Source organism: Moschus berezovskii, chromosome 5 (genome assembly GCF_049115385.1).
Source record: "Moschus berezovskii isolate FMDL1 chromosome 5, NW_MosBer_1.0, whole genome shotgun sequence".
NCBI lineage: Eukaryota > Metazoa > Chordata > Mammalia > Artiodactyla > Moschidae > Moschus > Moschus berezovskii.
The window spans coordinates 122,396,372-122,518,267 of NC_142464.1; the positions used below are offsets into that span (position 1 = coordinate 122,396,372).

The window sequence follows — 121,896 nt, forward strand, 5'->3', positions numbered from 1 at the left end:
TACTGTGTAGTTATAGCCTGTGTGTGTGTGTGTTAGTTGCTCAGTCGTGTCCGACTCTTTGCAACCCCATGGACTGTAGCCTGACAGGCTCCTCTGTCCATGGAATTCTCCAGGCAAGAATACTGGATAGTCATTTCCTTCTTCAGGGGCTTCCCGCGTAGCTCAGTCGGAAAAGAATCTGCCTGCAGTGCAGGAGACCCGGGTTCGATTCCTGGGTCAGGAAGAACCCCTGGAGAAGGAAATGGCAACTCACTCCAGTATCCGTGCCTGAAGAATCCCATGGACAGAGGAGCCCAGTGGGCCACAGTCCATGGGGTTGCAAGAGTCAGACACGTTTGCAACTAAACCACCACCACCATTTCCTTCTTCTGGGGATCTTCCCGATCTGGAGATCGAACCCCAGTCTCCTGTATTGCAGGCGGATTCTTTAGCCTCTGAGCTATCAGAGAAGACCCAGCTTATAGCTATTTCATACCTAATACTTTGTACCTCTTACCTCCCTACCCCTATATGGCCCCTCCCCGCAGTGGGGAGAGGGACAGGTTGGGGTGGGCTCTCATTACCTGAATTTTCCAGATGTGGGAAGAGGCTGAGAAAGGGCTGCGTCATCGCAGCAGCATCCACAGTCTCCAAAGGTGGGAACAGCCCCGCTGTCTGTGGACAGCGATGGACCATCGGTACAGTGGGATGACGTTCCTCCCTTTTAAGGAGTGAACCATCGACACTCGCTACGACGTGGATGAACGCTGAGAACGTGAAGCTCAGTGAAAGAAGCCCGTCACGAAAGACCATGTGTCGTGTGACTCTGTTTACAGTACGTGCTTGTTCTTGTGTTGTTTAGTCTCTAAGTCGTGTCCAGTGCTTTTGTGACCCATGGACCCACCAGGGCCCACCAGCCTTCTCTGTCCGTGGGGTTTCCCAGGCAACGATACTGGAGTGGGTTGCCATTTCCTTCTCCAGAGGATCTCCTGGGTCTCCTGCTTGGCGGGTAGATTCTTTACCACTGAGGCACCTGGGAAGCCCTGTGATTCCATTTATATGAAACAACCAGGAGAGGCAAAGCCACAGACACAGAACACAGAGAGGGGCTGGGGTGGGGGGCAAGGAGTGTCAGCTCCATGGGCTCAAGTCTCCCTTGGGGATGAAAATGTTCTGGAAGCAGCTAGAGGGGCAGCTGCACATTGTGAATGAGCTGAATTCCACTGAACTGGACACTTGAAAACAGTGAATTTGGTGTTGGAAGAATTTCACCTCAACTTTTTTTTTGCCACACCAAGAGACGTGCAGATCTTAGTTTCCTGCCCAGGGATCGAACCCTTGCCCTCTGCAGTGTAAGCCCAGTGTCCTAACTACTGGACCGCCAAAGAATCCTCACCTCCATTTTTAAAAACAAAGGGAAAAAAGGAAAAAAAGAAAAGCCAGTGACACGCCCAGGCTCAGGGTCACACAGCCAATGACGATCAAAGCAGCCAAGACCATTTTCCTGCAGAAGCCACTGTCAGTCTACGCTGCAGAACCCCCGGTTTATGAAGATTTACACCCATCACCCTGACCCCAATTTCCAGAAGCAGAGTCACGGGGTCAGAGGTGCAGAGTGACACATTTGGGGACGGAGCCTTACCCCGTGTGGGCACCTGGGTGGGCCAGAGCAAGGGACACCGGCCTGGACCCTAAGAGCGCAGCCAGTGCGGGTGGTCCCAGAGCCAGGAGGGTGGGGGACGGGCCGGCCCTCTGGCCCGCACTTTCCGGTGAAGCCGGGGCTCTGGACACTCAACCCCTACCTGCCGGGGTTGTCTCTAATCCTGCTCTCACCCAGAAACCAGGACTTGAGGACAGGGTGGCCTCCCACTGCCCCCAGAGCCCCACATGGTTAATTAGGACGTGGCGTTGCCTCTGGTTGCCCTGAGGACTCACATCCTCACTGTGCTTTGCTGGGCATAGGTTCCCCCCCTGAAAATCAAGGGAATGGTAACTCAACCATAGGAAGGTTTCAGTGGGATTCAGGCAATTCTGGAAAAGGTCATGAGAAATGTTCTCTTTTTGTTTGGCTACTCTTGCCTGGAAAATCCCATGGACGGTGGAGCCTGGTAGGCTGCAGTTCATGGGGTTGCGAAGAGTCGGACACGACTGAGCAACTTCCCTTCCCTTTCCCTACACCACTCTACATGTCTCAGTTCCCGGACCCCTGATCAGAGATCCAACCCACGCCCCCTGTAGTGGGAAGCCGCGGGTCATACTTCTGCAACATCTTGAAGAGCTGGTGATGGATGAGGGAGTGTGTCTGCGAGGTGTCAACTGATAAGAGTGACCAAGCATCACCGAGGAGCCTGGCACCTGGGAAACACGCAACCAGCGGGCGCTGTTGTTACCATTCACGTCTGTGCACTCGGTCATGGCTGACCCTGCGACCCCAGGGACTGTAGCCCGCCTGGCTCCTCTGTCCATGGAGTTTCCCAGGCAGGAATGCTAGAGTGGGTTGCCATTTCCTTCTCCAGGGGATCTTCCTGTACCGTGGATCAAAGTCGCATCTCTTGTGTCTCCTGCATCGGCAGGAGGAATCTTTACCACTGAGCCCTCTGGGCTTTTAATGTTTTGCCCACACAGGTTTCCACGCACACAGAGCATTTCTGGATGGCTACACGAGGAACTGAGGACGCTACTTACTTCCTTCTAGAATGAGCAGGGAAGGAGGCTCTGCACCCAATGCCTCTCTATTCTCTGGGAATTTTTCATCGGGAGCTTGCATTCTGTTTTTCTGTTTGCTTTTTGCTGCCCTGGGTTTTCGTCGTGGTGCTCTGGCTTTCTCTGGTTGCAGCGAGCAGGGGCTGCCCTCCAGGTGCGGTGCTCGGGCTTCTCCCTGCAGTGGCTTCTCTTGCTGGGCTTCTCCCTGTGGTGGCTTCTCTTGCTGGGCTTCTCCCTGTGGTGGCTTCTCTTGCTGGGCTTCTCCCTGTGGTGGCTTCTCTTGCTGGGCTTCTCCCTGCGGTGGCTTCTCTTGCTGGGCTTCTCCCTGCGGTGGCTTCTTTCGCTGGCACCACGGGCCCTAGGCTGCACAGGGTCACCAGTTGTGCTGCTCAGGCTTAGTTGCCCCGAGGCGTGCGGGATCTTCCCTGATCAGGGACCGAACCCATACTGCGTGCACTGTCAGGGGGATTCTTTACCACTGGGTCACCAGGGAAGTCCATGTATGACGTTTATGATAAAATAGTTTAAAATTTAAAAATTCTCCAAATTTTAAAAAAGTTATTTTAACCTTCTCAATAAACAGAAGAGGAAAACGGTGCCCCAAACTCACCTCCTCCAAGAAGTCCACCTGGTGTCCAGGCACGCTGCCTCTCAGCCTCGGAAGGATCCACTGCCTGTCACTGTCTATTTCCTTGGCGGCCTCTCCCGTGAGACTGGGAGGACCTGCAGGGGAGGCCTGTGTGCTCACACCTGCGTCCGCAGGCCCCAACCCTGCATGCAGCTGAGTGAAGGGACGAGGCTCTGGAAGGTTAAGACATCTGCCGAGATGACGCAGCGAGTGGTTTGTCAGGTGAGACCCAGGCCTCTGGACTTGGGTTCCGCCGCCACACGCACCCTCACGTCTCTGGGACAGGCCTCATCCTCCAGGTTGTAGGAACGCAGTTCCTGCCCACTCACCATAAATTCCCCAAAGAGGACGCCTGGGAATCGTCCAAATGGCTGCCAGCCCTGCTGCAGCTGCTACGGGATTTGGGATTTGGGAGGAAAGCTTGCTCAGGCCCCGAGAGGCACCTGGGGATGCCCCAGGCATGGAAAATGCCAGACTCTGCTCCCAGCAAAGCCGAGTAGAAAAGCCACAGAAACAAGGGTGGTCTGTCCTCCTATGTTGTATTATCTGACACTTCAAAACTGAGATTTCAGCCTTCTAAATTTAGAAGGACAAAACTTTCATTCTTTTTTTATGTTTATTTGTATTTGTTTATCTGGCTGTGCTGGATCTTAGTTGCAGCATGCAGGATCTTTACTTATGGCAGTGCAGATCTTTGGTCGTGGCATACGAACTCTTAGGTGTGGCACATGGGATCTAGCTCCCCAACCAGGGATCGGACCCAGGCCCCCTGCACTGGGAGTGCAGAGTCTTAGCCACTGGACCACCAGGGAAGTCTCAGCCCAAGCTTTTCTGATTTGGCAGAGTCCTTCCTTGGGTTTCCCTGGTAGCTCAGTTGGTAAAGAATCTGACTGCAATGCAGGAGACCTGGGATTGATCCCTGGGTCTGATCCCTGGATCAGGAAGATCCCCTGGAGAAGAGAATGGCAATGCACTCCAGTATTCTTACCTGGAGAATCCCATGGACAGAGGAGCCTGGTGGGCTACAGTTCATGGGATCACAGAGTCAGACATGACTGAGCGACTAACAGTTTCACTTCACTTTTTCCCTTTCATTTCCCAGACAGAGACGTTGTCCTAGCCTGGACCATTTTGCTGATGAGGAAACTGAGGCAGAGAGGGTTAATGCCTCGCTTGCAGATCACAGAGTTGTAAGTAGAAAAGACTCTAACCAACCTTCAGAGTCCAGAACATGTCTGGGTTCACGCCGGCACCTGATACACAATGTTCTTGGAGTTGGGCTGCCTGGGTCTCCAATCACTCCTCACTACAGGCTGTGGGAGGATTCGATACAAGCACCCCACCCAATGCCCAGCTCAGAGGAAGCTGGCGGCTGTGGGTGCAGAGACAGAAGCTTGGGGTCCGTGTGTCCTTCCTGGTTCTTTGTAGCATCTGCTCATCTGCCCTTTGGGAAAATTGACATCTCAACCCCCCATCGCAGTGAGAGTTGGGAAAGTGAAAGTCGCTCAGTCGTGTCCTACTCTTTTCGACCCCAAGGACTGTACAGTCCATGGAATTCTTCAGGCCAGAATACTGGAGTGGGTAGCCTTTCCCTTCTCCAGGGGATCTTCCCAAACCCAGGGATCAAAACCAGGTCTCCCGAATTGCAGGCGGATTCTTTACCAGCTGAGTCACCCCAGACTCTAACTCTGCCCAGAAGGGCTGGGGGCCTTCAGGAGCTCTGCCCATCTCAGGAGCAGCACCTGGCTTGGGTGCCACCCTTTGGTCCTGGGGGCGACTGGCCTGCCTGCCCAAAGGCCAACAGCCGGCCCCTGGTCCATCAGTGCTGCCGGAGAGCCAGGACTGTCCAGCCTCCCACTGTGCTTAGCAAACATGTTCTCAGCTGACTCTCTCCCACCAGCAAGCCTCATCTGCCCCCCACCACCCCGACTTTTTTTTTATTTGGCTGCTCCGGGTCTAAGTTAAGGCATTCAGGATTTTTAGTTGACGGCATGAGAACTCAGTTGCCACGTGTGAGGTTTAGTTTCCTGATCAGGGATCAAACCTGAGTCCCCTGCATTGGGAGCACAGAGTCTTAGCCACTGGACCACCAGGAAAGTCCCTCATCTGGGTGCTTTAAAACAGAGACCCACGAAGCACAGATCACAGTCTTGACTGAAGAGATTTCAAGGAAATAAGCTCATCCTTCTGTGGTCGACTTTTGAAGAGTTATCCTTTTAGTCGTGATTCAAAAATTTTTTCCCCTCATATAAAGCCTTAAAAAATTTGGAGGAGGGACGCCCCTCCCTTCAATGTCCTCCTTTGTAAATTCAACTCTCTCAATTTTCTAGTCCTCAGTTTACAAATAATGTAACTTCCAAAGCATTGGCAATATTGACATTTTAAAATAAAATTGTTACATCACTCAAATATACTCCATGGGCTCTACATTCCATAGCTCTTTGATACCCACTTATCATCCACTTAAAAATTTGCAACAAGCTCTTTGACAATCAAATATATAGCTTTGTTTCTTTTCCTCTGTGACTTTATATTTTCATCCTACTCCCTCCAGAATTTTATCCTAATTTAATAGAAGATATTTGCATGCTTAGAGTAATTTACTGTTATCCAATCATTATTTTTTCTCTAATAAAAAATCCTTAATTTCCGGGAGTTGGTGATGGACAGGGAGGCCTGGCGTGCTGTGATTCATGGGGTCGTGGAGAGTCAGACACGACTGAGCGACTGAACTGAACTGAACTGAACTGAATTTCCTTTCACTGCAAAACTCTACAGGCTTAAAAATAACTTACTTTTGGATTGAGTTATCAATACCAAAATGCTTAATAAAAATTTCTTACGTGATACATTTTGATAAATAATTACTGAATATAAAAGTAAAATTTTGCTTGAAATTTGCTAAGGTTGAATTAGGTCATGATATCCATGCGTAAATATTGTTTCCAGTTAAAGTGAGACATGGTTCAAGGTAGGTTTTATTTCTCTTTTTTGAATATATAGATATAAGCCTGGAAATGAGGAAAGCTGTGACAAACCTAGACAGTGTATTAAAAAGCAAAGACATCACTTTGCCAACAAAGGCCCATCTAGTCATAACTATGGTCTTTCCAGTAGTCACGTATGGATGTGAGAGTTGGACTACAAAGAAAGCTGAGCGCCAAAGAATTGATGCTTTCAAACGGTGGTGTTGGAGAAGACTCTTGAGAATCCCTTGAACTGCAAGGAAATCAAACCAGTCAATCCTAAAAGAAATCAGTCCTGAATATTCATTGGAAGGACTGATGCTGGAGCTGCAGCTCCAGTACTTTGGCCATCTGATGGTAAGAGTCAACTTATTGGAAAAGCCCCTGATGCTGGGAATGATTGCGGGCAGGAGGTGAAGGGGCGACAGAGGGTGAGATGGTTGGGTGGCGTCACGGACTCGATGGACGTGAGTTTGAGGAAAGTCCGGGAGATGGACTGGCGTGCTGATGCTGCAGTCCGTGGGGTCGCAGAGTCGGACACGACTGAGCGACTGAGCAACAGCAGCCGTCTGGCCTCCATCCTGCCCGCCCCCAGCTCCTGCCTCACACCACACACTCCCTGCACCTGGGTGGTTGCAGCTCATCCTCTGTCCGCACCTATAACACAGGGTGAGAGCTCATGGGTCCATCGCTAGGTTGTGGTTAGAGCTGAGTGAGTGGGACTTCCCTGGCGGTCCAGCAGCTAAGACTCTGTGCTCCCAATGCAAGGGGCCCGGGTTCCACCCCTGGTCAGGGAGCTAGATCTCACACACCACACCTGAGATTCATGTGCCGCCACTGGAGATCCTCCATGCTGCAACTGAAGGTCCAGAGCCGCAACTAAGACCCGGTGCAGCTAAATAAATAATTTGTTTTTCTTTTTAAAGAATTGATTGAGTACAATCCCACAGGGCTTCCCTGGTGGCTCAGCTGGTAAAGAATCTGCCTGCAATGCGGGAGACCTGGGTTCGGTCCCTAGGTTGGGAAGATCCCCTGGAGAAGGGAACGGCTCCCCACTCCTGTGTTCTGGCCTGGATAATTCTATGGACTGTATATTCTGTGGGGTCGCAAAGAGCCAGACACAAGTCTTTCACTTTTCAGAATGCTGGGAGACAAAGAACTCCCTGGTCAGAGTTCACATCCTCCTCCCCCAACCAAGGACTCTTCCCACCCTACCCACCCCTGCTTTGAGTCTTGAACAGGTGGGCTGGTAAAAAGGAAGACAATTCTAGCAGCACAAATCTCTGGGGGTAGACCAGACCCAGTGTATGGCAGCCTGGACTGGATCCCAGAAACCACTGGCGTGTGAGCCCAGGAAAGACTTTTCTCTCGGTGGACCTCAGCTTCCCCTTTTCCAAAGCAGAACTGTTGTGGTTCCGTCACTCAGTTGGGCCTGACTCTACGACGCCATTACCTGCAGCACGCCAGCCTTCCCTGTCCTTTACTAACTCCCAGGCTTTGCTCAAACTCACGTCCACTGAGTCGGTGATGCCATCCACCCATCTCATCCTCTGTCGTCCGCGTCTCCTCCTGCCCTCAATCTTTCCCAGAATCAGGGTCTTTTCTAATGAGTTGGCTCTTCGCATCAAGTGGCCAAAATATTGGAGCTTCAGCATCAGTCCTTCCAGTGAATATTCAGGACTGAATTCCTTTAGGATGGACTGATTTGATCTCCTTGCAGTTCAAGGGACTCTCAAGAGTCTCTTCCAACAACACAGTTCAAAAGCATCAGTTCTTCAGCACTCAGCTTTCTTTATAGTCCAACTCTCACATCCATACTTGACCACTGGAAAAACCATAGCCTTAACTAGACGGACGGACCTTTGTTCACAAAGTAATGTCTCTGCTTTTTAATACTCTCTCTAGGCTTGTCATTGCTTTTCTTCCAAAGAGCAAGCGTCTTTAAGTTTCATGGCTAAGTAGGGAGGCTGAGGTAGATGATGCTGGATGTACCTAAGTATGGCTCAAGGGTTCTCCACTCACACCCACTCCTAGGCACGCCCAGGTGGCTGTTACTCCTTCTTGTCACTGACCTGCCTGTGACGAGGTAACTCCCTGTGGTTAGTGTTCGTGGCTCGAAACCTCCCTGTGGTTTGACCACCCCGCTGTCCCCACCCTCTCCACTTTTGGAACAGGGAAACGTCACCCTGACCTGCACCATGTCCTCCAGCCTCCGAGGGGCGGCATCTCCTGGCAGGCCAAGGACACAGGCAGCTCTGTCCCCCAGCCCAGTGGCTACTCGGCTTCACTGCGCAGCCCCGCCCTCCCACCTCCAGGCCTGGAGGGTGGGCTGAGCCTCAAACTCGGGCCGCGGATCCATTTCCTGCATCAGGAATGCACCGAGAGCCTTCAGAGTCTTCCCGAGCCATGCCTGGCAGTCAGCGGGGAGAGGGGCCAGGAGGGGAACATACAGGCTAGGGGCTTGAGGCTCTGATTCACCAAGAGCTGGGCAGCCCACCTGGAATAGAGTGTCCTGCAGGGCGGGGCTGGGCTGGGCTGAGCTGGGCGGCCCCGGTCACAGGCAGATGTGCGGACCAGAAGGTTCCCCAAACAGTATGTCACCGTCACCAGCATGTCCCGTAGAGGAAGCGCAGTTCCTGTCATTTTTCAAAAATAATTGTATTCATTTGTTTATTTTTGTCTCTGCCGCTGGGTCCTTGTTGCTTCACGGGCTTTTCGTTAGCTGTGGAGAGTGGGGTCTGCTCTCTGGTTTTTCTGAACTGGCTTCACACTGCAGTGGCTTCTCTTGCTGCAGATCACAGGCTCTAGAGACGAGGGTTCAGCAGCTGTGGTTCCCTGGCTCTAGAGCACAGGCTCAGAAGTTGTGGCTCGCGAGCTTAGCAGCTCCTCTGCACCTGGGATCCTCCCAAACCAGGGGTCGGATCCATGTCTCCTGAGGCTCCTGCATCAGCAGGTGGGGATTCTTTACCACTGAGCCACCAGGGAAACCCAGACCCTGTAGTTTTTATACGTGTGATTTTACTTTTATATTTGTTTACTTTTCTTAAGTATAGTTGATTTACAATATTATACTAATTTCAAGGATACAGCAATATTAATTTCAGGTGTGCAGCATAGTGATTCAATATTTTTGCAGATTTTACCCTAATTACATTTATTTTAAATGTCAAATATAGACATACATTTTATACCACATGATCTGTATAAGTAGATTTAGCCCACTGCCTGCCTCTGAGTAGGCATGCAATGCAATTTTAGATATTTTTTTCAGCAATTTAAATTTCTGATTTTAAATTTTCTATTTTTTAATTTTAGATATTAATTTCAGCAATTTCACCAGGGCTTCCCTGGTAGCTCAGAGGGTAAAGTGTATTGAAGGTGGGAGGAGAAAGTGAAGTCTCTCAGTCGTGTCCGACTCTTTGTGACCCCATGGACTGTAGCCTACCAGGCTCCTCCGTCCATGGGATTCTCCAGGCAAGAGTACTGGAGTAGGTTGCCGTTTCCTTCTCCAGGAGATCTTCCTAACCCAGGGATCGAACCCAGGTCTCCCACATTGGAGGCAGACGCTTTAGGAGAAGGGAACGACAAAGGATGAGATGGCTGGATGGCATCACCAACTCAATGGACGTGAGTTTGAGTAGACTCTGGGAGTTGGTGATGGACAGGGAGGCCTAGCGTGCTGCAGTCCATGGGGTCACAAAGAGTCGGACACAACTGACAGGCTGAACTGAACTGAACTGAAGCATGGGTCAGCGCCAGGCTCAACAGGCATCCCCCCGGGGTCCTGCCCTGTAGCGTCCACAGGCAGGGCTGCCCATGCCCCTCCCTGCTCCTCACCCACACTTACCCACACCTTTGCTCACCCCTTTACTGCCTCATATGGGAACACGGATGAGATGGTTGGATGGCATCAGCGACTGAAAGGACTTGAATTTGAGCAAACTCTGGGAGATGGGGAAGGACGGGGAAGCCTGCCGTGCTGCAGTCCGTGGGGTCGCAAACAGACACGACCAAGTGACTGAACAACGGCAACGACTTGGGAACAGCCCTTACACACACACACACACCCTTCTCCGACAACCAGCCGTTCGATGAATCTTCATTGAGTGGGTGGGGACCCTGGGGCAAGCTCCACCTGGACACATCTGACCTCAAGTGGGGGACACAGGTGTTCAAAAAAATAAATGAACACAGTGATATCGTCATGATTGTGCCAAGGGCCCTGAAGGAAAGTTCTGGGTGAGGGGAGCATACAGTAGCCGGCGGGAGGTCAGGGAACGCTTCCCAGAGAGAAAGTGGGGCAGTGCGCTGTGCGGAGGCCAGGAGCCGGCTGGTAAGGAGGCAGAGGCGTGATGTGGACGCGCAGTCCTGCTGGGGGAGCCGGGCCTGAAGGATGCCCTGGGCAGACCACGCGGTGCCCTTAGCTGACCATCCCTGACCACAGCCCTTCCACAGACACCCTGCTATTCCCCACGGCTTTGGCCAGAAAACAAAAGGAGAGCCAGCCTGCATCCATGCGTATGAAGTTCAGAAACAGACAAAACCAAATCCACGGGGCAGGAATTGGAACAGGAGATGCTTTTGGAAAAGGAGGGCAGTGCATTAGAAAGGGCTGTGAGGGCAATGGATTCTTTCGGGTGGTGGAAACACTTTCTCTTGGGAGCGGAGGTTACAGAGTGCATATGCTTGGAGAGACTCGTCAAATAGTTAAGTTTTGTGCATTTTACTGCATGAAATTATCCCTACAAAAAGTTGGGGGGAGGCTCAGGAGGGAGGGGATGTATGCACACCTATGGCTGAAGCATGTTGGTTCAAGGCAGAAACCAGCACAACAGTATCAAGCGGCTATCCTCCAGGTAAAACTGAATTAATCAAGAGCAGAATAAAAGGGAGAGAGGCGGAAGGAGAGCGGGCGAAGGACGGGAGAGAGAAAGGAAGGGAGACGGAAGGCGGGAGGGAGGGAAGAAAGAGGCAGTGATGAGAAAATGCGCCGTGAGGTATCGGGAAAATGAAACAGGGGCCTCCCCGGCGGCTCAGGAGTTAAGACTCCACCCACCAATGCGGGAGACACGGGTTCAGTACCGGACCTGGAAAGAGCCCACCTGCCGTGGCGCCCCTAAGCCCCTGGGCCACACCTATTGAGCCTGGGACCGCAGACACCGAGTCCGCGCACCGCGGCCACTGAAGCCCGAGCGCCTAGAGCCCGCGCGCCACAGCAGGAGAGGCCACACAGCGAGGAGCCTGCACACCGCAGCCAGAGAGGGCCCGCTTCTCCCCAGCTAGGGGAGGTCCGGGCAGCAGCGGAGACCCGGCAGAGCCATAAACAGGAAAAGAAACAGAAGAGAAAGAAACGGAAGGAGTCAGCCTCCTGACCTCAGCCAGGCCGTTAGCCTTTCTGAACCCCAGCTGCCACATCCTGAGACCTGATCGCCGCACAGCGCCTGGTGCCCAGGGGCTCCTCCCTCCCCTCCTCTCTGAACCACACCCTCCTCGCCGGGAACGTGGGAACGGGGCCGAGGGGCTGCTGGCAGCTGAGAGAGGCCCCCGCGGGCTCCGCGAGGCTCATCTGCCGCAAACCAGCCTCCGCGCCCCGCCGTCCGCCGCGCCCACAGCAGCGGGAGAACGCTCCCTGTTCGCGCTCCGCGTGCGCATCGCCGTTCACAGGCAGCCGCAGCTGAGCGCGTTCAGCTCCCGGGACCGTGCAGCCGGCAGCTCCTCCTCGGCCCAGGGCCCGTGGCTCGGTCATCCACTCCCATCTCTCAGAGTCCTCCGGCTGCTTCCACCTGCAAGGGGTGGGAGGACCCCGAGGGGACCATGGTGACAACTCCCCCACAGTGAACGGAACTGCTGCTTTCACACCACCAATAACCGCGGGGGCGTGCCCTGCCCTAGAAAGCACCTCCACACCGTTCCTTCTGTATACCTTGACCTTGGCCTGCTGCCGGTGCTGGGTCAGCACACTGAAGATAACCTGGAGTGACCGCCACGCGACTTTCACCTGGGGATGAAGATCAGGTCCGGGGACAAGGAAAGGAAGGTCCTAGGGAGAGGTGGTGCATGGCAGTAGAATCTCCATGGTGAAGGGCTTGCAGCTCTGAGCAAGAAGTCTGAATTTTATGAGTCCACAGGAGGGGTCGGGGGGATGGTTCAGCCAGGGAGTGAGAGGGCTGTGGGAGAAAGACAGTGTTGCAGAGATGGCTGCATCCTTCTCCTTTCCAATGAAACCCTGATTTAAATCTGTCCCACCAAAAACTACATTTCCCAGCCTCCCTTGCATCCAGGTGTGGCCTGTGACCTAGTTCTGACCAGTGAGCCATAGGAGAATTTGGTCAGGACTCTGCAGAAAGCTCATTGAAAAGGGGACAGAGAGCTGGTAAAGGCTTATTTTGCCCATCTCCTCTTTCTCCTGTTTCACACCTGGGATGAAAACGTGAAAACGTGATGGTTGGTGCTCCAACAGCTATTTTGGACCCTGAGGTGACACCCAGGCTAGAGGTCAGGACTCAGGCAAGCAGAGCAAAGAGACATGTCAATTGTTCCTGATCCCAAGCCAGTGGCCAGCAGTCCAAGGCTACCTAGCAGACTGGTGGCTTAACCCTTTATCTGCCTCAAGCAGAAAAGCATTCAGTTTTGCCCAGTTTATTCAGAACTCTTGATGCCAATCCCATATCCCCTCACACCCTCCCCATCTCTGTCAATGTACCATCATTCCTCAGTTTCTTATGCCAGAAACGGGTGGCATCCTCCACCCGCTCTTTCTCATCTATGAGCCCCACAAGCAGTCCTGTTAATATATCCCTGATGCAACTACTTCTCTTCTTTCCCGTCACTGTTCATCTGACCAGGTCACTGCTCCTCCCCCCAGGGATGTGACAAGGGAGGTCTCTTAGCTACTCACCTGGCTTCCACTCCCCTCCCGGCAGCCTCAGTGGTGCTTTACAAATATTAATCAGATCGTGTCTCTGCCTTGTGACGACTTCCTGCTGACCTTGGGAAAGAAGCTGCACTTCTTACCTTGACTTCAAGCTGATCTTGGGCTTCCCCGGTGGCTCAACTGGTAAAGAATCCTCCTGCAATGTGGAAGACGTGGGTTCAATCCCTGGGTTGGGAAGATCCCCTGGAGAAAGGCTACCCACTCCAGTATTCTGGCCTGGAGAATTTCACGAACTGTATATTCCATGGGGTCGCAAAGAGTCAGACATGATTGAGCGACTTTCACTTTCTTTCAAGCTGATCTTTCCACCCTCAGCTCCTGCCACTCTCCCCCAGGTTTCAGACCAGGAAGCTGGGTGTGATGATGAGGCCAAGGTCACCTAGCTTAGCAGAGCTCCTCTGGGCCCCGCAGGTTCCCTGCCCATGCCAGGAGCCTCCAGTCTGGAGGGAAATGCAGATGAGAGAGATGGTGATGAGACAAGGAAGCTCTTTCTCGTCTCAGGGTCTCCTCGTATGCTGTTCCCTCTGCCCAGTTGCCCTTCCCTTCACTCCCCACCTAGTTTAGTCCCTGTTAGTCTCCGGGCCTTGCTCAGATGTCAGTCACTCTGAGAAGCCTTCCTTGAGTCCCCTCAGCCCCTAATCTAAGTTGGCCCCTTGCTGTGTTCTTACAGCCAGTGGCACACCAGTGAGCAGGCAGGACAGGGGCCGGGTGGGAGAAGCCCTACTTGCAGCATCTGACAATGTCTGTGGTGCAAACACTCACTGCTGTTGTTCAGTCAATAAGTCGTGTCCGACTCTTTGTGACCCCATGGGCGGCAGCACACCAGGCTCCCCTGTCCTTCACCATCTCCTGGAATTTGCACAGATTCACCTCCACTGAGTCCGTGAGGCCATCCCACCATCTCATCCTCTGTCGTCCCCTTCTCTACCTGCCTTCAGTCTTTCCCGGCATCAGGGTCTTTTCCAATGAGTCCTGCTCTCCACATCAGGTGGCCAAAATATTGGAGCTTCAGTCCTTCCAATGAACCTTCAGGGTTGGTTTCCTTTAGGATTGACTGGTTTGATCTCCTTGCTGTCCAAGGCACTCTCAAGAGGCTTCTACAGCACCACAGTTAGAAAGCATCAGAGCAAACCACAAAGTTTCTGTGAATGACCTCATCCTCCACAGAAAGGATATCAGGAGCCCACCACAATATCTACTCATAAATGGGGCCCAATGTGTATTAGGGTTTTTTGTGGTTAATACAATTTTAGCCTTATCTGCCGGGTGCTTTTACCTGTACCATCTGGTCTTGCCCTCCCCACAACCCGTGCAGTAGATTTTATTCATTGCATCTTGCAGGTGAGGAACTGAGACTCAGAGAGGTTAAGCAGCTTGCCCAGTGTCACACAGCGGGTAAATGGGACAACTTGAATCCACAGAAGCTCCCTGATTCCAAGTCCGGGATGTCCTATTGTGGAGCGAACACGATGTTACAGGATTTAAACACACTGAGAGTTCTTATTTTATGAGTTTAAGATTCAAATCAGTGTACCTAATGTCAGGGGAGTAGGAGAATTCTTTCATGCACCCATCCAGCCTGGTTCTAGGCCCCATCCCAGGAGTCCTGGGATGGGCAGGGTGGGGGTGGGCACCCACCATGAGGAATAAGCTGTGGGTAGTCCTGCCTTCCAGAAGCTCAGGGTTTAACGAGGGCACCTTAGATGGGAACCAGAGTCCCAGTGACGCTTTGGGAGTGCTCTGATAAGGCATGGGTGAACACCTTTCCATACTGCTGCTGCTGCTAAGTCGCTTCAGTCGTGTCCGACTCTGTGCGACCCCATAGACGGCAGCCCACCAGGCTCCCCCATCCCTGGGATTCTCCAGGCAAGAACACTGGAGTGGGTTGCCATTTCCTTCTCCAATGCATGAAAGTGAAAAGTGAAAGTGAAGTCGCTCAGTCGTGTCCAACTCTGTGCAATCCCATGGACCTCAGTCCACCAGGCTCCTCCATCCATGGGATTTCCCAGGCAAGAGTACTGGAGTGGGGTGCCATTACCTTCTCCGCCTTTCCATACTGGTGTTGATTAAACACTTCTTGTACAACAGGGCTGTTCAGGGCCTGCCCTGCAAAGTTCTGGACTTGTCATTCCCTTGCTATGTGTCTTGGGGCGAGGCTTTGTCATCTGTGGACATTTGGGCACCACAAGGGTGTGGGCTGCCTGGCACGGGGCCTTCCAGCCTGACACTGGTGACTGCAGGAGGAAGGTGGGGCCCCATTGGATGTGTGGGTGGCTGGGCAGACACATTCCTCCCTAAAGCTTGTCCAGAGATGTGGGGCCCTCACAGGGACAGCCTGGGTGTGCCTGACACTCTTGGAGCCCGGGACACTTGCCTGGAGCCGGGTTATCAGAAGCCAAGTGGATCTGAGCACTAGGTTTTGGAATCGAAAACCAGAGCGGATTCCTGGCTCTGCCATCAGCCAGCTGTGTGACTTTCTCAAGTCACCCAGCCTCCCTGAGCCTCAGTTTCCTCATCCATAAAATGGGAATATTTTCAGGGAACCCAGCACGGTGCCTGGTAGGTGCTCAGTCAATAAACAGTAGTTGACACTGACAATTATGAAGCTGGTGATGACAGAGGGTGAAGCATCGAAGCTAACATTTATGAGCACAGCTATGTGCCAAAGCGTGTAGCACAGAATAGCTGCTCCAATAATGAGGCGTGCGTGTCGTTGTAGTTCAGTCGCTCAGTCGTGTACAAGTCTGTGACCCCAAGGACTGCAGCACACCAGGCTTCCCTGTCCTTCACCATCTCTCAGAGCTTACTCAAACTCATGTCCATTGAGTCAGTGATGCCATCCAACCAGCTCGTCCTCTGTCGTCCCCTTTTCCTCCTGCCTTCAATTCTTCTCAGCATCAGGGTCTTTTCCAGTGAGTCAGTTCTTCACATCAGGTGGCCAAAATATTGGAGCTTCAGCTTCAGCATCAGTCCTTCCAATGAACACTCAGGACTGGTTTGGTCTCCTTGCAGTCCAAGGGACTCTCAAGAGTCTTCTCCAGCACCGCAGCTGGGGCTTGTTTACCTGTGTATAAATATAAACATGCGGGTTCTCATAACAACCTCTGACCCACTCTCTCTGTCCCTTTTTTCCCTCTTTTTGACCACCTGGTGCAACATGTGGGATCTTATTTCCACAACCGAGGATCGAACCCTTGTCCCCTGCAGTGGAAGTGCAGAGTCTTAACCACTGGACCACCAGGGAAGTCCCTCTCTGTGCCTATCTATCTATCTACCTGTCTATATTTCTCTATCTGACTCTATCTGTATATCTACAGAGAGACAGAGGAAAGGAGAGAGGGAGGCAGGGAAGGACTTTAGGGAGGGTAGCTGTGTGTCTGGGCACGAGGTCTGGACTTGGGAGTAAATAAATAGCCCTTTCTATATTTTGAACTGTGAATCATGTGACCATTTTGCCTATTTAAAATCTCATTCAAATTAGACGTATCTGTTTATCATCCTGATCATTGTGTCCTCGGGATGACCTGCGAGAGAGAGCGAGCGAGCTAGGCCCCCGCCCACCTGGCAGAGGAGGGCGGTGCCATGACTTGCTCAAGGTCACTCAGGGAGGGCACGGCTAACCCAGGCCCCGAGCCCAGCTCCCTGTCACAGGACTCTCCTGGGGCCTGGGGTTGGCGGCTTGGCGCCTTCAGCTCTCCCGGTCGCTTGCGGTGGGTCGTGGGGCGGCGCTCCGGCTCGGGGAGGGGCCTCCCCGGCGGCGGGGGCAGTGTCTTCGCTGGGTCTGGCAGGTCTCGCGGGTTCTGTTTGAGAACCTGCCCCGCCGGCCTCAGCTCTGCAGGGGAAGAAGTAAAAATAGCCGGGCCCAGCGGCCAGCCACCGGGCTGCGGGCAGCAAGGCATGCCTTTCCCATGACTTGGGTTCTGCAGAGCAGAGTCCTTCCCCGAGGCTGCTGCGTGCCAGGCCCCAGGGCCCGCGCTGAGTCAGGCCCAGCTGCCCGGGGGCGGGCCACGTCCGGGGCAGCGCCCTGGGGTGGGGCGGGGGCCGGGAGGGGCCGGCATTGGCCGGGTGCAGTAGACTCGGCAAGAGAGGCCTCTGGCCCAGCCCCGGGGGTGGGGCGGGAAGGCTTCCAGAAGTAGGTCATGTGGGTGAACGCAGAGATTAAGGAGAGGTGTGTGGACGGGGGCGCGTTCCAGGCAGTGGGAACAGCGTCTGCAAAGGCCAGAAGTGCTCTCTTAGCCACGAGATCTAGAGGGTGGGGGGCCTGCTACGGGTGGGGCCTCACGACAGGGGCCAAACAGGACTATGGGGGAGTGGAGAGCCTCGGGAGGACTTGCAGCCAGGGGACGAGACTTCAGATCAGCATCTTAAAAACGCTATGGGCTCCCGAGTTCAGTGAGGCAGCCTCATGGAGGCTGAGCCTCCACCGTCCCCTACAAGTCCCTGGTGTACCTGCCCCAGCGCTACGGAGGCCTCTTCTGGGTTTCCGCGCCTGCAGCTCTTTAGGCTTCCCAGGTGGGACCAGTGGTAAAGAACCCGCCTGCCAATGCAGGAGACATAAGAGACACGGGTTCGATCCCTGGGTCGGGAAGATCCCCTGGAGGAGGGCATGGCAACCCACTCCAGCATTCTTGCCTGGAGAATCCCACGGACGGAGGAGCCTGGCGGGCTGCAGTCCGTGGGGTCGCAAAAAGTCGGACGGGACTGAGCCGCTAGCACTGTCGCTTTCTTTCAGCCGCTTCCTGAGTTCCTGCATGTGGCCCCTCCTTCCGACTTCACAGCCAGCGGGTCCCGTTCCTCTCACATCCCCGTCTCTCTGACCCGCTCTTTTGTCCTCCCTCTTCCACTTTTTAAAGGAAATATTCGTTTTTGTTTATTTCTTTGGCTGCTGCGGGGTCCTAGCTGCAGCATGCAGAGTCTTCCATCTTCGTGGCGGCACGCGGATCTTTCTTTGCAGCGTGAGAACTCTTAGTTGTGACAGGTGGGATCTAGTTCCCTGACCAGGGATTGAACCCAGGCCCCCTGCATTGGGAGCTCCGGAGCCTTACACACAGGACCACCAGGGAAGCCCCCTCCCTCTTGCACTATTTTAGGACTCGTGTGATTAGTTATTGGCCGGATAATCCAGGATAATCTCCCCCTCTCCAGGTCCGCATCTGCAAAGTTCCTTTTGTCGTGTAACCTAACACATTTACAGGTTCCTGGGAGGACAAGTGGACACCTTTGGGAGCCATTATTCTACTGACCCACCTCCATACTAAGCCACTTGCACTTTGACCCCTGCCCCAAGGTCTGATGGGGGCCCTAAACTAAGGATCCCAAACTTTACTCGTGGGCCCCTGGCCCCCTTCCTCATACCCCAGCTCTAGTCGGCCTTGCTCCCCCTTCTCTGAGAATCTTGGCCGTTCAGCTCCAACAGACACTGGGTTTAGCTGACCTTTCACATGAGTTGCCTCCTCCAAGTCCACAGCCCCTGACCAAGGCCTGGCCCACAGCCCTTGGAGTCTCTCTTAATCTAGGACAACCAAGATGAAAACGGGCAGAGAACTGGAGTCACACCTGGGGTGAGCAAAGGGCTTGGGTTGGTCTCTGCCCGCTGTTGTGTGGGCTCAGTCGTGCCCGACTCTTTTGCAACCCCATGGTCTGTAGCCCTCCAGGCTCCTCTGTCCGTGGGATTTCCCAGGCAAGAATACTGGAGTGGGTTGCCATTTCCTCCTCCAGGGGAGGGTCTTCCCGACCCAGGGCTTGAACCCACGTCCCCTGCATTGCCAGTGGATTCTTTCCCACTGCCAGAGCTGGGTTCAGATCCTACCTCTGCAGCTTCCTTGCCCTGTGGCCTCGGGAGGGTGGAGGGGTCTCAAGGGTCACGAAGCAGATTAGAGAGTGGAAAGTGCCTAGGGCGCAGCAGGCTCTCAGAAAACAAGAGCTGTTGTCAGGGGCCAGGTGGCTCTAGCCCTAGGTGGTTACCATCCCCTCTACAGAAAATAGCAGTGATAAATAAGCAACTGCTCTGCTACCACCCTGAGCTGCCAATCCGATTAGGGGGCTGAAGAAGTGTGTTAGTTTCCTGGATGCCAAGAACCAGCTGACTTCTCCAATCCTGGGGCAAATCACAATTATCCCAGAACAGGTCAGAAGGTAGCTGAAATGTTGGGCTAACACAGGAGAAGGAGAGGGCTCTTCAGAGGACCCACAAGCACCTTTGCCCTAAAAATGGGCCCTGTGCCAGCCAGCAGGGTAATTAGGCCAGATTTTGAGGGAGAAATCCCAAACCTCCTCAAAATGCTGCATGAAGCCCCAGATGGGACGGATGTCTGACTGGACATCAACTTGCCCCTTCAGGTGAGTCTTCCCTGGAAACGTGTGTGCTCTTCCTCCCATTTGACAGTGGAAATAAAGGGAAAGGAGGGCGCATGATGTTTCTTGGCATTACATTAATGTGCTATCCCCTAAGAATATCATCAGGTGGGAGGGGGGTTCAGGAGGGGACTTATGTACACCAGGGGCGAATTCATGGCAATGTATGGCAAAACCAACCAATATGATATTGTAAAATAATTTGCCTCCAATAAAAAATGAATAAATTTAAAAAAATAATAATAATAAAAAAGAATATCGTCAGGTATTCCCCTTGGTGATGTCAACTAGACAGAATGTGGCTTTTAGTCTTCTCTTCAAAGGAGATGTATGAAGTAGGAGTTGCTACAGGGCTCTGGAATGTGCTTTCTTGTTGTCTTGCTTTTCAAAAGCTGGGCTGAGGGACTTCCCTGGTAGTCCAGTGGCTAAGACCCTGCACTTCCAACACAGGGGAGAAGGTTCAATCCCTCATAGGGGAATTAAGATCCCACATGCCATGTGGCATGGCAAAATAATTCTTTTTAATTTTAAATTAAAAGAAAAGTTGGGTTCAAGGAATATCTTAATATCTTCTGCTTGTTAGGTCCATACCATTTCTACTTTTAGGAACATCTGGGTGTGTTTCCGCCAACTAGATTGTCCACAGAGACCTCTGGTGCTTTTCTCCATCTTCCTTCCCAGGACTGACCCCCTCAGTGAGTGGCTTCCCGCCACCAGGAATGCTTGGGATGAGCCAGGGAGTCAGCAGCCAGGGGTCAGAAGGACAGCTCCCTGTGAGCTTGTGAGCACGCTGCCTTAGGCACCGCGGGCAGGAAGGCCGACTCAAGTGGGAGAGCATATGCCTGGCGGGCCCTGGGCTCTGGAGCCTTTCCGCCTCAGTTCTGCCACTGCCTTGCTGCGACCTTGGGCAGGGTCACTGCTTCTCTCCGCTTCGGTAAAATGGGAGAACAATGGCACCTGCCTTGCAGGGTTGTGAGAATTTGATGAGTCACACACGTAAGGTCCAGAAGGGCACCGGGCAGGCAGAGTACTCAGCAAATACAAGCATTTTTACCCCATTTATGAGACCTCCGTGGCTTATCAAGCAAATGTCGAAGAAATTAATTCATCTAAATATCAGGACAGGGACACCATTTTCCAAACGAGGAAAGAGGCTTAAAAAGAAATGGGCCACTGTTCATCGCAGCCAAACGTGGGGAGCAACCCGAGGGGCCACTGAGTTGTTTGTTGTTCAGTCGCTCAGTTGTGTCCGACTCTTTGTGACCCCATGGACTGCCACACGCCAGGCTTCCCTGTCCTTCACCATCTCCCAGAATTTGCTCAAGCTCATGTCCATTGAGTCGGTGATGCCATCCAACCATCTCATCCTCTGTCGTCCCCTTCTCCCGCCTTCAATCTTTCCCAGCATCAGGGTCTTTTCCAATGAATCAGTTCTTCACATTAGGAGGCCAAAATATTGGAGCTTCAGCTTCAGCATCAGTCCTTCCAATGAATATTCAGGACTGATCTCCTTTAGAATGGACTGGTTGGATCTCCTTGCAATCCAAGGGACTCTCAAAGGTCTTCTCTAACGCCACAGCTCAAAAGCATCAGTTCTTTAGCTCTCAGCCTTCTCTATGGTCCAACTTTCACATCTGTACATGACTACTGGAAAAACCATAGCTTTGAGTGATGTCTTTGTTTTTTAATATGCTCTCTAGATTTGTCATAACCTTCCTGCCAAGGAGAACCCCATCAACAGTCCGTTGAGGATGAATGGATAAACAAAGTGGATCTGTACAGTGGAATGCTACGGAACCTTACAAAGGAGGGAAATTCTGACACTAGCTCCGTGGATGGACCTTGAGGCCGTTTGCTAACTGAAGTAATCCAGTCCCCCAAAGAGAAACTCTGTATGATTTCACTTCCACGAGGCCCCTGGAGTAGTCACCCTCATAGAAACAGAAAATGGGATGGTTGCCAAGGGCTTAGGGGCCAGGGGCGGGGGGTGGAAGTTATTTTATTGCTTAATGCATACAGTTTCGGTTTTGCAAGGTGAAGATTATGGAGATGATTGGTGGTGAAGATTGCACAACAGTGTGAATGTGTTTAATGCCACCGAACTGTATATTTAGAAATGGTTAAGACAGTGTAATTTATGTTATGTGTATTTTACTACAGTTAAAAATATTTGTAAAACTGTAACTCGCCTGGTTCCTCTGTCCATGGGATTTCTCTGACATGAATACTGGGTTGCCATTCCCTCCTCCAGAGGACCTCCCTGACCCAGGGATTGAACCCAGGTAGGTCTCCCACGTTGCAAGCAGATTCTTTACCATCTGAGCCTCCAGACTTCAAGAAAGAAAAAAAAAAAAAGAAATGACCCAACTTGTCCAGGTCCCTCCTTCTCCTGGGAAGCATGAGAGGCAGGGTTTGGACTCAGGACAGAGTGACCCACTCCCCAGCCAGCGGCTCCCCAACACAAACCTCCCTGCCGTACGTCTGTTCAGTGGGTACAATTCAGGGGAAGAGGGTGGTGCCCAGACAGACTGCTGAATATATTACTGAAGAAAGACACGAAAAAGGCAACCTGGGAGAGAGGAGCGGTCAGGGGTCACTGACATCAGGAGGGTGGGGTGTCAGGCGACTTCTGCGTGAGTTTGGGCGCACCACTCACCCTCTCTGCGCTCCTGGATGAGGGTTAGGTCAGAGGGCATCCGGATGTATCCAGCTCTAAGGTCTAGGGAGGAGTGAGATGAGACGCCCAGGGACATGCTGACAGATCCAGCAGGCCTGAGTGCCCACCCCCCACCTGAAGGTCCTTGCTGGGTGCCTGACCTTCTCCCCTGGGAGAATCACTGCTGTCCCCCCTGGACACCTACGATGCATTAATACCAAGCACCATTCTTGGCCAGGTCCCTGCCCTGTGGCTGATGTCCTGTTGGGGAGGACAGGGGCTAGATAAACAAATAAACAGAAATCAAGTCTGTGAAAAGTAAAGATGAATAAGATGGCAGGGTGTCTTCATTGGCGGGGCCAGCAGAGCTCCTGGGAAGGGAAGCAGCCCTCCCCGGGGCCCCAGGGAGGCGTTCAAGAAGAGGTGGCATTTGGGCCCCCGACTTTGAACCTGGTTGCATAAGCCCGTACTGAGCACAGACTGTGCCAGCCAACCGGACATGAGAGAGATAACGACGTCGGGGGCTCAGTCTTGCGGGGCAGACAGACATGGCAACAAACACATTGCTGCAGAGCCACAGGAAGGGAACGGGGGAGGTGGCAGGCCATCTGATGGGAGAGCTTCCTGGACAAACAGACGCGTGAGCTGAGCTTTGGAGGATGGAAGTGCTCATCAGAGCTGAGAAGTGCCTGCCCCGCCAGCCCCCAGGCTTGGGGTCAGGACGGGCAGGGCCGGTGGACCTCCTGCTACCGAGGTCTCCCAGGCTAAGTGGAAGGGGCCTCGGGGATCTGCCACCTAGTCCAAATTGTCTACATGGGAAGCAGAGGCTCCGAGACACAGAGCCCCCTGCCTCCGGTGGTTTCCTCTGCGGCAGGCTCTGTGACAAGCACCTTACCTGACGTGTCTTCTCACCTCAGGTCACCACTTTCTGGAAGACGCCAGCTTCCGCCAAGGGTACTTAAGCATTGTCATCAGACTGTGACATAATTATGGCACACAAGCCGTAATATCGTATCCATTTTAATAGGCATCAATTACACCCATTTCCCCTGTAAACACCATAGTATCATGGGCTGTGAGGAACAACTCTGTGTTTTAGGATTGGCCCGAACTGGACTGTAAATCTTTGGCATCCTCTGATCTTTATTTATTCACTCAACTGGTATTTATTTTGAGCACCTGCTGTGTGGAAGGCCCTTTGCTAGGGGCTGGGACCGCAGCCGTGCTCATCATAGACAGAGTCCTGGGGACTTCCCTGGAGGTACCGTGGTAAGGGCTCCATGCGGCCCCTGCATGGGCATGGGTTCAATCCCCAGTCAGGGAACTAAGATCCCCGCGAGCCAGCCAAAAATTTAAAAACAAAACAAAAAAACCCACGAGAGACACGTATCCATATGCAGGAAAGCAAAGCACGTATGATTAGCGCTGTGAAGAACAAAACCAGGCAGCACACCTGGCAGGAAAGGGGCTGTGCTATTTTGTGACCATGAAGGATTTTCAGGGCCACAGTGTAGTGGGTTCAACGGTGCCCCCCAAAGGTACGTCCATCTGGAACCTGTGCGTACGACCGTATTTGGAAAAGGGTCTGCCAATGGCATTAAATTAGTAATACAAATCTTGAGATGAGTTCATCCTGGTTTATCCAGGTGGGCCCTAAAGCTAAGGACAAGTGTCCTTATAAGAAGAAGAGAAGACAGAGAAGGCCATGTGAAGGCCCCCTGTGACCACAAAGGCAGAGATTGGAGCAATGTGGCCACAGGCCAAGGGATGCCTGGAGCCCCCAGAAGCTGGAAGAGACAAGGCACTTGTCCTCAGAGGCCTTGGAGGGGGCATGGCACCTGATGACAGCTTGACTTTGGACTTCTGGCTTCCGGAACTGGGGGAGAACCGATTTCTGCTGTTTAAAGCCACCCAGTTTGTGATCATTTGTCACAGCAGCCACAGGAAATAAACGCACATCATTTTTTTTTTGTTGCCTTAACATTCTTTTCTTTATTGAAAGGTAGTTGGTTTGTAAAGCTATGTTAGTTTCAGGTGAGCAGCAAAGCGATTCAGTCATATATACTCGTGTGTGTGTGCGATGTTCTTGATGTAATTAATTCTCGTTCTTTTAACCTTTTATTTTATATTGGCGTTTAGCCCTTTAACCACATTGTGATAGCTTCAGGTGGACAGCAAAGGGTCTCAGCCATACACATACATGCATCCATTCTCCCCCAAACTCCCCTCCCACCCAGGCTGTGACACTGAGCAGAGTTCCCTGTGCTATACAGTAGGACCTTGTCAGTTATTCATTTCAAACACAGCAGAGAGATACACATAATTTCTGACTGAGACTCAGCAGCAGTGAGGAAGTAATCATGCAAGTGTGTGGAAGAAAACTATTACAGGTCAAAGGAATAGCCAGTGCAAAGGCCCTGAGGCTGACTATGCAGAATCAGGGAACAGCAAAAAGCCGATATGGCTACAGGGGAAGGCGTTGGGGGTGCGGGGAGACGTGAGAGCAGGTCAGAAGCGGCCTGGTGGGGAAAGGACTGAGATTTAGTCTGTGTGACGTGAGAAGCTGCTGGGGAGTTCGGGGTAGGAGGGGTAACATGACCTGATGTGATCTGTGATCAGATCACTCTGGCAGCTGAGATGAGAGTAGACTGAGGAAGTGGGGCTGTGGAAGCCCTCTTGAGGTGAACTCTGAGTCAAATACAACTCCAAAAACATCGTCAAGGCTTTATGGTTTACTGAAGGTTTGATGGGAAAACAGAAGGGCAGTTACGCGGCACAGCGCCCAACAATGCTCCTACTTGCCTCCTTATACTTCTCAATTCCTTTCTGAGCTTCCCTTACAAACTACTGGATCTCCCTCTCTCCAAAGTCTCTTATGGCCAAAGCCTCCTGCAAACCCTGGGAAATAACTCCAGCCTTCCCGCTTAGCATTATCAACGTTATCTGCTTATGGTTCAGATGGGGAGCCAGTGAGGAAGCAGTGAGGTAGATTATCTGTCTCCCTCATAACACCCTCCGAAGTGGAAAAGACAACCCTCATACCTATTTTACAGGTGAAAAAGCTAAAGCTCGGAGAGGGGCAGGGATTCTGCCCAAGGCCATGCATCTGACAAAGAGAGGAGTCAGTCCTTTGGACTTGGGCGAGAGTGTCAATTTAGCTTCAGCTGGACAGAGGTGGGGAAGCGTTGATACGTATTTGCACAGGCGTGAACTGGCAAAGGCGTCCACCCGCCACCCTTTTCACTGAATTTTCACAGTGGCCATGGAAGTGACCAGGTGCAGCCGGGAGACTCAACAGTGGCCTCTCTGGTGTCAGAAGTTTCCAGGCCTCTGGCTATATCCCAGTTGATTGGAACTCAGGCCTCCAGACTCCAGTTGTAACCACCACCCCCTCTGCCTCCTCCCCAGGCTGTAGCTTAATTGATGCTCTCTTTAGCCAGTCTTCAACCCTATTGTCCCAAACTTGCAGGATTGAAGGAGTCCTTGGAGCTCAGCCCTAGACCCCATACCAGGTGCTTCAGTAGCTCCTCCTGTAGGATCTCAGCTGAGTGATCGGACCACACACAGATGCTCCACTTAGAAGCTTCTCACCAGTCCTCAGAAGCTCAGTCCCATCTTGGGACACCCATGCTGTTTCTTTTCTGTGTTTTGTTTTTTGGCTGTGCTGGGTCTGAGGTACAGCATGCAGGATCTTCCGCTGTGGTACGCAGGATCTAGTTCCCTGACCAGGGATCAAACCTGGGCCCCCTGCATTGGGAGCGTGGAGTTTCAGCCATTGGACCACCAGGGAAGTCCCCCATGGCTATTTAAAGTGAACAGAACACCAGGAGGGGCAGGATGGGTTATGATGCTTGGTTCAGTCACCTGGGACCAGTCACTTCATCTTTCTGAGCCTCGGTGTCCTCACCTGTAAAATGGGGCTTTCGTGGGGCAGTGGGTGAGATTGAAAGGAAATGGAGGAGAACGGCCTTTGCACAGAACGTGCACACAGGAGGTGCTCAGTAAAAGCATCCTGCCGACAGTCCAAATATGTGCAGCCTTCCTGGAGGTAATTTCAGGCGTAGCAAGCGTTCTGAACGCTCATTCTCTGCACCAGGCACATATTATTAAGCCTCTCTTACAGAAGAGGAAACTGAGGCTCAGTCGTCACTCAGACAGCATTGGCCACAGTCTGGCCCTTGGCACGATACAAACTTGCCACTTGACATGAGTCCGAGATACGGTTAGAAGTCACGGCAGAGGATCACTGACAGGAAGCTTGTCTTTCTCTTTCAGAGGTTCTAGGAACACACACTCCACAGACAGCTCTGCAAGGGAGGAGGCAGGAGCCCCAGGGAGGGACATGACTCACCCAGGATCACCAGCAGGTGAGACTCGGAAACCTGGCTCTGTCTCCCAATGCACAACTCCTGAATGGTGGCCTTGTCTTGGGGGCATTTCTGAACTGATACTTGAACTGGCATCTGGGAGATCGGAAACCCCTCACAAACCCAAGAACTAGTCTTTCTCTGCTCTAAACCAACCATAGGGTGCGATGATTTGGGAGAATGGTATTGAAACATGTATATTATCATATGTGAAATGAATCGCCAGTCCAAGTTGGATGTACGATACAGGATGCTCGGGGCTGGTGCACTGGGATGAACCAGAGGGAAGGGATGGGGAGGAGGGAGGTGGGAGGGGGGTTCAAGATGGGGAACATATGTACACCCGGGGCGGATTCATGTCAGCGTATGGCAAAACCAATACAATAATGTAACGTAATTAGCCTCCAATTAAAATTTAAAAAAACACAAGCATAGCATGAAGCAAATAATGTGTGCTCAATCTGAACGTGTTGAAAAGGTGAATGAATTATTCCATAGCACACTAGTCACAGAGTCAGGACTCCCTTTGCACTGTGAATAAATTCTGAACTCTTTGCCATAGCTTACAAGGCCAGGTTTGACCTGCACTCCCTTCACAGACGCGCGCATCTCCAGTGTCTTCTGGAATCCTCCAGCCATGCCGAGCGGCTTTCAGTCTCTCAGTGCACTATGAGCTGCCCTGCATCATGACCTTTGTATTTGCTCTTCCTCTTCCTGGAATGCTCCCTTCAACCTCCCTTCCCGTGCTGATCACAAAGAAAGACCCTGAGTCCTCTTCATTTTCTGAACCTCGAGCTGTGTATCGCTTCCTCATAGAAGCCTTTTGCTGATAAAAGGCTGAGTAGATTCCCCCTGCTGGTCTCTTCTTGTCGCATTTGTCGTGGTTCAGTCACTCATCGTGTCCGACTCTTTCTGACCCCATGGACGGCAGCACGCCGGGCTTCTCTGTCCTTCACCGTCTCCCGGAGCTTGCTCAGACTCATGTCCATTGAGTCGGTGATGCTATCTAACCATCTCATCCTCTGTCGTCCCCTTCTCCTGCCCTCAATCTTCCCAGCATCAGGATCTTTTCCAATGAGTCGGCTCTTCACATCAAGTGGCCAAAGTATTGGAGCTTTGGCTTCAGCATCAGTCCTTCCAATGAACATTCAGGATTGATTTCCTTTAGGACTGACTGGTTTGATCTCCTTGCAGTTCAACGGACTTTCAAGAGTCTTCTCCAGCACCACAGTTTGAAGGCATTGATTCTTCGGCCCTCAGCCTTTTCTATTGTCCAGGTTAGTAATGGTGTATTTTTGTATTTTTTGTTTTTATAGTTGGTTGGTCTCCATCCTTAGATTGTAGGTTTCATGGAGCCATGCTCACTTTACTTACCAGTGCCTACCATCAATGCCTGCCAGGTTTGCTGACTCAGTGGACAGAAAGATGAAAGGGAAGAGAACTAGATTTGGGTTGATAGGGGCCTACTATTTCCTGGTCCTGAATTTGAACCAGTGGACCAGTAAACTTGTGAGAATTACTTCAATTCCCTGAGCCTCAGATTCCTCATCTGTAAAACAAAGATAATAATAGTTCCTCCTTTCTTATGAGAATTAAATGAGATAGTGTGTGTAATGGGCTTCCCAGGTGGCACAGTGGAAGAGAATCTGACTGCAATGCGGGAGCCACAGGAGATGTGGGTTCCATCCCTGGGTTGGGAAGATCCCCTGGAGAAAGAAATGGCAACCCACTGCAGTATTCTTGCCTGGGAAATCCCATGGACAGAGGAGCCTAGTGGGCTACAGTCCATCGGGTCGCAAAGAGTTGGACATGATTGAGCATGCACACGTGCTCAGTGAGTGTTAATACACAAGTCCATGTTACGGGTTGAAGTGTGTTCCATAAAAAAGATAGGTTGAGATCCTAATCCTCAGCCCCTCGGTGACCTTATTTGGAAGTAGTCTTTGCAGATATAATTAGTAAAGATGAGCTCGTACTGGAGCAGGCTGGGGCCCTACTCTAATACTGTTGGCATCCTTATAAGAAGAGAGAGATGTGGAGAAGATGGCCACGTGATGTCCAAAGCAGACCCTGGATTGATGGGTCTGCAAGCCATGGAACACCAAGGATGGCTGGACAGCAACAGCAGCTGGAGGAGGCAAGAGAGGATTCTCCCCCAGGGCCTTTGGAGGGACACAGGCCTGCTGAGACCTCGATTTCAAACTTCCAGCTTCTGCTGCTGCAAGGCAACAGATTTCTGCTGTACTTTTTAAGGCAGTGCTAGGAAAGGGATACAGTAGGCGCTCACCCAGCGTCAGGCCAGAGTGCCTTCCTCCTTTTTCGCTGTCATGTTCTGTTACGTACACGGAGGCCCAGGGAGAGGGTGCAGTCCTCAAAGCATCTTAGTGTCTGATCCTCATCACGCAGCTCTGACCCCAGAGTCAGGAAGTAGGAGTCAAGCACACCAGTGCCCTGGTAAGGGCCCTATGCCCTGAGTGCTGGGAGGTCAAGGGCCCACGTCCTGTTGGGCTTGCCTGGCTGGGAACCACCTCCCCATTGTGCACTGACAAGAATGGTGCAGAGCTGGGCCGGCCCAAGACCTGGAGGTAAACGGAGAAAATTTGGGTTTGCCCAGACTTCCCAGAGGTGGGACCTGCTCTTCTGAACAGCATCCTCTCTTATGCCTTCCCAGCCTCTCCCCCTGGTACAGCAGCTGGGGAGCCCCTCTGATGAGATGACTACCTTCCTGCTCACCTGCTCCAGGCTCTTAAATATCACCTGGATGGAGCATCCTCTCCCACAGAAGGCCTGATTGCTGACAAGCTGCTGGTAGGCTATACTCACAGTTTAATTGCTGTTTAGTTGCTAAGCCATGTCTGACTCTTTTCAACCTCAAGGCCTGTAGCCCTCCAGGCTCCTCTGTCCATGGAATTCTCCAGGCAAGAATGCTGAAGTGGGTGGCCAATTTCCTTCTCCAGGGGAGCTTCCTGATCCAGGGATTGAACCCAGGTCTCCTGCATTGCAGGCGAATTCCTAACTGTTGAGCTATTCCCTTGATTAAGAATCATCCCCAAGCCCTTTGCATCTCAGTCGCCAAGATGCAGGGTCCTGCTGAGCATGGAAGAACAAACCAGTGCAGAGGAGGCCCCCATTATTAATAACAATAAACTGTTGGTGTTGAGGCTGGGAGTGCAGTCAGTGTCCAGCCTCTAGGCTGCTGGAGAGGGACATCAGCCTTTCTTTCCACCCAGACTCACAAGGCAGGGGGTTCCCCAATCTCAGGACGGGCTTCAGATCCTGAGCAGCCCCATCAAGAGACTGGTGCTTGCTCCTGAAGGGTGCTTCTATTTTTGAGGTTTGAAAGCCAGCTCGGAGAGAGGAAGTAACTTGCTCAAGGTTGCATCGTGGCCAAACAGCAGCACTGGGCTCCCCCTCTGGTCTGTTGGACCTCAGAGCCAGACTGCAAGGTCATTGCCAGAGCAAATTTAATAGGACCATGACGAGCAGGGGGAAGAGGCACTGGTTGACTGGGGGAGGTGATGAGTCAGCCGCGGACACACTGGGTTGAGGGCCCCACCAGCAAGGCGACAAGTGCAGGGTGCAAGTCTGAGGCCTCAGGCAGAGATCAGGGTGAGGAGAGAGACACACCCATCCTTCATCTGCGTAAAACTGCCCCAGGGGTGTGCTGAGCAATGGGGTGAAGCGGTAGATGGGGCAGGGGGTGGGCAGAGAAAGAAGAGGCCAGAGCTGGGACAGACTGGCAGAAAGTAAAAGGGCCGGAATGGACAGAGTCTTTCCTGTGCTCCAAGCACAATCCTGACCCTCTCCATGGATTCATGCATCCTCCACACAACAGCCCTCTCAACTGGGTATTTTATTACGAGACCATTTTGCAGACGAGCAAATTGGTGAGGCTAAACAGCTCACGCATGTCAGAAAACTCCACTAAGTGGTGGAGCACGGCTTCAACCCAGTTGGCTTAACCATTATGGTCCCCGAGGTCTACACTGGATGGTCCCTGGTGCCGCTGCTGAGGTTCCCTGTGGATTGGGGCAGAGGCGTGGGAATGAGGGAAAAGCCAGCAGCCATCGGAACAAATTTGGAAGCATAATGGCAGGACTTGATATTTGTACGGTATCTTAGAATCTGCAGAGGACACCTCACCGTGGATTCTGTTTGGCTTTGAACACAACCAACAGCTGAGCAGGGCAGGTCCATGACCCCTCCATCTTCCCATGGAAATGGAAGCCCTGTGAAGTCTGTGGGCTCCTCAAGGTCGTACCAGGAGGCTGCATCAGAGGCTTAATCTCAACTCTTCAGATGCTGGAAGGGTGTCTGTCACCCCTAAGAGGAATGCAGGGCCTCTGAGAGGAGAGACGGCTGGTCGGGAGGGGCTGTAGGCCTGGCGGGCCTCCTTGACTGACAGCGTCCGAGTTGAGAATGTTATAGTAAGGGAAGGAACACAAGGGGGAGTCCACGGGGAGCTTCTCTGGTCAGGGATCATTCAGTCAAAAGCTGACTCTGCGGACTTCCCTAGTGGTCCAGTGGCTAAGACTCTGCACTCCCAATGCAGGAGGCCCTGGGTTTGATCCCTTGTCAGGGAACTAGATCCTGGATGTTGCAACTAAGAAACTGGATTAAAAAAATAAATAAAAGCTGGCTTGGGTTGGACTTGCAGGACAGAGTGAAGCACAAGGCAAATAGCAGGCTACAATTGAATTCCGGAGCTCACCACATAGCAGCAATGTGACCTGGGGCCACCTAACCCCTCCACAGCCTCGCCGGCTGGGGTGGGGGTCAGAATGCTGTGAGGAAGGCACCTGACATACAGCTGGGGGTGGGGAGGTGTGTCAGCAAAAGGACTGCTAATGTCAGGGTTGCACCCAGCTGAAGTGTGGACACATTCTTTTATTTTTAAAACCAGGCTTTATTTCCTAGAGCAATTTAAGATTCAGAGTAACACTGAGCGGGAAGGTCAGAAATTTCGCGTACACATCCGGCCACTCCTCCCCAGCCTCCCACTTTCATCAAAGGGTAGCTTCGCTGAAATTTTGTTTCCAAAAGTGAAAGTCACTCAGTCCTGTCTTACTCTGCAACCCCATGGACTACACAGTCCATGGACTTCTCCAGGCCAGAATACTGGAGTGGGTAGCCTTTCCCTTCTCCAGGGGATCTTCCCAACCCAGGAATTGAACCCAGGTCTCCTGTGTTGCAGGTAGATTCTTTACCAGCTGAGCCGCAAGGGAAGTCCTTGTTTCCAAAGTTCACAGGAAAAAAAAAAAAGGAGACTTTTGAAATCTTCCTGCATAAGTCCCTTGGGAAGGGGAAACTGAGGCCCAGAGCAGGAGATTACACACCCAAGGTCACAGCGCCGAGGAGGACTGGCCCCTGCTCTCTTTCTGTCAGCGTGGGGCAGCAGAGCATCAACAAGTACTCTGGGCTCAGCCTGGTCCCCACGCAGGCCGCAGAACCGCCGCCCCAGCTGGCATCGGCGGGAATCCTTGCTGGCATCCCGAACATCCAAGTCAGAGGGCACTTGGAGTTGTCACATTCCACTCTTGCTGCCTTGTCCTCATGCAGGGGTCAGGGAGCCCAGGCAGAGATTCTGAGGCTGGCGAGATGAATGATGGCAGCCAGACACAGAGGCCTGCAGCGGGACCCCCTCCAACTCCACACCAACTGTGCGCTAATGCCAGAGTCCTCGGGCCCCCTCTGCACTCCCTGGGGACCTCAGCCCACAGAGCAGAGAAGCCACAGTAATCCCCAGTCTGTCCAGGCTGATTTCTACCCAGAGGCTGTAAGGAATGCCCAGGGTGGGCTGGCACACTAAAGAGTGTGGGTCTGTGCTTGGAACACCGTTCCCGACCGCACCCACGAACACAGAGCTGTTTTCTCACATGGGTCTGCTTGGACCACATTAGAGATGATCGTTCAGTCCTTCATCTACAAACTGGCAGAGCCTGTGGCGGGTCGGTGAGCACCACGGACAAGCTAACTGCTCTCCGAGGATACGGGTCTTGGGTGGAAGGGAGGCTGAGCTTAAGGACTAAACACACATACAACCAAGATAGTTTCAGATACTGACCAGCGCTGTGGAAAAAAAAAAAAAAACGAAACAGGACGGTGGCATCGTGACTGGGGAGCAGGGTTCTCTAAAGCGGAGAACAGGGAAGGTGTTTCTGAGCAGGTGATACTGTAGCTGAGCCTTGAGCAAGGAGAGAGGACGGATTTTTGAAGAGCAATCAGCGAGTATAAAGGCCCAGGTGACACTGCAGCTGAGCCTTGAGCAAGGAGGAGCCAGCTGTGCAAACATCTGGGGAGACAGGGTTCTGTGAAGACGAATCAGCAAGGGTTAAGGTCTGAGGCTGGAGTCACCCAAGTCTTCTAGGACTTTTATTAAAACAAATAATCTGAAGGCAAGGGGGCACTTCTGTTGAGGAAACAAAGTAAATAAACAAGATGCTTTCATTCTCTCACCTGGAATCTTCCCCACCACCTCAAAATCACACTTAGTCCTAATTCATTCCTACTCAGCTGAAATACCTCCTCCACCAAAGACTTCTGGTTCTACTAGTTCGTGGTTTATAAAAACTTGTCTGTGGCAAAATGAGAAAAATGTCAGTAAACCCTGTGTATGTGTGTGTGTGTACAAAGTTGCTAACCGAGTTACCTTTCTTCTGAGAACCTCTGAGATTTATTGTTACTACAGTCATCCCTCTGTTCAGCCATGGTTGGTTCCAGGACCCTTTCGATACCCAAACTGGAGGATACTCAAGTTCCTTATATAAAATGGCACAGTATTTGCATATAACCCATGCATATTCCCCTCCTCCATACTTGAAATCATCTCTAGATTACCTATAACCCTTAATGCAATGTAAATAGTTATTCCAATGTAAATGTTATGTAAATAGCTGTGGCAAATTCAAATCTTGCTTTTTGAAACTTTTTCTAATTTTTTTTCCCCAAATATTTTTGACCCATGGTTGGTTAAATCTGTAGAGGCAGACCCATGGATACAGAGGGCCTACTGTATTTTTATTTTTTACTGTTAAGAAATCCTTTTCACTAAATACTGAGCATGTCGTTGTTGTTCAGTTGCTGAGTCGTGTCCAATTCTGCGACCCTGTGGACTGCAGCATGCCAGGCTCCCCCGTTCTCCACTGTCTCCCAGAGTATGCTCAGATTCACGTCCACTGGGTCGATGATAATGAGTATAGATGACAACAAAGTTAACAATGTGGCAAAAACTAAAAGCTGGCCACTCTTTGCCAATCCCTGATATTGGAAGGGAACTTCAGAGGTCCGTGAAAGCCCAGGTCTGGGGGCACCTAAGAACTAGACTCCATTATTTGCCCCTTCTGTGCACCCGAGTCATCCTGGATTTCCCACACCCTCTCATCCTCTCCTTCTTTCCAGAGTTTAATCTCCAAGAGGGCAGAGCCACCCGGGTTTGGCCTCCAGCCCCACCCAGAATAGGTCTCAGAAGATACCAGCTGAGTGCACTGTGATTCACGTCGACACACTCAACTGAAATAAAAGGGGGAGCAAGCTGATGAAGAGAGAGAGCTGTGTGAAGGAGCAGACAGACCCCAGACCTTAGAGCCAGGCGCCTGGGTTCAAATCCTGCAAGAGAGCCAGAAGACCTCACCTAGTCAGGAACAGTAAAAGTGAGAGTCGCCCAGCCGTGTCCGACTCTTTGTGACCCCACGGACTATACAGTCCACGGAACCCTCCAGGCCAGAATACTGGAGTGTGTAGCCTTTCCCTTCTTCAGGGGATCTTCCCAACCCAGGGATCGAACCCAGCTCTCCCACATTGCTGGCGGACTGGTTACCAGCTGAGCAACCAAGGAAGCCCAAGAACACTGGAGTGGGTAACCCATCCCTTCTCCAGCGGATCTTCCCAACCCAGGAAACCAACCGGGGTCTCCTGCATTGCAGGCAGATTCTTTACCAACTGAGCTATCAGGGTAGCCAGAAGTTGAGGTGGAATCCTTTACTTTCTCAGAGCCTCAGGTTGAGGGATGATCACGCCTTGATCCAGCATTCTTCTCAAAACACAAGACAGGTGTACAGAGGACTTGGCAGACACTGTGCAGATACCAACAGCTCACGGTCATTTCTCCAGCACCTGCAGCTCATAGTGCCCAGTTTTCCCCGTCCCAGCCCGCAGGACAGCTTCCCCCCGACCAGGAGATGGTTCGGGAACCTGGCCTTGCAAGTTCCAAACAGCAAAGCTCAGAGACCGGCACCCAGTAGGCGCTCAACAAATCCATCAGGGCACCATAACATCTAGGCAGCTCACCCTCCCTCCTAAGTAGGTAACCTCTCGGGCTCCTTCCTGTCTGGTGCCTTTTTTCAGGACAGGTCTAGGAATCACATTTCGGAGAAGCAGGTGGGTGTGAAGAGACTCTGCTTCAAAGGTTAGTGCCTATTTTTGGTTCCCACTTCCGAATCTTCCAGAATTTATTTTTGCCTCCTTAATAAAAAGAGCCCTGTCGCACTTCCTTAGCTTGTCTTCTGGATTTTTTCTTTCTTTTTTTTAAACCGGTATTTTAAACCGCCCACTGCAGCCATCCCAGGACGCGGTGAGGAGGTGGGGTGGGGGTGCACAGACAGGTGGGGCGTGTGCCCGCGAAGGCGGCGGCGGCCGGGGGCGGGGAGGGGCGGTGACGGGGTTCAGGAGCCCCACGCGCGCCTGCACCCGGGGGCGGGGAGGCTGTGCGTCGCCGCACACCGCGGGGGTGGTGGTGGGGCTCCCGCCTGCACTCCTCCAACCCGCTCCCCGCCTGCGGCCCCAGCACCCACCCGCGGCTGCCTCGCTCCCGCCAGCCCGCAGGCCCCGCCGCGCGCGCGCGCGCCCCCGGAGGCGCCCCGGAGTCGGCCGGAGGGGCGGGGCCGGGGCGGGGCGGCGGCGCTGATGTAATCCCGGCGCCTGGGCGGAAGGATATGGAGCGCGGCCGGCTGGCGGGGCGCTGAGGCCGGTTGCCGGGTAACGGAGCGGAGCGGCCGCGGTGCGCCGCCCCCCCCGCCCTCCGCCGAGTGGCGCCGCCGCCGCCGCCGCTGCCGCCGCCGCCGCCGCCGCCTTACGTCAGGCGCCCGCCCCGGCCCGCCCGGCGCTCGGCAGCCGCTCGGAGCCCGCGGAGCGAGGAGGCGCCCCCGCCGCGGCCGCCGCGCCGCCCGGCCGCTCGCTCGGCAGGTACCGCGGGCCGGGCCGGGGCGGGCGGGGCCGGGGCGGGCGGCGCGCTGCGGGCGCGGGGACCCCGGCGCTGGGGGGCGCGGGCGGCGGCGGCGCGCGGGCCGGACGATGAGTGCGCACAATGGGCCGCGCCGGGAGCGGCTCTCCGGGAGGCGAGGCGCGGGGCGCCGAGGGCCGGGCCGGCGGGGGGGCGCTCGCGGCGGCGCTGCCGCCTCCCGCCCTGCGTCGTCCCTTCGGGGCTGCGCCCGACCCCGGGGAGGGGAGCGGCCGGCGGGCGCGGGCGGCGCGCGGGCCTCTGGCTCTGCGCGTGCGGGGCGGGCCCTGCGGCGCCAGGTCCGGCGAAGGTTGTGCGGCCGCGCGCGCGCGCTCCGCAGGCCCGGAGCCGGCCTCCCGCGCGGGCCGCCAGCGCGAGCGAACCCCCCGGCGCCGCCGGGGAGACATGCCTGCGCCGCGGGACTCCCGGCGCCCCGCGCGGCGGGCTGGTCACCGGGGAGAGAGATACCTACGGAGCGGGGCGGCGCGCGCTTGTCCTCGGGCCTGCCCCGGCTCCTGGGGCAGACCACCAAAATCGTGGCAGAACCCGGGTTTTAGATTTGTCTTCTTCGCCACCTTTCAGTTTTTGTCCTCTAGAGGCAAGCTCAGAAGAGCCAACCTAGGAAAAAAAAAAAAAACTAGGAGATTTAGCGGGTCGGGGAGACAGAACTAAATATGGTTTCAATCACTTGCGGGTGGGTGCTTGGATGTCTAGCCCGTACGTGTGTGCTGTGCTCAGTCGTGTGTACGACTCTTTGCGACCCCCATGGACTGTAGCCCGCCAGGCTCCTCTGTCCATGGGGATTCTGCAGGCGAGAATGCTGGGGAGGCGTTGACATGCCCTCCTCCAGTGGATCTTCCCGACCCAGGGATCGAACCCGGGTATCCCGCATTGCGGGGCGATTCTTTACCGACTGAGCCACCAGGGAAGCCCCCTGGATGTCTAGGATACTTGGATATCGGATACTTAGACCAGGTTCCTAAGAGTGAGCTTTACACGTCTGGGTCTTTGCTTGTTTCAAAAACAAACAAACAAACAGTGGTAGGAGATCGGTGAAGAGTTGGGGGCAGGCAGTTTTGATAATAGGTGATGTCCTGGGTAAAACTAACTATACAAATCCTGGAGCTAGCTAGGTGCTAGAGCACCTTGATGATTTCATAAGACTTTGAATCCGACGTGGGAAGGTCTCCCACTTTGGAGCCTGAAGGTCAAATATTCTTCCATCGGTTATTTTGGATTGATCCATTCATAATTGGTTTTTAGGCTCTTGATGACATTTCTTTGTGACAGAAATGATTCATGAAATTTTGTCTTTGCATACCTATATGTATGCATAGGTATACACTATTGGGGCTTCCCTGGTGGCTCAGTGGTAAAGAATCTGCCTGCAATGCAGGAGACATGGTTCGATCCCTGGGTCGGGAAGATCCCCTGGAGAAGGTAATGGCTACTCACTCCAGTATTCATATCTGGAGAATCCCATGGACAAGAGGAGCCTGGTGGGCTACAGTTCTTGGGGTCCCAAAGAGTTGGATCCGACTGAACGACTAACGTTTATACTTCTGTGTAAGCTTCTTGCAGTGAATACTTACTGTGTTCTATGTTCAGTTATTGTACTTGCTAAATAATTAATTTTTAGTAATTCAAAAAATATTTACTGTTTCAGGTTGGGCCCATGTATAACAGTTTTTACATAAGCCTGTGTCATCTAGTTTGGCCACTGAAACATTGAAGGAAGTAGAGAATATTACTCTTTAATATTGCAGAAGATAGAAGTAGAGGTACAGATGCATTGTTTCTCAGGAAAAGTACAGGTCTTTACCATGATGCTAACACAAGGCAAATCTGTAACTATTTTAAGGGTAATTAGCTTATTTGTTACACAAGTTGCAACCATTTAAGAAAAGTAAATGGAATTTTAGCAACTCTTTTAAAGATGTCATAGATCACTCTGTGCTTTATTTTCAGTAGCGTTTTCAAAAGCAGTCAGATTGTTTTTATTTTGCCTTGTGTGGAGCAGTGTGGAGCCTAGGTTTTCCCTGTTGTAGCAGTGTTTGACTGGGAGCAGTTAATGGCCCTCTGAGCCAGTTTTCTCATCTGTAAAACGCGGAGAGCAATGATACCTGCCTCACAGGATAGCTGGAATGATCAGGTGAGGGGAGATGTGAAGTCGTTCTGTCAAGATTCAGTCCCATTTAAAATAGTAGCTGGTGCTAATGTGTCAAAGCTTCCGATTCCTCTCCTGGCTTACAACTTTCTTAGGCTCCTCCTGGACCCTTCCTACCTGCACTTTGCCCGGCTGTCAGCTTGTCTTTCCTAAACGCAGATTGGATCTCGGTCTCTGGCTCAGAAAGCTTGTAAGCTGTGTGGGGACGGGAACCCAGACCCGGCAGCATCGCGTTTAAAGCCCCGCTGCAGTCTGGCCCCAGCCGCTCTGAGCCTCACCTTGTCGTCTTGGTTCCCTTCTCTCGCTGCCCCGCGAGAGGGCTCTCAGATCAGCCCAGCCGCTTCATCCCTTTTGTAATTTTTTTTCCAGTTGGAATGCCCTGTCTCACTTGCACCCACTCCGCTTTTTTAAAGTCCACGTCTGATTTTAGGTCCTCTCTGGAGCCTTTTGGAAACCCTATCAAAGTGAATTACTCATTTCTGCATTCACAGTCCTCTGTTTTTACTTTCATTATTGCCTGTATCACGTGTCGTGCTTGTTAAACTCTGGCTCTGGTGACCGTGTCATTGTTTTATCCCCAACGTGAAAATGTCTAAATGTTTGCTGAATAAAGCCAAAGTCTGTAATCTGCCTTATGAAGAATAATATTATTATGAAGTATTTTAATAACAAACATCAGTACCAACCACGGCACTGGGAATGAGGTTTTAGGATGTTGAAGATATTGAGCATATTTCTTTTCAATTATTTTTGATCTCTCATAAAACACCAAGTGGTATTTTTATACAAAAATAACAAACAACCACCTCTGCCCTGTGTGTTGAAACTTTTCAGGGTTCACAAGCCAGCACTGCTGACTGAAATCAGTCTCTTGGGAGAGGGGATCGGAGCACACATTTTAAAACATTTCTTACCTTTGAAATATAATTGCATTACCAGCAGATTACCAGCTTTTTGTTTAAAATATTTTTGGTGGGTTTATTTTTTGGAGGTTTTTATACCCATAAAAAGTAAACTGCTTTTGAGGGTGCTTGTTTAAAGTCCGTCAGGTCTGGATTTGGAAGACTCAGATTTGTGTCTGGGTGCCTCACTCACCCCTGGGTCACTGTGGGCAAGTTAGCTAAATCTCTCTTGAGCTTCTGTTTCTTTCTTTTGTGAGAAGCCTGTGCTCTTTTTGCATTGCGGTGTCACTTAAAGTGGCTGTTCCTTGTGTACTGTGTGCCCTCGTTCAGATAAAAGGTAAGGCTGGCATAACTTCACAGAATGTCCGTCCTCGTCCCCCAGGCTGGAGACTTTGAGTCTTCCTTCCCTGGACGAGAGTCTTACCAAGTCTACCTCCGCGTGTCCTCCCCGTCAGCCGCCCCCGCCGCCCCCGCTGGTCCCCTGTCCCCGCCCTCCCTGACTCTGGTCTGTGTTGTGGAGCTTGTTCCTGTAGGCAGGTCTGCTGACCGGCTTCCCTTTCTCGAGTCCTCCTGTGTTCTGTTACCAGAATTATTCAATATGTAAAATCCGATCACACCTGCCCCCTGCCCCAGGTATACAGCAGAGGTTCTCAACATTTTCCTCCGTTCCATCACACCTGAGTGTTATGACCTAGTTCTGTCGGTAGGCTTACTCCCACAAAGATTTTCACCTTGGAAGCACCACCACCTGGCCAGCTGAGAATTAGTGTTAACGGGTTAGGAAATCATTGAGACCTATGCCATCTGGCATCATTGTAACTTTTAGCTTCATCTCTCACCACCTGGTATTTCAACACTTAGACCTCTGGCCACTTGCATGGTTATTTGTCCGACTTCTTTACTCTGGAATGGCTTTCCTGCCTTTTTTCCCCTTCTTAGCAGAATCCTTCATACAGAAGGCTTCAGTGCTGCTGTGTATATGAAAGAAGCTTCCTCTGACTTTCAGAATCGGCTCCTCACTCTTCGCCCACACAGTGCTTGAGGCTGCCCCCACTCAGCTGTTTTTTCTTTCTGACTTTTTAGTTTATTCGTTCCATGGATTATAAAGTCCTTAAGGAAAGAGAGGAAATTCTTGACCGTGGCTGACTCTCCCTCTAGTGTGTAATACAGTCTTTCACACAGTTCTTACTGGTTTAAATGCTGGGTTGAGTTACCTTGAGCAGTCTGCGTTCTCTGAATTTGCCAGAAGGGGAGTAGGGTTGGGATGGCTGTATGTGCGAGCTTCATGAATCCATGTGACACTCAGAGCAGGGCCCAGCGCATAGTCAGTGTGCAGGGAGTGGCAGCCTCTAGCTGTTAATTGCAGCAGGTGTAGAGACCACTAGTGGCTGGGTCGGTGTGTCGATTGAGTGTATACGTTGGTTACTGTAACAGTGTTCCCAGATTTATTTTTGGCTCCTGTGTAAAGGAAAAAGAATAATCATCTGGTCTCCCCACCTTCACTCTTCCATTGGTTTTGGGAATAAGCGAAAAAGTGAGTGTTGGGTTGGAGGGAGCTTTTATACAAGCAGATGCATGGTAGTGGTCCGGAATTATTCTGGAGACGAGTAAGTCTTTGTGTGCGCGAGCGTAGGAAAGTGGAAAAGGGGTTGTCCTGTTCTCCTTGTTTTTTAGTGAAGCACGCATTTTTGTTGTACTCTGGCAGTAGCATCTTACCTGTATGTTTCTTGTTTTTCTTTATTTTCCTTTCCGGCTGTGCGCCGTCTTGTTGCTGCACGAGGGTTTTATCCGGTTGCGGCGCGTGGGGGCCACTCCAGTCGCAGTGCCCAGGCATCTCACGGCGGGGGCTCCTCCTGCTGTGGAGCGTGGGCTCCAGGACTGCGGCTTTGGCCTGTGCGGTGCCCGGGTTTATCTGCGCCTCGGCATGTGGACTCTGCGCAGACCAGGGGTTGACCACGGCCCCTGCACTGACAGGCAGCTTCTTAACCACTGAACCAGAGGGCCGTCCTCCTCGTGCAGTATCTGCAGTGACTTGACACTGTCCCTGACGTCATCTCCGAAGCTGCTTCCTGTCCCCAAGCCTTCTCCGCAGTCCTCTGTCTTCCGGCGTCTGCTCAGCAGTCTTGCTCCCAAGCTGGAGAGGGAGAAGCTTGGTGCTGAAAGCCAGCTGTGATTCTGAAACTTTTAATTAAACATTTAGTTACTGTTTTTAAGATTATACATTACTGCTTGACAGGTTGTATCCAACGTGGTGTCTTTGATTCTAACGTAATGTGAAATTCCCTGAACTTGCAGCAGCGTAAGAGTATGTGTTGATTGCTGCTTTACTCACGTTGACCTTACTTACGATGATGAACTTAAAGAAAATCATGGGAAATCTATATATTCCTAATCAGTCTTTCTCAAAACCTGCCCCAGAGAATGGAGGGCGATAGGCCTGTCCCAGGGGATGAACCTCGGATGAGTTAGAGCTGAAAGCCGTAGGACAGTTTAGAAGAGGAATAGTTGCAAATCCGCTTGCAGTCCTGTTGCTTTGTGTCTGTGTTCTTCCTTAACGGGGTGATGAAAGAATGTGAGTTCTGTGAGTGCGAGCTCTGTGTGTGTGTGTATACGTGTGTGTATATGTATGTGGTTATGGGACAGGAAGCAAGACCAGGCGCTGTGTGTGTGTGTGTGTGTGTCCGTGTGTGTCCGTGTGTGTGTGTGTGTCCGTGTGTGTGTGTGTGTCCGTGTGTGTGTGTGTCCGTGTGTGTGTCCGTGTGTGTGTCCGTGTGTGTGTGTGTCCGTGTGTGTGTGTGTCCGTGTGTGTGTGTGGTCTCTGTGGTGCCGGCACAGGGAGTGGTCACTCAGCGCCCAGCGTACCCCCTGAGCCAGTCACGTGTGGAGGCGGCAGCGGGCCTCGGCACGTCTTCAGGTTTCTTTTTCGGTGATAACAGTTGTTAACCTCAGTAACAGGGAGAGGTGGAGAGCGGGCAGGGATTTGTTTTCCCTTCCAGCCAGGCGTCTGTCTCTAGCCCGATTACATTTCCCAAAGTACCTGTGGTATCTTACTAGCCAGGACACAGAACTATTTCAAAATTGTTTGCCCAACTTTGGGCATTTTGTCAAGCTCTTTTATTTATTTATTTTTCCTTCAGTTACTAGCCTTTTCTTAGGTGTCTGATAAGCTTTTTTGCTCCTCGTTAGCATCTTCCTTGAAGATTTTAATGGTGAGAAAGTTGAAAACAGTACTTCATTGAAGTATAGTTGACTTACAAAACTGGATTAGGTTTGGTCTCACGACATAGTGATTCAGTTATTTTTACACATCGACAGAAGGTCAACAGGAGAAAGCTGAAATTGAACAGACGCATTTGTGGTCCTTTATTTGGTGGTGGTGGTGACTTGCCACTACTTCCTTTGATTACCACCCTAGATAATGATTACTGGTCATATTGTTAATTTTTTGTTAGTATCATCAAAGCTGTTTCTTATTTTTATAAAATATAAAACTTAATTTATTAAAACTGTATTTTGTATGATTTACCAAAACATTGTTTTGAATATGCGTGTGTGCTCAGTCGCTAAGTTGTGTCCGACTCTTTGCAACCCATGGACTGTAGCCCGCCAGGCTCCCCTGTCAGTGGGGTTCTCCAGGCAAGAGTACTGGAGTGGATTGCCATGCCCTCCTCCAGATCTTCCCGACCCAGGGATTGAACCTACATCTCCTGCTTAGCCTGCCTTGCAGGTGGATTCTTTACTCACTGAGCCACCTGGGAAGCCCCTGTTTTGAATACAGGCAACTCTCTTAAAACCTGTTTATTTTTTTAAGCCTATTTTTTTTAAAAAGATACATGTTAAATCTAAAAAAGCAGTAAGTTTAAGTTGATTAGAAAAATCTCCTCTTTCACTCCCCACCCATCCTGTACTCATCGTGAAAAATGACTGATAAACTTCTTGGATGTCATAGGAAAAAAATCACGTCTGTGCTTGTGACTTGTGGAGTCGTAGCAGAGGGTGTGACGTTTTGTACCCGGAGTGCTTTCCGTGTCGGCGTCTGTATCTTCGCTGCTTGTGTGGACCTGCTTCACTCTGTTTTCTTGGATGTGCCCAGTTTTCTGTGCTGTGGATGTGCCAGCATTCAGTTGATGGAGTGGACTTCCAAGCTGTTATTGTAATACAGCGAACATTTTTGTACATGATGTTTTGGTGAACTTCCTTGAGAAACCCCCTTACTCTAGGCAGCCTAAAAAAAGAAAAACGAACCAGCAAGTTTCTAATTTCTTTAAATTATCATTGATAATATTAACAATTGTGACCATATTAATAATTGCCATAATCATAATTATAGTATTAATGATTGTGATCATAGTAATAATTAATATAATCGATTAAGTGATATTAAACATTTCTTGATGGCTTTATTAGTTTTAATAATTTTAGACATTAGCCTGGGTATTTTCTTTGAAATAGTCCTGAGGATTCAGTTCAGTTCATTCGCTCAGTTGGGTCTGACTCTTTGCAATCCCACAGACTGCAGCACTCCAGGCTTCCCTGTCCATCGAGTCAGTGATGCCATCCAACCATCTCATCCTCTGTCGTCCCCTTCTCCTCTTGACTTCAGTCTTTCCCAGCATCAGGGTCTTTTCAAATGAGTCAGTTCTTCACGTCAGGTGGCCAAAGTATTAGAGCTTCAGCTTCGGCATCAGTCCTTCCAATGAATATTCAGGAATGATTTCCTTTAGGATGGACTGGATGGATCTCCTTGCAGTCCAAGGGCCTCTCAAGAGTCTTTTCCAAAACCACAGTTCAAAAGCATCAATTCTTTGGCGCTCAGCTTTCTTTATAGTCCAACTCTCACATCCATGCATGACTACTAGAAAAACCATAGCTTCGAGTAGATGGACTTTTGTCGGCAAAGTAATGTCTCTGCTTTTCAATATACTATCTAGGTTGGTCATAGCTTTTCTTCCAAGCAGCAAGCATCTTTTTATTTCATGGCCGTAGTCACCATCTGCAGTGATTTTGGAGCCCCCCAAAAATAAAGTCTTCACTGAGGGTGACAGTCCTGAGGGTGCTTACGGTCATTTGGGGCTTTATTTAGTTGATAAGTGGTTAGAGTTGGTGGTGAAGGAGGAAGGCGAGGGATTCTTAGGAGCAGCTGCAGAGGAGCGTGAGCTCATGCTTGTGATGGCACTGCCTCCGTGTGGGGCCTTTTGTTGGGGCCTCAGGTGGACTGTTGTCCTCCTCCTGACGGCTCTTGGGAGAGGTGGTGGTGTCTTCATTTTACAGATGGGGAAGCTGGAGCCCGGAGGTCTCAGGACACTTCCCTAAAGTTAGCACACGATGCGTGGCAGAGCAGGAGCCCCAGCGTCTTTCTTTGTAACTTAAAAATGGATGTCCTTTCCACGGCCCGGCTCTTCCTGGAGATTCATTCGTTTCCACAGTACTTGGCTGCGGTCACAGTGTCCCAGGCGTAGATGCCAAGATGGTTAGACATGTGGGAGACTTCCACGAGGGGACGAGGGAGGGAGCTGGGGTGCTGGGAGGAGCCCTTGAAATCCTGCTCACGCAGGAAGAAGAGGTGGTGAAGGGCTGGGCAGTCTGGAGACAGCCTTGGCCAGGCTTCAGGCTCTGTTGGAAGACGAGGGCCGGCACACCCCCCCGGTCAGCACTGCTGGGAGCAAGCAGCCTGAGGGACACGTGGCCTGATGTCTTGGCCTTGGTGACACTGCATGGGTGCAGCGGCCGGAGGCTCTGGTCAGCTGGGCTCCCCATGGCAGGCGGTCTCGGGGGGCTGTCTGAATGCCTGTGGCCCAACACGCTGTCCTGTGCCTGTGGGTGAGGGTGGGGGAGAGTCAGCAGATGGACACATGGGCCACGTGAAGACGTGAGGCCAGAGGGCCGCTGTGTGTTTAGGGTGGACAGGGAGCAGCTCCCTGGTGAGAGGGCCCTCGAGCAGAGGCCTGGGGGAAACAAGGGAGACAGACAGGGAGCCATCTGAGAGGCAGAGCAGTGCATGGGAGGGCAGAGCAAGTGGAAGACCCCCATCCTGGGTCATCATGAAGGCAAGATCGGGAGGACTTGCTGATGGGTTGGATGATGTGGAATGTGAGAGGGACCGGAGGAGTCAAGGCTGATTCCAGAACCTTTGGCTTGAGTAGCAGGAGCACGGACTTGCCCTTGACTGATGTTGGGAAGGTCATGGCAAGGATGCTGGTGGTGGTGGTGAAGAGTTTGTGGGTTTTTTTTTTTTTTTTTAAGACACTTTGTGAGTTGAGATACCAATTAGATGCCTGTCCGGTAGCTTGCTGCTGCTAAGTCACTTCAGTTGTGTCCGACTCTGTGTGACCCCATAGACGGCAGCCCATCAGGCTTCCCCGTCCCTGGGATTCTCCAGGCAAGAACACTGCAGTGGGTTGCCATTTCCTTCTCCAGTGCATGAAAGGGAAAAGTGAAAGTGAAGTCGCTCAGTCGTGTCCAACTCGTAGCCACCCCAAGGACTGCAGCACACCAGGTAGCTTGATGGCTCAGTAATTTTGGGATCCAAGAGTGAGGAGGAGGTGAGAGGGTGTGGAGTGCTCTCTTTGTAGACATATTTGCAGTCACGGGAGTGGAGATCAGCTGAGCCTGGCCGTTGAGTAAGGCAGCCGCCTGAGCCACATGTGGCTTCGGAGTGTGTGAAATGGGGCTAGATGGACTTGAGATATTCTGTGTCAACTATGCACCAGATTTCAGACTCAGTATGGGGGAAAAGAACGTAAAATAGGTCACTAATGACTTTTACCTTGATTATATTTAGAGTGGCAATGTTTGGGGTCTCTCGAGTTTTAAGTATATTATTAAAATGAATTTCATCTGTTTTTCTTCTTTACTACGGCTGCTGGGAACTTTTAAATTACATTGGTGTGACTTGGGGTTTGCTGCTGGATGGTGCCAGAGGAGGAAGTGCGTGTAGACAGAGAAGTGCCAGTGAGGGCAGCGGAGGGGCGAGGGCTGGGGGCAGGCGTGGCTGTGGTCTCTGCAGCTTGAGGGGAAGAAAAGTGCCGGAGAGCAGGGCAGCCTGCGCCCCTCTCCCAGACGGCCGTGAGTCCAGGAGTGAGCAAGCCTTAGGGCTGGGCTATCTAGTGGGCTTTCTCCCTGCCCTGTTTTGTTTTTGTGTTTTAAGTGAGTCTCATCAGGACAAGAAGGCAGCCTTTCCCACAAGAGTTATAACATAGCCTCTGCGGACGCAGCCCTCGGCAGTAGGAAGGAGCCCACATTCAGAGGACTGGACGCAGTTCACGCAGGCAAGCGACTGTAACCCTCAAAGCCTTGCTCCCAAGGCTTCCTCTCACCTTGCAACCTTCCCCTGGTGAAACGACCGTGAGAATTCATTGCCTTCCTTTTCCCATCCTCGTGAGAATTCGTTGCCTTCCTTTTCCCGTCCTCAGCCCTGGAGTGATCCTCGCTACTGTGTTACCATCCGCTACCTAAACTTCTAATTTGGTTTTCTGGTTTTCAGGTAGCTCAGGTGGTTGGTACCTCCTCGGCGTGATTTCCACCACCCCGTCCCTCACCCCCAAGTCCACTCTGGCCTGCCCAGGGCTCCGGAGCTGAGGAGCATGCCTGGGCCTTCACTGGCCGCAGGCGGTCTGAGGATTTCGTGGTGCCGCTCGGGGGCTTATGTGTCAGTAAGTGTCCCAGGCTTCCCTGGTGACTCAGAGAGTAAAGAATCTGCCTGCAAATGCAGGAGACCTGGCTTCAATCCTTGGGTCAGGAAGACCCCCTGGAGAAGGGAATGTCAACCCACTCCAGTGTTCTTGCCTGGAGAATTCCATGGACGGAGAAGCCTGGCTTGTAACATCGTACAGGAGGCAGTGACCAAAACCATCTGAAAGGAAAAAAAAAAATGCAAGAAGGTAAAGCAGTGTTCTGAGGAGGAGTCAGGCACGACCGAGCAACTGAACTGAACTGAACTGAGGAGGCTTTACAGATGATTGAGAAAAGAGAAGTGCAAAGCGAGGGAGAACGGGAAAGATACACCCAGCTGAGTGCAGAGTTCCAGAGAACAGCAAGGAGAGACAGAAAAGCCTCTTAAGCGAACAGTGCAGAGGAAAACAATAGAATGGGAAAGACTAGCGCGCGCTTCAGGAAAACTGGAGGTATCAGGGAACTTCATGCAAGGACGGGTATAATCAAGGACAGAAACAGTAAGGGCCTAACAGACACGGAAGCGGTCAAGGAGAGGTGGCAAGAGCACACAGAAGAACTGTACACAGAAGGTCTTCACAACCCAGATGACCACGGTGGTGCGGTCACTCGCCTACAGCCAGACATCCTGGAGGGTGAAGTCAAGTGGGCCTTAGGAAGCATCGCTGCAAACACAGCTAGTGCAGGTGATGGAATTCCAGCTGAGCTATTTCAAATCCTAAAAGATGATGCTTTGAAAGTACTGCACTCAATATGCCAGCAAATTTGGATAATTCAGCAGTGGCCACAGCACTGGAAAAGGTCAGTTCTCATCCCAGTCCCAAAGAAGGGCAGTGCCAAAGGATTTTCAAACTATCGCACAATTGCACATGTTAGTAAGGTTATGTTCAAAATCCTTCAAGCTAGTTTTATCAGTTTGTGAACCAAGAGTTTCCATATGAACAGGCTAGATTTAGAAAAGGCAGAGGAATCAGAGATCAAATTGCCAACATCCATTGCTTCATACAGAAAGCAGGGGAATTCCAGAAAAGCATCTGTTTCACTGACTGCGCTAAAGCCTTTGACTGTGTAGACCGCGAAAAACTGGAAAATTCTTAAAGATGGGACACCAGGCCGCCTGACCTATCCTCCCGAGAACACCAGGCCCCCTGACCTATCCTCCCGAGAACACCAGGCCGCCTGACCTGTCCTCCCGAGAACACCAGGCCGCCTGACCTGTCCTCCCGAGAACACCAGGCCGCCTGACCTGTCCTCCCGAGAACACCAGGCCGCCTGACCTGTCCTCCCGAGAACACCAGGCCGCCTGACCTGTCCTCCTGAGAACCTGTGTGCAGGATAAGAAGCAGCAGTGAGAATCGGACAGGGATCAGCGGACTGGTTCAGAACTGGGAGAGGAATACGTCAAAGTTGTGTACTGGCACCCTGTTTATTTAACTTCTATACGGAGTACATCATCCAAAATGCCAGGCTGAATGACTCACAAGCGGGAATCAAGATTACCAGGAGAAATGTCAGCCACCTCAGATGTACGGATGATTTCACTCTAATGGCAGAAAGTGAAGAGAAACTAAAGAGCCTCTTGATGAGAATGAAGGAAGAGAGTGAAAAAGCCGGCGTGAATCTCAGCATTCAAAAACTAAGATTATGGCATCTGGTCCCATAAATTCGTGGCAAACAGATGGGGAAAAAGTAGCAGCAGTGACAGATTTTATTTTCTTGGGCTCCAACATCACTGTGGACAGTGACTTCAGCCGTGAAACTAAAAGACACTTGCTCCTTGGAAGGAAAGTTATTGACAGACCTATCACTTCATGGCAAATAGATGGGGAAACAAGTGGCTGACGTTATTTTTTGGGCTCCAAAATCACTGCAGCTAGTGATTGCAGCAGTGAAATTAAAAGATGCTTACTCCTTGGAAGGAAAGTTATGACCAGCCTAGACAGCATGTTCGGCGAAGGCAATGGCACCCCACTCCAGTATTCTTGCCTGGAAAATCCCATGGTCGGAGGCGCCTGGTAGGCTGCAGTCCATGGGGTCGCTAAGAGTTGGACACGACTAAGCGACTTCACTTTCACATTTCACTTTCATGCATTGGAGAAGGAAATGGCAACCCACTCCAGTGTTCTTGCCTGGAGAATCCCAGGGACAGGAGAGCCTGGTAGGCTCCTGTCTATGGGGTCTCACAGAGTCGGAGACGACTGAAGTGACTTAGGAGACAGCATATTAAAAAGCAGAGACATTACTTTGCCAACAAAGGTCCATCTAGTTAAGGCTATGGTTTTTCTAGTGGTCATGTATGGATGTGAGAGTTGGACTATAAAGAAAGCTGATTGCCAAAGTATTGATGCTTTTGAACTGTGGTGTTGGAGAAGACTCTTGAGAGTCCCTTGGACTGCAAGGAGATCCAACCAGTCCATCCTAAAGGAGATCAGTCCTGGGTGTTCATTGGAAGGACTGATGTTGAAGCTGAAACTCCAGTGCTTTGGCCACCTGATGTGAAGAGCTGACTCATTTGAAAAGACCCTGATGTTGGGAAAGATTGAGGGCAGAAGGAGAAGGGGCGACAGAGGATGAGATGGTTGGATGGCATCACTGACTTGATGGACGTGGGTTTGGGTGGACTCCAGGAATTGGTGATGGACAGGGAGGCCTGTGCAGTTCGTGGGGCTGCAAAGAGTCGGACACGACTGAGCGACTGAACTGAACTGAGACAGCCATATAGTTTTCCCTGTGGTCACGTGTGGATGTGAGAGTCGGACCGTAAAGAAGGCTGAGCACCGAAGAATTGATGCTTTCAAACTGTGGTGCTGGAGAAGACCTTGAAAGCCCCTTGGACTGCAGGGAGATCAAACCAGGCAATCCAGAAGAAATCAACTGAATATTCATTAGAAGGACTGAGGCTTCAGCTCCAGTATTTTGGCCACCTGATGCAAAGAGCCAGTTCATTGGAAAAGATCCTGATTTTGGGAAAGATTGAGGGCAGGAGGAGATGGTGAAAGACAGGGAGGCCAGGTGTGCTGCAGTCCAGGGGTCGCCAAGAGTCGGACATGATTTAGCAACTAAATGGCAACTGTATCATGTGACTGTCTTTGCTCTTAGATGTTATGCTTGTCCCTGCATTTCATTCTCTTGTCTCCAGAAAAACACATGTGCAAATCTAAGAACAGTGTTTCTAAGCTTTTCCACTGACCATGTGATAGACACTGTCACAGAACCGAAACTTGTCTTAAGTGGAACATATTCGGGCCCTCCCTGTGCAGGCCGGCCGTATCCGTGAAAGAGCTCAGGGGGTGCCCTGCCGTCTGTACGGCTGCACTGGAGCAGGACCCATCTCGCTTTCTGTCTGCTTCGGGCCTCAGGTCTCCCAGCTGCTCAAGATGCCTCCAGGCCTGTGGGGACAGGGAACCATATCCAGAAACCTTGATTAAGAAAGATACGCTGAGGGGAGGTGGGGTAAGAATCTGCCTGCCAACACAGGGAACACAGGTTCGATCCCTGGTCCGGGAAGATCGCACATGCCTTGGAGCAACTAAGTCTGTTCGCCACAACTACCTAAGCCATAGCCCTAGAGCCTGTGCTCTGCAACAGGGGAAGCCACGGCAGTGAGGAACCTGTGCACCGCAGCTAGAGAGGAGCCCTCACTTGCCTCAACTTAGAGAGAGCCTGGGTGCAACCGTGAAGATCCCGCACAACCAGACAAGCAGACTAATAAACAGAGGGTGTGCTAGATGCGAAGTAAAAAGGCTTGTCTGCGACTCTTCTTAATCATATGCCGGCAAGGCTGCAAGTCAGATGAGGGGTGAACGGTATGGCGGAGAGGCCACAGATTTGGACCTGGGCCCACAGTGACCCCGATCCTGACCCGGGACCTTGAGTGCACACTTCAGTTTCTTAACCCATAAGACGAGGAGGTTTGGCTGAACTCAGTGCTTGTTAATGCTGTGAAGGCAGGATCTGCACAGCGTAGGGGCTCAAACGTTTGCTGAATGAATGAATGAATTTGTAGAAGAATTCTTAGCCCAGGTGACTTACTGCATGAGGCAGGGGGTCGGGTGACGGGCAGGCTCCCCCGCCCCCGCCTCGCCTGTGCCACTTCAGCCCCTCTCAGGTTTCGTCCTGGGATTTACCACTTGATAGCTCGCGTGGCAAAGAATCTGCCTGCAATGCAGGCAACCCTGGTCGATTCCTGGGTTGGGAAGATCCTCTGCAGAAGGGCTAGGCTACCAACTTCAGTATCCTTGGGCTTCCCTGGTGGCTCAGCTAGTAAAGAATCCACCTGCAATATGGGAGACCTGGGTTAGATCCCTGGGTTGGGAAGATCCCCGGGTTGGGAAGATCCCCTGGAGAAGGGAAGGCTACCCACTCCAGTATTCTGGCCTGGAGCATCCCATGGACTGTACAGTCCGTGGGGTCGCAGAGAATTGGGCACGACTGAGCGACTCTCACTTTCTACCACTTGGAGAAATGTTTGAACAACCCTGGATTAGGTAGCCCCTCTCTGAATGTGAAGATGGTGTGCTTCCAGGACGTCCCCTGTCACCTCCCTAGACTTACCAGGATAAAAGTTGCAGAAGAATAAACACAGTTGGAGTCACACGTAAGGTGGGCTGTGCCGCAGACGTGCTGTGTCATTTCCTGGCGCAGCTGAAATAGGGTCCCTCCGCCTCGGCAGCTGCGAACCACAAACATTCTTGCTCGGTCCTGGAGTCAGCAGTCCCCCACCCTGTCATCGGCAGGGTTGGCTCCTGGAGATTCTGCTGGAGGACCCGCTCCATGCCCCTCTTCTGACCTCTGGGACTGCGTTTCTCGGTCTGCAGGCACACCAGTCCAGTCTCTGCCTCTGTCTTCGTGTGACTTTGAGTGTCTCTGCCCAGGTTTTCTTCTTCTGAGGACATCAGTCGCTGAAATAGGGTCTGAACAGAGGTAGATCAAAAAATGAACAGTGGTTGTAACAGAATGAAGAGGAGTTACTAACTGAAAGTGATTCCATTGCCTAGAACTTTGATTAGTGCACTCGTGTTTTTAAAACAGCGTCCATAGCGCGGAATCATGGATTCTGCCTCTTCTGCAGAGCGAACGATGTGCAAGCATGATCATTTCGTGCATGTGCTGACAGCACGCCACCACTACCTTCCAGGTGAAGCTGCCTGTGTCTCCCTTGATGTCTTGCACGAAGTAGACTTACCCCAAGTGGTGGCTGTTTCTGATGTCTCAGCTAAGGGGCCTGTGAATCTGATGGGGCCGTCGGTTCCTTTGTGAGTCCTTTGGTGGGCAGGTGCTCTGGAAAGCAGGTGCGGACAGTTGAACATGCAGAGTGGGGATTCGGATGTGCCTGAGGGGGCCGCACCTGCATGGCGAAGGGAGCCGTTGGGCCATCGGGCTGCCTGGCAGGCCCAGCCCAGCCTTGCTCCCTTCCCGCCACAGGGAGCCACAGAGCTCCAGTTGCCCCAGATTGGAGCCGTGTACGCGCGCCAGTCAGTCACCACACATGGGGCAGTCCTGGGAAGGGGCGCAGTGTGACCAGTAGGGCGGCATTTTTCTTAGAATGTCTTTGAGTGACTTGGTTTACTGGTTGACCTTCTGGAGAAATACAGGGGAGGGCTGTTCCCCTTTGTCTCTGACTCCACTCAACACCCCCCCACCGTCTGTGTAATATGTACATATGTGTGTAGGGGGGTGACACCCCTGTGTATGTAATGTGTACATATGTATGTACAGGGGTGACACCCTCCGTGTGTGTAACATGTACATGTGTGTGGGGGTGACACCCCCACTGTGTGTGTAACATGTAGACGTGGGTGGGAGTGACTCCCCTCACTGTATGTGTAACATGCACGTGTGGGGGAGCGGGGTTGGATGGTGAACAGAATGATAGTGGACATTAAGCTTTTCTTTCCCAGATTAAACACACTGGCTTCCTGAAACTTACATTGTTTCACTTGTTATCTATGCTGACCTGCTGTTTTCTTGGTGTGGTCTAGTCTTTCTTGATTTTCTGCCTGTTTTCAAATATTTATCAGTTGCATGGAGATCCTTGGAGCAATAGCTTCTCAAAAATTTGAAACCCTGTATAATGTGAATTAAATTCTCGTCTCATTTAAACCTGCCTGTCTCTTTCCCCTGCTGATTCATCCCGCTTTGATGATCATAGGATCTCTTACAGAATCCGTGGTCCAATTGTGCTGTGTTCAAGCAGAACGGAATCCCTTGAAAGCCAGACGTAGATGCAGACCAGTGCCCCTGAGGTTGTCCCCTTTGGGGCCAGAAGGACCCTTCTGGGTTGTTGTGAGTCGTTACGGGATGGTCTGCAGTGTTGAGGAGCTTGACTCTGGCGTCAGCTCAGCCTGCTTTCAAATCCCAACTCTTCCTCTTTTCTTTCTGTTTGGGGAAATTCGTTTTCTCAGTGTCAGTTTCCTCATCTGTAAAAAAGGGAACGCTTAGATGGTGAGGCTTCAGTAAGCGTAAGCTGCTTCTGCTGTTGCCAGAAGAAAACCACAGCTTCTGTTATAAGGAAGGATCTTGGCTTACTCATTCTGGATACAGGTGACTGAGCTGTATCTATGATCTTAGATGTCAAGTAGCAGGAAATGTGCTTAACCAATAAAGAATGTCTGCGGAAAACCTAGAGAGACGTCCTTCCTAGTGAGGAAGTGTGGAAACGTTTCCTGTATGATCACGTACACGACGACACAGGACGCCCTGCTGGTGCCGCTGCCCTTCCCCGTGCTCCGCAGCCCAGACCATGCGCCAGTGGGGGCGGGATGCGGGGAACACAGAGCCATCGGCCTGCGCAGATGACGGCCGTGCAGAGGACCTGGGAGCATCTGGAACCTGGTATCTGGGATAAAGCTAACAGCCACGGTCCGTGTAAAAAACTTATGGTTTGAACACATCCATGAAATTTTAAAGGGTTTTGACCTGTATTGGGGCTGTTTATATAAATCATTTCACTCTGTCTTTTGAGGGAAGGAGTTACTTGGTTTTGTTAAATTAAAAAAAAAAATTTTTTTTGCCGCACCTTGTGGCTTGTGGGATCTTAGTTCCCCAACCAAGGATCAAATCCACGCCCCCTGCGTTGGAAGCATGAGTCTTAACCCCTGGACCACCAAGGAAATCCTGGAGAGTCTTAATTAGTGTAAAATTCCAATCCAAAATGTATCACCTTTGTTGAGTATCACACTTTGCTGAGTAGGGTATTTTAAATATATATTTTTAGGAATGTTGCACTGTTAGCCTGTCTTCAAAGTACTTACATTTTGGGGGTTTGGAAAAGTATATCTGTTTCATTGATCTAAGGAGAATTATATAAGACAAGTAGTCACTTGGGCTCCAAGTATCTTAGGGCCTCTCAGTGTGTTTCCCAAATTCAGGACTGCCTCAAAGTACACTTCAGTTCAGTTCAGTTCAGTCGCTCAGTCGTGTCCAACTCTTTGCGACCCCATGAATCACAGCACGCCAGGCCTCCCTCTCCATCACCAACTCCCGGAGTTCACTCAAACTCATGTCCATCGAGTCGGTGATGCCATCCAGCCATCTCATTCTCTGTCGTCCCCATCTCCTGCCACTCCCAATCCCTCCCAGCATCAGAGTCTTTTACAATGAGTCAACTCGTTGCATGAGGTGGCCAAAGTAGGCAGTAGCATTTCCGAGGTTTTCAGCACATCTGTTAGATCAGGTACCGTACTTCTCGCCTGCGTCTCCACCAGCCCCAGAGTGTACCCTCTGAGAATCATCCTTTTTCCTCCAGTGTGGATCCCCTGGCCAGCTGGATTCACTCTTGGCGGTGGTTCTGCCCTTAACATCCTGTGTTAACATCAGGTGTCTGCCTTGATCCCCTAAAAAATAGCTTGGTGGTTGTGTGAAACAGACTCGAGACCGTCTCAGTGGCTGTAGGCACCCCCACAGCATTCAGGTGCCTGCCTTTGTGCTGTGCTTGTCTTGTGTGCCGGTAGATGGTCAGCACAGAGGATGCGGGCATCAGCCAGTAGCCTCTACGTGTATGTTATCAAAGATAATAAATGAGGACCCGGGCATACTCGGGGAAAAGGGAGACCTGATACCATCAGAAGGAAGCTTCCGATACCATAAAGAAAGGAGTACTGATTGATTTTAATAAATAGAATAGTATAATTTATGCAGATTATTTATAGAAAAGGAGAAGGATGTAACCTAACAATCTCATTCCTAAATTAATCTTCCATTTTCTTTTTTTTTAAATTTTTTAAAATTAAAAACTTTTTAAAATTATCTTTTTGACTGCGCTGAGTCTGTGTGGCTGCAGAGAGCGGGGACCACTCCCCAGTTGTGTTGTGCGGGGCTTCTCGCCGAGGGGGCTTCTGGTGCAGAGCACAGGCCCTGGAGGGCTCGGGCTTCAGTAGGCGTGGTGCACAGACTTAACTGTCCCACAACATGTGGGATCTTCCCAGACCAGGGATCGAACCCTTGTCCCCTCCATTGGCAGGTGGATGCTTAACCACTGGACCACCAGGGTTAACTTTTCAGTCCTGCGGAAACTGAGGCTGTAAGGACCTTAGGTGATCTGTGTCTTGCTTACAATGTGGGCCTTAGAGAAAATGTTAATTTTTTCTGGTTAGAAGATTATATTTACCAAAGCATACTCTGAGGAACACAAAATAGGTCTTTAGCAAGTATGGAAATGCTACTTTGTTTCCTTCCTGGAGGTTCCACAGGCATATTATTACCATATTAAAAGTTTCAAGATGTCCTAAAATTAAAAAAGGGAAAACTGCTTTTATTTCAGCCCTGGTATTTTCCTAACTCATGCAAAAAGGAAGTAGTTCTATAACAGAAGTGATACATTTTTATGTTACCTGGAATACACCTTGGGGAAACTAGCAGGCTCTCTTAAACCTTGACACTGTTCATTTAAGTAGCTTCCTAGGGGCTATACATGGTTATCTTAAGAGTTGCATCTAAAAACTTGATTTAATCTTTGAAGCATGTAATTAATGGATGCAGAATGAAAATATGTACAGCAAACCTGAGTTCTCAAATCTGTATCATTTTGCAAAATCAAGTAGAGAATTTGATTTCTTTAAAATTTCTGACTAGTAAGATATGAGTCAGATAATCTGTATAAAATTTTTTTACTGAATTAGGTATGTCTCATTGACAGACCTGACCGAAAGCATTACCCAAATATTGCTTCTTACCTAGGTTCATTTTAGAGAACTGTAATATGTATTAATATTACTTTTCATACTGTTCATGGGGTTCTCGCAGTAAGAATACTGGAGTGGTTTGCCGTTTCCTCCTCTGGTGGACCGCATTTTGTCAGAACTCTTCATTGTGACCCATCCATCTTGGGTGGCCCTGCACGGCATATTTCATAGCTTCGTTGAGATAACACAAGCCCTTCTTCCATAGCAAGGCTGTGATCCATGACAGGGGAGCCTGGCATGGTGCATTCCACGGGGTCACGGAGAGCTGGACATGACTTAGTGACCGAACAACAATAATACGTATTAAGTAATACAGTGGCTTTTAATAGTAACTACCAAAAAATTGGCTCACTGTCTTACTCTTAGTGAGTTGTAGGATTTCCGGCCATTTTTCTCCCACTCATTGAAACTCAGAAGATAGATTCCTTTGTAGTTTTAAGACGCGTAGTTGAAAGCTGTAAGGTTTTTGTACATAGACATTTTGACAAGCAGCAGTATCGCTTTGAAAACTTACTGTAATACACGGTGATCTACTGCTTTACTTGATAGAATGTTTCATCCTTGGCAGAGTACTTTTCATTATGTTGGAGCTTTTTGCATTTTCAAAAATTCCAAAAATCTGCCTGTTTTTTTTTTTTTGTTTTTGTTTCCAAATAAAGTTGCTTCTGAAACTTGCCCGGTGGTCCAGTGGTTAGGAATCTGCACTCCACTGCAGGGGCACAGTTGCCATCCTTGGTCAGGGAAGATCCCTGTGAAAACAAAACTAGTAAAATCACTTTGGGTTTGTGAAAATATGTGTTTCTTAGAGTAAGATCAGTTTAACTTGCTCCTAACTGAAGGTTTTAGGTTCCTAACATTTAGTTGTTCTGTCTCTTTTCCCACAGTTTTTCTAAAAGCTTTCCAGAATTTCATAGCAGTGAACTTTGTTTCGATTTGGGGTTTTCTTTGGTGGCTGCTTTGTAATCTTTGAGACTACTGCTTCACTTGATACGCAGGTGTATACATTTCCATCTCCCTTCCCTGGCGGTTCAGACGGCAGAGCGTCTGCCCGCCATGCGGGAGACCCGGGTTCAATCCCTGGGTTGGGAAGATCTGGAGAAGGAAATGGCGACCCACTCCAATACTCTTGCCTGGAAAACCCCGTGGACAGAGGAGCCTGGTGGGCTACAGCACATGGGATCACAAAGAGTCGGACACAACTGAGCAACTTCACTTTCCTTTTGACCCAGATGGCTTCATGTATGTTTTTTAATCCTGTAAACTGTTTGACTTGAAATTTGCCCCTTTTAGGGGGAAAGGGGGCATTTTTCTAAATCTCTGTAAAGACTTTTTTAAAGGTGTAAAAAGTACTATTTTACAGCCCTGCTAAAGAATTCTGACATCTAAGCTAAACATCTCATTGGTTACTGTACTGTGACAACTTGCAAATAAATTATAATTTTTGAAAAAGCAGTTCAGCTTTTCAGACCGGAAGTATTAAGTGGTGAATAGCCAATGCAGCAGTCAATCAGCAAGTAACTGCCAGTCAGGTAAAACTTAGAAATAAAGCAGGGTTGCTTGACGTAAGCAGTTCATCTGCTTCACGTTTAGCTCAGTTAGAGCTGTCAGAACATAAAGGCTGGTCTGGACTTTGATTTGTATCAGCATTTGACAGCAGCGCGGCCAGTAGAGGAGAATCCCTCCAAGCTGGGCGATTCTTCCTTTCATTCATTCTCATCTCACACTTGACCTGCGTCTCGTTTGTTTTGCTTTAATGGGAGTCTGTTTAGTACTTCTAATTCTTACGTAGAACTGAGCACTTTCACCTGTACTTTACCTTCATATGGTTGGTTCTTCCTTTTAAACATAGGTATTAACCAAGGTCGTTACACGGCAGCAGTTTATTAAGGCATTTGCTAGTTACTTTTACTGTCAGGTAGTAGTCTTATTTATCTGTAAGAACTGTCCTACATTCAGGAAAAAATTGCATTTTGTTTGTCCCTGGAGAGTATACACTGATCATTTCTGATTACCTGGCTAGTAAAAGTGGAATCTCTTAATCTATTATGCAGTTCTTCCTGTTTGCGCAGATGGAACTCATGTCCCGCACTAGATTTGTTGATTGCACTATTTTATAATGGAGCCTTATTCATTTCCTAGGTCTGGACACACTTCTAGATGGGGAGGAGACTGTAGATCTGATTGTCCATCTCTGTGTAGTTTTCCAGTTACATGGCTGAACAGGTGTGCATGACCAGCTTTTACCCCTGATCCTGTCCTCAGTGATAGAGCTGTGGGGTAGAGTCCATAGATTCTCTGTGGGTTTTTCTTCTAGCCATACATTGGCTCTGGAGCCAGGCTACCTACTAAAGAGAATAAGCAGTACCTTGTGTTCCAAATCGGTGTACTGAGATCTGAAAATAATAGGCAAGGATTACATGTATATGCTTAACTCCCTCATTATGTGAGTGCCCTCTCTGGTTTCCTGGCAGAAGTTATTTAGGAATTTTGTGAAAGTAGTAGAATATGAAGAGTCATAGTGTTTTAGACAGCTGTCTCTTTATTCTCTTTTTTTCTGTTCTTTTTTCTATTTTATACCCTTTACGCTTCCCCTTCAAAGGGTTTTCTTTATATGAAAATCCTATGGACACCCAAATTGAAAAATTATGAAAAGATAGTCGCAGGTAATGTAGGCCCCTTTGATGAATACTGAGCACTTTTAAACAATTTTTTGATGAAACTGGTAGTGAAGAAGGACCAGTTAAAAATAGAGTGAAGGCATAAATTATCCCATACTAGGTCTCAGGGAGGGCGGTGGGTTCAGTGGGAAGAAGTCTGTATCGTGCCTAGGACACGGTAAGCCTCCGGGAGGTGTGTGTGTGCTTGGGGCTTCCCAGGTGACCCCCCCAACACCCCACTCCCATGCCAGTGTATGAATATTATTTTCTCTCCCAGATTTTTCCTTCAGAATTCATTCCCCCATTAGATTGGGAAGTATTTGGCTAGACACGGTTTTGATCAACAGCTGCCAAAGGGCTCAGCATTGCCATATAGCACCTGGACCATGTCACGGCTAGGCCCTGAAGACCAGCATCATTTGGAGGAACCCCTGCACAGGAGGCGGTTGGAGAAGTGTGTGAGTGGGGGGTCACTGAAGGACAAGGCTGCTGAGGACAGCGAGAGGCCTCAGTGTCGCCAGAGAGCAAGAGCGGCCTTGTGTGGAGAAGGCTGCTTAGAGGGCCCAGGGCGGGGCTGCACTCCAGGACCGCCTAGCTGCTGTTGTCTCTGCAGCGTTCGTGCCTTCCAAAAACCCTTCTGAGCGTTAAAATGAATCTCTTTTGTATGGATTCTTTTTTGCAATGTTTTAATTCATCCGTGACTTTGAATATTCTATCTGAATTTACCAGAGGGCTGGGTTCAGTGTTAGGCTTAGCAATGTCAGACTGTAGAGTTGTTTCCTGTCGAGCCCCCTATTTGTTGTCCTTTGAAGTAACAGTGAGGAGTGGGGCTGTTGACGCCTGTTGCTGCCCTTCCTTCTCCTCCCTGGCACCCCCGACACACACACACCCCTTGTGTAAATGAAGTGAGCCCCTGAGACTTGGTTTGGTTGATGAGGTGGGAGTGACTTGCTCCAGGAGAAGCTTTCAAAGCTGGGGTACACAGTTGGGTTCAGATAGTCTTTTTTTTCCTCTCACTTCTAGACTGGCAGGGTTCAGGGCTGGCGGCCAGGGTCATCCTGTGTCCCAGAGTAGTTCTGCTCAGTGACGTGCCAGGTGTCCCTGCCCATCCAGGACAGACAGGTGGTACAGGCAAGATGCTGGCATTAGTGTTCCCTCTAGCCGTTGGGAGTGGTCTCTGCAGCACACCCACTCAGACTAAATAACCTTCCTCCCAAATGTTGCCCTTGGCCCCAGTCCTGTTATTGTCAGCTTTCTTTTGTCTTTTCTTTTTGCTCTGTTCAGTTCAGGTCAGTCGCTCAGTCATGTCCGTCTCTCTGCGACCCCAGGGACTGCATCCTGGAGCCTACTCAAACCCATGTCCGTCATGTAAGTGATGCCATCCAACCATCTCATCCTCTGTTGTCCCCTTCTCCTCCTGCTTTCAATCTTTCCCAGCATCAGGGTCTTTCCCAGTGAGTCGGTTCTTTGCATCAAGTGGCAAGAGTATTGGAGTTTCAGCTTCAGCATCAGTCCTTCCAATGAATATTCAGGACTGATTTCCTTTAGGATGGACTGGTTGGATCTCCTTGCAGTCCAAGGGACTCTCGGGAGTCTTCTCCAACACCACAGCTCACTGCATTTCTTGTCAACATTCTCTACAGGCTGGCTTTGTTGTTCATAATTGTGTGACTGTGTTCTGCTGTAATGAAATCTGACTTGTTGAGACGTTTGAGGCCTCTCAGACCTAAGGGTGGAGCTTTGCCAGTTCCCTCACACAGTTCCTCTGGGACGCAGGTAGGCACCCCATCTTCTGGTATGAGGAGGAGTGTCTGTGCAGTCTGCAGGCACGTGAGGAGGGGCGTGGAAACTCTAGAAAAAAGAGCCGACGGTTCTCATTTAGCCCAACAGTCACCTGCTGGAGGGCGTGAAAGCCAACCTTGTCCAGTGGAGCTTCTGTGATGAGAGGCATGCCCTGTGTTTCCTGTTTGCAGGGTCGCCGTTCGCCACACGTGGGTGTAAGAGCACTTGAAGTGTGGCTGAGGAGCTGATGTTTAAATGTAAATAACCAGTGTGACGAGGGGCCGCTGTCCTGGACAACCTAGGAAGGCTCTGGAGCAACACTGGGGTGACATGACGTTAGGTGAAAAATGCAGGATATGAAAGTATATATTCGTATTTAATAAGTAGAAGTAATGAAAGCGTTTTAGTTCTGTGTGAGAATAGTCACGCAAACACTGACAATCATACCAGTATACTAACAGTGAGCTATACTAGAGAAATTGTATGTGTCTGCCCTTCTGCTTCCATATTTTAAAAAGATCCTTTAAAAAACCTTTATAGTAAAAATATGTATTATAAACTTGCATGTAAAGAAAAGGGCTCCAAGAGCCTAAAAGAACACTTCAGCAGGTGAATATTTGCTTGAACAGAGCTGTGCAAGATTTACAGTTTGCCCAGAAAAGCCAGATTTACGACTGTCTATGGTCTTCAGCTCTTTGTGATCGGCTGTGCTGTGACACAGCTAAGATGAGAAGACAGCCAAGTAACACGTATGTTCCGTGTCAGAAAGAGAGTGTGTGCTTTTTGAAATAATTTTTATGAGTTTTTGAGCAAACCTAAAAATATGTATGTCACCAAAAAAGAAGTGGGGGGAGTACCTTAGTATGTTTGAGCTTCCGCCACGTGTCTTTTCCCCTTGAGCGCTAAGGAAGCTGAGCTGCAGAGAGTGTCCCTTGTAGCTGTGTAAGAACTCTGATGGGAGCTGCCGTCTGAACTGTTTTCATCACTGTCTGTAAGAGGAGGGCACTGTGTTTCCTATGACATTGTTACATAGGGGAGGACATTGTGAAAGCTCAGTGGACTTCTTCAGAACCCCCCTCAGCACCCCCAGCCCTGCAGGAAAAAAAACAGAACTGCTTCCTCATGAATTACTCATTTGAAGACTGTGGCATTACCGTGTTTTGTCTGGCAGTTTGTTGAAAAAGTTCTTATGTAATGACTTAAGTACTTAGATGTGTTTTCTTTTCTCTTAGATAGAGAAATCATTTGGGACTAATTATATCACTCTGAAAGCATGTGGACCAGGTCACTGAAGAGTTAAATGCTTCCAATCTTAGGATTCAGTTTGTTGTTCTGGTGCCAGGTCTGATCGTAGATGTCACAGGCCCCAGGGCCCTGACTGCTGAAGAGGGAGGGTGACTGGACTTTCTTGTGTGGGGGCAGCGGGGGCGTGGGAGTGAGCGAGGCTTGACGGACACTCCCCCCGCCCCCCCACTCCACCGGGCGCACAGTAATAACTTGGCCTGGAGGCTCTCCTCAACCCCCAGCTCTTTGCAGGGTGGTGTCCATCCACTCCCAGGACTATTTTTAATTCCAGAGCCCTTGAACCACGTGGAAACGGTACAGTAGACCGCACAAGGAAAGTGGTGTGTGCTGAGCACCTGCGTCTGTATTGTTGGGGACAGTGTGGCCTAAGAGTGCATCTGCGCGCGGTCCAGACCACGGGAACCGGGCCAAGGGGTCCTATGTGGTCCTGAGGATGCACGCGATCCAGAACGCAGGAAATGGGCCGAGGGGGGTCCACGGCGCTTCTGCGTCCATCCTTTGCACTCCACCACCTAAGCTCTTCGCAGTCCCGTTGAAACTTGTGCTAGAGACCAGACTGTTCCTCACAGAAGCAAAGACACTGCTGCTGCTATGACTAGAACTAGGTTATTGTAAACGAAGGTGATTTCATAGTTTTTTTTTTTTAAGGATAGTGAGGTAATTGAGTATTTTTTGTACTAAAAGCTTAACATATTTTACATAATTACTATTCTTCAGATAATCTTATTAGTGAAGAGTCCTGTAAGAGTGAGCAGACAGCTGACAAGGGGAGTTTACAGTAACGCCTCCTTCCGCTGGTAGGACATTTCGTGAAATGCAGAGGCCACAAATATTTGGAGGCGTTTCTCACTTGCTCATTGCAGCAACCTTGTGAGAAGTCGAGAGGTCGGGAGAGCAAGGCTTTACTACTCTCTGTTACAGATAAGTTATGGGCACCGAACCCACATTGGTGCGCTTTCCACTCGTCTGTCTTGCCTTCATGAATTAAAGCAGGCGCATCCTCCCATGGGCATTTGATTAGCTATATGTATTTTTTGGCTTCAAACCATTTAAAATTTAAAGTAAAAAAGACAAAAGAAATTCTAAAATGAGAGTATTATTGTTGGACCTTTAAAATTATCATTTATGCAGCCCACTCTTTAGGATGGTTTGGGTCAATTTTGCGTGGGAGAAGGATGTTCAAGATAATTTTAAGGTCCTTTTTTCTCAGTGTAAACCTTTGTAGAAGAAAAAGTTGGAAACACGGGGCAAAACAGCCTTTGAATATATACAGTTGTGCTTTTTCTTTTTTTTTTTTTAGAGAATTTTAACTAAATACAGTATACCTTCATGCTAACTAAACTGCATGTTCTGGAATGAGTGTGAAGGCAAATAGAGTTTGGCATTTTGGTGTTTGCCAGCTGTGTTCTTGAACGTGCCAGGTGAATGATAAGTGGGTTTTGCATATTCTTGTTGCTACTGCTGCTGCTAAGTTGCTTCAGTCGTGTCCGACTTTGTGCAACCCCACAGGCGGCAGCCCACCAGGCTCCCCCGTCCCTGGGATTCTCCAGGCAAGAACACTGGAGTGGGTTGCCATTTCCTTCTCCAATGCATGAAAGTGAAAAGTGAAAGTGAAGTTGCTCAGTTGTGTCTGACTTCATGACTCCATGGACCGCAGCCCACCAGGCTCCTCCGCCCATGGGATTTTCCAGGCAAGAGTACTGGAGTGGGGTGCCATCACCTTCTCCGATATGCTTGTTAGATCCCGGCATTGTTTTGGCCTAGTGGTTAAATGGGTAACTTTCAATTCAGAACTAGAATATAAAGTCTTCTCTTGGGTCAAATGTTTGCTCCTCTGCCAAAGGCTTGCAGCTTAGGAGAGGGAAGCGTAGTTAACAGCCCAGTATTTATACCCGGGTCACCTGCTAACAGTCTAAGCTCACAGCGAGGAGCTTCAGGGGCGTTTAGACCTGTTGTGGTGGTACTGGAGTGCTTCTGTCTGAGACTCTTGTTAGGGTCCCCTCCCCGGCGCTGCCCAGATGACCGTGTACACTGATGGCCCTCCTCCCTGACACACCGGCCTTTCCTCTCTTTCCTTCAGTCCTCTGAGTCTGTTCTGTGTAGACAGTAAAAACAAACTATAACCCCTAATGACTGTAAGTATATGGGCAATTTAAAATTTATATGAAATCAACTGTTGAGCACATTACACCGGGAGTCTCTTAGGGGCAATGATGCCAGGCTTTAACTGGCTTTGATGAGATCATGGGCGTTCGTGTGCTTTGCTTTGTCTCTCACCTACTTCTCGGCTCCTTTCCCTTGGCTAAATCTCTTCATGACAACAGAGAGAATCCCACAGCCATGTTTTAAAAGAAACAGTACACCAAAACAGTTGTTTTAATCAGTCTTTACAATGAGCCGAGTCTGTTCTGTGAATTTTTAAAGTCTTTATGCATTTAAATAGTGGGAAAAGCCTTCCACTAAGTTGTTCACAGTGAAACAGATTTTTAGAAGTTCTCTGGCCAAGACAATTAACATACCCTTCATTAATGACATTTTTCTGATTCCACTGTACTCTGGATCTGATGTATATTGTTGGATTCAGTTTCCTAAACTTTTGTTTAGAATTTTTCGCATCTGTGTTCATGAGCCATCAGTTCAGTTCAGTTCAGTCGCTCAGTCCGACTCTTTGCGACCCCATGCATCACAGCACGTTAGGCCTCCCTGTCCATCACCAACTCCCGGAGTTCACTCAAACTCATGTCCACAGAGTCGGTGATGCCATCCAGCCATCTCATCCTCTGTCGTTCCCTTCTCCTCCCGCCCCCAATCCCTCCCAGCATCAGAGTCTTTTCCAGTGAGTCAACTCGTCGCATGAGGTGGCCAAAGTATTGCAGTTTCAGCTTTAGCATCAGTCCTTCCAATGAACACCCAGGACTGATCTCCTCTAGAATGGACTGGTTGGATCTCCTTGCAGTCCAAGGGACTCTCAAGAGTCTTCTCCAACACCACAGTTCAAAAGCATCAATTCTTCGGCGATCAGCTTTCTTCACAGTCCAACTCTCACATCCATACATGACCACGGGAAAAACCATAGCCTTGACTAGATGGACCTTGGTTGGCAAAGTAATGTCTCTGCTTTTTAATATACTATCTAGGTTGGTCATAACGTTCCTTCCAAGGAGTAAGCGTCTTTTAATTTCATGGCTGCATTCAGCATCTGCAGTGATTTTGGAGCCCCCCAAAATAAAGTCTGACACTGTTTCCACTGTTTCCCCATCTATTTCCCAAGAAGTGATGGGACCAGATGCCATGATCTTTGTTTTCTGAATGTTGAGTGTCAAGTCAACCTTTTCACTCTCCTCTTTCACTTTCATCAAGAGGCTTTTTAGTTCCTCTTCATTTTCTGCCATAAGGGTGGTGTCATCTGCATATCTGAGGTTAGTGATATTTCTCCCGGTGATCTTGATTCCAGCTTGTGCTTCTTCCAGCCCAGCATTCCTCATGATGTACTGTGCATATAAGTTAAATAAGCAGGGTGACGATATACAGCCTTGACGTACTCCTTTCCCAATTTGGAACCAGTCTGTTGTTCCATGTCCAGTTCTAACTGTTGCTTCCTGACCTGCATACAGGTTTCTCAAGAGGCAGGTCAGGTGGTCTGGTATTCCCATCTCTTTCAGAATTTTCCACAGTTTATTGTGATCCACTCAGTCAAAGGCTTTGGCATAGTCAATGAAGCAGAAATAGATGTTTTTTCTGGAACTCTCTTGCTTTCTCCATGATCCAGCATATGTTGGCAATTTGATCTCTGATGCCTCTGCCTTTTCTAAAACCTGCTTGAACATCTGGAAGTTCACGGTTCACATATTGATGAAGCCTGGCTTGGAGAATTTTGAACTTTACTTTGCTAGCGTGTGAGATGAGTGCAATTGTGCGGTAGTTTGAGCATTCTTTCATATTCTTTCAGGATTTGAAATATCTCCACTGGAATTCCATCACCTCCACTAGCTTTGTTCGTAGTGATGCTTTCTAAGGCCCACTTGACTTTACATTCCAAGATGTCTGGCTCTAGGTGAGTGATCACACCATCGTCATTATCTTGGTTGTGGAGATCTTTTTTGTACAGTTCTTCTGTGTGTTTTTGCCCCCTCTTCTTAATGTCTTCTGCTTCTGTTAGGTCCACACCAGTTCTGTCCTTTATCGAGCCCATCTTTGCATGAAATGTTCCCTTGGTATCTCTAATCTTCTTGAAGAGATCTCTTGTTTTTCCCATTCTGTTGTTTTCCTCTATTTCTTTGCATTGATCGCTGAGGAAGGCTTTCTTTTCTCTCCTTGCTATTCTTTGGAACTCTGCATTCAGATGCTTATATCTTTCCTTTTCTCCTTTGCTTTTCGCTTCCCTTCTTTTCACAGCTATTTGTAAGGCCTCCTCAGACAGCCATTTTGCTTTTTTGCATTTCTTTTCCATGGGGATGGTCTTGGTCCCTGTCTCCTGTACAATGTCACGAACCTCCGTCCAGAGTTCATCAGGCACTCTATCTATCAGATCTAGTTCCTTAAATCTATTTCTCACTTCCACAGTATAATCATAAGGGATTTGATTTAGGTTATATCTGAATTGTCTAGTGGTTTTTCCCTACTTTCTTCAATTTAAGTCTGAATTTGGCAATAAGGAGTTCATGATCTGAGCGACAGTCAGCTCCTGGTCTTGTTTTTGCTGACTGTGTAGAGCTTCTCCATCTTTGGCTGCAAAGAATATAATCAATCTGATTTCGGTGTTGACCATCTGGTGATGTCCATTGTGTAGAGTCTTCTCTTGTGGTGTTGGAAGAGGGTGTTTGCTCTTACCAGTGCATTCTCTTGGCAAAACTCTATTAGCCTTTGCCCTGCTTCATTCCGTGCTCCAAGGCCAAATTTGCCTGTTACTCCAGGTGTTTCTTGACTTCCTACTTTTGCATTCCAGTCCTCTATAATGAAAAGGACATCATTTTTGGGTGTTAGTTCTAAAAGGTCTTGTAGGTCTTCATAGAACCATTCAACTTCGGCTTCTTCAGCGTTACTGGTTGGGGCATAGGCTTGGATTACTGTAATATTGAATGGTTTGCCTTGGAAACGAACAGAAATCATTCTGTCATTTTTAAGATTGCATCGAAGTACTGCATTTCGGACTCTTTTGTTGACCATGGTGTCTACTCCATTTCTTCTAAGGGATTCCTGCCCACAGTAGTAGATGTAATGGTCATCTGAGTTAAATTCACCCATTCCAGTCCATTTTAGTTCACTGATTCGTAGAATGTCTATGTTCACTCTTGCCATCTCCTGTTTGACCACTTCCAATTTGCCTTGATTCATGGACCTAACATTCCAGGTTCCTATGCAATATTGCTCTTTACAGCATAGGACCTTGCTTCTATCACCGGTCACATCTACAACTGGGTATTGGTTTTGCTTTGGCTCCATCCCTTCATTCTTTCTGGAGTTATTTCTCCACTGATCTCCAGTAGCATACTGGTCATGGTGGAGAGGTCTGCCAGAATGTGGTCCACTGGAGAAGGAAATGGCAAACCACTTCAGTATACTTGCCTTGAGAACCCCATGAACAGTATCAAAAGGCAGAATGATAGGATACTGAGTGAGGAATTCCCCAGGTCGGTAGATGCCCAGTATGCCACTGGAGATCATGAGCCATAGTGGTCTGTAATTTTGTTACAATGTCTTAGTCTGGGTTTGAGAATAATGCTGGTCTCTAACATGATTTGGAAAATAATATCTCCTCTTCAGATTTTGAGAATAGTTTATATAGATTTGGCTTGTACTTTCGTTAAATATCCGGTAGAATTTACCTTTGAAGCCAGCTGGGCCTGAAAATTTGTTTGTGGGAAAGTTTTAAACTGTAAACCGGTTCCTTTTATAGGAACAGGGCTATTCATTCTGTTTCTTCTTGGGTGAACTTCGGTGCTTTGTGCTTTCAAGGAATTTGTCCATTTCATCTACGTTCATTTTATTTAGTTTACTGGTGTAAATTTTTTCTGATACCCTCTTGTTATCTTTTTATGTCTGTCGTGGCCTCACCTCTCTCATCCTTGATACTGGTAGTTTGTGTCTTCTCTCTTTCCTGAGCAGTCTGGCTGGAGGTCCATTGTTTTGTCTAAAAGAACCAGCTTTTGATTTCATTCTTTTTCCATTTTCTGTTTCTTCAGTTTCTGCCCTCATCTTTTATTTCTGCTCCCATCATTTATTTCCCTTGTCTGCTTAGCTTGGGTTTCATTTGCTCTTCTTTTTCTGATTTCCTAAGATGAGAATTGAGGTCATGAATTTGAGACCTTTTCTGATATAGGCTCTTTGTGCTAAAAATACTTCCCCTAAATGCTGCCTTAGTGGCAACCTAACAATATTGATACATTGTGTTTTCATTTTCATTCAATTTAACATACTTTCTAATTTCTCCTTTGATTTCTTGTTTGCCCTATTGGTTGTTTAGAAATATGTTCTTTAGTTCTCAAACATTTGGGGGATTTTCCAGACATCTTTCTGTTATTAATTTGTAATTTAACTCCATGTGGTCAGAGAATATACTTTATATGAGTCGAATCCTTTTGTTGCAACTTTTTCTGTGGCCCAGGATATAGTCTGTCTTAGGTCAAGGTGCTTGGTAATGTTTCTTGAGTCCTCTGTAGAGGGCCCTCCTGGTTCTCTGTCTTCTGCTGCTTTCAGAGACTGAGAAAAGGGACACTGAAATCCAGCGCACTTGTGGGTTTGTCGGTTTCTCTTTGTAGTTCTGTCAGTGTTACTCATGTATTTTGGGACTCTGCTATTAGAAGCATCTTGATGAATTGACCCCTTAATCATTATGAGATCTGGTGTGTCAGATATTAGTGTAGACACTGGCTTCCTTTCCATTCATGTTGGCATGGTATGTCTTTTCCCGCCCTTTTCCTTGTAACCTGTTTGTGTCTTTACTCTTAATCTAGCATTTTTAACGTTTTTTTTTTATAGTTGGGTCTTGCATTTTTAAAATCCCATCTGACCATCTCTGCCTTTTAATTGGTTGTTATTATCTTTATTAACAGCTATCTTATCACAGTCTGTCTTCAAGAGATACTTATTATACCATGTCATGCGATGTATAAGTGCCTTGTGATACTGTTCCATTTCCCCCCTCCTGGTCTTTATGCTGTTACTGTCATACGTTTTACTTATACACATATGTTACAAACCTCACAACGTGTCCTTACTTTCGTTTCTGTTAACAGTCCCGTTATCTTAATTCCCTGACCAGGAATTGACCCTGGGCCCCCAGCAATGGCAGCATGGAGTCCTGACCACTGGACTCCCCAGAAAAGTCCCTCAGTTACCTTTTTTTTTTTTTCCTTCTGGTGAATTACTATGTGTGGGCGCTTCTCTAGTTCTGGTTGCGGGGCACTGGCCCCTCACTGCGGCGGCTCCTCTGGTTGCGGGGCGCAGGTTCTAGAGCACAGGCTCAGTTGTGGTGCCCAGACTTAGTAGGCCCGCAACATGCGGGATCTTCCCCGAGCCGGGATCGCACCCATGCCCCCTGCATTGGTGGGCGGATACTGAACCACTGGACCAGTGGGGAAGTCTTCCTCACTTTTAATATCTTAATATCTTTTAAAGATATTTAAATGACAAGAAAAGTTTAAGTTCCTGTTTCTGGTGCTCCTTGTTGCTTTGTGTGCTTTCACGGTTTGTTCTGTTCATTTTCCTTCTGCCTGAAAGACTTTAACATTTCTTTTAGGGCAGGATTGCTGGTAAGATTTCTTTCTTTCTTTTCGTGTCTGAAGAAGTCTTATTTTACATCTTCATTTTGAAATACGCTTTTGTTGAGAATTACCTGTTGACAGTTTTTGTTTTGTTTGTTTCAGTACTTTAAAAGTTTTTTCCCTGTTATCTTCTCATTTGCATTGTTTCCAGCAATCTGATGTCATTCTTATCTGTTCTGTTCTCCCTAACATGCTCTGCACCCTCCACGACTAAGATTTTTATCACTGGTTTGAATAGTTTCATTATGTGTTGATGTCTATGTGTTTCTTGTGCTTAGAGTTCTTGAACTTTGTGGATCTGTATGTTTTGGTTTTGATCAATTTTGGAAAAATTTTGGCCATTATTTCTTCAAAAATTTTTTTTCTATCCTTCTCTCTCTTCCAATATGTAATTGTAATATGTAACAATTCTCTCTTCCAGCATGTAGTTTTCTTAAAGTTATCACACAGCTCGCTAAAATTGTTAATTTTTAAAAATTCTCTTCCTCTCCATATTTCGTTTTATATAGTTTTTGTGTATGTGTGTGGTTTAAGATTCAGTAATCTTTTCTTCTCAAATGTCTAATCTGCCATTAGTTGCATCCTATATTTTTAATCTCAGACATTGTAGTTTTCATCTTTAGATATTCTATTTTTATTGTCTTTTTGAACTTATGGAATATAGTCATAATTGCTGTTTTAAAGTCTTTTTCTCCTACTTCTAACTTTTGTGTCAATTCTGGATTGGTTTCAGTTAATTTTTCTCATTTCCACTTCCTTTGTGTTCCATTTCTTTGCATGCCTCCTAATTTTTTTTACTTTTTGGCCACACTGTGCAGCTTGTTGGATCTTAGTTCCCTGACCAGGGATTGAACCCGGACCCTCAGCAGCGACAGTGCAGAGCCCTAACCCCTGGACCGCCAGGGAATTCCTACATGTCTGCTAATTTTGATTAGGTGCCAAATGTTGTAAATTTTATCTTCTTGGGCGGTGGACATTTTTGCATTCCTGTAAATTTCTTGAACTTTTTTTGGGGGCCTTAGTGAAAATAGTTGGAAGCAGTGTGGCCTGTGGGGCCTTGAATTTTAAGATGTATTAGGCAAGTCCAGAGCAGTGTTTACTGTAGGGCTAGCGACTCCCCGTTACAGAGTCGAGTAACTGAGCCCTCTGCCTGATGTGGCCGGAACTGTGAGGTTTCCCAGCCCCGACAGGCGGCAACAAGCAGCGTCCCCAGCCATGCTGAGCCCTGAGCCTGTTTCCGCCTTGCCTCCGTGATGATCCTTTGCTGCCCACCGGCTGGGCCCTTGCCTGCATGCCCCGATTAACACTCTGCTGAAGGTGCAGGGGCTGCCCTTTGCCAGTGTCTGGTGATTTCCTCTGGGCAGCTTTCCCCGCTCTGGTACATTTTCCCTGTGATCTTCAGCTGCCTTACCTTCTCTCACCTACCTCCTAGAGCCTCTGCGTCAAGTCTCCGCGTCGTCTTGGGGTACCTTCATTGGATGAGTACTGACTTGTCCACCTGCTTCAAGTGGTGTCCTGAATTGAATGTATTGTTTAATTGATGATCCACCTGGCATCCTGAGATCCAAACATGTTAAAAGAATTTTGGAAGATGTTTTAATTTTGAGAGTCAGCTGGAAAAGTTTAGCAAGTAAAAACATAGAAAATCTTTGCTTTATCTAGTTTTTATAATCCAGAAAAGATAGTATGGTAAGGAAGATTTTAGAAAGTAGCAGAAGACATATGACTGTGTGTGCATGGTCAGTTGTGCCCAACTCTTTCTGACCCCATGGACTGAAGCCTGCTAGACTCCTCTGTCCATGGAATTTTCCAGGAAAGAATACTGGAGTGGGTTATCATTTCCTCCTCTAGAGGATCTTCCCAACCCAGAGATCAAACCCGCATCTTTTGTGTCTCCTGTGTTGGCAGGTGGATTCTTTACCACTGTGCCACCTGGGAAGCCCGGAATACATTAACCTAGTGATACATTAATCTAGTAACATCGTCCTGTGGTGGATTTAAACATGTATGTAATATCTAATGTGTAGTTCTAGATGAAATGCAGGAAGCTGAGTCTTAAATTTTTGGTAAGGAGTGTCTGTCTTTCTGACTTGATGCTCTTACTAGAAATAACTATTCATACATTTTTTAAAAGTCATTTTTGGTAGCCCTCTGATTATCTGCCAAAATTCATATAAAAGCTGATCCAATGAGATTTACCTATTACTGTTAGTTTTCATTTTCTAGTAGCATAAATTAATCAGAACTCTAGCATAAAGAATATTATGACTTAATAAAGCCATTATTAGATTAGTTTGACATGTTGAAATTGTTAATTTAGTGGGAAAAGCTATTAAAAGAGTGGCATGTATCACAAGTGATCAGAGAGTCAAAGAGGATTGGTTCATTTGGATTTTTTTTTTCAAAAGATCAATAATTTATATCTGTACATAATGCTTCCTTTTTTCTCTCTTATTTTTGTAGGTTCTGCTGAAGACTTACATTTGGCCTCGATGTGAAATTAAAGTAGAAAATCGTATCTCCATGTATGTTAATATCCGGATGTTGATTCATTGGCCATGCCTGCAGAGGGAAATTCAGTTGTAGATGGCTGACTGCCAGCAGAAATAAATGCTTACCCTAGATGTCCAGCATCTCTCCTTTTTACTGGAGTGAAAATCCCCTCCAGACACCAGTAGAACATCACTGCAGAAAATGCTTCGCATTTTAAGGATGTCAGCAACCTAAGTTCATGCGCCCTGTCTGTACAGTTGCTGTGGACGGTTTACCATCTGAAAGCTCCTCCAGCTCTTACCCAGGCCCCGTATCTGTCTCTGAAATGTCTCTGCTTCATGCTTTGGGTCCTGTGCAGACCTGGCTGGGACAGGAGCTGGAGAAATGTGGCATTGATGCCATGATTTATACGCGCTACGTCCTCAGTCTCCTGCTGCATGACAGCTGTGACTACGACCTGCAGGAACAGGTATTTGCGAATGTTTGCTGAAAGCGCGTGGTTGCGTCTGCGTGTCTGCACCTTTCCTCCTGAGAGTGCTTTCGTACTCTGGAGCGGGTGGGCGGCTGTGGTCCAGAAACTCTTAAGCTGACAGTGGAGTACAGATGAGCCAAGTCACCGAGAACACTGTCCGGCTCAGCCGCTGTCTCTGAAACTTCCTCGGCGTGCTGGCAGACTCTGGATCTCGTCACGGATGGCAGTAGTTAGGTGATCTGCTGCCTGGAGTAGCACTGCTCCAGAATGTTGGTTTAGGGAAATGAGACATTATGATTACAGGTTTTAATCAACGTGTCTATTAACACTCCTTAACGTTTCAAACTTTAATATTTCATCTCCAGCTGTGACGATAAGCTGCTTATTAATCCGAGTGTGTGTTTTGAATCAGAAGACTTAAAATTTCGATAAAGCATATAACCTTAAATACTCAGTGGATATGAATTTGAGCAAACTCTGGGAGATAGTGGAGGACAAAGGAGGCTGGCGTGCTGCAGTCCATGGAGTCACAAAGAGTTGGACACGACTTTGCGACTCAACCATAACAAAATGACCTTAAATGAGCTATTATACATTTTACTTGACTTAGGTGCATAAGTGAATAAAGCAAGCAATTATGTGTTCTTGACAAAGATCTCAACTTTGGTCTCACTCACCAGGAGAAGCTGCTGAGTGTGAGGCTTGCTGAAAGGGAAGCAGAGCTCTCAGGACTCAGCGGGTGGTTTCTGAGTGACTGCGGGGCACAGATTTCACCCAGAAGGGAGTGGTTGGGGACTTCCCTGGTGTTCCAGTGGTTAGTACTCTAACACTTCCATTGCAGGGGCCACAGGTTCAATCCCTGGTTAGGGAACTAAGATCCCACATGTGGCGAGGCGCAGACAAGCCAAAAAAAAAGAGTGTTTTGTGGGCAGTTTTAGTTGTTGTTTTAAACCATTGTTAGGAACACTGAAAGCAGGAACAGAGTTTCATTGACAGAAGAAAGTGGCTTTGACGTTCCGAACCACAGAGGAGTCTTATAAATACAGGGGGTTTCACAGCAAGCCCAGCACTTGTCACGCATTAGTTGTGTGGCGTGTTCTTCACTGCTGGTGTTCGCTCATTCTTTCTACATTTTCCTTCCTTCCAGATTGGTTACTGGCCTGTCTGGTGACAATTGGGTCAAGGAAGGTTTTGAGGGAGTTGACGTGTAAAAACCTAATCATCAGAAAATGTGTTATTTTGATGGTCAATAGTTTGTATAATTTTCTTGCTGAAGCTCTGTTATTTTCCATCATCTTTCTAGTAAATGTAAATATACTTTTTTAGAGGCAAGTAAATCTACCAAAGAGACTAGAGAGCTGTTCAAGAAAGTTAGAGCTACCAAGGGAGCATTTCATGCAAAGGTGAGCACAATAAAGGACAGAAACGGTATGGACCTGACAGAAGCAGAAGGTATTAAGAGGTGGCAAGAACACACAGAAGAACTGTTACCAAAATGGTCTTAATGACCTGGATAACCGTGATGGTGTGATTACTCACCTAGAGCCAGACATCCTGGAGTGTGAAGTCAAGTGGGCCTTAGGAAGCATGACTACCAATAAAGCTAGTGGAGGTGATGGAATTCCAGTGGAGCTATTTCAAATCCTGAAGGATGATGCTGTCAAAGTGTTGCACTCAATATGCCAGCAAATTTGGAAAACTCAGCTGTGGCCACAGGACTGGAAAAGGTCAGTTTTCATCCCAGTCACAAAAAGCACTGCACAGCTGTACATACTTCACATGCTAACAAGGTAATGCTCAAAATCCTTCAAGCTAGGCTTCAACAGTATATGAACCAAGAACGTCCGAATGTACAAACTTGATTTAGAAAAGGCAGAGGAACCAGAGATCAAATTGCCAACATCTGTTGGATCATAGAAAAAAACTAGATAATTCAAGAGAAACAGCTACTTCTGCTTCATTGACTTCACTAAAGCCTTTGACTGTATAGAGTGCAACAAACTGGAAAATTCTGAAAGAGATGGCAATACCAGACCACCTGACCTGCCTCCTGAGAAACCTGTGTGCAGGTCAGGAAGCAACAGTTAGAACCAGACGTGGAACAATAGACTGGTTCATAATTGGGAAAGGAGTACATCAAGGCTGTATATTGTCACCCTGCTTATTTAATTTCTGTGCAGAGTACATCATGTGAAATGCCAGGCTGGATGAAGCACAAGCTGGAATCAAGATTGCCGGGAGAAACATCAATAACCTCAGATATGCAGATGACACCACCTTATGGCAGAAAGTGAAGAAGAACTAATGAGCCTTTTGGTGAAAGTGAAAGAGGAGAGTGAAAAAGTTGGCTTGAAGCTCAACATTCGGAAAACTAAGATCATGGCATCTGGTCCCAAAACTTCATGACAAATAGATGGGGAAACAATGGAAACAGTGACAGACTTTATATTCTTGGGCTCCAGAATCACTGTGGATGGTGACTGCAGCCATGATGTTAAAAGATGCTTGTTCCTTGGAAGAAAAAGCTGTGACAGACCTAGGCAGCATATTAAAAAGGAGAGACATTACTATGTATGGACGTGAGAGTTGGACCATAAAGAAGGCTGAGCACCAAAGAACTGATGCTTTCAAACAGTGGTGTTGGAGAAGACTCTTGAGAGTCCCTTGTATGGCAAGGAGATCAAACTAGTCAATCCTAAATAAAGATTGAGGGCAGGAGGAAAAGGGGTCGACAGAGAATGATATGGTTGGATGACATTATAGACTCAGTGGACGTGAGTTTGGGCCGACTCCTGGAGACGGTGAAGGACAGGGAAGCCTGGCATGCTGCTGTCCGTAGAGTCACAAAGAGTCAGAACCGACCAAGCGCCTGAACAATGAGCAACAACCAAAGTAGAAGAATTATTATTTCCAGAAATGAGGAAAGTGTTTCTGTTAACTCAGAAATCATATACTTCAGTTGTAAATATATACTCCTGTGAAACACGTCAGTGTTTCAGTGTTAGATGCTGTAGGACATTGGAACATAGGACTGCTGCTGAGATGACAGTTGCACACTTACGTGATCAGACTTGTTTGTGAACTCCTCTGAGTTCTTGCTTCGCTGTAGGGAGTTGGGGACGGGGTCCTGGCAGCATCCGCGCCCTCTATGTTTGCCCCTCCCTGTTCTGGTTCATGTTTAGGACACAGGACAGATAAAGGTCAGTAGGAACAGAGCATGCCTAGAATTACAAGGAGAATCCACCGGGAACCAAAAGGATCCTGAAATCCTTTTCTGCTCATCCCAGGCTAGCACAGTGCCAATAAGTCTTGTGCTGATGGGGAAGGTCATATTGGAAATACCCTTTCATAGGAGAGGACCCAAGGGTCAGCCAGCCCCTCGGTAACTTTTCCGAGTCTCAAGGAGGAGGGGATATGCTCAGAGTCAGGGCAGGGAGCCACGGAAGGTGCTGAGCTGACCTCCTGTGGCTCAGACTCCGGCCAGCAGGTGTGCTCGGCAGCCCGCTGTAGGCAAGGAGGCATGCCACCTCCCTGGTCCCTGGGTCACACCTAGGGTGGCCTTGCCCCCTGTCCCTTGGAGGGCCGATGACTCCACTTTGGGGGTATTTGTTTCCTCACATCTTTTCTCATCCCTCAGTCCTTGAATTTAGCCTGACCTTGAAAATGACTAGTTTTAAGGTCCTGGCTGCAACTGCTGGCCTTATTTGTCATGATGAATTCATGGCTTTTCCCAGTTTTGGTTAAAAGAAGCAGAGCTCTTGAGGTCTAAGGAACAGGTCTGTACTTGTCCCAGTGTCCCCGGACCATGGGGTAGGAAGTGCGGCTGATCAGGCCCTCGTCTAGGTCGAGGCTGACAGGCAGCCAGAGTTAAGTGTAAACCTCCGATCAGTACCACTGTGGCCTCAGCTGATGACTCTGTAGTCCTGGACAACAACCGCCTTCTAATATGTAGATACTGTAGTTGGGTCACAGTAATTTTACTTCCACAAAGTTTTCTTCCGTTTCTTTTCCTTTTTGGTTAAGATTATCATATTCTAATAAACGTAAACTTAGGTAAACCAGGAATTCACTGTAAACTACTTTTAGCTGTAAATATAAACCACTTTTCTAATCCATCCTCCAAGGCCCAGGTCACCTTTGTCTGTGAATGCACCTCTGACAATTCCTGACGAAAACAATGTCATCGTCTTCCAAACGTGACCATATTTCTGCTACAGAGCTCTTCGTTATGGTTATTTGAATGTGTCTTTCCCAGTAATTTATAAGATGTTTAATGGCAGAAATCACATAATCATCTTAAAATTTTTTTAACTAATTTTTTACATAATGTCAAACATCAGCAGAATTAGAAGAACAGGGCAAGGCATTTCAGCCAGCCCCTTATCGCTCATGTTGTCCCACTTTTGCTCATTTCTCCTCTCTCCTTTTGGTGCCCATCTCTCCTACGTGAATCAGCATATTATTTCTTGACTGCATTTTCTCTAAGCCACAGGACAATTATAAAATCCAGGAAATGAACTCCAACACATTATGACCTTGTATACTGTTGATGTTCATTGATGTCCTCCACTGTAATTTTTTTCCTCGCCGAGGATCATACACTGACTCTCGTGGTCACGTCTCTATAATCTTTTTCAACCCGGAATGGCTCCTCATCTTTCCTTTGTGTCTCATGACAGTGACATCTGTGAGGCGTACGGGCCAGTTATCTTGCAGAGTGGCCCCTCTTATGGGTGCGTCTGTTTCCTCCTGTTCAGAGTCCGCTCGTGCCTTAGGGCAGTAGCATTGCACAGGCGACGGAGCTTCCTTTTCGGTGCTTCGTGGCGGCCAGCACGCGACACCAGTCTGTTTTGTTCTGGTGGACGCTGACTTTGGTTCCGCTGGTGGCCGCCAGGTTTCTGCACTGTGAAGCCGAGCACCTCGCTGTGTGGTTTTCAGCTCACCTGTCCAGAGGAGACTTTAGAGCTTACCGTCACGGATGGCTCCCGCCTGGATTCATTGTTAGTTTGATGGTCACGAAATGGTGATTCTTCTTCTCAGTTAGGCCCTGCTCCTTTGGTCGTCGATGTTCTGCTTGCAAGTGCCTTCATCTTGGTAGCATTCGTGTTCCTGTGTTGTAGAGAACGGACCGCAGGCCAGGTGCAGTGCCGCTGGCCGCTTCCCGCCACGTCTTTAATTGCTTTACTTTTTAAAAGAGGGTATTTGTTTCTTTACCTGTTTAGTTTGGTGTTTATTTGGCTTGTCTTAGCCTCAGTCTTTCTTTGACCACCATATTTAAAAAGAAACCTTCCATTCTCAGCCTTCTTTTCTGCTTTATTTTTCTTCATAACACTTGTTTAACCAGTGAAGTTGCTCAGTCATGTCCGACTCTTTGCGACCCCATGGACTGTAGCCCACCAGGCTCTTCCATCCATGCAATTTTCCAGGCAAGAGTACTGGAGTGGATTGCCATTTCCTTCTCCAGGGGATCTTCCCGATCCAGGGATCGAACTCAGGTCTCCCGCATTACAGGCAGATGCTTTACCGTCTGAGCCACCAGAGAAGCCCACAGTACTTGTTACTACCTGGAATTGCAGGCATATTTGCCATATTTTCTGTTTATTCGTAAGTCTTCTCTGCTGGAATATACAGCTCACGAAGTTAGGGACGTTGCCTGCCTGTTTTCTGCTGCATTCGTAGCCCTTGAGACAATTCATGGGATATAGGAGAGGCTCAGATATTTATTAAAGAAATGGACAGCCATGTGCTGCTTTCTCCAGTGTGTGACCTGTTGGGGGTGGGGGGGAATGGTGGAGGTGAGCGCAGAAGCCGTAGCTCCACACTGGGGCCTGCCCTTCAGAGAAGTTACTGAAGCTTCTTCCCTCCTCACCACCGCCATCTCTCCCATCTTGAAGTGTACACATTTCTGTGGTATCAAACTCATTCATAATGTTGTGCAGTCACCATCCGTCTCCGAACCCTTTTCATCTCATAAAACGGAAGCTTTTTAAAATTCCCCCTCCCCTGGCTCCAGGCAACCACCATCATATTGGTTGGCCAAAAGGTTCATTGAGGGTTTTTCCCCAAAAAATGTTAACATAAACCTGACTGAACTTTTTGGCCAACACCATGCTTTCTGTCTTTATGATTTTTACTACTCTTAAGGACCTCTTATCAGTGGAATCATACGATATTTGTTTTTGTGTGTGTGTGTGACCAACTTATTTCACTGTGCATTATGTCTTCAGGGTTCATCTGTATTGCAGCAGGTGTCAGAATTTCTTTCCTTTTTAAGGCCAAGTAGTCTTCTGTCATATGGATATGCCACATTTTGCATATCCATCCATCCAGCAGTGGACACTCAGGTTTCTCGCATGTTTAAGCTACTGTGAGCAGTACTGTTGTATGAACACAGGTATGCCTATCTCATCTAGACACTGCTTTCCGCTTTGAGAGGTATTTGTCCAGAAGTGGAACTGCTGGGTCTGTGGTTATTCTGCTTTTCTGGTACACTCCCACCAGTAGTAAATAGGGTTCCATTTCTCCACATCCTCACCAACACTTGTTCTGTCCTGTTGGTTTGTTAGTTTTTCATAGTAGTCATCCTGATCGGCGTCTTGTAGTTTTCACTTACATTTTGCCTGATGAGTAATGGTGTCGAGCGTCTCTTCATGTGTTCATTGGCCATTTGTCTTTATCTGCTTTGGAGACTCTAAAGTCTTTTTCTCATTTTTGAATCTCTTTTTGTTGTTGTCGAGTTTTGGATATTCTCTTCAGGTTTTGGATACTAACCCCTTATCAGATATGTGATTTGTGGGTATTTTCCCCTCCTTCTGTGGGGTTTGCCTTTCCACTCTGTTCATAGTGTCTTTCATTGCACTAAATTTAAAAAACTTCATGAACCCAGTTTGTCTGTTTTGTTACCTGTGTCTTTGGTATCGTATCCAAGAAATCTTTGCCCGACATTTCTGTTTTAGCTTTTATGTACAGGTCTTTGATCCATTTTGAATTAACTTTTACATATGTTGTGTGTTGAGTCAAAGCTCCTTCTTGTGCATGTGGATATCTAGTTCTCCTAGCATCATCTGTTGAAAAGACTGCCCTTTGCTCACTGAACGGCCTTGACACCCTGTGAGAGACACTTGAGCGTGACCGTGAGGGCCTGCTGCTCGGCTGTCTGCTCTCGTCGTCGGTCTGTACGTCTGTCTGTGTGCTGGTGCCTCACCGTCTCAGCTTCTGGCGCTTTGTCCATTTCCTGTCGCTTCTTTGGCCACTCCATGTGCCATGTGGGATCTTAGTTCACTGACCAGGGATGAAACTCGAGCCACCTGCATTGGAAATACAGAAGACCACTGGACTTCCAGGAAAGTCCCAGTTGCAGTTTCTTTTAAATCCCTTAATTAATTGTATCTTCTCCGTCAGAGTCCATCATTCTAGAGATGTAGCTGGATTATTGCATTTTCTATTTTTGCCCACAGATTAAGAAAGAATAATCCTAGTACTAATTGCTCGTTGAGATGGATCATTTCTGTATTCAGCAGAACTTGTTTGTTCTTTCAGCCCACTTGTAATGTACTTTGCAGTATATCCCTGTTAGCTTAGCATTTCACTGCTTGGAAAGGCTAGCATTTGCAGTGTTTTCCTTTCCCATAATTTTTAACAATAACAACTGACCCATCCTGCGTTCCTCAGGCGTCTTGCTGCATATACTGTATTTCAACAACCATTCACTTAACAGACATTAAATTAACTTCATTCATAAGGAGGAGGAGTTAGTAATAATGGTGGGTGCACAGGTTCACGTCCACAAATACCTCCCTCAGACACCATAGTAGAAAGGGTGGGGTTTTCAGGAAAATCTCTTCCGGCAATAGAGAAAATGGTCTGACTCAGCACGTGAGTGCCCATGGCATGCTGGGCACTGATGGTGGCAGGATGGTGGCGATGACTGGGGATGGGCCCTGGGAGACGGCTGCCAGGTTAGGGGTCCCTGCTGCGCTCTGTCTGCAGAGTCTGGGGCAGAACAGCCTTGAAGGAAACAAACGAGAGGTCGCAGAGGCAGGAGGGCCTGATGCTGGGAGCCAGGGGGGTGCAGTGAGGGGTGGGAGGAGATTAGACTGAGAAAGGTGAGCAGGAAGCCGGTTCGCGGGAACCTGTCCTTGTGCTCCACTAGGGGATTGATATTTTAGTCCCAGGGACAAGAAGACCCACAGCTGTATTTAGTCAGCAGTGCCAAATGGCACGGAGAAGGCAATGGCAAGCCACTCCAGTACTCTTGCCTAGAAAATCCCATGGATGGAGCAGCCTGGTGGGCTGCAGTCCGTGGGGTCGCTAAGGGTCGGACACGACTGAGCGACTTCACTTTCACTTTTCACTTTCACACATTGGAGAAGGAAATGGCAACCCACTCCAGTGTTCTTGCCTGGAGAATCCCAGGGATGGGGCAGCCTGGTGGGCTTCTGTCTATGGGGTCACACAGAGTCGGACACGACTGAAGTGACTTAGCAGCAGCAGTAGCCAAATGGCAGCATTGTGGCGGGAGAGCTGGGGTGGGCAACTGAAAGCAGGAAGGCCAATGAGGAACATGTTGGCTGATGACCTAGTAGGAAAACAAGGATGTACTTAAGGTGACATTATGCTCATTTCCAACCAGTCCATTCTAAAGGAGATCAATCCTGGGTGTTCATTGGAAGGACTGATGCTAAAGCTGAAACTGCAATACTTTGGCCACCTCATGCGATGAGTTGACTCACTGGAAAAGACTCAGATGCTGGGAGGGATTGGGGGCAGGAGGAGAAGGGGACGACAGAGAATGAGATGGCTGGATGGCATCACCGACTCGATGGACATGAGTTAGAGTGAACTCCGGGAGTTGGTGATGGACAGGGAGGCCTGGTGTGCTGTGATTCATGGGGTCGCGAAGAGTCGGACACAACTGAGTGACTGAACTGATGCGCATTTAATTTGTGCTACTCACTTAGAGGCAATTTACAGTTCCTTTGAGCTGTTAGAAGTGAATTATTACTGAGGCCTCTCTTCAAATTCTAGCTGCATCTTTCATTCACACTCAGTCAAAAATCTGGCATACATTGGCTTAATTGGGGAGGAATGTCATATATCTAGAAGTCCGGAATCAGGACTGGCCCCCTACCTGTTTCAGCAGAGCTTCCCTAGGTGTCCTCCTGGCGTCTGCGTGGCCCCCTCTCCCTGCCCCCACCTCCCCATAAGCTTGGTTCTGCAGCTACTCCCTGGGGCTGGAGGGCAGAAGAAGGTGAGCATCACGTTTGGCAAACATCCTGTCCACACGCTATGGTTTTTCCAGTGGTCATGTATGGATGTGCGAATTGAACCAGAAAGAAAGCTGAACACCGAAGAATTGATGCTTTTTAACTGACTCTTGAGTTTGAGTGAACTCCGGGAGTTGGTGATGGACAGGGAGGCCTGGCGTGCTGTGATTCATGGGGTCGCAGAGAGTCGGACACGACTGAGCGACTGAACTGACTCTTGAGAGTCCTTTGGACTGCGAGGAGATCCAACCAGTCAATCCTAAAGGAAATCAGTCCTGAATATTCACTGGAAGGACTGATGTTGAAGCTGAAACTCCAATACTTTGGCCACCTGATGCGAAGAGTGGACTCATTTGAAAAGACCCTGATGCTGGGAAAGACTGAAGGCAGGAGGAGAAGGGGACGACAGAGGATGAGATGGTTGGATGGCATCACCGACTTGATGGACATGGATTTGAGTAAACGCTGGGAGTTGGTGATGGACAGGGAGGCCTGGCGTGCTGGAGTCCGTGGGGTCGCAGAGAGTCAGACATGACAAAGCGACTGAACCGAACTGACCTGAACCAGACGCTCCAGAGGGTGTGGTCCCCTGGACCACAGCAGAAACCTTTGGGGCGGGGGAGGGGCTTTATTTCAACTGCTCACTTCTGATTGGTCACCTGCCTCTCAGCCAATCCTGTGGCCAGACGCAGGAAACGCGCTTTTTCCTATTGAGCCAATCAGGGCCCAGAGCTGGGAGGCGCCTTAGTCCCATTCCGGCGCCGGTGGTTCAGGTGTTCCAGGACTGCTAAGGGGAAGGAGTGGGCAGCGATAGCAGACGTCACTGATCCCAGCTGTATTTCAGAATGTTGTGTTCTTTTTCTTCCTCCAGCTCTCAATTGCCTTTGTCATAGAAGACAGCAAGATAAAGTCAATCAAAACTCTAGCCTTAAGTTCCCTCACGATAGTGTCCGGAGAAGTACGTAATAATAGGTTCTCGGCCTTAGCTTCTTTGGGGACTTGATAATTGCGTTTTATCTTCAAGGTTATGACTTTGAAAAATCATAACTTGATTTACTGAATTCATTGTTGTTCAGTCGCTCAGTGACGTCCGATTCTTTGGCGACCTCGTGGACTGCAGCGTGCCGGTCTTTCCTGAGTTTACCTAGTGAATATTCTGCACACGCTTAATGTTACATGTTCATGTCTAAGTGGACTTTTAATGTGTTTGCAGCATAGAAAATACAGCAGTAGAAGTATAGAGCTTTTTTTATACTGTTCTTTTAAAAACTGATTGCTAGTTTAATTCTAAAGGTTAATAAGTCATAATACACAATACATGGAGCCCGAAAACAGAGAAAGGGAGCTCTCAAATATAGTGAGTGGAAAGAGCAGAATACTTCAGAGTTATCACATATGCTAGTGTGTGTATAGCTTTACCTATAGACTTGATGCTGTTTTTCACGAATTCAGCCTAAAGTCACAAGACAAAATAGCACTTCAATGAAAACTTGTAATAAGGTAGACTCACTCTGACAGCTAACGTTGGTTGAGTCACAGTTAATGTCAGGTTGCGTCATTCATTTTCATCATGTCAAAAGTTAAAACGAGAAGCACATCCTCCATTCCCGCATAAATCTACACTGGATATGTTGTGCAGTTCTAGCAGCATCTTTCACGCCTTAACACAGTGCAGAGGAAAATGTATTATCTCAGAATCTGTGTAACTGTTCAATGCAAAGCTCCCACTTCACTTTCACTTGGAGTGATTGATCTGCAATGTGATAACATGTTGAAAAGGCACATATCAAGAGAGGAAGCGGGCAGAATTTTATAAATGCCTTCTAAGCAGCAAATAGCTTCCATTAGACCCATGCCTGTTGATTAATACCAGTATTCGGCAGTGTCTATTTGTGTGAAAAGACATTTTCAAAGATGAGATATATAAAATCTTACAAATCAGCATTAACAGGACAGTTAGGTAAGGGGAAAAAAGACATCAGGTTGGAAAGGAAAGATGAAAACTCTCTCTAATGACATGACCTGGTGTTACAGAAAATCCTAAGGAAGGAAATTAGAAAAATTCCATTTACAGTAGAATAAAAAATAATTAAATTACTAGGAATATGTTTAACAAAGTCAAGACTTGCACAGTAAAAGTTACAAACATCATTGACAGAAATCAAAGAAAACCTAATAAATAGAAAAGCATTCCATGTTCATAGTCAGAAAACTTAATATCCATAAAGTCTCATGGCTTCCTAAACTGATCTGGAGGTTCAAGGCAACCCCTGTCAGAATCCCAGCTGCCTTTGTTGCAGAAATTGGCAAGCTGATCCTGAAATTCATGCAAAATGCAAGGGACCCAGAATAGCCAAAAGAATTTGAAAAAGAACAAAGTTGGAGGACTCACACTTCCAATTTTAAAACCTACTGCATGGCCCCTGTAAGCATGACGGTTTGATCCTGGCCTACATGTGACTGGCTGTACCTAACAGAACTGAGAGTTCAAAAATAGACCTTTGTAATTTCCAACTAGACCCTTCAGTGGGGAAAGAATAGTCTTCAGTAAAAGGTGCTGGGACAACAGGGTAACCATGTGTAAAAGGATGAAGTTGGACTCCTGTCTCATACCACATATAAACATTAACTCAGAATGGATCACAGGCTTAAATGCAAGAAGTGAAACTGTAAAACTTAGGAGAAAACATAGATCTTCATGGCTTGGGTTATGCAGTGATTCTCTAGATAAGGTACCAAAGCACAAACAGCCAAAGAGGACATCAGTAAATTGACTTCATCACAGTGAAAAGCTTTTATAGGTAAAAGGATATCATCAAGAAAGTGAATAGACAAGCCTGGTGTCTCTTCAGAAGGTTGAACCCTAAAGTTAACCATGTGACCCCGCAGTTCCATTCCTAGATACATCCCCAGCAAGACTGGAAATATATGTCCATAGAAAAACTTGTATTTGAATGTTCATACCTGTGTTATTCACAGTAGCCAAAAGGTGAGAAGAATTCAGATGTCCCTCAGTGGATGAATGGATAAACAAATACAGTACATCCACGCACTGAAACATTAGTCATAAAAGAGGATAAAGTACTGATAATCTGCCACAACATGCGCGAGCCTTTCAACTATTACAGTGAGCGAGAGAAACCAGGTGGGAAAAGAAGCGGATTGTGTAATTTCATTTATATGAAGCACCCAGCGCAGGAAAATCCATAGAGACAGCAGGTCAGTAGTTGGCAGTGAGCTGGGGGAGAGAGGAAATGGGACGTGACTGCTGATGGGTGCAGGGCTTCCAATTTGGGTGATGAAAAATGTTTTAAAAATAATGAGGATTTTGGAATTATACCAAAAAACCTTGAATTGTATATTTAAAAAGTAAACTCTGTGGTATATGACAGACTAAGTACCAGACACTTGTTCTAGGCGAAGAGCTATAGGAACTCTTTTCATTTCTCTATTCTTGACTTAGAAATTTTCCATTAAAAAAAAAAATAACAACTTTTGACTGTTCAGGGAGTCTGACCTAGTTACACGAAAAATTGTAGACTCCTCTTCCTGCTCACCAAGAGTCAGGCTCCTTGGTGGTCTTTTCATACAATTCTCTCGGACATTTGAATGCACATTAACAGGTGTGTGTGTACTTGAACCAAAAATGAAATCATACTGTTATATGAACTACTTCTCTTATATATGTTGGGAATAGCTTCTCATGTCAATAAGTGTGCTTCATAATCTCCGTAACGGCTGTATCTTACTGCCTGGTCAGTTATAACTTACTCACCAAGTCCTCCTCTCTTGACATTTAGGTTGTTTGTCCGTGTTTGTTGTTGTTGAGAACTATATGATGAACATCACTATAGCAAAATCTGTGCACATTTTGGTGATTTTTTTTTTTTTTAGGCTAAATTCCCAAGAGTAGAGTTATTGATCAGAAGTACATATACATGTTTAAGATATTGGATGTATATTGTCAAACTGCCCTCCAGAAGAACACCGTGTCCATCTGAATTTTGAAAGTCCCTCTGTCTATCTATGAAAACTTTATTCGGACCTTTAAATGTGTTATTAATCCTGCTGACCTTTAAATGTGTTATTAATCCTGCTGAGCTTCCGTAGAGAAACGTGTTCATAATGCTTGGTGAAGTTGGAAAGCCAGTCTCAGCAGCTGAAACCGAAAGGAGCCCTGTTCTGAGTAATTACACAGAACTTTTCTACCTTTATTTTACACACCGTGAGCAGCAGAGCCAGATTACGCCGGTTCTCTGCCTTCAGAAGCTTTGGCTGTACATCGTCATGGGTCCGTTCCCATCCTGTGAAAGGACAAGCTCTATCTCCAGAAGATATCACTGATAAGAAATGTCAGTGTCACGTTTTAGATGTCAACTAGCCAAACATGTTAGAAAGCGGAAGCAGACTGAGAGTTCTTATTGGCCATCAGGCACACTTTCCCTTGGCAAATGGAATTGACACCATTCAGCCAGAAAATGTTCCCTGGGTTCATGATATCCTCAGATGTGCCCAAGAAATTACATAAAAAGTATGTTAATTACGATTAGTATGGAGAGAAGGGTCCTCCCACTCTTTACCTGGTGTTAGAAAAGTAATTTTAATGTATTTGATCAAAGTGAAGACTAGATAGATGGTATATGAATTTGATCCTTAAAGATCTTTTGAATTAATTATTATTGTGCTTTTCCTTCTTTATTCCAGCTCATTCATTAATTCATATCCATTTCCTGAGAGCTTACTGTAGGCCAGATATTCTTTGGAGTAGTTTTCTTAATTTGCCTTAGTCTTTCTTTCTAATCTTATTTTTTTCCCTAACTCTTGTATGTCCATTGGTTTTAATAATAACTTACCAAGTGAAAGGCAAAGTGAAGTAGCTGAGCAATTAAAAATATTCAAGTCCCAGTTTACGGAAGTGAAGTAAACCTATTGGAATATTATGTAGCCAAAGAATTTGTAGTAACATGCAGGTAATGTTTATAATATAGGTTAAGTGCAAAACTATACAGATAGTGTGAATTCAATCATGTTTTTTCTTTTTTTTTAAGTGTGTGAAAATTGTTCTAATTTTCGCTGGTGGTAGGATCATGGAAGATTTACTTTCTTCCTATTTTTCAAATTTTCCTTAGTTTTATAACAGGCATATATAATCAAGGGGAAAATAAGCTAAAAGTACTAACATAGAATGTTTTATATTGGTTGCTTTCTGGACTGCAAGATATAGAAATAGGAATGAACCATCCAACTGTTAAATGTTAAAATCTGTTCGTAAGGGATGTCCCTGGCTGTCCGGAGTTAGGACTTTGCCCTTCCACTGCAGGGGGCCATGGGTTTGGAGATCCCTCATGTCATGTGGCATGGCCAAAAAAAAAAAAAAAAGCTAGTAATTTGAACACTTGTTACTGAGAGGAGGGAAGTACAGAAAAGAGGACATTGCTGTGTGTAGTTTTTTATACTGAAATTTAAATAACACTGAAATTTGCATATGAATGTCTGAGTTGTTTATTAGCATTTCCTACAAACATAAATGGGTGAGATTTATTGAGATCATAAATCCTACATAGTAATCTAATAGTAATCTCAGTAATAGGTATTAAAACAATGGATCATCCTGAATAGTCTGATTGATTCTTGTTCTGATTGACAGCATTCTATGGCCTCATAATTTATTAATGTGTACCAACTTGTGAATGAAGATATTTGTAGGGAAAATGTGTGTGTAAGTATGTGAGAAATAGTGTTTGAAACTTTATGTTGATCATTGAAACTGGTCTTAATTTTATTTCAGGAGAATGACATCTTCCTGGGCTGGGAAAAAGGAGCTTATAAGAAATGGGGAAAGAGTAAGAAAAAGTGCTCAGATCTAACTCTAGAAGAAATGAAAAAACAGGCTGCTGTCCAGTGTCTTCGATCTGCTTCTGATGAAGTGAGTTTACATTTGGTTTCTACTACTTAGGGGAGAAAAAAGGAGGAGGTGTTTCTTAAAAGTTTATGAATAATACATCTTGGAAAAAAAAATTTAGAAAAATAAAGTACTCATTGTCTTACCACTGTTAATGTAAAATTATCATGTTTTCCTTTGTAGCATTTTTCTGTATGTATTGAGTTTCCTATAATGTGTTTTTTAAAGTACTATTGTGATTAGAGAATACCTCATTTTCTATCTTTTCCCCACTCAACATATATTGCATTTTGTTATTACATTACCTTTTACTGGCTAAGATATTATCCAGTAATATTCCAGTAGCCATCTGGTATGCTCTTTGTTACTGGATGTTTAGATTGCTCTTTATTTTTTGTTATACTGTCTATAATATTTTCGTGTGTGCTTTTTCCACATCTCTATTATTTCTTTTGGATACGTTGCTAAAAGTGTGATAACGATTCTAACATTTAAGATCAGTATATTTGCTTGATTCATAACTTTTTGTTTTTAAAGAAAATACTGTAGGATGATGTTATTGCTCTTTTAACATTTCATGTAAAATATTTCTCATGTCCTTGAGCAACCTGAAATAGAATAGTTTTAGAGTATAATCGCCTATTTAAATTCATGCTATGAATTTTTACTTTATTACTCACTATAAGATGTAATCTCTAAGATCATAACTACTTAGAAAATTATTTTGCTTTTACCATGCTATTTGACCTAGGTGCTTTAGGTGCCTTTATAATACAGAGTTAAAGTGAGAAGATTCCTACAGGGTGTCTACAGCAAGGCTTCTGGCCTTGAGAAACTTCCGCCTAAATTATCTCATGGTCTGATCTTGGGGTAGCCAGGTTTGCCGCGCTTGAGAATCCGCATATTCTGTCTGACCGCCGCCTGCCATACATGTCTTCCCAAGCTCGCTCAGCACTTCCCAGCTGTGTGTTCTCACCCGCTCGGAGCGGTCTGTGGGAGCCCCGTCCGTGTGTTCCCGTCTTCCCTTCTCAGATGTGCCAGGACCCTTGCGTCCCCCTCCTCTGCGTCTCCTGGTTACTGACTGTCTCTGAACTGAGTGAACCCGTCTCTGAATGGAGAGTCCCGCGTCCACCCCGTCCTCATCTTTCCTCTCCCTACCCCCCTTTGACTTCGTTAACTTCAGGTTTCTTGAAGCTGTGTGCTCACAGACTGTGGGCTAGGAGTTTGGAAATTACCGCTCAGGTGGCTGTCTTAGGAACCTTGTTTAAGACAAAGTGGAAATATATGTGAAGGAAACAAGGGTGTCTCGCTGAAGCCCAGCGCTGAAAATGCAGCAGCCTGAGCTGGGAGCCCGATGATTGACAGCCAGAGTTACTGTGTCTAATGACCTACAGTCTCTCATCTGCTCCTCTCCCTGTTTCTGGGTCATTACTTCTCTGCCTGAAGTCTGGTACCCAAGCCCGTTCAGTTAGAGGGAGAGTCTGATTGACTGGACTCGGACCAGTTGTCCACCTCTGGTTTGATAATCTGCATCAAGGGGACAGACCCTCCTGGAGCAGGGGCTGAGTGATAGGAAGTCCTCAGAGAAAAGAGGGTGGTTGGACAGTTACCCAAAAAGTGTTTCCTGTGTGACCCTGAAGTGGGTAGTAGATTGGGAAAAGAATTCAGAGCTTTTAAAGGAATTCAAAATGCAGATGGCTTTTAAAAGTGAGAGGTTAGTTCAGGTAAATTCCCTGGGTAAAATCCAAAGACACTACTGCTGAGTCATGGCTGGGAGGAAAATCTGAGTAGGGAGTTTCAATCTGGGAAAGGATCTTATTTCTGCTTTGGACCTAAGTTGCTGAGAAATGACTCTAGCCTTTAACTCATGGCGAAGTGGAGCGAAAGATGAGGAGCTGAGGTCAGTGGGCTAAGGGGGAGTAGAGACAGCTGCTGTGCAGGACAGGACCCTGTCCTCCTGCAGCGAGGAGCTGATGGGGGCTTGGGGGTGCCCACGGGAGCTCGAGGTCAGGCAGAGAAGACGGTGCAGGGAACTGTTGCTTTAGCCTGGCTGTCAAAGGTGGGGTTTTTGTTTTCAAAACCAATGAAGCATATATGTCTTCTTTCCTTCTCCTTTTATTAAAAATTGTTGCATTGCTTTTTCCTAACAAGGATTTTTTTTCCCCCCTAATCTTATCGACGAGTTGACTCACTGGAAAAGAGTCTGATGCTAGGAGGGATTGGGGGTGGGAGGAGACGGGGACGACAGAGAATGAGATGGCTGGATGGCATCACCGACTTGATGGACATGAGTTTGAGTGAACTCCGGGAGTTGGTGGTGGACAGGGAGGCCTGGCGTGCTGTGGTTCATGGGGTCGCAAGGAGTCGGACACGACTGAGTGACTGAACCTGAACTAAACTGAATCTTACCAAATGAAAGTTGGCTGAGGAAGTGGACATGCTAGGCATTCACCAGGAGCTTGGTGTAGGCCGTTTGCAAGTCCCCTGGTTTTTCTTTCTAGAATCTGCTTCATTGAAAAGAAAAGAGCAGAGAAGGCCCTATGTGGGGAGTTACAACACCGATGTCTTCTATTTTGGCTACCGTGTATGTTTTATGCCAGTGTGTTGTTCCTTCCCCAAGTGCCGAGGATGGTGATATTTGCGGTTCTGTGCTTTGCTGTCTCCCTCGCAGGTCTAATACCAGCTTCACGCCCTTCTCCATGCAGCTATGTGTAGTTACTGCAAACTGATGAGAGCCAGAGCCACTAACAAGTTTCCAGTCTGGTCAGTTGCAGTGTTAGTGACGTAACCGCGAGACAGGGACATGAGTGACGCTCTCAGGTAGGTAGGTAGGTAGCGGTGACGTCATGTGTTACACGTGTGACATGATGAGTTCTTGTTTCTTGCCTGTGTGCACACGTGGGCACTGCAGCTGCAGCGCTGGCTGCTCCAGTAAAAGCACCATCTTCAGACTCTCAGCTGCATCGTGGTTTAAGCAGAACGGCAGCCTTCTCTGTCTGCACTTTGCATCCCTGTGATGTGATGTTTGTCCCCATTTCATCCTGGCATCAGGGTGTACCCATATCACAGCAGGCCTCTGGACCTGCTCCGCTGTGTAGTCATCTGGGAAGAGTTCAAAACCATATGCAAGTTCAGTTGTGTCAGAACTTTGTACCTTGGTTACAGTTTGGCAGCACCGTGAAGGTGGCGTGAGCCGTGGCTTACCCCTCCAGGGGACCCTGCTCTGTAATGGACTTGGTGGTTTGCCAGGTCCAGGCTGAAACTGCCTTTGCTACACTCTTCATCACACATGCAGATAGTGTGGAATTCTCCAGTACTCATGGTTTTCTGTAACATTTTGCATTCGCTTCGAGTGCAGCTGGTCCCGGGGCCGTAGAGAGGAATGGTGCTGTGACTTGGTGATGGCCACTGGACGTCCCCCAGTGGGCGTTTCTCACGCGTGACATCAGCCTGAGCTGCTGTGGACAAGGGCACGTGCCTGCTGTGGTTAAGTGGATGCGGACCCCCTTTCCCCCTTTCGAGAACATGAAACAGAAAGTTGAGCTGTGCCAGTGATTGTTTCTTGAATCCTCAAGTTTACTTGGTTTTGTTTTCTCTCCGCAGAGTTAGAGCTTTTCATATCATTTTGGTTTTGTCTTTAATAATTATATTTCCGTTTCATTTTTATTGAGCTACTTAAAACTGAATCAAAGCTAGTATTTCATCTCCCATTTGGGGAATGATTAGGATATTAGAAATTCAACAAGGGCCCTGTTTGGGGAAGAAATAAAGTTAGGATGCAATGATCACTTATTGTAAGTTATTTCAGTTAACTTAGTTTTGAAAGTAACAGCATGCTGCTTACCCCGGGTCCCTGACTCGATCTGTGGTTATTTAAAGAGAAGAGCCTTGTAGAGAATCTGTGTCTTTGGTACAGTGGAGTCTCGTTGCAGTTGCTAATGTTTTCTCAATGAGCTAAGTGCACCAGTGACATTCTTTTTGACAGTAGAAGTTCACAGTACATCTCAATATTTCACATATGTATTATTTATATGCTATACAGAGATGTGTATAAAAAAACACATAAGGTTGTTCATGGCAGTTTACTGTCAGGGTTAATTTTGACCAGGTACATTGTTCCTTTGCCTGCCAACGTTTGAACTTAATTCTTTCTGGATAACAGAGCATCCAATGATAGCTGATACTTACCGAGCCTTTAGCACGTGCAGGGCCCGTCTGGGTGCCCTGTATGCACCGCGAGGGGCGACGCCGTGCTCCCTCTACAGGCCAGACCCCCGAGAAACCAGCAGGTTTTAAAGCTGAGATGGTCCCTGTCGCTGTGTTTCACAGCCAGCCCTGCCCGCGGAAGCCCAGGCCTTATCTCCTTGGGCAGAAATGGAGCTGGTCTTTCAAGGAAGCCTATAGGCCCTTTTCCTTGGAGAAGCCTTGAATGTTGGAGAGCTTGGAGCAGAGGAGTAATGCAACTTGACTTACCTGCTAATAGGTGCTGCTGGCTGTTACATGAAGAGTGCATGGGCCGGGTGAGGCCGGGGAGGTTGCTGGGCAGAGGTAGACCCAGAAAGCAGGTGAGAGGCTATTACAGGAGTCCAGAAGGCCGACGACGATAAGGCCTGGTTGGATTCTAAATATATTTGGAAGCAGAGCTGACAGTGATCGAGTGTGGGGTGGAGCCGCGGTCCCCAGCCTTTTTGGTACCAGGGAACGGTTTAGCGGAAGACAGTTTTCCCCCTGATGGGATGGGGGCAGGGGGGATGGTTCGGGCCTTCATGTGAGCCATGGGGAGGGCAGATGAAGCCTCGCCCCCCCCACCTCCTGCTGTGTGGCCCCCAGCCCCGGGGTGGGGGGGGTGCGACCCTTGCAAGGAGGGCAGAATCACAGAAGACAGACCTGAGCAACTGCAGGAGTGGACACTTCCCTTACCAAGGAAAGGGAGCTCGGGAAGGAATGCTAGCTCTGAGTGGATGGGTATGAATTAAGACTTCAACGTGAGGTGCCTGGGAGAGCCAGCAGAGATCTTGAAAACGCAGTTGGATATGCATGTCTGGGATGCAGGGGCTAGTGGTCTGGGCAAGGAGGTTACGTCACAGCCCACCTGACGCTGGTCTGGGTAGGGCTTGAGTCTGGTCTCATGTGTCTCCAGGGGCTGAGCCGGCTGCTGGGAGAGGGAGACGTTGGGGAGCGCCATCCTGGGGGTGCCGGGTCTTTTTCTCTCTTTAGGAAAAGGTGGGGATTTTTATAGGAAATTTCCTGAACTCTTTATGAAAAAGGAGACAAATAGGAGGTGCCACTATAACAGTCAGAGGGTGAGGGCATAAACAGAGGCATATGGGGGTTACGGTGTGGAGCCCGGAGCAGTGTTTAGCCGCTGTGGCCGTGGCCGGGGAAGTGCGGAGCTGTGAGCAGGGCTTGAGCCCCCCACGCCCCCTCCCCGAGCACGGCCCCTCTGTCTCTGTCTGCGGGCACCGCCACTTGGAGCCTGCTGCTCATCTCTTGCCGACTGTCCTGTGAGACGGTACCCAAATGCGGCACTGATCTGCATGTAAGCTTTAAATGAACGGTATCGTCCTGGATGTATTCTAGAACTTGTATTTAGTTAACATTTTGAAAGATTTTATCTGTGTTGGTAGCATGACCTTATTTCTTTTCACTGCTCACTGTCCATTGTAACACTTATGAAGCTGTTTCTTCTCCGGGTCATGGCCCTTTCAGGGGTTTCCCAATCCTGACCGTGGTAAAGACCACAGCAGGGACTGTTTCTGAGTCCCCATCCTGTGCAGCGCTTTTCCTCAAGGATGTACTCCATCGTCAGCCTGCTGAACGCAAGTCGGCTGTTTTTCCCCCATTTTTTGGCATCACGGGCTGAGTGTCTGATGAAAGCCGTGGACCTCACCGGAAAGATCGTCTTCTCTCACACGCCTCCTTCTCTCCTCCTCTGTGATACGGATTGGAGAGCACACAGCTGCAAGAGCTGGGGACAAGGCCGTGGGTGGGCGTGTGTAGACGCTCCTATGTTCAGGGAGGGACTCAGAGCCCTCACGGGAAGGCAGAGACAGCCTTTTGTGTGTTTGGGTTTGTTTAAAGTTACTCACCCTTGGATCCCTTGGATGTGTTCTCGTCCTCGTGACCACGGGTCCCACTGCTTCCTGTGGCACCGTCTTTGTGGCACTCGCCACGTGCTTCTGTGACTCCCCGGCCACCGGAAGGCCTGAGTCTGTGAGCCCTGGTGTACATTCTCGGCACTCTCCCTGTTCTCCCGTCTCTTTCTTCCTGAACAGTGCTGTGGGCCGGGCTGGGACCTGCTGGGCGGCCCCGTGCCGGTCCTGTGTGAGGGGTCACCCTGTTGCCACCCACAGAGCAGGGACCGGACCTTGCCATTCGGGCTTGCCCACCTGGCTTGTCCAGCGCCTCCGCAGGGCCAGCTTGGAGCCGAGACCCTCTCCGCATGAGGCTGAGGCTCTGCTGATGGCAGGTGGAGCCAGCAGTCGGCACCCCCAGAGGATAGGCGTTGCCCCTGCCGGTGTCTCGCTGAGGAGTCCCCGCAGACCTGTGAGGCGAGTGCCTGAGACCCAGTCCCCAGAGCGCACGGCGATCAGCTTCCGCATGCCGTCAGTACTTCTGGAGAGGTGGGAGCCAGGCAGGGGTGCAGCAGCCAGCACCTCTGTGGGAAAGTGTGAGACCTCATGGTGAAAACCGGAGACTGACGGGTGGATCCACGTGGCTGTCTTCTCCCTGGCTGCCACAGCTCTGAAGACTGGGGAGCTCTTCACTGAGGAGAAGGTTGCTGCAGAGAAGAAATAGTCAACTGGCAAGATGGTCTCCTGAAAATACTAAACGTGATGATGGAAATGAAAGGCTGGAAGAAGGCTGGGAAGGTATAGCTGAGGAAGTCTCCCAGGAAGTAGACCCCAAAATGAAGCAGAGGTAAATAGAAAAGATAAAAGAAGTGAGGGGATCAGTACAAGAAGTCAGCTTCCCTGGTGGCTCAGAAAGAATCTGCCTGCAACGCAGGAGACCCAGGTTTGATCCCTGGGTTGGGAAGTTCTCCGTGAGAAGGGAATAGCTACCCAATCCAGTATTCTTGCCTGGAGAATTCTGCTGACAGAAGATCCTGGTGGGTTACAGTCCATGGAATTGCAGAGTTGGACACGATTGAACAACTAATACATAAGAAGTAAAAATCCCAGCTATTTGGAAGTGGTGTTCTTACCATTTTCCAGCTGTGGGAAGTAAGGCTTCAATAGATGAATAACTTACGAGTGGTCATGTGGCTAACCCTGAGGTGAAATTCAGACCCATATCTATGTGACTCCACTGCCCAGCCCCTGGTCCTGCATGTCATACCTGTCAGTGATCACAGGGTTGGTGATCCCAACCCAAGGTTGGTGGGGCTATCCGTCCAGCAGTTAGGGGCTATCCAGTCCAAAAAGGTTCTCCGTAAAAGGTTAGCCTTTGAGATGATTAACAGAGCCACAGAAACCTTTGTGGAGAGGAGAGATAACCAGGTCAGACTGCCTTTGTTTTCTTGATGCTAAAGATTAAAATCCTTAGCTGAGAAGGATGGGAAGAGAGGAAGAAGCACCATGCTGTGGGGTGGAAAATGATAGAAGTTTGTCGGGAAACCAATTTAAAAGCTTTCCCAGAAGCAGGGGGACGGTACGTCGCTGAGGGTCTGACCAGGGGCTCCCTCATCCCGGAAGTGCCCCTGGGTCCACCCTGTAGCCTGCGGGGAGTGAAGGCAGCAGGGGCCACACCGTGTGGTCCAGGCAGGACCCAGAAGACCTTGCATTCTCTGGATCAGGTATGTTTCTCTTTCTTAATTGTCCAACCTCAAAGTCAGAGCAAAAATCCCAAGGTGTTTGAAAAGCGATGAATCCAAAAGTGAGACTCTGGGAAGTAAAAATCATACCCACCGTCCAGAGATGGCACCAGTATTCGGGTGACTTAACGTGACAGGCACGCTCACCTTGGTTTACTCTCGGGAACCTGGGGGTGTTCAGAGACGAGGAGTGGGCCTGCACTCGGCCACCCGGTGAGTGTGGGCATGGCCAGGGACCCAGGCCCAGGTCCATTGCTCCGGGCTGTCTCCTGAGACGTGGGAGTTAGTGGAGTGTAAGCTCCACGGGGCTGAGGGGCTCATCTCACAGGCTGTTCTGAGTGAGGGAGGGATAAACGAGTGAACAGTCGTTAGGGAAGACTGCCTCCCGAACCTCTCCTGAAAGGCCCCAGGCTCTGTGTGTGGTTTCCCAGGGTAAAGATTTGGATACTGTAACTTGCATTTTAGAGTGCTCCTACAGTCTGCAGAGAAATTTTTCATACTGGGAGGTAAATAGGTATTATCCATCTTGCAGCCAGAAAAGTGGTTCCTGAGTTAAATGGTAGAATGTTAGTGTTTTTTTTTTCTTTCATCTACAGCATTTTTCTCCCTTTGAGTTATCCCTAAAGCATGAATAAAATATACTTCTTCCTTAAAATACTGTAGGCTCTGGGTGTTCTTGAATGCCCTTATGGATATGATATGCTATTAAAATATGATAATCAAAATTATCTAGTTAATATAATTGGGAAGAAGGATAAGATTTCTCATTAGCAGCACCAAATCCACACTTCAGAATGCCTGCTGGGAGATGACAGGGTCCAGTATGGCTTTTGACACCCTTTTTGTCTCTCAGTTTGCGCATGTGATAATCCAGTGGTCTAATGATTTTTTTTTTTTTTTTTTGAGAAACTGTGGTTAGGATGCTGCAGGAATCCAGGCAGGAAGGCAGGCCTGAAGGGAGCACCTGTCCCTTGTGGAGCATGCATGCTGCTCCTCTCCCATCTGTATGCGAGAGCAAACGGATGCACTCCTAAGCTGCATTATAGTCCAGAGCAACTGAATTTTACAGTTGCTTGGAGGGAATTTCCAAGAGAAAGCGTAAAAGCGAGTAGTGTCCGGTGACTGTTGCCACGGGCAGCCCGTGGAGGACAGTACGTGCCCGCCGGCTCAGAGCCCTGATGAGTGGAATAAGCGATCCCTCGGGCTCGGTGTTCGGCACTGGAGGCTGGCGCCGGTTTAGAAACGGCAACACAGGCTTGCTGTACCGAAGAGCAGCGTGCCGCCGGCAGTCAGCTGACACTGGTGTTAGGTTCACGGTCCGCAGGAAATGGAATAAAGCGGCCATACTCATCCCACCTTGAACACTATGGTAAGCAAGTCTCCCCAGTGGAACTGTGTGGTCGCAGCCGTGTTTATGACTTAGTCCCTGCCGTGGTTTCTAGGGCTTCTTCAGGAAAGGTCAGCCCTCTCCCGGCCCATTTTCCCTTTTCTCCTTCTGTCCTGTCTCCCGTCAAAAGCTGTGCTGTGATGTGGATAGCGTGTAACTTAATCAGTGTGTACAATTAGCCGTTCTCATTGTGATCCTTCTCGCTGCTTGTGTGACCGTGCGGTTTCTCCTTTAGGATATCTCTAATGCTTGTGCTGAGTCATTTTGAGGGAAGCAAATGGGGTAACGTTCTATTTTTAGCCCTTCGAGGCCCCGGGAGGGCGAAGGGCAGCAGAGTCCTTTGCGTCCGCTCGGGTCATGCCCACCTAGAGGGACTCGGTTCCAGTTTAAGTAGGACTTTTCAGCTGCTGAGTAAACACAGAGCTCCTGGGAAATGCGTTCACTTTTCCGGTACCTTGTGAAAGGTTGTTTCCTTTTCCTCCCTTGAGAGAGAGAGAATTTGACAAGTTTGAAAGTCTGTGTAGTGAAAGGTTTGCTCACGCCCGTTTGCATCATTCATTTTTCTGTCGAGTGAGGCTCTTATTCTGCCCCCACCCGCCCACCAATTTCAGACTGTCCCATGCCCTCTCCTTAAATTTTGCCCTGACTGTACAGAGGCCAGTACCCTATCCGTGGCCTGTGCGGTGCCGCTTTCCCGTGTGCTCACAGTGATGACATATGTTTCCCCCTGCTCTTTCTGCTCCAGTCATGAGTGTTCACTTTAAAAGTGAAAAAAAAAAAGAGAAGAAATCACCTGTTTTCTTTAGACTGTGAACTGCTAAGAGGACCAGAAGGCAATTTTTGTGATTTTAATTTGTATTGAGCCCGGTACAAGCCCTTTGCTCACACAGATGTTACAGATGTTGAATAATGTTTTTGATAGTGATGGACTCTTAGCCATAAGACAGGCATTTAGGTCCTGAGGCTCCCCCGTGAGCAAGCTGCTGTACCTGCGGGAAGACAGAGCCAGTCCAGGAGTCTCATGAGTATTTTCACATTCTATCAGCAAGTGCCGGTGAATATGCTTTATTAGTAAACTATGTCTACTGGATTGAATCTACCCTTATGAGAAGGCAATGGCAAGCCACTCCAGTACTCTTGCCTAGAAAATCCCATGGATGGAGGAGCCTGGTAGGCTGCAGTCCGTGGGGTCGCTAAGGGTCGGACACGACTAAGCGACTTCACTTTCACTTTTCACTTTCCACTTTCGCACATTGGAGAAGGAAATGGCAACCCACTCCAGTGTTCTTGCCTGGAGAATCCCAGGGAAGGGGGAGCCTGGTGGGCTTCCGTCTATGGGGTCACACAGAGTCGGACACGACTGAAGTGACTTAGCAGCAGCAGCAGCAAGTGCCGGTGAATATGCTTTATTAGTAAACTATGTCTCCTGGATTGAATCTACCCTTATGTGCATTTAAATATGGATAATGTATTTCTTTTGAAACATGAAAGATTTGTAAAGCTTTCCTGTTAAGATGACAGTGTACAAACAGCTTGACTCTCCCATACCTGGCAGTCACCGTGTGCGTTTCTGTCCCCGCAGAGCTCTGGCATTGAGACTTTAGTGGAGGAGCTCTGCTCCAGGCTGAAGGACCTGCAGAGCCAGCAAGGTGAGAGCACTGTCCCTGCGGGCTGTCCGTGTCCACCACGTAGGGCACAGGTCTCAGAACCGATCGGAAAGAAAGAGCACGGAACCAAAGTCTTCATACCCAGCATGTTGCCAGGCCGGTGTCCTGCCCCGTCTTTGGCTGTGGGTGGCTGCTGGTCAGCCCATGGCCATCCTCTGCAGAGAGGTCCCTGCTCTCAGAGGAGTGACTTCATCCGCCGGAGCACTCCCGGAGAGGAGACGAAGCTCTGGATCGGGAGCAGTCCTCTCTTGTCTTTTCCACCCTCCCCTCTCCTCCCCATCACCCCAAACTAATACCTCCCTGTGTGACAGCGAGGCCTGCAGAGGTGTGTCACCTGTCATTTCAGGTTTGCTGCAGGAACCTTTGCCTTGAGTCTTGAGGGTTTCGGAAAGGCGGACTCGACAGGCCCATCGAGTTGCTGTGGTCTGTGAACGCTCACAGCCTCTTTCCCCAGCGTTTCTGCAGGCCCACAGAATGAGAATTACCCGCTAAGGGTCTTCATTGTGCTTGTCCCCTTCATGGCCATCTTGCTGCACGCCCCCAAGTCTCGAGCCTTTTTAAAGGCTCAGTTTGTTTCTAATCTGAGGGCAGGGTCGTGAGCTGAGACTTGAAACACAGCCCTTGCTCCCCTAGATGCCAGGTAACCCTTGCTCCCCTCGATGCTAGGTAACAGAGCTAACTGTAGCAACTGTCTTTACATATCAGTGTTAATCAGGAGAAGCGATATAAAGTCCGTGAGTGCAGAATCTTGTGAGAAAATATTTTTGGAATCCAAACAGATGTTCTGTCTTTGCAGTGTAATTAATAAGCACCCAGGGGATTTCATTCTGGTAACTAAGTGTCTCTAGCGTGCCCTGTCAATGATGAGGTGAGAGATCTCAGCCCAGTGTTAACGTGGCTGAGCAGCGTTTGCCCTGGCTCACTGAAGAAAGAGGTTTCTTTTTGGCCATGCCACGGATCATGTGGGACCTTAGTTCCCTGACCGGGGATCGAACCCCCACCCTCTGCATGCGAAGCGTGGAGTCTTAACCCCTGGATCACTAGGGAAGCCCCTGAAGAAATAGATGTTTATTAAAAAGATAAACTGGTGTAGCATTCTTTTTAAGCCACAGAAGCCTGTGTCATTTCTGATTAAATTTACTTGAGAAACTTTTAAAAACACGAGCATTTACCAACTTGATACAAGACAAATCTTTCTGAATTTTTGTTTCGTTAACAGAAGAGAAGATTCACAAGAAGTTAGAGGGGTCTCCCTCTCCAGAGGCAGAATTATCGCCCCCAGCAAAGGATCAAGTGGAAATGTACGTCAGACTGTGTTCCGTCATAAAGTCGCGCTAATGGCTGCCCTGCTGAATGGTTTACAGGTTTAGTTTGTCATCTTCGGTTTAGTTTGCTATTTTATAACTCAGGAATCTATTGAGCACTTCCTGTGTGCCTGACACAGAGAATTCAAAGGTGAATAAGATGCTCTTACCTTTTTTCACACACATTGAATCAATATTTGTGAAATTGATGAAACGAACAAGGTTATTATTTATGGTCCATTCATACATAACCTTTGAAATTCAACGCCAGTCCTTTGAGCCAGCTTTGGGAATTAGGATTGTCCTTGCTTTACACACAAGGAAGCCAGCTTCCCACTGCTGATTACAGAGGGAACGTGGGCAAGTCATGATCCTGTGTCAGACTTGTTTCCTGAAGATGCTTCTCCGTCTTTCTTCACAAATGGTTTGTATTTAAATTGGCCGCATTGTAAGCAGACTTCCTTATCATACATGTCATGGGAATCTTCCAAATTTGTAAATCTTAAGCGGAAAGCAGGATGTCGGTGGTCACGTGTTGTGTGCCGCCTGGCGCAGCGTGTGCCTCCGGCGTGGCGTGTGCCGCCTGGCGCGGTGGGCATGGCCACATGTGCCTGGTGCCCATTCTCCACGCGGCTGTTTCAGATGGAGATGAGCTGTTTGCGTCCCGACCCCCAGAGTCCAAAGATGCGTTTTTCCTATTGAGTATATGTGACACGATCATAGGGATATATTTGGCTAAGTAAAATACACTGTCAAAATTAATCTCACTTGTTTCTTCTTACACTTGCAACGGGACTCCGAGAACATTAAAAATGACTTACAAAGCTCACAGTGTGTTTCTGTCGGACAGCTTGGTGTAGACTGAAAAGGAGAGTCCAGCGGAGGCCCCTGAGAACCCGGCCCTCCATCACTACGTGTGTGACCTTGGCTGGCCTCCGCAGTGACAGTCCGCACTCTGGCAGCCAGTCTGACTCTCCTGAGTCTTCCTTTGCCAGTCTAGCCTGTCTCGCTCTGAAACCTTCCGCGGCTACCAGTTTCCTAGCAAACCTCTTTCCAAGCCCTCCGACGCCAGCCTCCCTGGCCTCCCGCCCCGTGTTGCAGTAGCCACTGCTCTCCCAAGGCATGGGGCGGGTGTCTTCGTACCCTCACCCAGGTTCCCGCGCCGCACAGCCGGTGCTCACCAGACCGCAGCGTGCCTGGAGCGGCAGGCTCAGGTGTGGTCCACCTCGTCTGATTGCTCTGGGCCTCGCCAGCATCCATCCCCTTTGAATCCCACGATCGCTGCCATTTCTGACGGCCTGCTTAACCAGCTGGGCGTCACACTTGGCTCCTGAGAACGAGACACAGTGACAGTGAAGGTGCCCTTCTGATTCATTGTGCACGTTAATTCCTCCCCTCGTCACAGCTCTGTGAGGTAGATACTGTGGTCAACCCGTTTTCTAGGCCACAGGTTGAGGACCTGTGCCTAAGGTCACGGAGCTGGCAGATAGCAGAGTGAGGACTCAGGCTTGGGGAGTGTGGCCTCAGAGCATGTGCTCGCAACTGCTTTGCTCTCCAGCTCTTCACCCACATCTGTTTCTAGTGCGTGTGACAGCCTTGTGAGAGAAGCCACGGTACCCCCACTTTCTAGATGAGGAAACGGCCGTGACACTGCATGAGTAGCTTAACGTCACAAGCAGAGTGAATGCCCTGAGATGTGCGTTCAGACATTCCTTATCAGAAATTAACATTCTTCCCACTGCAGCCCATTTGTACTCTGTGACTTTACCAACATCTGAAGTTTAAAGTCATCATCTTAACATATTCTCTAAGTATTCCTGTAGCGCTTATCTCGGTGTTGAACTTTGAAGGTGTTTGATCCACAGACCTAAATTTAAAGGTTTTACTGTATTGTCAATTTTTTTTTTCAAGTTGCGCACTCATGGATGCCCTGTAAACACTGACTGTTGAAATACCCCATTTCTCAGATGGGTGATGTTGTTTTACTGTATCGGATAACGTCTTGAGCGCCCACTTTTGAAATCTCTTGCTTGTTTTCTCAGGTACTATGAAGCGTTTCCACCGCTGTCCGAGAAGCCAGTTTGCCTGCAGGAAATCATGACCGTGTGGAACAAGTCCGCAGTCGGATCCTACTCGAGCTCGTCCTCGTCGTCCACAGCCCCTCCAGCCAGCACAGACACGCCCTCCCCCAAGGACTGCAACAGCGAAGGCGAGGTCATCCGGGAGAGAAGCAGCGACGCGCCGCCCGCCAACCTGCAGGAGAGAACACAGAGCGGCCAAAGCCACGGCGAGAAGGAGATCAGGTTCAGGAACGGGCCCGGCGAAGCGCGGCCTGTGCCACCGCCGCCGTCCAAGAAGCAGAGCCGGCACCGGCCCGACGGGAAGCCGCGCCCGCGCTCGTGGTCGTCCGGCTCCAGCGAAGCCGGCTCGAGCTCCAGCGGGAACCAGGGGGAGCCCGCGGCGTCCGCGAAGTGCGTGAAGTTGAGACACAAGGTGCGGGAGACCCGGAACAGGAGAGGGGCGCGCAGCGGGCAGGGCCGGCTCTCGCTGAAGCGCGGCGAGAGGGCGGAGAGAAGCGCGCACGCCGCCGGGAGCAGCAGCAGCAGCGGCGGCGGCGGCTCCTTCCGACAGCTGTGCAAGCGGGGCAAGCGGCCGCTGAAGGAGCTGGGCAGGAAGGAGGCGGGGAGCGCCGAGGGCAGAGACCTGTTCCTGGAGAGCAGGACCGACAGGGAGTACAAGGAGGAGCCGCTGTGGTACACTGAGCCCATCGCCGAGTACTTCGTCCCTCTGAGCAGAAAAAGCAAGCTGGAGACCACGTACCGCAACAGGCAAGACGCCGGCGACGCGACCTCAGCGGCGGTGGAGGAGTTGTCCGAGTCAGTGCACGGTCTCTGCATCAGCAACAATAATATTCATAAAACATACCTCGCAGCAGGTACTTTCATCGATGGTCATTTTGTAGAAATGCCTGCAGTCATAAATGAGGATATCGACCTCTCTGGGACCTCATTCTGTCCTCTGCCAGAGGACGACAAATACTTGGATGATATTCATCTGTCAGAATTAACACACTTCTACGAAGTGGATATTGACCAATCCATGTTGGATCCCGGTGCCTCAGAAACCACGCAAGGAGAAAGTCGGATTTTGAATATGATTCGAGAAAAAAGCAAAGAGAAGACAGATTTTGAGGCAGAATGTTGCATAGTGTTAGATGGAATGGAGTTGCGAGGGGAGCGTGCAATATGGGCAGACTGTGCCAGCTCTGTGGGCGCTGAGGGCTTTCTCCTGCAAGACCTTGGCAGCCTGGCCCAGTTCTGGGAGTGCTGTTCGTCCAGCTCTGGCGATGCCGACGGGGAGAGTTTTGCGGGAGACTCCCCGGTGCGACTCTCCCCAACCTTAGACAGCACAGTGCTCAATCCGCACTTGCTGGCTGGCAATCAAGAGCTCTTTTCAGATATTAATGAAGGATCTGGTATAAACTCTTGTTTTTCAGTGTTTGAAGTGCAATGCAGTAATTCTGTTTTACCATTTTCTTTTGAAACACTCAGCTTGGGAAATGAAAATACAGATTCTAGTGCTAACATGCTCGGGAAAACACAGTCTAGGTTACTAATATGGACCAAAAATAGTGCCTTTGAAGAAAATGAACACTGTTCTAATCTTTCAACAAGGACTTGTAGTCCGTGGTCCCATTCAGAAGAAACACGTTCAGACAATGAGACGTTAAATATCCAGTTTGAAGAGTCCACACAGTTTAACGCAGAGGATATTAATTATGTAGTTCCTAGAGTCTCGTCCAATTATGTAGATGAAGAACTCCTAGATTTTTTGCAGGATGAAACTTGCCAGCAAAACAGTAGGACTTTAGGAGAAATCCCAACATTAGTTTTCCAAAAAAAATCTAAACTAGAATCTGTCTGTGGTATTCAGCTAGAACAAAAAACAGAGAACAAAACCTTCGAAACTACGCAAGTGTGTAGTGAAGGCAGTCCGCGTGGAGATGGCTACAGCTCAGGGGTTATTAAAGACATTTGGACAAAGATGGCAGATAGAAATTCTGCAGCTCTGCTAGAAATAGAAAGCGCTGATGATGAGTTGTTTCCGACAGATGTAAATAACTACTGCTGCTGTTTGGATGCTGAGGCTCCAATGGAGCCCCTCCAGGAGCCGAACAAGGCTGTGCAGAGATCAGAATACCATCTGTGGGAGGGCCAGAAAGAGACCCTGGAGAAGAGAGCCTTTGTGTCCGGCGAGCTGTCCAAGGTGGATGGCGGGGACTACACCACCCCCTCGAAACCTTGGGACGTGGCCCAAGACAAAGAGAACTCATTCATCCTGGGAGGAGTTTACGGGGAGCTCAAAGCCTTTAACAGCGATGGGGGGTGGGCAGTCGTGCCGCCCAGTCACGCCAAAGGGAGTTTGCTGCAGTGTGCCGCTTCTGATGTGGTGACCATAGCGGGGACAGATGTCTTTATGACCCCCGGAAACAGCTTCGCTCCTGGTCACAGGCAGTTATGGAAACCCTTTGTGTCCTTCGAACAGAACGATCAGCCGAAAAGCGGGGAAAACGGATTGAATAAGGGATTTTCCTTCATCTTCCATGAAGACTTACTAGGAGCTTGTGGCAACTTTCAAGTTGAAGATCCTGGACTCGAGTATCCCTTCTCTTCCTTTGACTTAAACAATCCGTTTTCACAAGTTCTCCACGTAGAGTGTTCGTTTGAACCTGAAGGGATTGCATCTTTCAGTCCAAGCTTCAAACCGAAATCAATCCTCTGCTCCGATTCTGACAGCGAAGTTTTCCACCCCAGGATATGCGACGTCGACAGAACACAGTACCGGGCTATCCGGATCTCCCCCAGGACTCACTTTCGGCCCATCTCTGCATCTGAACTCTCCCCCGGAGGAGGAAGCGAGTCAGAATTTGAATCTGAGAGAGACGAAGCAAATATTCCCATTCCTTCTCAAGTCGACGCATTCGAAGATCCACAAGCGGATCTCAAACCGCTGGAAGAGGACGCAGAGAAAGAAGGCCATTACTATGGGAAGTCCGAGCTTGAGTCTGGGAAGTTCCTCCCCAGGTTAAAGAAGTCTGGGATGGAGAAGAGTGCCCAGACGTCCCTGGATTCCCAGGAGGAGTCAGCCGGGGTCCTTCCGGCAGGAGAGCAGAGCCCGTGTCTGGAGTGCAGCAGGAGTGAACCTCTGGAGATCGACCTGGAAAGCCCAGAAGCAAACTGCAAAGTAATGGCTCAGTGCGAGGAAGAACTTAATCATTTCTGCAGCTGCAAAGCAGGTTGTCAGTTACCTGCTTATGAGGATAATCCAGTTTCTTCAGGAGAGCTGGAAGAGGTATGTGTCAGTGGGGATCGGTACTTGGTGAAAGGATTTGATCAGACTTTAAGAAAAGCCATTTCAGGCAAAGAAAAGATAGGGTTAAATTATTGGGAATTTAGCTTGAACGTCTTAAAGCTTAGCATCCTTGTGATTTTTACATAAGGACTTAATGTGGATTTGATGTTTATCTATTTGAACTAGACAGTTGACATTTTTAAATAAATCGGAGTATGAGGTGTTTCTGAGTGGTCTTAACATGCATGCGCAATGCTTAAAGCAAAGCTTTCACAACTGGTGAGTCCAGAAGTGGCTGTTCACTCTTTGGAAGGCCCCTTGCTCCTCAGAAGTGGCTGCGAGGGGTTTCTTGAACGAGAAGGCCTGTCTGACTGTTTCTGCAACACTGATTAGTTTATAAAAAGTTACGTCTTACATGTAAGATAAATTACATCTCTGTAGATTTCTCTGAAATTTTTTGTGGTACATGTAGCAAGTAACCCTCAATACAAATGTAACAAAATAACTCCCATAGAACCCCTGCAGGTGTGCCCTTGCTTATGACAAAGTATATATTCCTGAAGTTACCCGAACTGTATGGGTCAGTCTTTCAAATGAGGTTAATGAGAATAGTTTTGTTAATGGAGTCATTGTACCATTTGACTGTTGCTGAGAATTGATCTGAGGTTAAACTGTACAAGAAGTAGCAGTGAAGGTGATGACCTGTTCCCGAGGAGAAGCCTGGGACTCTGCCCCCCTGGCCCTTTTCCAGGGGCAGCTTTTTAAAAAGTCAGGTGGAGGTGTCGAGAAGTCAGGCCGCCTGTGGTGGGAGAGCAGCTGGGTCATCCCTTCCTCACCTCTGTCATCCTGCATGCTCCGCCCGCCCGCCCACCCTTCACGTGGTTCCATTCCGCTGGACCAAGAGGCACCCTCTCTCCCCTGTCCCCCATTCCTCTCTGCTCCACCCGCAGCAGAGATCATTTCTCCTTCCTTTTAATGTTCGCGTTTCATGCCTTTCTTCTTAGTTGCAGTCGCCGTTTCTCATGAGTCTCCAGTGCCCTTTCAGGTTAAGTTGTGATCTGCTCGTGGAGTCAGGTGACATCTCATTCATGTGTCCGGTCGGTGCCCAGGTGTGGCCTTAAGTGCAGGTGGTGGTGGGAAGCCCCCACAGCAACCCAAGAACCACTCTCTGAGGCGCTTGCCTGGGGATCTTTAGCCAGGAATTGAATCCCACCGAAACACTGACATCTGAGCTGCTCAGGACAGCAGAAAAGTATAAGGCTGTTAGCCTTCATCTGTTTGCTGGTCACCCCACTTTTCACCCTTAGAAGTTCCCTCATGCACCCTGTGTCTCGCCTGGCTCCAGCTGGGGAAGGAAGAGAAAGTGAGAGCGAGTCTGCGTCACAGCCACCGCCACAGGCCCCCACCTCCTGGTGTGTTGGCGTCTCGGCGTGTTACCAGAGCTCTGGCTTGTCTGCCAGGTCTGTTCAGTTCAGGCGCTCAGTCGTGTCCGACTCCTTGCCACCCCGTGGACCGCAGCACGCCAGGCCTCCCTGTCCGTCACCAACTCCCGGAGTTCACTCAAACTCATGTCCGTTGGGTCGGTGATGCCATCCAGCCATCTCATCCTCTGTCGTCCCCTTCTCCTCCCGCCCTCAATCTTTCCCCGCAAACCTGACAGGTCTGGGGCGCCGGCTCAGTCCTCGGGGGACCCTCACCGTCACCAGTCCTCTCAGCCCTGGTCTCTCAGCATCGTCGCCTACAGCTCCCACCTCGTAGCTTCATCTGAGCTGCAGAAAGGTTGAGGGTGGCCCAAAAGGCCGCAGTCCGTCCCGGAGGTCTCCAGCCAGGTCGTCTTCCCCCTCACGTCCCTGAGTGAGGGCAGTCTTTGCAGAGGGCAGGGCTCTGTGTTTTAAAAAGTCACTAGTTGCCCATCTGTTTTAGAGCACAGGTGGTCTAGAATATGGGGTTTCTGATAGAATTGGTACCCAGGAGCATGAATTAACGATCCTTTTCAAAAGGTTGGTTGAGTTCAGTTCAGCAAACATTTATTAAACACTCACCAGTCCTGGGCGCATCCTTGCGGCAGGTGCCCTGAATGAACCAGAGGCTGTCCTTGCCCCGGGAGAATTCAGCCTAGTCCTGAAGACCCATCTATGAGCAGCTGATTTGTTCTCCGTCGCACAGTTCATTCTCTGCCATGGTTCCGATTTGGGTGTTCCAGGAGGGCGTGTCCGTGGCGCACCAGTCCCCTCCCAGCCGCGAGTGTGAGTCCCAGCACATTGCCTCTAAGGACCCTGCGTGCTTGTGGAAGCACGTACGTGTTCGCATATGTTCTACTTTCTTTTTCGGTCCGACCTTTTTTTTTTTTTGACTGAAATGACACTTTATTTAGAATCACCCTTCTTTATTTTCTGCATATTATTCCATCATTTGGAGGTACTAAATTTTCCTAGCTGGTTCCTTACATTTGAGGGTGTTTGTGTGTGTTAGTCGTTCAGTCGTGTCCGACTCCTTGCGACCCCATGGACTGTAGCCCACCAGGCTTCTCTGTCCATGGAATTACCAGGCAAGAATACTGGAGTGGATTGCAATTCCCTTCTCCAGAGGAACTTCCCAACCCAGGGATCGAACTCTAGTCTTCTGCATCGCAAGCAGATTCTTTACCAATTGAGCTACAGGGAAGTCCTTTGAGGGTGTTCAAGCCCACATAATTTGAGGTGGCAGGGGTGACGGCCTAGGGAGGGTGAACACAGGCAGCATGGGAACTCAGAGGAGGACCGACCCGGCCCGAGAGTGCGCAGGAGGCTCGTGCACAGACCTGCGCGTCCAGGGCGGAAGGGAGGAGGTGGGACACGCCAGGCGGAGGCAGCCGTAGTCGCACAGGTGAACGGCTCACCTGTGCAGGGTGGCGGCCAGCTCGTGGTCGCGGCAGCTGAGGGAAAGGTGGGGAGCCGCATGCCTCGGTGCCCAGCTCTGCGTGACCTTGTGGCAGGAGTGTCTGCTCTGTCGTCTGCTCAATGGCTGACTTCCTATCGTGCCCTCGAAGGTCCAGAGTAGCAGCAAGAGGCTTCATCGTGCCTCCAGGAGTTTGCAGTCCAGGAGAGGAAGGCGTCCATCGGGACAGGCAGCAGTGCCATCGGGGTCAGGGGCTCAGACGAGCGTAGGGCGCGAGGGCCTGGTCACCTGCACCAGATGCTGAGCCCTCTATTGCCACCACCCCCTACTGAATGCCCGCAGTGACATTCCCCACCCCTCCCCGGGATGGCTCAGAGCACGAGGGCCAGAGGGCGGGCCACCCGCCCCAGATCCCTGCGTGAGGGCCAGAGCCGGAGTCCTTGCACCGCCGCACACTTCCCGACCGGAGAGGACTAGGACAGCCTTGCCCCTGCTGGGCTCTCTGGCGCAGTGCGTCTCTTCATTTCCTCTTCCTTTTGTGACGTGAGTAAGGAGAGCTGGCTGTGGCCGAGGGCACCATTCGGGGCTCTGTTTGCAGAACAGAACCCAGGGTGGGGGCCTGGACTCTGGTCTTGTCACCAGAAGCAGGAGTGTTCAGTGTGATTTAAAGCGGCGAGCATTTACCCAACTTTCATCTCCTGAAGAATTACTGACCGTTACATCTCCTGCTACAGACGTCCCCGATAAGGTTTTCTGGATAGTGTTCACGTCCCCCTCTTTACTGTTTCCTTCATCTGTCACGCGTTTGTTCAGAGCCGACTCTCTGGGCACCACTCTAGGTGTGGGGTATAAAGGAACAGAGAGAGCGATGTCTCCTGCATCCTTGGAGGTCCGTTCTGTGAGCAGTGTGAAGCTCCGCATACGTTAGGACACCTGTGCTGTGGGAAGGCAGCGCGGATGAGGAAGTGGTGGAATGGGGGTGCTTGGAGCAGTGTGCTGTGGCGGACCCCCAAGTCAGGGCAGGCCTTGTTGCCGAGGAGCAGTTGAAGAGGCGTTCAGATAGCCAGCGTTCAGATAGCCAGCGAGCAGGAGTGTCCTGGAGGGGAGGGAGCGGAGCTGAGACAGAGGTGCCGGGATCGCCCAGGGCTGCGCTCCATTCTGTGCTCCGTCTCCTCCAGCTGTCTGCATTCTTTTCATGCTCAGCCACAGCAGAAGGTGGGTTAATACATCAAACAGACATTAGTCAAGCAAGGCCTCCTGGTCATCTTTGGCGTGCAGGCTTCAACACTGGAAATAGCTAAGTGGAAAGATGTCATAACGCAATGCATGTTCACTGACCACGTATTCAGTGTAAACAGAACAGGAGAAATAAGTCCTCGCCATTAGAATCGACACTAGAATGAAGGATGCAGAAAAAAAGACTTAAAGACGATGGCAGAAACCACATGACCCAACTAACGGTGGCCTCAGCAGGGCTGTGGGAGCGGCGTGCTGGACCGTCAGGGCCTCTGGCTGGGGGTAAGCTTTCCTTCAGGCCGGCAGACGTGGCGTTCCCTGCTCTGTGCCAGCCCTCCTCCTGGAGGGGTGCCCGTCAGCAAGGCGCAGCCCCTGCCCTTCCCCTCACTGTCCGGCCGGCTTGTGTCCATCTCATCAGCTCCTGTCCTTGCTGACCCAGCCACCTCGCTGTCCCCTGACGCCCTGCAGCCTGCTGTTCCCCACCTGTCCTGACCGTCCTGATGGGTCCTCTCCCTTTTCCTCCTCTTTACCCTCCTGAGTCCCAGGAAAGGATTAAAAGGTAAGCAGGGCGGCGGCACCCACGTTCCGCAGCCGCCTCAGGTGTTTTTCATCCTCAGGTAGGAGCTGGGTACCTTCGAGTCCACCGCCGCTCCGTAGTGCCTTGGGTGATGGAGACACATTTGCCCAGAGAGCCGTCCTTAGCACTGAGGCACTGAGGATCTGCACACAGACAGGTGTGCCTTGCAGAGAAGGCCAGGGCTTTCCAGCGAGGCCTTCCAGTGCTGTGAGCTGTGTGCCCAGTGTAGGAATCATCACCTCAAATTAACCGCAGACCTGGCACATTGCTCGCTTCATTTGCATTAACCCCAGCTTCGTAGGTGCAGTTGACCTTGCTGTCTGCTTGTCTAATAGCTTTACTAATCGTTATTGTTAGAATAAGCTGCAAGAGGAAATGGTGAAGGTTAAGTGACTGCTCTGGGTAGACAGAACAAAATTCTCTTCAGTTTCTGATTGAAGAGTATTTCTGAAAAGTTAAATGAAAATCAAGATCTAACATATATTTCCCACTTAGTTTAATAAAAACACATTCCTGAGTCCAAAAGTTTTTGGTAAAGTGATTTACGTTGTTTGTTTAGAATTAAAAAAAATCCTATCAGAGAACTGAAGATTGTTGGTTGCTGAAACATATCAGGGTTTAAACTTGACCGTGTGATGAAAGGTCTTCTGGAACAAACGTTCATAGAGCCTATGCATGGATCCAGCAGATCCTTGTGGGGGCTGTGAGGGGCCGTGGGAGGTGTGGAGATTCCCAAAGCGGGCCTCACCCTGGAGGGTGAGCAGGAAAGGAGCAGGGAGGGGGGGTTGCCCTGTCCCCAGCATCCCGGGGTGCACCCGTGGTGGCCGCGGCTGGCCCCGCCCCGTCTTCCAAGGACCACTCGCCTGGGCCCTCCTTGATCACGCGTGATGGCCACCTTGCTCCTAGCCCTTGCCACCTAGGATGGTGGGCGGGTCCTGCTGGAGCTCAGGAGCTCTGGCAGCGAGGGGCGGGGCCTGGGCTCGGACTTGTCCCGCCTCCCCGGCATGGGTGCCTTCTGCTGGGCCGGGGGCCTGCACGGGCCATGGGGTCTCTCCTGGGCTCCGGAGTCCTGCTGTCCTCTGGTTTGCACGTGCGTTTCCTGTTTTGATTCTGAATTACTGTCCGTTTCGTTACTTGGTTTTAGTCTCAGCTTCCTTCTGGTTCTCACTGAAGCAGATCATTGCTGTAAAGACCATTAGGTTGGTATTGCTTCTTTGACTCCCTCCTGCCTGAGTGTGTGAAGGAGAAGAGAGTCCTCCCCGCACTTGAGTGGGGAGGAGGGCTCAGGGCCACCCACTCCCCTCCCCGGCTCTGCTGTTCCCAAATCTGGAAACTTGCTTTCCTCAGGGCTATTTACTGTGGTTTTTGTCTTGTGATAATCTTGTTGTATTTTTCGTATTCCATTTCCAGTATCAGTGCTTTTTTTGAGAAAAACTTGCTTGATGTGCTGTGAATGTGGCTTTTTTGGTTCACCTTGTCTAGTAGAGCAGTGAAAGTTAGAAGCGCTCAGTCGTGTCTGACTCTTTGTGACCTCGTAGACTCTACAGTCCGTGGGACTCTCCAGGCCGGAACACTGGAGTGGCTAGCCTTTCCCTTCTCCAGGGGATCTTCCCAACACAGGAATCAGAACTGGGTTCTCCTGCATTGCAGGTGGATTCTTTACCAACTGAGTGATCAGGGAAGGCAGTAAAATGGTAAAAAAATAAAATCATCAATTAAAAAAATCCGGGGTTTGCAGCCACTAGTTAATAATGCCTGGATTTTCCCTTTTATCTTGAAAGTTTGTAAACTTGGTCTGTGTTTGGTTTAATCTAAGCAGTTCCCTGTACTGAACACTGATGTGCACGGAATGAACCGAAGTCAAGAGAAACAGACCTGGTGGGAAAAAGCCTTGTACTCGCCTCTGTTCCCTGCCTCGGAGTGCGAAGGTAAGGAGACCGGATGCGAACCGCCGCCCACTCAGGTCTCAGCTCCTTAAAGCGCAGTCTGTTCCTTTTGCTGTGGGTATCGGTCCAGAAGCATTTCGTGTGGCAGGCGTTGGTCAGGGGCAACTGGGGACATGAGGTGAGCGCGGGCTGGACCCTGCTCTTACACCCACCAACAGCCTAGGGCGGGGTGGGCCGTGGAGACACGTAAGCCCCCAGTGAGGGGGGCAAAGGCGGGAGGGTCGGTGGCCAGTCAGGGTGGGAATCGGGGTCCCCCTGGGCCCAGCCGAGACTGGAGAGACCAGCAGGGGATGAGCCGAGCTGGTCAGCAGGCTCGTGAGTTCTGCCGCGTTAGGTGGAGTTTGAACAGGGAGGAGGAGAGGGCCGCTTACAAGAGCTCACGTTGGATGGTATCAGGTCGGGTGCGTTTTTTTTTTTCTAAAGCAATTCTATCAACAGAATCGGAGTGGGGAAGGAATGGGAAGACTGGAGGGCACCTGCCGGGGCTCCTGGGCTCTTGCCGTGGTCTGGGATGACAAGATAAAGGCACCTGTCGGGGAAGGAGAGCAGAGAGCAGCCCCGGAGGGCTGTGTGGAGGAGGCCAGAGTTTGCTGACTTTCTGTGACAGCGAGCCGTGGGAGGGCGCTTGGGCAGACCAGGGAGAGGGACACAGGGGCAGACTGGGGAAGGGCCTCTCGTCCATGAAACACCCGGCAGGGGGGGCCTCCTCGGAAGCGATGAACGGCCCGGGCCTGCCATTCTGGGGGAGGAGAGAACTGAGGAGGCGGCTGAGCGGTCATCTCGGGGCTGACCCTGTGCAGCCTGCCGTGGTCACCTGGGCTCCGCCGGCTGCAGCGCTGGTCTTAGGCCGGGCTCCAGTTGTTCACGTTGTGCACCCCGTCTCCCCTCCCTGCCTGCGGGGCAGTGCCCTCATGGCCTGGCCTCAGCCAACCGGGGGACCTGGGGTTGTCCGCGTCTTTGTCCTGTGGGCGCAGAAGCAGCTCCCCACCCCTGCCTCCCCGAGGGTCATTGAGGGCAGCAGAGTCTTCATTTCCAGCATCTTCTTATCTTTTTTATTTAACAGCCTCTGTTGAAGGCCGGCTCCTCTGCCATTAGCTAATATTTAGCCACTCGCCATTATTTCCACGGTACTTCAGTCTTTCCCGCCCCCACGGCTCCAGCCGTTCAGCCCAGGCCTGAGTGCCCGCCGTAGCCCTGAGGTCCAAGCATGCTCTCTCCAGCGGCCTCTGCACGCGGCTCCCGGGAGACGCGGGGACGATAGGAGTGCAGACTGGACCCTGACCTGAGTCCAGTGGGCACCCTGGCTGAGCAAGTCCCAGCTGCGGTCACGGGGAATGCAGATGGGGAGGGCCAGGGGGCCCCGCACCCAGGAGGTGCCCGCCCGGAGCAGGGGTGGGTGGGGGCGGGGGGTGGTGACCCCCAAGCACCCCGGGTGGGCTTCATCCCTGGGTCGTGGGGGCATCTTAGTGGCCTCGGCCTGGTTTCCTGTCACCAGCGAGGCAGCCGCTCCAGATCTTGGCCTGTGATTTTCCGTGCTGTGCCTTGTAGGTGCTGCATGTGGCTCGTGGCACACAGAGCTCTTTGTAATTGTGGTATGGCGTGCAGGAACATTCTCAGTGGACAAAGCACGGTAGCCAGGCTTTCAGAAGACCTGCCAGTCACAGCTGCCCCTGGTGGTTGCCTGGTGGTGATGTCACGAAGCCTGGTTCTTCCAGCCTGGGGTGGGGTTAGGGGGAGCTGGAGGACGGGGCACAGTCTCAGGAGAAGCTCAGCCCGGAGAGCAGGCGGCCTCTCACCCGCCCAGCAGCCAGGCCTGCCGCCTCCCCTCACTTCTGAAGCTCCTGACGCCACTTATGCCTCATAAGAAGCCCATGCAGGTCTGAGTCAGGGCCTGACCGAGGAGCCCCAGCCTCCCTGTGGGGGAGGAGGAGGAGCATCCCTTTTTCCAAGCGAGTCGGGATCGGAGGCCCTCGAGGGCAGCAGCACGGCCCCGGAGGGCAGCGAGGGAACCCCACCCCCCGCCCTGCTGTGCATCCACACACACGCTCCTTTGGCAAAGCCTTCTTGCACACTCATCTCATGCCAGGTGCTGTTCTGGGCGCTGGAAACAGGGACCCCAGGAATCAGGACCCAAGCCGGGACTACCTGCAGGCGTGGTCCACGCAGGGGCCGGGGCAGGTGGCGTGTGACAGCTGAGACCATGTGTGGACAGGGGTGCACGCGGGGGCGCCAGCCGGGCGGGAGCAGGTGCGCACTTGCTGTGCCCGGGGTGCCTGGCCGCGAGGACCGTGTGGACTGGGTGCCTCCGCTGGGCTGTCCCGAGCGTCTGTCTGCAGGGCTCGTGCGCTGGGTTCTCAAAGTGTGCGTGTTCTTTGGTCTTAGAGAGAGGGCCCTGCGGGGACTCGGTGCAGATGAAGGTTAAGGGTTCAGCAGACAGAGCTGAGCTGGAACCCGGTGCTTCCTTCACCAGCTGCTAGACCTCGGGCGATGACAGGCCTTTCTATGCCTCCGCACTTTATTTGTAAAAAGAGGCTGAAAGTGGTAGCTCTCTTGCAGAATAGTTGTGAAGACTGAAATGCCCAGAAGTGGCCTGGCCTGTGGTCCCCTGGAACACGGTAACAGCAGTCAGCAGCGCCCTTTCCTGATGCCTGTGGCATCCACTGACCCCTTCTGTCCACATAGAACCCCTAAAGCAGGAAGAGATGGGATGGGGCTGGGGTTGGGGGAGACCCGCTCCACCTACTGGCACGTCCCAGCCAAGGACATAGTCACCTTCCCACCTCATCCAAGGGGTAGCCGAGTGCCATGGGGCGTGGGGATGATGAGAGGTTGGCAGGCGAGCTGAGAAAAGCTGATGGCCCCGGGCCGGGTGCTGGGTTCCTGCCTCGGTGGAGCTGGGGCATCTTAACCAGCTGTCCCAAGGCAGGTGGGCCCAAGGCCAGGGCTGTGGGTAGCAGCACTCGAGAAGACATTTAACTTGTGTGCCAGCCTTGCACTTGAGGCTGCACACCCATCTTGCACAGAAATCTCTAGAGATGAGAGCACTGGGGTCTTTCAGTAAGTTACCCCCAGTTACAGCACAGTTAAGTAGAATCCCCCCCAGTCAGCTGACAACCTGTCTCATCACAGAGCCTGGGGTTTCTCACGAACTCGGACCAGGGAGGTTGAGGACTCCAGGCTGTCAGAACTGAAGGTCGCGGAGAGTGCAGCCTTTCGTGGGGAGGCCAAACAGGGTGCACAGGCCCTTCCCCGGTGGTGGTGGGAGGGCACGGTACTCAAATGGGCCCTGCTGCTGTGGGCCCCGCGGGTCCCCATCTCATCGGGTTCATCTCATCAAGCACTGCGCAGTGACTACCATCTGGCCAGATGCTGACTCACGTGACGTCAGGTCTCCTCCCCTGTACCCTTCCCACAGAGTGAAGGTGCCTGGGGGCTGATCCGGGTTAAAGTGGGCCTCAGTCTGGCCCTGCATCAGGATCGCCAGGGAGCCCCTGCGGAAATGGCTGAGACCAGAGCCCGCCCCAGACCGAGTGTGCCGAGTCTCAGGCGGGGCCTGGGGCTTCCAGGCTGGTCTTAAGGCTCCCCAGGTGATCTGCACGTGAAAGCAGGGTTGAAAACCAGGGGGTAGGCGACTCGCACTTGATGCCTTCCAGCGTGCAGTCCCGAGCCCGGCCCAGTCAGCCCGCGAGCCCCCTCCTCCTCCTCCTCCCTGTCCTCAGATGGCTTAGTTTGGTGCTGAGCTGAGGAAGGGCAGAGAGGATGCTGCCCTGCTCTGTTTTCTCCCGTCACCCCTCCTCTCGTCTGAGATGCGTTTGTCCCTTGCTCCAGGAGCGTGTCATGGCGCGTCGTCCGTCTCCCTCCACACCACGTCCATCCCCGGGGCCTTGTGGGTCTTTTTTTTTCCTGTGTTCCCAGGGCCTGTCACTTGAGCGGTGCGAGTGTGTTGTTGAGAGAGTGTCGTGGTGGGATTAACACGACTGTGAAGTTATGTTGGCGTCATTTTTTTTTTTTCTCCATGAACAATTCATGAGAAGCATTTTTTTGAACTGGCCTAATGTTTTCCTGGCGCACACCTGGCTGGCTGACGCTGACCGTGTCTGCTTTTAGTGATCTGACCAGCAAAAAAAAAAAAAAATGAAACAAGAATGGTACGTTTCATGACTGTGTCTTAATGAAATCTCCCCCCCTTTCCCTCTTTTCCCTTCTCCATTCAAAATGATTTAAGAATGTTATACAAATGCCAAGGGAGAGAATGGTATAGAAGAGTATCCAGATGTTAAAGACATGCCCAGTAATGAAGAGCGTCTGTTAGATTTTAATAGGGTAAGTGGACTGTCCTCCTCCTCACTACTAACTCGCAGTGGCCGCCAGCGCCCCGCACCACCTGGGAGTCTCACGGCTGCCTCTCCCATCACCGAGCTCTGCGGCTGCGACCCTTTGGTCTGCCTCACCTCCCACTCACTGCCAAGGCCTCCCCTGCCCCCTTCTCCTTGCAGTCCGTCCCTCACTCCTGCCAGAGCGTGTTTGCCCCCACACGCCCGACCCTGTGGTTCCCCCTTCAGATGCTCGGGTGGACAGCAGGAAGGAGCCTCTCCACTCACACCTGCCCCTCCTGGCTCCCCGAGTGTGCTGTGCCTGCCCCTAGCCCCCATAGAGTTCTGCTGTGGCCCTGCAGCAGCTGAAGGCACCGTGTCCGCCACCCCCCGCCTTCTGCCTGGCTCGAGCTCTTTGCGGGGCCAGCTCAGGGCGGCCCGGACCTCGCCTGGTTAGGCAGGCAGCTGAATGAGTCCAAAGGAGCCCCTCGGGCTTCTCAGCGTGATTTGTCAGTGGCAGTCGAAGTCCGGTGAAAGTCGTCTGGCCCCCGCCCCGCCCCGAGGCCCCCGTGGTCTTTGTGTCGGTGGACCTGCTGGACTTGGTGCATCCAGACAGGCGTCTGGGGCGTCCCCAGCCTTCTCTGCGTCCAGCTCCGGGACCGTTCTGCCCCGACTGCCGCCCCAGCTTCAGTTCCCAGACTGCCTGGCTGTTGGTCCCTCCCCCTTACCTCCGCACACACGCAGCCGGTGTGCCCGTCCCGCCCGCCCACCTCTCAGCGATGGACTCCGCCGCCTGCGCGGTTCTCACTCCCCCGCCGCCTTGGCCGCTGCCGTGCGCTTCGCGCGGGCTTCCTGCTCCCACCCGCCCCTCCACCCGCAGCAGCCTCCCTCACCCCGCGAGGCGCGGCAGCCGCACAGTCGCCTCACTGAGCCGCCCAGGAGGTGGGTGCTGTTCTGCCCGTCTGCAGATGAGAAAACTAAAGGCCCGGAAAGATTCCGAGGGGCTTCCCCTGTGGCTCGGGGGTAAAGAACCCACCTGCCAGCAAGAGATGCAGGTTCGATCCTGGGTTGGGAAGATTCTCCCCTGGAGGAGGGCACGGCAACCGGCTCCAGTATCCTTGCCTGGAGAATCCCGTTGGCGGGGGGCTTCTGTCCATGGGATCACAGAGCGTCCAGCACGACCGAGCATACACGAGCACAGATTTTCCGAATACGCCTCTGAAGTCGACCGAGCCACGCCCTCAGTCCCCGAGTTCGAACCCCCAACGCTGGCCGCGCTGTCCTTCCGCCCTTGTGCCCAGAGTGGATGCACTCTCTCCCCGCCGGGTCTTTGTGTCTGCCCTCGCGTGCCTCTGCTCCCACGTCCTCCGCTCCCCCGCTGGTGTGTGCTCCTTCCTCGGGGTGGGGGGGGCTCTCAACCAGGGCCAGTACTGCCATCTGGAGATGGGGATGGGGGTGGGGGTGGGTGTTGCTAAGCCACTGTGACTGGCGGGGCACTGCTAGTTACCATAGTGAGTACGGGGTGCTGGTCACCACGAGGGAGGGGCCTTTTGCTAGCCACCAGGGGGAGGGGTGGCTTGTTAGTTACTGTGACTGAGGGGCATTGCTCCTCACTGGGGAGCGGGAAGAATTACCCACTCACTGTCAGGGGAGGGTGGCCTGGCTAGTTAACCATGACGGGTGCAGGGAAGCACTGCTGGGTACTGTGATTGGGGAGGGGCCACCACTTGTCCCGTGGGCCAGGAAGTTGCCCGTCCGCTGGGTGGGGGGCAGTCCCACACAACCAAGAGTTTCTCTAAAACGTCCCCCATAGCAGTGGGCCCCCCCAGTTCAGAAGCACTGCTCCCAGGGTGCCTGCCAGCTCTGCTTTTTCTGTGGCCCATCTCTCTTCCCAGCATCTCCTCAAAAGAACCAATGTCCCCGCCACTCCTGTCTGGAGCCCCCATCAGCGCCCCCCTGCCCACCCCAGCTGGTCAGCTCAGCAGGAAGCTGGGAGGGCTGTGGGTGGATCGGTCTGCTTGCTGTGCGCCCCTGGGATGGGAGCCCCAGGAGGGCGAGGCCGCGCTCGGAGACTCCAGAGGGCGGGAACGTGGAGAATCAGGGTCTGGGGTCCTTTACAGGCCAGGAGGGAAAGCTTGTTCGTTTTGCTTTCAAACAGGAAAACTTCAGAATCTGGTAACTCCACCGGAAAACACCCACCAACATTTTGTTCCTTAATCTCTGTATGTGAAAAAAGCGCCTCCGCCGCCCCTTCTGTGACCTTTCGAAACCTCTCCCCTCAGGCGTCTTCTGTTCATGAAGCGAGGTGCACCGCAGAGCGGGACGCCGGAGCCCAGCCCGATGGCCCCCAGCGCCCGCCGCGCGCCAGCGCCGGCTCCGCCGCGGAGGACTCGGACGGCGGAGGCGCGCGGGCCGACCCCCGCGACGAGGAGCTCTTCTCCCGAACGCATCTCTAGCCCCGGCCCCCGCGGAGCTTCACACGTTATTTTTTTAATTGCTGTGTGAGGGGGAAGTACCCTTTTGTGAGGCCTGTTAATCTGAAACAACTACTTAGGTTTCTTCTTCAATTAACTGGTTCAGATCAGTAATTCTCTTTCTCTTCTGGCTTATTTTAGAGTTGAGGACAGCTGTCCTGTTGAGGATTTTCTTTCTTTTCTTTTTTTTTTCTTCTTCTTCCAAGCTGTTAAAATTCTTGGCTCTCTGAACTAGACTAGAACCGGTGTGCATGTGCTCGTCTTAGAAGCATCACTGCCTCCCGCGTCCTCTCGCTGCGCAGCCCCCCACTTCCGGCCGCAGTCCGTCACCGCCACCCCTCCTTTGCTAGCATCGCAGCGTCAGCGCCCACGTCCACTCTTCGGAGACTCTAGCTTCGGGGACACGCAGGCTCTGTCCTCTCCGAACTGGGGTGTGAACGCTTACCCCCGCAGCGGGTCAGTGCCTGTCTCCGGAGGCCAGAGGGCAGCCTGGGTGACTCATCCCCGGTCTCCGTTCAGTAAAACAAATCTCATGTACATTTAACGTAGGAACTGCAAGGGTGTGCTTTTAGAGACTTAACAAAAATACTGTGTTTTCTATCTTAGGATCTTCCCCTAGAGTACCTACCATGGACAGTGCCATGGTCGGTGACCTCCTCGCTAGCTGAGGCAGCCAAGGACTTGGAGGTACGGGGCGGCATGTGAGGCCAGGTGGGGCGGAGGGTGGGGCAGCGCACCCCAGCCCGCTCTCCCATCGCAGTCTCTTTGCCCACCCCCACCCCCAGACACCGGTCAGGGTGGTTTGCAGTGAGTCTTGGCAATACTCCGTGAGGACCTGAGTTGCGGGTGAGATTATTGCAGTGACCGACATGGAATCCAATTCCCCCCCCACAACTTGAGATTGTAAATGTCTGACCTGCAACAAAGGCCACCTCACGACCCCAAAGAGACCTTGGCTGCAGCAGCTGGCTGCGCTCATGGCTCTGACTTAGCGTAGCTTAGATCTCCTTTTGTGTTTGAGAGAATGTTCTGGGCAAGTTCCGTGTGTGGCGGGTCGGGGAGCAGAATCCTGGTTTCTCCCGTACACGTGTGAGGGCTCCACGGGGCCTGCCCACCCGTGTCGTCGGGAAGCCAGGGCTGGGTCCGGCTCGCCAGTTTCACGACGGTCACTTCCTCAAGCTTTTCACACCGCTGCGCAACAGGCTGAAGTTAGAAGGAGCAATATTTGCAAAACCTAAACGTTTAAAGTTACTTTTCTTTTTTTAACCGACGTGTGAGATCAGTTGAGTGTGTCCGTAACGTCGGGAAGTCTTAACTGGATGAGATAGCTCCACCACTCATTTTGGCGGGCACTAGATACGTCATGCACACTAGCTGGGAGCTGAGCTGGCCGAGAATATGTGGTTGGCTTCAAGCATTGGGTTTCATTGCCTTGCGTTCATGATGACACAGGAAACTCCCTCTAGGGCCGTGGAGTCACCCCCCCGGCACTCTCTGTCCTCACTGTGGGAAACCTGATGGGCCGTGGGTTTGGTCTCACCACACGTCAGGGTTTGTTTTTATACAGCACATCTTTGACACTTTAAAGTGGGTTTGTGTGTGTGTGTGTGTGTGCGCGTGTGTAAGGTTTTTATGTTGCTGTTATTTATTTACAGACTTTATAAGGGTTTATGTATTTTTCTTTCTTCCAGAGCTTCCTAAAAATTGATTAGCATCTGCACTGAAATATAATTTTTAACAGCAAAGGCAAAAAAAGAATTGGAAGTTGTAAAATTCCTTAAAAAAAAAATCACTACAGTGACGATCATCCTAGAAATCGTTGCTGGTGTAGCCGAGACCAAATAAATAGATTTCAGACACAGCCTTTAGCTCGGTGATTTCGGACAGCTGCTTTTTTTTTTTTTTTTTTTATCATGAAAAGGCTCCAGGTGGTCACGGTGCAGCCCTCCTCACGCTGGTGGAAGGCGACGCACCTCCCACGGGACGGGAAGGGATTACAGGTGGGTGAGGGAGTGAACAGACTACATATTTATTTGTTTTCGTAGCTAAGTGGCTGAAGCCCAGAGGCTCTCAGCGACGGAGTTAAAAGTTATGGTTTTCAGTTTTGTAAGTGAGTGATCACAAAGAAAAAGCATCTCTTTAAAAAAAGTTGGCAAAACGCTGAAACGCACTGTGGTATGAAGCGCGTTGCACATCTTAGCACTGAAGCACCAGTTTCCCATTCCTGGGCTGAGATTCTTTTCCCGTGGTTGTATCATTCTGATTTCACGTACACCAGAGTAACCGATTTTTTGTTTTGTTTTGTTTTCTTGTGGAGTTAACACCAAATAAAAAAGTTAAAAAGCCATTGGTTGTCTTTGTTTATCGTAGCAAATATTCTTTTATAAAAGAACACCAGCCTCCTCTTAGCAACTTACTGACCAGAAATCATGTCGATATTCACTTACGAAACAAATCACATTATGTAATGCCCACTTACGTAACACCCACAGGTGTTAATTTCTGCAAAGATCACCCCTAGTCAATCATGTGTTAAATTCCAGATGAAGGTTATTTAGCTCTTCCTATGAGGGACTGGGGGCAGGAGGAGAAGGGGAGGACAGAGAATGAGATGGCTGGATGGCATCACCGACTCCATGGATGAGTTTGAGTGTACTCCGGGAGTTGGTGATGGACAGGGAGGCCTGGCGTGCTGTGATTCATGGGGTCGCAGAGAGTCGGACACGACTGAGCGACTGAACTGAGCTGATGGGCACTGTTGAAAGTGCTGACATCTGCTTCGCTGGAGAAGAAAGTGGGTGGGGCCTTGCTGAGAAAAGAACCTACCCCGCCCCCCAACCCCTGGGAACTACAGCCTGAATCCTGCTGAGAAAAGAGCCTACCCCCACCTCCCCATTCCCACCCCTAGGAACTACTGCGTGAATCTTGCAAAAACACCTTTTTGTCCTGTGGTGGTAGAAAAAGCTTAGTCTTTCTGTTTGGGGGTGGGGGTCGGGGGAATGTGTATTTATATTAACATATTGACTGTACATTTTAAGAAAGAAATCAATATGTTATTTTAGAAGTATAAAAGAAAACCCGTCCTTGCCTCCATCACCCCGAGGGGACAGCTCAACTTTCTGCGAAATGCCTTCCTGGACAGCCGAGTGTGTGCGTGGACACGTGAAGAGAAACATTTACACCGAGGGCGGTGCTACACTTGCTCTTCTGTCACTTCAGAAATAGCTTCTTCCTCAGAGGTCCTCTCAACGCCAGTAACGATCTGCGACACTTTTACCGCTTATGATTCTATTACAAGGACTTAAGTTCTGCCAACATGGAGAAAGTTCCCCTCGTGTTTGTTCAGTACCCTACGTCATATTTCTCTGTTGACGACCTTTAACCATGGCCTCCTCGCGCAGTGGCTCTGGAAGGCCAGTTCCAGCTCTCGGGATGCCTGCCGCTGGGTGGACGTCCACACGGACACGTGGCCCCGTGGACCTGTGTCTGAGCCCAGATGTCCTTTTCTGTCATATCTGTACACTGAGCACTCGCCTTCCATCGGCACAGAGGGTTCGAGTTATGTTCGGCCCGTCCTTCTGGCT

The 121,896-nt window shown here is 49.7% G+C and overlaps 1 protein-coding gene across 11 annotated transcripts; it reads left to right on the forward strand.

Annotated features, from left to right (window-relative positions):
- The first annotated feature begins 35,611 nt into the window (after nt 1–35,611).
- Nucleotides 35,612–120,659, forward strand: KIAA0232 (KIAA0232 ortholog). 11 transcript variants are annotated; one of them, XM_055435248.2, is made up of 9 exons: nt 35,612–35,767; nt 71,694–72,192; nt 87,250–87,387; nt 98,149–98,215; nt 99,453–99,534; nt 101,580–104,889; nt 111,396–111,507; nt 115,751–115,848; nt 118,121–120,659. In XM_055435248.2, exons 2-9 carry the CDS (start codon nt 71,962–71,964, stop codon nt 118,292–118,294), a joined length of 4,212 nt encoding a protein of 1,403 aa, XP_055291223.2. In that variant the 5' UTR covers nt 35,612–35,767; nt 71,694–71,961; the 3' UTR covers nt 118,295–120,659. The 11 variants fall into 11 exon arrangements, with proteins under 11 accessions (XP_055291223.2, XP_055291228.2, XP_055291218.2 ...); XM_055435249.2 differs by having other exon boundaries at nt 35,613–35,767; nt 111,399–111,507; XM_055435244.2 differs by lacking the exon at nt 118,121–120,659 and adding an exon at nt 65,417–65,521 and having other exon boundaries at nt 35,625–35,767; nt 115,751–118,114.
- Nucleotides 120,660–121,896: the final 1,237 nt, after the last annotated feature.

Bases quoted from the DNA above. Each gene is read 5' to 3' on its own strand.
- KIAA0232 (XM_055435243.2), top strand. From the start codon at position 71,962: ATGCGCCCTGTCTGTACAGTTGCTGTGGACGGTTTACCATCTGAAAGC. The intron at 87,388-98,148 runs GTGAGTTTACAT...CTGTCCCCGCAG, and splicing joins TTCGATCTGCTTCTGATGAA to AGCTCTGGCATTGAGACTTT. The intron at 104,890-111,395 runs GTATGTGTCAGT...GTTTAATCTAAG, and splicing joins CTTCAGGAGAGCTGGAAGAG to CAGTTCCCTGTACTGAACAC.